This window comes from Ranitomeya imitator, chromosome 6 (assembly GCF_032444005.1).
Source record: "Ranitomeya imitator isolate aRanImi1 chromosome 6, aRanImi1.pri, whole genome shotgun sequence".
Taxonomy (NCBI): domain Eukaryota; kingdom Metazoa; phylum Chordata; class Amphibia; order Anura; family Dendrobatidae; genus Ranitomeya; species Ranitomeya imitator.
In genome coordinates, this window is record NC_091287.1 from 542233857 (window position 1) to 542378035 (window position 144179).

A 144179-nucleotide genomic window follows, 5' to 3' on the forward strand; every position below is an offset into this window, starting at 1 on the left:
AACTTCTGTGAAGCACTGGGTGGGTCAAAGTGCTCACCACACCTCTAGATAAGTTCCTTAGGGGGTCTACTTTCCAAAATGGTGTCACTTGTGGGGGGTTTCAATGTTTAGGCACATCAGTGGCTCTCCAAACGCAACATGGCATCCCATCTCAATTCCTGTCAATTTTGCATTGAAAAGTCAAACGGCGCTCCTTCCCTTCCGAGCTCTCCCATCCGCCCAAACAGTGGTATACCCCCACATATGGTGTATCAGCGTACTCAGGACAAATTGTACAACAACTTTTGGGGTCCAATTTCTTCTCTTACCCTTGGAAAAATAAAAAATTGGGGGCGAAAAGATAATTTTTGTGAAAAAATATGATTTTTTATTTTTACGGTTCTACATTATAAACTTCTGTGAAGCACTTGGTGGGTCAAAGAGCTCACCACACCTCTAGATAAGTTCCGTAGGGGGTCTACTTTCCAAAATGGTGTCACTTGTGGGGGGTTTCAATGTTTAGGCACATCAGGGGCTCTCCAAACCAAACATGGCGTCCCATCTCGATTCCAGTCAATTTTGCATTGAAAAGTCAAATGGCACTCCTTCGCTTCCGAGCTGTGCCATGCGCACAAACAGTGGTTTACCCCCACATATGGGGTATTGGCGTACTCAGGACAAATTGTACAACAATGGTTGGGGTCCATTTTCTCCTGTTACCCTTGGTAAAATAAAACAAATTGGAGCTGAATTAAATTTTTTGTGAAAAAAAGTTAAATGTTCATTTTTATTTAAACATTCAAAAAATTCCTGTGAAGCACCAGATGGGTTAATAAACTTCTTGAATGTGGTTTTGAGCACCTTGAGGGGTGTAGTTTTTAGAATGGTGTCACACTTGGGTATTTTCTATCATATAGACCCCTCAAAATGACTTCAAATGAGATGTGGTCCCTAAAAAAAAATGGTGTTGTAGAAATGAGAAATTGCTGGTCAACTTTTCACCCTTATAACTCCCTAACAAAAAAAAATTTTGGTTCCAAAATTGTGTTGATGTAAAGTAGACATGTGGGAAATGTTACTTATTAAGTATTTTGTGTGACATAAAGTTGGAAAATTGCGAAATTTTCATAATTTTCGCCAAATTTCCGTTTTTTCCACAAATAAACGCAGGTACTATCAAAGAATTTTTACCATTGTCATGAAGTACAATATGTCACGAGAAAACAATGTCAGATTCACTGGGATCTGTTGAAGCGTTCCAGAGTTATAACCTCATAAAGGGACAGTGGTCAGAATTGTAAAAATTGGCCCGGTCATTAACGTGCAAACCACCCTTGGGGGTAAAGGGGTTAAGCCTCTGTCACTCAAGATCTATTCCCTGTTCAGCACCACTTCATCTTGCTTGATTGTCTGACTCCATGCTGAATGACTACAGGCAAAAGAGCTGTCATTTAAGCAGAAGGAGGTGGTGCTGAGCAGGGAATAGATCTTGAGTGACAGAGGCATAAGACCTACCTACCTTAGTTCTTCAGCCTCATTTGCATATCAATTAACACACTAATTTCTCAGTAGGTAAGGAACTAACTGAACATGTAAAGGTATTTCTGGACTTGTTTATGAAAGGGCTAAATGTGTATATAAATAGTTTGAGCTCTAAGATTCAGCTGACAATTTACCTTGAAAGCATACCCGACATTTCAGGTGACTATTCATACCAAATTGTCCTGTGTGTATAGGAGGAATAACACAATTACTGGTAATTATAGGACTAGCTTTTTGTTGTTTTTTTAACCAGTTTTCCCTAACTGGAATCTCTATCTTTAATTCTCAGTTGTCTCTGAGCTAGTGGGTTATTGAGTTGTTATGGTGTCTTTCATACTGTATGCAGTGGATTTGGCTTTCATTGCCATCTGTATGGTATAATGATCAGACCAACTTATACGCATGTAATCCTGACAACACCAAAGCATAATTACAAAACACCTGTGATTATCTGCACCCAACCTTTGATCCTTTCCAAAATGTAACTTTTGTTTCCTCCCTCTACTAACCTGCCTAAATTTAAAGTGGTTGTCCACTACTCGGTTGTCTGAGTAGTGGACAACTATTTTAATAGTCCCATTTCCATGTGTAGTGCTACCACAACTCGTAGCCAGCATGTCCGTTACCATTGGATTTTATTTGGCTTTGACCTTTCCTTCATCCTCTACATCTAATCATTCACGTGCTCATGTCACTTGCGCCTCAAAGAATCTGATCTTTTATTACCTTTATTATGATCTCATTTCCAGAATCTGATCTTTTATTACCTTTTGAAGCTGCAAAATCTCTCTGTTGATGCTTTCATTAATTCTTGTATATATTACTGCAACTCTCTACAAATTGCTGTTTCTTTCCCTAAACTGTGAAGGGTTAAACTAAGAAAAATTAAAGCAGGCTTCATTTTGTGCTTTTCGACTCCATCTTGCTGTTTTGAGATAAATTCTGTTACTAGGTAAAAGTTCATAGTTGTTATGAGACCTTGATTGTTTCAACCTGAAGAAAACATGAGACTGAAGGTATATTATTCCACGAGACCTTGACGTACAGGCTGATCCTGCATTCTTATAGGTTAAGAACTGTGAGCGTGTTCTTATGTTGATCGGTTGAAGTATAGCCTCTAAGATTATGAAAAGTGCAACACAATAAATGGGGGTCAGAGATCTGCTCGATCCTCCCAAACGAAGACACACGTCTCCGTCTGGTCATTCTCAGTTGCCGGCAATGCCCTGTAGATCAATTTGAAAATCACTGAGTCAACCGTGAAGGGTCACTTCAGATCCTCCCTCAAGAAAACTATTCCCCCCCCAATCTAATTGTAATGCACCAGCCAGGTGAATTGTTGATTTATGTGTTACTCTGCGGAGTCTGGTATTATTTCTATATATACAGTATATAAACAGTGTATATACAGTAGTATATCCTCTGAATTCTAAATTGCTGATGAATATGTTGGCTCTCTAAGCCTATCTGTCAAGTGGAGGTCAGTAAAACTCCTTCATGATTATCGTAGACTGATTACTATGACTTCATCATATTGTGTCTTTGATAATATGAAACAAACTGTGTAATGATTTTTGTGCCCTTTGGTCAAAAATTAAAATGAACTGTGCCCTTCAATATGAGGGTAGCTGCAGGCAGGGCTGCCACTTGGAATTTCAGGGCCCCATACTAGCCAAATTTCCAGGGCCCCCTTGAGACTCCGCTCAGGCTCCACCTCAGACCCACCTCTACCCCTTGAAATGTCCACAGTCCCACCGCCCTCTCTTGGAAAAACTCAATTTCTTCACCACATCCTCACCAATCATACATTAACAGTTCCCATGACCAGATCACACTCATAGCCAGCAGCTTTTGTTTTGGCCAAAATATTTTTTAATCTGCCACCACGACAAGGTCGACTCTTTTGGCCGAGCCCTACTCTACTCTATCCTGGTAATCATTTGTTAAAATATCCAATACAGTTTAGATATATATTTATTTATTTTTCAATGCTTAAAATAACCAATAATACCACATACAAGGGACAAATACCACCGCTCAATGACCAGACAAAATATTACCACCACAGTGACTGAATAATACTACGTACAACAAATAAAAACTGCCACGCCATGACCAGACAACATATTACCACCACATAGTGACCTATATTACCATATACAATTAACAAATACAGCCACACTATGGCCGGACCACATATTACCACTAGGGTTGAGCGACTTTTACATTTTTGGGATTGAGTCGGGTTTTGCGAAACCCGACTTTGTCAAAAGTTGGGTTGGGTGAAATCTGCCGATTATTGCGAAAGGTCGGGGGCTGACTGAAACACAAATCCCAATGCAAGTCAATGGGGAATCAAAGTCGGCAGTGAGTGGAGGACAGGAAAACACCTAGTGCCCATTTTAATGCCAAAAACATCAATTCTTATTACTTAAGTTTGTCAATCTTAATATATTTTATAATAATAGTAAGGTATTGAAAACTGGGGGTCCTTTGGCTAAAGTTGTGGGGGGGGTAGGGCTGGCTCAAGATTTTCGTGGGCCCAGGAAACGCGGAACAGGGAGAGGTAAGTATTTCAACTTTGCAAGTGCTGTGATCCTGAGCAAGCAGGGGGGGCCCACTCGTTGGCAGTGGCACTGGCACAGGGCCCCTCATAGTACGGCGGTGTGTTTGACAGCGGGTGGTGCCTCCCACTGGCAGAGACACTTTTGCGTACTATGATGGGCCCTGTGCCAGTGACGTCGCCAATGAGTATGCCCCCCAACTGATGAAGGAACCTGCACTTTCATTTGCACCTTCCTCTTTGTCCCCGTGTAAAGTGGTATAGTATGTGGGAAGGGGAACCTGACTTTCAACAGGGTCAGATTCTGGCTGTGTAGCGTGCAAGGGGAATGTAGTGGTCTGGGTCAATGTACCAGCAGACTCATCTAGCAGTGGCTGGGCAATGGGCAGCATGAGGAGGAAACACAGATATAGGCCCAAATAAGAAAGTAGGCTAAATGCAGTTCAAAATTGGTAACAGGACTAAACAGGGGGCATTGCTTTGTTCAGTGGAGGACAACTGTAATGACTGGCAGACACAGTTAGCAGGCCCAAATAAGAAAGTAGGCTAAATGCAGTTCTAAATTGGTAACAGGAATAAACAGGCGGCATTGATTTGTTCAGTTGAGGACAACTGTAATGAGTGGCAGACACAGTTACTAGGCCCAAATAAGAAAGTAGGCTAAATGCAGTTCTAAATTGGTAACAGGACTAAACAGGCGGCATTGATTTGTTCACTGGAGGACAATTGTAATGACTGGCATACACAGTTAGTAGGCCCAAATAAGAAAGTAGGTTAAATGCAGTTCAAAATTGGTAACAGGACTAAACAGGTGGCATTGCTTTGTTCAGTTGAGGACAACTGTAATGAGTGGCAGACACAGTTAGTAGGCCCAAATAAGAAAGTGGGCTAAATGTCTGCCAAAAAATTGTTCATAAATAAACAGGTGGCATAGCTAGGTACAGGGGTGGGCTCCTCTGCTGAGTAGCAGACAGTGGTAGTAGGCGCAAAGTATTAACTGGTCTAAATGGAGGCCAGGGCCCCTGTATATTTTAACTATCATCTATCATTTCAACAAATTTGTATTGGCAGTGCCATTGAAGGATTTAACAGCACAGACTACACAGTGGTGGAGCAAGGAGAGGTAAGTATTGCAAGTGGTAGAGCACTGTTTGAGCTGGGGGGAACACTCTCTCATGGGCGGTGGTACTGGCACAGGGTGTTAGGAGTCGAGTTTCCTCTGCTGCACAGGTGGAATCTTGATCCGTGTCTGCGGCGGTCTCCCATTCTGCATCGGCCGCAGTGGAGCCTGCTCAGCGGAGACGTCGTTCCCAGCGTCTCACTGAGACTGGTACTGTGCAAAGATTTTAAAAAAATATTCAAGATTTATACTAATATAGAAACATTAAACCAAGTAAATAGCTAAAAAAAATAAAAATATACAACATAAAAACCTGCTTTTAACCCTAGGTAATTTTCTGATGAGATTCATTTCATTTTATAGTAAAGCACAATTAAGTAAGGACGTATCTTGCTTCTCCTGCTTCATGGCTTTCAATAGAAAGCAATATAACTGCTGATTGAAACAAATGTAGCATTTTTATTGCCTCTACTACATGCACTTCCCTCAACAAAGACCCTAAAGAGTCCGTACCGTATCTAAAATAGTGGACTCCGATAAATTCGTAAGATTTTCATATTCTGATGGTGCAGGAAGCACAACAATTTCAAGCTTACTTGTTATACTTCTACAGCTGATTTAAAAAAAAAGTTTCCAGCTTTTAGATTAATTTTTTAGCTACTGTACATACAGTGGAGAAAATAAGTATTTGATAAACTGACGATTTTGCAAGTTTTCCCACCTACAAAGAATGGAGAGGTCTGTAATTTTTATCGTAGGTACACTTCAACTCTAAGAGACAGAATCTAAAAATACAAATCAGAATATCACATTGTATGATTTTTGATTAATTAAATTGCATTTTATTGCATGAAATGAATATTTGATCACCGACCAACCAGCAAGAATTCTGGCTCTCACAGACCTGTTAGTTGAAGCCTCCTACTCTGCACTCATAACCTGAATTAATTTCACCTGTTTGAATTTGTTACCTGAATAAAAAACACCTGTCCACACGATCAATCACACTCCAACCTCGGCACCATGGCCAAGACCAAAGAGCTGTCTAAGGGCACCAGGCTGAGATGGGCCACAGGGCTATAGGCAAGCAGCTTGGTGAGAAAATAACAACTGTTGGCACAAGTATTAAAAAATGGAAGAAACCCAAGATGACGGTCAATCATCTGGGGCTCTATGCAAAATCTTGCCTCGTGGGGTAAGGATGATTCTGAGAAAGGACAGGAATTAGCCCAGAACTATACAGAAGGATCTGTTCAGTGATCTGAAGAGAGCTGGGGCCACAGTCTAAAACATTGCCATTGGTAATACACTACGCCATCATGGAATAAAATCCTGCAGGACACGCAAGGTCCCTCTGCTCACACCAGCACATGTCCAGGCCTGTTTTAAGTTTGCCAATGATCATTTGGATGATCCAGAGGTGGCATGGGAGAAGGTTGTGTCGTTAGATGAGACCAAAGTATAACTTTTTGGTAACAACTCCACTCTGTGTTTGGAGGAAGAAGGATGAATACAACCCCAATAACACAGTCCCAAACATGAAGCATGGTGGAGGAAACTTCATACTTTGGAGGTGATTTTCTACTAAGTAGACAGTATGACTGCACAGTGCTATAATGAAGGGAGGATGGATGGGGTCGTATTTCACAAGATTTTGGCTAACAACCTCCTCCCCTCAGTAATTGGCTGGTTCTTCCAGAATGACAATGACCCAAAACACACAGACAGGGCAACTAAGGGGTGGCTCCATAACATGCACTTGACCTCTGCAATTGGAAAATAAAGGTTTCGGTACCAAATATCAAGTTCTGTTCTGTTCTCTATTTCTATTGTATCAAATACTGATTTCATGCAGTAAAATAAATGAAAATTAATTATTATGTAAAAATCATACAATGTGATTTTCTGGATTTTTTTAAGATTCTGTCTCTCACAAGCGAAGTGTACCTATGCTAAAAATCACATACCTCTCCATTTTGTGTGTGTGTGCGTGGGGGGGGGGGGGGCTTGCAATACTGGCAGTGTATCAAATATGCATTGTCCCCACTGTACATGTTTTAATTAATTATATTAACACATTCTGTGACTTTCTATGTTGTGTCTTACTGGATAACCCTCACTAATTTACGCAGCTCAGAGGCAGCAGATATATCATTTGCCCAGAATTTTGCATCCAAATCGTCTGATTTTCCATTTGATAAGCCGAATTTAGATTTGGATGGCTGTGATTTTGCTGGCTCCAATGCCAACATATTAGTGACTTTGAACAGTTGCTCTAAAACTTGGTGTTATTTCCATTGTGAATGTTAAAAAAAGAATTATATCCTCAAACCCTACTCCATAATTTCTTATGATTAGTACTATTTCTAATATTATCATAAATAACTGATATGAATGTCTTCATTATTCTTGTATGCATCCTAAAAATTCTCAAATCAAAATGTCACGCCGTAGCTTTGCAGGTAGATGCACGCTCCACTAGATTGCAGTAGAGTGGAGGGAAGACTGCAAAACCTGCCAGAGCAGACCTGCAGCGAGGCCACCATCAGGTGGCAACAGGGTAGTCAAACAAGCCGCGTCAAAACCAGAAGAGTAACATAGTATCAAGGGGAAAATACCAGACGGAAACAGAAGTACCAAGAGCAAAAGACAGAGTCAGGTCACAGTCAAAGTTTAGTAAAGTACCATAGAGTCCAAACACGAAGGGAAAATGGGGGGGATGAACAGACACGGAAACAGTCAGGAATCGCAGCAGGACAAATCAGGATATAACCAGAGTCAGCTACTCACACCATTGGCAGAAGCTATAACTGACATGGTCTGCAGGACACAGCGGAGATAAAAAGCAGACCTGAGACCAGACTGAGGCTGAGAAAAGTTAACCCCTGACATGATCAGACGGGGAAAAGGGAAGACAGGACTCAAAACCCGGTCTGGATCATGACACAAATCTCAAAATGTTTGAATTTGTGTAAAACAGTGTATTTCAGGAAATTCAACTCAAACTTTAACCTCCCTGAAATGATCGGCTTATCTTTACTAGAAATGAATTGCATGATTAGAATTCTAACAGTAGGCTACTTTTTGGTTGACACTAGTACAGTGTGGTTCATCAAATTTTTGCAGGGGCATTGGGTGGTTATCACTGTTGTTAGGACACTGTTGGTTTACACTGCAATAGGCCACTTTTATGTGGAACAAATCTTGGCTGCCACTAACATTTGTTTATTCAGGCTGATTGGACACAAGTTGAAATAGCTTATTACTTCAGGGGTGCGGTTTATAGAGCAAGAGGAGCAAAGATATTACATTTTATATATTTAATCCGCAAAATAGTCAGTGTTTATACAAAATATATAAAAGTTGTTTCGAAATGGACAAATCACTACAGTATAAACAATTACAGAGAATAAAAAGGATAAACACAAGAACTATACTTAACCTATTGTTGCAATTTTAACTCTAGCTTTTATGAAGGGGAACACAGAATGCACAGAACTACAGTAAACTGCATCTCCCAGGACTGACAAATACTATAATTTGGCATTTGCTTTCATTAACACAAGTTACATTTACATACCCCCTTCCTTCCTCTGGTAACTCATAAGAGGGCTGGTCATGAGATGTGGCTCAGTTTTTAACAAATTATAGGATTCCCAAATTCCATGGTATCTTTGCCACTGGAGGTCCCAGGTGGAAGATAATACTGTCACGTTTCCTATCATAATTTTACCTTTATATAGATTGGATTCAAGGCATGGATAGCATCATCCATCTGATCATTATCTCGAAAGGTGCTGTCTCAACTCCCTAGTGACGTAAGACAATACATTGTGAAGAGATTCTAGGATCCATGAGTGTGAATCAGGCCCGCTGGGATATAAAATTTTGGGAAAGTATCCGAATGCTAGAAACTATTTTCCATTTTTTGTAACTATGTACTTTCAGTATGTAGTTACAGAGTGTTGATTAGAAAAAAACAATTTTCTACATTTTTCTGCCTTTCAGAAAAAGATATTCCACTTGTAAGGAAATCTTAGCTTTATGATCAATTTTGCCTGTAATGATTCTACCTCAAATGTGTTTAATCTATTTTCTCTCATCTGCGAATTTGTTTAACCAAGCAATTAAAATGTAACAATGAATCACGCTGGTGAAAAGTTGTTAATTTGATTTTTCGTTATTAAAGAAATGTACATGCACCTTTAAAAAAAATATCACTTATTAATATTCCACAAATTTTGTCAGTGTTTCAAGGTAGAGAGATTCGAGATCTGTCTTAATTAAGACGAAATGATACCCGGATATATATATTTATTCCTTTAGTCTCACCTCTATTTAATGATTTATATTTTCAGAGCTTTTCAAACAAAAATGTGGCTGCAATTGTTGGAAATCACGCGGGACATATTAGGTTCTTGGACAATTAGCTGTTACATGGTAAAGCGACATTAATTATTACACAGGATCGGATCATAAAAAAATCTCTTTAGAGTGAGGTTAATGTTCTGTGTTTGTAGTCAATGATCATTTCTTATTATTTCGTATTACACTCTTGACCTTCTGTTGAACAAGTCCCATCGGGCAAAGTCAACTTTGCGAAATAGCACGTACTTTACATTTTTGCCCAGCCCTTAATAAATGCAAGTTGTCAGAGGAATTGATAGAATGTTGGTGCCTTCATTGAGAACATGGTATTTTCAGATGTGTCCATCCATACCTTTTTGAGAATTTGCTTAACCTATTCAAGACCGGGCCTCTTACCCTCGTTTCTGACCGGGCTTATTTTTGCATCGACAGCTATAATATTTTTTGTCGTTTGGATATTCACTTATTTTTGCATTTTTTTTGTGATACGCAGGGTTTCATTTGTATGTCACATTCTCTCAATTCTTGCTGTTATCGGGCGATATAGGTGGAAGAGTCAGGGAGAAAGTCTGCTATTCCCATTTTTTGGTTTATTTGTTTTCTTAAGACCACACAGGACAATTAAACTACATTTAATAAATGTGTTCACAATTCTAGAACAACTATTTTTATACTGTATATTGGATACTTTTTTTTCAGGGGTAGGGCTAGTATCGATAGTTTGGATTGACAATGGAATTTGTTTATTAATTTTTTTCATATTTTTTATTTAATTTTCATTTATTTTATACATTGTCCCCCCCATAAGGTGATGAAAGACCTTTTAATGAGCATTTAAATGCTTAAAAAGTTTTATTTTCATTATATTTCCCATTTAACTGGTGCTGGTATATTGGTCCCAGTTATCTTCACATCGGCCAGGTGAAGGATCTGGTTGTTTATTGTTTTTATTCTTTTACAAGCCTTAACCATAAGGTAAGTACTAGGGTTGTTTATTATTTTCTGTGTTTTACAGGTAACATGCGCAGCGGTGGATTAAGTGTAAAGAGAGTATGGCTACGTTCACATTTGCCGTGCGTCGGGCGCAACCGCGGCGACGCATGCGTCATGCGCCCCTATATTTAACATGGGGGCGCATGGACATGCGTTGTCTTGCATTTTGTGACGCATGCGTCTTTTTTGGTGCAAGCGTCAGGGCGCAGAGGACGCAGCAAGTTGCATTTTTTTTGCGTCCAAAATCGACCAAAACACATGCGTCACAAAACAACGCATTTTTGCATGCGTTTTGCATGCGTTGTGCGTTGCGTCGCCGATGCAACACACAACAACGCAAATGTGAACGTAGCCTATAACTGTGATTTTTATTTCTATTTCAAATAAAGCTGCCAGTATATATATATTTCAATTAAAGGACTGTATTCTGGCTGTATATTTTTTTACAATCTGGCTATGGGGTTAGTAATGAGGGTGTCTTATAGACACCAGTGGCCATAAAACAGTTGATATCAAACCTACATCTATTACCCCACTTGCCACCATACCAGGGAAAGTAGGAAGAGCCGGGTAAAGCACCAGAATTATTGCATCTAATAGATGCGCCTTTTCTAGGGCAGCTGCAGGCTACTATTTTTAGGCTAGGGGGCCAATATCCATGTATCTTTACCAGCCTAAGCATACCAGTCTCCAGCTGTTTGCTTCAGCTTGGCTGGTTGTCAAAAATGTTTTTTTTTTTTTATTACAGTTGTGTGAAAAACCATTTGCCAACTTAATGATTTTCTATTCCTTTGCATGTTTGCCATGCTTAAATATTTCAGATCACCAAACAAATGTAGATATTAGACAAATGTAACAGAAGTATTCATAAAATGCAGTTTATAAATGAAGGTCTTTATTATTGAGGGAAAAAAAAATCCAAACCTACAGGGTCCTGTGTGAAAAAGTGATTGCCCCCTAAACCTAATAACTGGTTGGGCCAAAAAAAGACGTAAATGGTCTTTTTTTAATCTTTTACAACGCTCTAGAGGAATTTTGGCCCACTCATCTTTGCAGAATTGTTGTAATTAAGCCATTTTGGAGGGTTTCGGAGCATGAACTGCTTTTTTAAGGTCATGCCCACAAGGGTTCTTTACAGTTAGAGCAGTCAGACTGTGGAATGCCTACCACAAGAGGTAGTAATGGCAGACACCATATCCGTTTTTTTACAAGGGCTGGATGATGTCCTCAAGACACATAACATTGCGGGTGATAGTTAATTTAGTGCAAAATGTACAATAGGTGGAGAAAGGTTGAAGTTCATGGACTGAGGTCTTTTTTCAACCTATGTAATTAGTACAGCTCCAGCAAAGTGGATGGGATATATAAATTATGCAAATTTCTCTTGTACAGTGAGATGCATGTGCAGATTTTCCCCATATAATAGCATTAGATGCAGAAAATCCACAGGTAAAAAACATATATGCAATTTTAGTGTGTGTCCGCTGCAGACATGCACTAAAAATGCATGTAAACCACACAAGACTGTAAACAATAAACTTTTTTCAATGCCAAATAACATCAAATATCAAAAACAAAGCAGCTTTATTTAAAACATGACATACCAAAAAGAGACAAAACGGCAGCATCAAAAATGTGATAACAATGCATGTAAAAAAAGGGCACTCAAAAATGCAATGAAAGAAAATAAACTATTTGATCTAATAGGTGCAGAAAATGGTACAAAAAAAATAATCAAAAACTATCCAAATACTTAGAGGCCTAGAAGATTTTCAAACATGCCTGGCAAATGTGACCATCAAATATGAAGTCTAACAGAGGCTAAAATAGACAGCAGCATTTTACAAGCCTCAATAAAATTGAAGAAAGGTGCGAAATGTACTAAAAGTCGTAAAAATCTAGAAATAAAATCATTTCATAATGTCAACAATAGTAAAACCTCGAAAGAGAAAACAAAGAGATTAAATGAAAGGGAACTGAAAGGAAGGAGATAAAGTAGAAGAAAAAAGGGAAGAAAGAAAGGCAGGAAGGGAAAGGAAGAAATGGAAAGGAAGGAAGGAAGGGAAAGGAAGGAAGGAAGGAAGAAAGTAAGGAAGGAAGGAAGGTAGGGAAAGGAAGGTGTCACGCTGTTCTGTCTGTATCTGGTTTTCGGCGTGACAATGCATATGTTTGCTTTAACCCTTTACTCTTTTCCCCTAATTTGAGCTGGGATACTGTTGGCTGTTACCTGGATGGAGCCTTGTCAGATCCCTGCTCTGCAGCGCAGCCGTACATGGGTGGTTAGGTCTTTTCTATTCCATACCGTCCTCATGTGCAGTCCCTGGTTGCTGCTGTGAAGCTGTCTGCGGGTTGTGAGGTCATTTGCGGCTGGTGCATGACTTTCTACGTGGATCAGTGCATGCAGTCTCAGTCAGGTGCCCTGAGCCTCAGTTCCTGCACTGATGGTGCTGTAATGGTTTCTGTGTGTGCTAAGGGCGTGCACGGCCACACCTCCCCTGCTTTTATCAGGGTTAGGGTGTGTACTTCAAATGCTGTCCCCAGCCAATTGCTGAGGGGCAGCTCATATATAAAGCTCCCCTGCCCTATGGGTGGGGCCTGAGCTACTCACAAAGCTCCTGAACTTTGCTATGTGTGTTTCTGTTCCTGGACCTCTCCTGTCTATGTTTTGGTACCAAAGTCTTTGCCTTGATTCCTGTTTTGTCCTGTTCTGGCGCTTGTCCTGGAGGCGGTATATCCAGGCCCGAATCCATGATCCTGTACCTGAACCTGTCTGAACTGTGTCTGCTGTGATTATGTTCCTGGAATCCCTCTGCATCTGGAGCCTCACTCCCAATGACTTTGAGTCTCTTGAAACCGGTGTTTCTGCTGAGCATCTATCACTCTGTGCTCTGACTACCATGCGGTGTTCACCCCGTCTGGCTCATGTCCAGTACGGCGGTGTCTGCACCATCACACTTGAGCTCCCTTCTAGGTCCTATGTCCGGAGCCTGATGACCGCAGTCTGGAACCTGATGACCGCTGTCTGGAGCTTGGAGCCTGATGACTGGTGGTGCCTGTAGGTCGTGTCAGATGTCCGGAACCGAACGACTCCTGTCTGATGTCTGCCGGTGACTCTGGGTCCATATGTCCTGAGGTCCTGTCTGTACCCTGATGTCCTGATGACCTCATGGACCCTGATATCCTGACGTTCTCGTGTGTCTTGATTTCTTACCTGCATCCTGATGACCTAGTGTTCCCTGATGTCCTGATGTCCTTCCTGTGTTCGAATATGTGTGTTCAAATATTTTCCTAATGTTCAAAAGCCATTTTGCTATTCATATTTCATGTGTTCCATATTAGACATGCTTTGGCACGATAGAGTGCAACCTTTTTTTGTATATTGTGTATGGAGGTAGCTGCTCCTGGTATGTACCTATTCACACTAGTTTGGATGTGCCAGTCTTTTTTCTGTCATTTGTATGTTAGCTTACTGACTGAGCACTCCTCCCTTCCCCATGTGGTTTTTAATTACATTTATTCACACTTGGTTCCGGCCAACCCATATGTGTCCACATTCACCCAAGCATACAGACATTGTCCTTCAGTAAGTGTTCACATTTGGACAGGGGGTCAGGGACCCATCAGTTTTAATGAGACCACCTTGACGATGGTTGATGGGCTCACACTATTTGATCAAATTCTGTGCAAAGCGTCTCTCAAATATTTTCCTAATGTTCAAAAGCCATTTTGCTATTCATATTTCATGTGTTCCATATTAGACATGCTTTGGCACGATAGAGTGCAACCTTTTTTTGTATATTGTGTATGGAGGTAGCTGCTCCTGGTATGTACCTATTCACACTAGTTTGGATGTGCCAGTCTTTTTTCTGTCATTTGTATGTTAGCTTACTGACTGAGCACTCCTCCCTTCCCCATGTGGTTTTTAATTACATTTATTCACACTTGGTTCCGGCCAACCCATATGTGTCCACATTCACCCAAGCATACAGACATTGTCCTTCAGTAAGTGTTCACATTTGGACAGGGGGTCAGGGACCCATCAGTTTTAATGAGACCACCTTGACGATGGTTGATGGGCTCACACTATTTGATCAAATTCTGTGCAAAGCGTCTCTCAAATATTTTCCTAATGTTCAAAAGCCATTTTGCTATTCATATTTCTAGTTGCTGATCTTTGAATATTGAGCTAAGAAGAAAAGTAAGGAAGGACACATCTGTAATTGTGTGGAGCATCTTGACTCGAGAAACTTCACTTTATGAATTAGTTCCCAAAGACGATTTCTTGGTTAAGAAGCTCCTATGCAGACCTATTATCTAGAGCTGGAGCCTCCTGATGCAAAACTTGGACATATGCAAGCAACCCTTCTTAATAAACAAAAAATGAGGAGCTGTGAGAGATCGTGAGTCACAACCCCATTATTTCCGGGAGGACTAGATAACAATGTTACATGGAAATTGTGCCAACTCCCAGTCCGAAGCGAACAGATCTGGCCACAACAGTGTTTAATATGTATACTCACAAAGCCAAATCAAATTAATGGCACAAAGAATGTAAGAAAAATCAATAATTTTATTTACAAGCAAAATCCATATAAAATCATATCAATACATATAGGTACATCAAAATAGAACTAGAAAGAAACAACAGAAATGGGCACAGAAACAGTCACAGTGAATACAATAAACGCTACGTGGCACCCATAACAATAACTGCAGCTTGATCTGAAATCATCAATAATCCAAGCATTATAAGAACAGGCGAAACGCGCGTCGGGGTGGGACGTTACGGCAGCTTGGGCACACTACAGGTATTATATTGATTATATGCATATCTTCATGGTCCCTAGTTATTTCAAAACTTGCAGATGGTCATGATCAGCATTTTCTTTATGAGCCACTGATATAAAAGTTGCAACATTGACAGCTTTGGCTGTTTGCAAATTATACTGGAGATTTATAATGCTTGGATCATTGATGATTTCAGATCAAGCTGCATTTAATGTTATGGGTGCCACGTAGCGTTTATTGTATTCACTGTGATTTTTCTCACATTCCTTGTGCCATTAATTTGATTTGGCTTTGTGAGTATACATAGTTTCATTGTGACCTATCGTATGCAGCCTAGGTTATAAGGACTAATATGTATGGAAGTGTTTAATATGTGCAAGAAAATGAACTTGTTCAGGTTTTTTCACCTTTTTATGTGTATTTTAAAAATGAACATTTATTCATGTGTCTTTATGTAGTTTTTACTCAAATCTATATAGATTTAAAGATGCAAAAAAAAGCATGAAAATAGGTCCCAAAAAAGCTGGATAAAATTGTTGTCCACCTTTAGAAACAAATTTTTCTCATTCGTTTTTTACTTAAATGGAATAAGTCTGCAGGTTTTTGCTTTGTAGTCTTAGAGCAGAATTGGGTAGGGGCTGATACACAGATTTCAGGGATGTGTCGCTTTTTAGGGTGTGCACTATTGTTTCCATACAGTGAAAGTTTTATTACCAGGAGATTATCACTGCCTGGACTTACTTCCTTGTGCCTAGCGGTCAAGCCACGCCCTCAGCACTGATAAGCAGCTCACTGTCAATAGACAATGTATTTAGAAAGCTGTGGTGTGGGCGGGGTGAGCTTTCAGAGCTCTACTACTAGAAACTCTGATTGTGTCACAACTGATGCACCCAGTAAACCAAGTGACTCATTGCTGGAATCAGGATCTCCGTCCAAACGTCAAACTGCATTCAGATGAGGTAGCTAAAATCTGGTAGCAGATTCACTTTAATTGCATGAGAAAAGGGCAGATAAAACACTTACAAACTTCCCACCAGATTGTCATATGGGACTGGCTGATGGATTCTCTGTTAATTCATTCATTACACGGAGACTGTAAAAGGCAAACAATGCAACAGTATTAATGAAACCCAATTGCAAAAATGATTTTTAGCCCAAAATGTATGTACAGAAATTGTCCCAAAAGGTGGACAACCCCTTAATCTTTGACCCCTTCGAGACCTTGCCCTTTTCCGTTTTTGCATTCTCGTTTTTCGCTCCCCTCCTTCCCAGAGCCATAACTTTTTTATTTTTCCGATAATATGGCCATGTGAGGGCTTGTTTTTTGCAGGACAAGTTGCACTTAGAAAAACATCATTGGTTTTAGCATGTTGTGTACTAGAAAACAGGAAAAAAAATTCCAAGTGCGGTGAAATTGCAAAAAAAAAAGTGCAATCCCACATTTGTTTTCTGTTTGGCTTTTTTGCTAGGTTTCCTAAATGCTAAAACTGACTTTTTGAGTGCCGAGCTGACGTTTTTAATGATACCACTTTTGTGCAGATACGTTCTTTTGATCGCCCGTTATTACATTTTAATGCAATGTCGCGGCGACTAAAAAAAAAGAAATTCTGGCGTTTTGATTTTTTTCTCGCTACGCTGTTTAGCGATCAGGTTAATGCTTTTTTTTATTGACAGATCGGGCGATTCTGAACGCAGCGATACCAAATATGTGTAGGTTTGATTTTTTTTAATTGTTTTATTTTGAATGGAGCGAAAGGGGGGTGATTTAAACTTTTATATATTTTTTTTTTTTATTTATTTTTTTACTTTTGCCATGCTTCATTAGCCTCCATGGGAGGCTAGAAGCTGGCACAACTGGATCGGCTCAGATCGCTGCTATGTAGCTGAATTGCAGGCTTGCTATGAGCGCCGACAACAGGGTGGCGCTCACAGCAGGCCGGCATCAGTAACCATAGAGGTCTCAAGGACCTGTTCTTGTGGAACAGGCTTCCACAAGAGGTGGTGAGTTCTCCTTCAATGGAAGTCTTCTCGCAGAGGCTTTACAGACACCTATATGAGATGGTTTATTGAATCCTGTACTGCAATGGGAAGGGGATTGGGCATGATGACCCTGGAGATCTCTTCCAACTCTAACATTCTATGATTCTATGGTGAGTTCTCCTGCAATGGAAGTCTTCATACAGAGGCTGGACAGACATCTGTCTGAGATTGTTTAGTGAATCCTGCACTGCAATGAGAAGGGGATTGGGCATGATGACCCTGGAGGTCTCTTCCAACTCTAACATTCTATGATTCTATGGTGAGTTCTCCTACAATGGAAGTCTTTATACAGAAGCTGGACAGATATCTGTCTGAGATTGTTTAGTGAATCCTGCATTGACCAGGGGGTTGTACACAATCATCCTGGAGGTCTCTTCCAGCTCTAACATTCTAGGATTCAGTGGTGAGTTCTCCTTCAATATAAGTCTTCAAAGAGAGGCTGTCAAGACATCTGTCTGAGATTGTTTAGTGAGTCCTTCATTGAGCAGGGGGTTGGACATGATGACCCCGGAGGTCCCATCCAACTCTAACATTCTAGGATTCTATGATACGTCTTTGTACAATAACCTTTGCACCTATGAAGTATAAAAAATAGGACCATTATTGCTCTAAATGGCTTGAATTCCCCCATCCGATTTTGCTCTTCCAGCCATTTCGTTAAACATGTTATTTAACAGTCAAGGTTTCTTCTTGTTTTTCTTTTCTTACATTAAGCTTTCTTATTGAACAAGCGCATTCAAGCAAAGTAGATCTAATAGGACTTTATGACCATCTGGACCTACATTCGGTGATAGATGACAACTTGGCAAAATAGGAATAACCCAAGATATCTCCAGACCCAAGTTCCCTGTAGTCCATGTGGCTGCCATAAAGCAAATGTTGGTGTCAAGGGAGCCGACCCAATGCTGAGGCAAAACGGCAACATACAGTACATAAAACATAATAACATAAAAAATCAATAGAAATCTCCAATCTGGAAAAAAAACCATGTAAGAGCGAAAGAATATCAATATTTGTTTTTAATTACTAAAAAAATATAGGTCACTCATTCCCTTGAAGATCATATTCGTACTTTAAATTTCAATTTTAACATTTTGAAAAATCTGCAACCAATAACACAAATCTGAATCTATTTTTTTTTAATTCCCAAGCCTGACACCTCTAGTCAATATGGTAAGGGCGAGATTTGGTTTCAAAAATAATTCTGCCATGTTTCCTTCATGATGCATTCTCATCCCAGCCTGAACCGAAAAGTGACGCCTGACCTTCTCCTATAATTAAAAACTCCAACTTCCAAGATTTGTAAGCAATGATTGAAACATTCATTCTCATGAATGTCCTTGGTGCTGGTACCAAATTTTGGCTGCTTTCCAAACCCCAAAGAACACACTTAGCTTCCTGAGCTGTACATTTTTCACTGGGCTTCTACAATCCTGCTGATGCCATGAAATATGTGAAGTACGTTGATGTAGCTTTGATTGATGAGCGTACGGCTAATGCTCAACCTTTTCGTATTGTTTGGAGAATCTTCCTGACGGTGGAGAATTCTCAATTTCTATTATGAGCTCTTCAATCAACATTACAATAAAAAAAACTTGACTTTATGAAACTTGGTCCATTTCCCTTTCTTACTGTTCAGATGACATAGTAACATAGTAACATAGTTAGTAAGGCCGAAAAAAGACATTTGTCCATCCAGTTCAGCCTATATTCCATCATAATAAATACCCAGATCTACGTCCTTCTACAGAACCTAATAATTGTATGATACAATATTGTTCTGCTCCAGGAAGACATCCAGGCCTCTCTTGAACCCCTCGACTGAGTTCGCCATCACCACCTCCTCAGGCAAGCAATTCCAGATTCTCACTGCCCTAACAGTAAAGAATCCTCTTCTATGTTGGTGGAAAAACCTTCTCTCCTCCAGACGCAAAGAATGCCCCCTTGTGCCCGTCACCTTCCTTGGTATAAACAGATCCTCAGCGAGATATTTGTATTGTCCCCTTATATACTTATACATGGTTATTAGATCGCCCCTCAGTCGTCTTTTTTCTAGACTAAATAATCCTAATTTCGCTAATCTATCTGGGTATTGTAGTTCTCCCATCCCCTTTATTAATTTTGTTGCCCTCCTTTGTACTCTCTCTAGTTCCATTATATCCTTCCTGAGCACCGGTGCCCAAAACTGGACACAGTACTCCATGTGCGGTCTAACTAGGGATTTGTACAGAGGCAGTATAATGCTCTCATCATGTGTATCCAGACCTCTTTTAATGCACCCCATGATCCTGTTTGCCTTGGCAGCTGCTGCCTGGCACTGGCTGCTCCAGGTAAGTTTATCATTAACTAGGATCCCCAAGTCCTTCTCCCTGTCAGATTTACCCAGTGGTTTCCCGTTCAGTGTGTAATGGTGATATTGATTCCCTCTTCCCATGTGTATAACCTTACATTTATCATTGTTAAACCTCATCTGCCACCTTTCAGCCCAAGTTTCCAACTTATCCAGATCCATCTGTAGCAGAATACTATCTTCTCTTGTATTAACTGCTTTACATAGTTTTGTATCATCTGCAATATCGATATTTTACTGTGTAAACCTTCTACCAGATCATTAATGAATATGTTGAAGAGAACAGGTCCCAATACTGACCCCTGCGGTACCCCACTGGTCACAGCGATCCAGTTAGAGACTATACCATTTATAACCACCCTCTGCTTTCTATCACTAAGCCAGTTACTAACCCATTTACACACATTTTCCCCCAGACCAAGCATTCTCATTTTGTGTACCAACCTCTTGTGCGGCACGGTATCAAACGCTTTGGAAAAATCGAGATATACCACGTCCAATGACTCACCGTGGTCCAGTCTATAGCTTACCTCTTCATAAAAACTGATTAGATTGGTTTGACAGGAGCGATTTCTCATAAACCCATGCTGATATGGAGTTAAACAGTTATTCTCATTGAGATAATCCAGAATAACATCCCTCAGAAACCCTTCAAATATTTTACCAACAATAGAGGTTAGACTTACTGGCCTATAATTTCCAGGTTCACTTTTAGAGCCCTTTTTGAATATTGGCACCACATTTGCTATGCGCCAGTCCTGCGGAACAGACCCTGTCGCTATAGAGTCCCTAAAAATAAGAAATAATGGTTTATCTATTACATTACTTACTTCTCTTAGTACTCGTGGGTGTATGCCATCCGGACCCGGAGATTTATCTATTTTAATCTTATTTAGCCGGTTTTGCACCTCTTCTTGGGTTAGATTGGTGACCCTTAATATAGGGTTTTCATTGTTTCTTGGGATTTCACCTAGCACTTCATTTTCCACCGTGAATACCATGGAGAAGAAGGTGTTTAATATGTTAGCTTTTTCCTCGTCATCTACAACCATTCTTTCCTCACTATTTTTTAACGGGCCTACATTTTCAGTTTTTATTCTTTTACTATTGATATAGTTGAAGAACAGTTTGGGATTAGTTTTACTCTCCTTAGCAATGTGCTTCTCTGTTTCCTTTTTGGCAGCTTTAATTAGTTTTTTAGATAAAGTATTTTTCTCCCTATAGTTTTTTAGAGCTTCAATGGTGCCATCCTGCTTTAGTAGTGCAAATGCTTTCTTTTTACTGTTAATTGCCTGTCTTACTTCTTCGTTTAGCCACATTGGGTTTTTCCTATTTCTAGTCCTTTTATTCCCACAAGGTATAAACCGCTTACACTGCCTATTTAGGATGTTCTTAAACATTTCCCATTTATTATCTGTATTCTTATTTCTGAGGATATTGTCCCAGTCTACCAGATTAAGGGCATCTCTAAGCTGTTCAAACTTTGCCTTCCTAAAGTTCAGTGTTTTTGTGACTCCCTGACAAGTCCCTCTAGTGAAAGACAGGTGAAACTGTACAATATTGTGGTCGCTATTTCCTAGATGCCCGACCACCTGCAGATTTGTTATTCTGTCAGGTCTATTAGATAGTATTAGGTCTAAAAGTGCTGCTCCTCTGGTTGGATTCTGCACCAATTGTGAAAGATAATTTTTCTTGGTTATTAGCAGAAACCTGTTGCCTTTATGGGTTTCACAGGTTTCTGTTTCCCAGTTAATATCCGGGTAGTTAAAGTCCCCCATAACCAGGACCTCATTATGGGTTGCAGCTTCATCTATCTGCTTTAGAAGTAGACTTTCCATGCTTTCTGTTATATTTGGGGGTTTGTAACAGACCCCAATGAGAATTTTGTTACCATTTTTCCCTCCATGAATTTCAACCCATATGGACTCGACATCCTCATTCCCTTCGCTAATATCCTCCCTTAAAGTGGACTTTAGACAAGACTTTACATAGAGACAAACCCCTCCTCCTCTCCGATTTTTACGATCCTTTCTAAACAGACTGTAACCCTGTAAGTTAACTGCCCAGTCATAGCTTTCATCTAACCATGTCTCGGTTATTCCCACTATGTCAAAGTTACCTGTAGATATTTCTGCTTCTAGTTCTTCCATCTTGTTTGTCAGGCTTCTGGCGTTTGCGAGCATGCAGTTTAGAGGATTTTTTTTTGTTCCAATCTCCTCACTGTGGATTGTTTTAGAAATGTTCTTACCTCCCTTCTGAGTATGTTTTCCTGGGTTGTCTTTGTTCGAGTCTAATGTTTTTCTTCCCGTCCCCTCTTCTTCTAGACAACAGCTAAGAAAACTATCATCGGCACACAAAGGACCATTGTTTCGTCTTTCCGTGTTTTTTTTCTCACTTTCAATTAATGATTAATAGTAATTTGAATTCAGAGGTTTCGAGATGTTTTAGAAGCAATTTGACATTTCTGGAAATGGAGACTAAATATATAACCGGCTTTGATGATGACTCACGTAAAGACGCACTAGAACATTGCATCTCACAGTATTAAAGTTAGAAGACAATCAAAGGAGTAAGGTCCAAATTCTAGACTATTTCCTCTATGTTTTTTATATTTTGTAAAACTGATTGTATGTTAAAAAACAGTAATTACAGATGAACGTATCTGGCAAAATTCGAATTCTTTTGTTGGCAAGTTTTTTACTACAAAATTCTTTTTATGTCCTTATTTCTGCTCTGGGGTCTTTCCAGTCCCTAGAGCATAATGAACATATGTTAAAAAATAAAAAAATCCTTTTATTCTTGTCGCCACTAATCTCTCCAGCTCCTCTGCTACTTACCGCCACCCATCTGGTCCATCTTCTGATCCACCATTTCTCATGGTCATCTGGGACTTCCAAGTTTCATGAGACCTGGGAAGATTCTGAGCAAGCCTATGGGGGTCATGGTGTCGTGACGTCCCAACGTGTGCCATGACCTTCCGTGAGCATGTTCAGAAGTGACACATCATTGGAATCATCGGGGTTTCTGCCCTTATATTATGATGCTCTGAGCTGGCTACCAAAAACCTGATATTCATATTCAATTTAAAGCAAAATTCCACCATCCCTGTTGCTTTCTTTTGAGTCCACTAACAAAATCCCTATAGTATCACAATGGCTTTATTATAGAATGTCTAATTTTTACAGGGGATGATACACAGTGATAGGCCGCTGTGTGAGAAAAATATGTGCCTCCTTTGTTATCCAACAACCAATTTGTCAGAAATGATGTGCTCGTTATTGAACTCTTCTCCTCGATATTCCATCTTTGGTGTTCCAAATCATCTAATTGTGTGCTAAGGGGATTAAGAAGGTTGTGTAAATGTAATTTAGTACACCGCATGGATCACTTTTAGGTTTTCACTAAGGTGGAAGAAAGCTTCCATGAGGATCAAATGGAAAAGAAGTCTCCATATTTTAGTCTACCTTAAAGAATAGACATTCTAGAAATATGGAAACAAAGACATCACTCAAGATAAATCTACCAAAGACATAGAGTCAAATCAATTCCGCTAACCAGACAATTTGCTAAAAAGCCGTCCCAGACAACATGCACTTACTTCAGGGCAGACAACGGTATCTACATCTAACTGATTGACCTGAGTTATAAAGAACATCACAGTACTTCATCATACAAAGATTCCCCGGAGAGTTAAGCTGACATATGGCTTTAACACATGGCTGAGAAATCCCAGAACATAACAACATGGAAGAAACAGAGTTGTGTTGAGTTCTTCAAAATATATGATATAGGTTCTCCCATTGGAAATCCTAAGACGAATATGGTCAATGATCTTCTCAAAATTTTTCAAATCATCTGAACCTACCAACAAAAGGAGGTTCGGACCACAGATTTTGATATTTTTCTTTCCTGGATAGGTTTTTAACGTAAGTCAAAGTGAAACCTTTAATTTACCCTAGACAAGCTTGTTGGAAGCATGACTTATCTTTTCTTACATTTCAACTCTACTTCTCGTATTAATATTATTTTTTAATGAGTTTTTTTTTTCTTAGAGGCAGCCATCTTAAATCTGAAGAGGTTGATAGTGTACAGCTAGTTTAAACTTTAGGATTTACGTCTGAGTTGTTGATGAATGAGTGGGGAACGGGAGTGATGATACTAACAGTCAAATATTAAAGATGAGCCGAATTCGGCTTCAATTTTGCAAAAATTTGAAATTTCAAGAATTCTAATTTTTTTGTGATTTTAAGTAATTGCATTGAGCAAAATAGTGAGCAGGCAGTGGACAGTTTGCTAAATTGAAGTGAGTAATAAGATGAAAAAAAACTCAGACTACTCACTTCATGGCTTACCTGTCCTGCTACCGCCGCAGCCGTTCTGCACTCCTCACCTCCCATTGCATCTTCTTCCACAATCCTGGTGCATCATAACTAGTGTTGAGCGATACCGTCCGATATTTGAAAGTATCGGTATCGGATTGTATCGGCCGATATCCGAAAAATATCGCATATCGCCGATACCGATACCCGATACCAATACAAGTCAATGGGACACAAATATCGGAATGTATCCTCGATGGATCCCAGGGTCTGAAGGTGAGGAAACTCTCCTTCAGGCCCTGGGATCCATATTTATCTGTAAAATAAAGAATAAAAATAAAAAATAGGGATATACTCACCCTAGGACGCGCCCTGGTTCTAACCGCTGCAAGGGCAGCCCCCGTTCCTAAGAATGAGCGGGTGAAGGACCTTCGATGACGTCGCGGCTTGTGATTGGTCGCGTGACCGCTCATGTGACCACTCACGCGACCCATTACAAGCCGCGACCTCATCACAGGTCCTTTACCCGCTCATTCTTAGGAACGGGGGCTGCCGGTTACACCGCTAAGGTCCAGGGTCCGCTGGAGAGGTGATACTTGCGATATCGGAATGCTCAACACTAATCATAACATTAGGTCATAGTGATGCCTGAAGTCTCCTATGGAGCACCTGATGGTCCACAGGTAAGGGTGGTTTCACATTTGCGTTTTTTTTTTGCGTTTTTGCAGTAAAAAACGGAAAAAAACGCATGCGTTTTTTCCCCTATATTTAACATAAAAAACGCATGCGTTTTTTGTATGCGTTTTGACGCGTTTTTGCAACGCATGCGTTTTTATCTGCATGCGTTGTGTTGCAGAAATGCAACATGTAGTGTTTTTAGCATGCGTTTTTTTGCGGCAAAAAAAATGCATTGCTGTCTATGTAAACACATGCGTTTTTAACCACATGCGTTTGCATGCATTAAAAACGCATGCGTTAAAAAAAAAAAAAAAAAAAACACTGATAAACCACCCCACACCATAAAATTGATAAAGGGATCCTACCCCTAACCCTACCCCTACCCCTAACCTTAGCTCCTTCTGTTTATAGTGGGTTTTTTACTTTATTTTGATGATTGGCAGCTGTCACACCTTTATCTGCATGCGTTTAAAAAATGCAAACGCATGAAAAAACGCATGTAAACGCGTCAAAACGCCGTGTTTTTGTCACCACATGCAAAAACGCATGCGTCAAAAAAACGCATCGTTTTCACGCGTTTACATGCGTTTTTTCACCATGCGTTTTTTTTTTAAACGCATGCGTTTTGAAACGCAAGTGTGAAACCAGCCTAAGCAGCAAGTTGTTTTTTTCCTTTTTTATGCCTTATTTGCTTTTCCTTTTTGTCCAATAAGACCCTAGAGCATAGTAAGGAACATTCGATACAAATCTAATTTCTCTGCCAAATTCAAGAGAACAACCATATTCGCCAGATTTATTCTCTCTACTAATGTTATGTTTTGGGACAAAGTTTGTAAACTGCTATTTTTTTTATTTTCTCTCATGGATCCCTTCCAACTGTATGCCCACCAGGTGCTTTTGGCTTCCTGATGTCCTCTGGTTGCCTACATGCTGCCAACGTATCATACACACGTCTGAAGCCTTATGTACCCCGCTGCATTCTGCGCATTGTGTATGGAGGCTGGGCTACTGGTGATGAGCGGGTAAACTACGCGGGTGCTTGGTGCTGTAATGGAGAAGGTGGAACACTCGGATGTGCGCGTCTTCAGTACCGAATATAATGTAAATCAATGAAGGAGTCAAGCATTTTTCCCGGGAGACCTGTGCTCAACGGCCGCTGAGTAGGAGAGAGAGAAATGCTCTGGTCCCTGTTATAAACTCACTGGAAAATGAGCCGGATGCTGCACTGAAGCCGGAAACTCCCCTGATGTCAGTGCACGGACTCATCTGTCAGCCGGGCCCTATGTGACCTCTCTCTCATCTACACCAGCCACAACATGGAACCAACTGCAGCAGCACAGAGGATGTCAGGAGAGAGAGTCACAGCACCACAGACGATGTCAAGAGAACCTGCCACAGCAGCAGCACAGAGGATGTCAGGAGAGCCAGCCACAGCAGCACAGAGGATGTCAGGAGAGCCAGGCACAGCAGCACATAGGATGTCAGGAGAGCCAGCCACAGCAGCACAGAGGATGTCAGGAGAGCCAGCCACAGCAGCACAGAGGATGTCAGGAGAGCCAGCCACAGCAGCACAGAGGATGTCAGGAGAGCTAGCTACAGCAGCACAGAGGATGTCAGGGGAGCCAGCTACAGCAGCACAAAGGATGTCAAGAGAGCCATCCACAGCAGCACAGAGGATGTCAGGAGAGCCAACTACAGCAGCACAGAGGATGTCAGGGGAGCCAGCCACAGCAGCACAGAGGATGTCAGGAGAGCCAGCCACAGCAGCACAGAGGATGTCAGGAGAGCTAGCTACAGCAGCACAGAGGATGTCAGGGGAGCCAGCCACAGCAGCACAAAGGATGTCAAGAGAGTCAGCCACAGCAGCACAGAGGATGTCAGGAGAGCCAACTACAGCAGCACAGAGGATGTCAGGGGAGCCAGCCACAGCAGCACAGAGGATGTCAGGAGAGCCAGCTACAGCAGCACAGAGGATGTCAGGAGAGCTAGCTACAGCAGCACAGAGGATGTCAGGGGAGCCAGCCACAGCAGCACAGAGGATGTCAGGAGTGCCAGCCACAGCAGCACAGAGGATGTCAGGAGAGCCAACTACAGCAGCACAGAGGATGTCAGGGGAGCCAGCCACAGCAGCACAGAGGATGTCAGGAGAGCCAGCCACAGCAGCACAGAGGATGTCAGGAGACCCAGCCACAGCAGCACAGAGGACATCAGGAGAGCCAGCCACAGCAGCACAGAGGATGTCAGGAGAGCCAGCCACAGCAGCACAGAGGATGTCAGGAGAGCCAGCTACAGCAGGACAGAGGATGTCAGGAGAGCCAGCTACAGCAGCACAGAGGATGTCAGGAGAGCCAGCCACAGCAGCACAGAGGATGTCAGGAGAGCCAGCCACAGCAGGACAGAGGATGTCAGGAGAGCCAGCTACAGCAGCACAGAGGATGTCAGGAGAGCCAGCCACAGCAGCACAGAGGATGTCAGGGGAGCCAGCTACAGCAGGACAGAGGATGTCAGGAGAGTCAGCCACAGCAGCACAGAGGATGTCAGGAGAGCCAGCCACAGCAGCACAGAGGATGTCAGGAGAGCCAGCCACAGCAGCACAGAGGATGTCAGGAGAGCCAGCAACAGCAGCACAGAGGATGTCAGGAGAGCCAGCTACAGCAGCACAGAGGATGTCAGGAGTGCCAGCCACAGCAGCACAGAGGATGTCAGGAGAGCCAGCCACAGCAGCACAGAGGATGTCAGGAGAGCCAGTCACAGCAGCACAGAGGATGTCAGGAGAGCCAGCCACAGCAGCACATAGGATGTCAGGAGAGCCAGCCACAGCAGCACAGAGGATGTCAGGAGAGCCAGCCACAGCAGCACAGAGGATGTCAGGAGAGCCAGCCACAGCAGCACAGAGGATGTCAGGGGAGCCAGCCACAGCAGCACAGAGGATGTCAGGGGAGCCAGCTACAGCAGGACAGAGGATGTCAGGAGAGCCAGTCACAGCAGCACAGAGGATGTCAGGAGAGCCAGCCACAGCAGCACAGAGGATGTCAGGAGAGCCATCCACAGCAGCACAGAGGATGTCAGGAGAGCCAGCCACAGCAGCACAGAGGATGTCAGGAGAGCCAGCCACAGCAGCACAGAGGATGTCAGGGGAGCCAGCTACAGCAGCACAGAGGATGTCAGGAGAGCCAGCCACAGCAGCACAGAGGATGTCAGGAGAGCCAGCCACAGCAGCACAGAGGATGTCAGGGGAGCCAGCTACAGCAGGACAGAGGATGTCAGGAGAGCCAGCCACAGCAGCACAGAGGATGTCAGGAGAGCCAGCCACAGCAGCACAGAGGATGTCAGGAGAGCCAGCCACAGCAGCACAGAGGATGTCAGGGGAGCCAGCTACAGCAGGACAGAGGATGTCAGGAGAGCCAGCCACAGCAGCACAGAGGATGTCAGGAGAGCCAGCCACAGCAGCACAGAGGATGTCAGGAGAGCCAGCCACAGCAGCACAGAGGATGTCAGGGGAGCCAGCTACAGCAGCACAGAGGATGTCAGGAGAGCCAGCCACAGCAGCACAGAGGATGTCAGGAGAGCCAGCCACAGCAGCACAGAGGATGTCAGGGGAGCCAGCTACAGCAGGACAGAGGATGTCAGGAGAGCCAGCCACAGCAGCACAGAGGATGTCAGGAGAGCCAGCCACAGCAGCACAGAGGATGTCAGGAGAGCCAGCCACAGCAGCACAGAGGACATCAGGAGAGGCAGCCACAGCAGCACAGAGGACATCAGGAGAGCCAGCCACAGCAGCACAGAGGATGTCAGGAGAGCCAGCCACAGCAGCACAGAGGATGTCAGGAGTGCCAGCTACAGCAGCACATAGGATGTCAGGAGAGCCAGCCACAGCAGCACAGAGGATGTCAGGAGAGCCAGCCACAGCAGCACAGAGGATGTCAGGAGAGCCAGCCACAGCAGCACAGAGGATGTCAGGAGTGCCAGCTACAGCAGCACAGAGGATGTCAGGAGAGCCAGCCACAGCAGCACAGAGGATGTCAGGAGAGCCAGCCACAGCAGCACAGAGGATGTCAGGAGAGCCAGCCACAGCAGCACAGAGGATGTCAGGAGTGCCAGCTACAGCAGCACAGAGGATGTCAGGAGAGCCAGCCACAGCAGCAAAGAGGATGTCAGGAGGGCCAGCTACAGCAGCACATAGGATGTCAGGAGTGCCAGCTACAGCAGCACCGAGGATGTCAGGAGAGCCAGCTACAGCAGCACAGAGGATGTCAGGAGAGCCAGCTACAGCAGAACAGAGGATGTCAGGAGAGCCAGCTACAGCAGCACAGAGGATGTCAGGAGTGCCAGCTACAGCAGCAGGGGGGATGTCAGGAGAGCCAGCTACAGCAGCACAGAGGATGTCAGGAGTGCCAGCTACAGCAGCACAGAGGATGTCAGGAGTGCCAGCCACAGCAGCACAGAGGATGTCAGGAGAGCCAGCCACAGCAGCACAGAGGATGTCAGGAGAGCCATCCACAGCAGCAGGGGGGATGTCAGGAGAGCCAGCTACAGCAGGACAGAGGATGTCAGGAGTGCCAGCCACAGCAGCACAGAGGATGTCAGGAGACCCAGCCACAGCAGCACAGAGGACATCAGGAGAGCCAGCCACAGCAGCACAGAGGATGTCAGGAGAGCCAGCCACAGCAGCACAGAGGATGTCAGGGGAGCCAGCTACAGCAGGACAGAGGATGTCAGGAGACCCAGCCACAGCAGCACAGAGGATGTCAGGAGAGCCAGCTACAGCAGCACAGAGGATGTCAAGAGAGTCAGCTACAGCAGCACAGAGGATGTCAGGAGTGCCAGCCACAGCAGCACAGAGGATGTCAGGAGAGCCAGCCACAGCAGCACAGAGGATGTCAGGAGTGCCAGCCACAGCAGCACAGAGGATGTCAGGAGAGCCAGCTACAGCAGCACAGAGGATGTCAGGAGAGCCAGCCACAGCAGCACAGAGGATGTCAGGAGAGCCAGCCACAGCAGCACAGAGGATGTCAGGGGAGCCAGCTACAGCAGGACAGAGGATGTCAGGAGAGCCAGTCACAGCAGCACAGAGGATGTCAGGAGAGCCAGCCACAGCAGCACAGAGGATGTCAGGAGAGCCAGCCACAGCAGCACATAGGATGTCAGGAGAGCCAGCCACAGCAGCACAGAGGATGTCAGGAGAGCCAGCCACAGCAGCACAGAGGATGTCAGGAGAGCCAGCCACAGCAGCACAGAGGATGTCAGGGGAGCCAGCCACAGCAGCACAGAGGATGTCAGGAGAGCCAGCCACAGCAGCACAGAGGATGTCAGGGGAGCCAGCTACAGCAGGACAGAGGATGTCAGGAGAGCCAGTCACAGCAGCACAGAGGATGTCAGGAGAGCCAGCCACAGCAGCACATAGGATGTCAGGAGAGCCAGCCACAGCAGCACAGAGGATGTCAGGAGAGCCAGCCACAGCAGCACAGAGGATGTCAGGAGAGCCAGCCACAGCAGCACAGAGGATGTCAGGGGAGCCAGCCACAGCAGCACATAGGATGTCAGGAGAGCCAGCCACAGCAGCACAGAGGATGTCAGGAGAGCCAGCCACAGCAGCACAGAGGATGTCAGGAGAGCCAGCCACAGCAGCACAGAGGATGTCAGGAGAGCCAGCCACAGCAGCACAGAGGATGTCAGGAGAGGCAGCCACAGCAGCACAGAGGACATCAGGAGAGGCAGCCACAGCAGCACAGAGGACATCAGGAGAGCCAGCCACAGCAGCACAGAGGATGTCAGGAGAGCCAGCCACAGCAGCACAGAGGATGTCAGGAGTGCCAGCTACAGCAGCACATAGGATGTCAGGAGAGCCAGCTACAGCAGCACAGAGGATGTCAGGAGAGCCAGCCACAGCAGCACAGAGGATGTCAGGAGAGCCAGCCACAGCAGCACAGAGGATGTCAGGAGTGCCAGCTACAGCAGCACAGAGGATGTCAGGAGAGGCAGCCACAGCAGCACAGAGGACATCAGGAGAGCCAGCCACAGCAGCACAGAGGATGTCAGGAGAGCCAGCCACAGCAGCACAGAGGATGTCAGGAGAGCCAGCCACAGCAGCACAGAGGATGTCAGGAGAGGCAGCCACAGCAGCACAGAGGACATCAGGAGAGCCAGCCACAGCAGCACAGAGGATGTCAGGAGAGCCAGCCACAGCAGCACAGAGGATGTTAGGAGTGCCAGCTACAGCAGCACATAGGATGTCAGGAGAGCCAGCCACAGCAGCAAAGAGGATGTCAGGAGAGCCAGCCACAGCAGCACAGAGGATGTCAGGAGAGCCAGCCACAGCAGCACAGAGGATGTCAGGAGAGCCAGCCACAGCAGCACAGAGGATGTCAGGAGAGCCAGCCACAGCAGCACAGAGGATGTCAGGAGAGCCAGCTACAGCAGCACAGAGGATGTCAGGAGTGCCAGCTACAGCAGCACAGAGGATGTCAGGAGTGCCAGCTACAGCAGGACAGAGGATGTCAGGAGAGCTAGCTACAGCAGCACAGAGGATGTCAGGAGAGCCATCCACAGCAGCAGGGGGGATGTCAGGAGAGCCAGCTACAGCAGGACAGAGGATGTCAGGAGTGCCAGCTACAGCAGGACAGAGGATGTCAGGAGAGCCAGCCACAGCAGCAGAGGGGATGTCAGGAGAGCCAACTACAGCAGCACAGAGGATGTCAGGAGTGCCAGCTACAGCAGCACAGAGGATGTCAGGAGAGCCTGCCACAGCAGGACAGAGGATGTCAGGAGAGCCAACTACAGCAGCACAGAGGATGTCAGGAGAGCCAGCCACAGCAGCACAGAGGATGTCAGGAGAGCCAGCTACAGCAGGACAGAGGATGTCAGGAGAGCCAACTACAGCAGCACAGAGGATGTCAGGAGAGCCAACTACAGCAGGACAGAGGATGTCAGAGAGCCATCCACAGCAGCACAGAGGATGTCAGGAGAGCCAGCCACAGCAGCACAGAGGATGTCAGGAGAGCCAACTACAGCAGGACAGAGGATGTCAGGAGTGCCAGCTACAGCAGCACAGAGGATGTCAGGAGAGCCAGCCACAGCAGCACAGAGGATGTCAGGAGAGCCAACTACAGCAGGACAGAGGATGTCAGGAGAGCCAGCCACAGCAGCACAGAGGATGTCAGGAGAGCCAGCTACAGCAGCACAGAGGATGTCAGGAGAGCCAGCTACAGCAGCACAGAGGATGTCAGGAGAGCCAGCTACAGCAGCACAGAGGATGTCAGGAGAGCCAGCCACAGCAGCACAGAGGATGTCAGGAGAGCCAACTACAGCAGGACAGAGGATGTCAGGAGTGCCAGCCACAGCAGCACAGAGGATGTCAGGAGAGCCAGCTACAGCAGCACAGAGGATGTCAGGAGAGCCAGCCACAGCAGCACAGAGGATGTCAGGAGAGCCAGCTACAGCAGCACAGAGGATGTCAGGAGAGCCAGCCACAGCAGCACAGAGGATGTCAGGAGAGCCAGCCACAGCAGGACAGAGGATGTCAGGAGAGCCAGCCACAGCAGCACAGAGGATGTCAGGAGAGCCAGCCACAGCAGCACAGAGGATGTCAGGAGTGCCAGCTACAGCAGGACAGAGGATGTCAGGGGAGCCAACTACAGCAGCACAGAGGATGTCAGGAGAGCCAGCCACAGCAGCACAGAGGATGTCAGGAGAGCCAGCTACAGCAGCACAGAGGATGTCAGGAGAGCCAACTACAGCAGGACAGAGGATGTCAGGAGAGCCAGCCACAGCAGCACAGAGGATGTCAGGAGAGCCAACTACAGCAGCACAGAGGATGTCAGGAGAGCCATCCACAGCAGCACAGAGGATGTCAGGAGAGCCAGCTACAGCAGCACAGAGGATGTCAGAAGTGCCAGCTACAGCAGCACAAAGGATGTCAGGAGAGCCAGCCACAGCAGCTCAGAGGATGTCAGGAGTGCCAACTACAGCAGGACAGAGGATGTCAGGAGAGCCAGCCACAGCAGCACAGAGGATGTCAGGAGAGCCAACTACAGCAGGACAGAGGATGTCAGGAGAGCCAGCCACAGCAGCACAGAGGATGTCAGGAGAGCCAGCCACAGCAGCACAGAGGATGTCAGGAGAGGCAGCCACAGCAGCACAGAGGATGTCAGGAGAGCCAACTACAGCAGGACAGAGGATGTCAGGAGTGCCAGCTACAGCAGCACAGAGGATGTCAGGAGTGCCAGCTACAGCAGCACAGAGGATGTCAGGAGAGCCAACTACAGCAGGACAGAGGATGTCAGGAGAGCCAACTACAGCAGGACAGAGGATGTCAGGAGAGCCAACTACAGCAGCACAGAGGATGTCAGGAGAGCCAGCCACAGCAGCACAGAGGATGTCAGGAGAGCCAACTACAGCAGGACAGAGGATGTCAGGAGAGCCAACTACAGCAGCACAGAGGATGTCAGGAGAGCCAGCCACAGCAGCACAGAGGATGTCAGGAGAGCCAACTACAGCAGGACAGAGGATGTCAGGAGAGCCAGCCACAGCAGCACAGAGGATGTCAGGAGAGCCAACTACAGCAGGACAGAGGATGTCAGGAGAGCCAACTACAGCAGCACAGAGGATGTCAGGAGAGCCAGCCACAGCAGCACAGAGGATGTCAGGAGAGCCAACTACAGCAGCACAGAGGATGTCAGGAGAGCCATCCACAGCAGCTCAGAGGATGTCAGGAGTGCCAGCTACAGCAGCACAGAGGATGTCAGGAGAGCCAACTACAGCAGGACAGAGGATGTCAGGAGAGCCAGCTACAGCAGGACAGAGGATGTCAGGAGAGCCAGCCACAGCAGCACAGAGGATGTCAGGAGAGCCAACTACAGCAGCACAGAGGATGTCAGGAGAGCCAGCCACAGCAGCACAGAGGATGTCAGGAGAGCCAACTACAGCAGCACAGAGGATGTCAGGAGAGCCATCCACAGCAGCACAGAGGATGTCAGGAGAGCCAGCTACAGCAGCACAGAGGATGTCAGAAGTGCCAGCTACAGCAGCACAGAGGATCTCAGGAGAGCCAACTACAGCAGCACAGAGGATGTCAGGAGAGCCATCCACAGCAGCACAGAGGATGTCAGGAGAGCCAGCTACAGCAGCACAGAGGATGTCAGAAGTGCCAGCTACAGCAGCACAGAGGATGTCAGGAGAGCCAGCTACAGCAGGACAGAGGATCTCAGGAGAGCCAGCTACAGCAGGACAGAGGATGTCAGGCGAGCCAGCCACAGCAGCACAGAGGATGTCAGGAGAGCCAGCCACAGCAGCACAGAGGATGTCAGGAGAGCTAGCCACAGCAGCACAGAGGATGTCAGGAGAGCCATCCACAGCAGCAGAGGGGATGTCAGAGAGCCATCCACAGCAGCACAGAGGATGTCAGGAGACCCAGCCACAGCAGCACAGAGGATGTCAGGAGTGCCAGCTACAGCAGCACAGAGCATGTCAGGAGAGCCAGCTACAGCAGCACAGAGGATGTCAGGAGAACCAGCTACAGCAGCAGGAAATTAACTCTTAGGCTGCTGTCACACTAGCACTGTTTGGTCAATATTTTACATCATTATTTGTAAGAGAAAACCAGGAGTGGAACAATTAGGCTGGAGTCACACTAGTGAGTTTTACGGACGTATGAGCGCAGAAAATACGTCCGTAAAACTCGCCTAACAAACGTCCCAATTATTCTCTATGCCCCTGCTCCTATCTGCCGTATTAAACTGATCCGTATTATACGGCTTTCTACGGCCGTAGAAAATCGCAGCATGCTGCGTTTGTCACCGTATTGCGCAAAAAAAACGTCAATGAAAGTCTATGGAAGCCAGAAAAATACGGATCACACACGGACCAGCAGTGTGACTTGCGAGAAATACGCAGCGGTGTTACAGAGAAAAGCCGGTAATTCATTGCGGTGTACAGTAATATCACACTGACAGCTTACAGTTAGTGTTGAGCATTCCGATACCGCAAGTATCGGGTATCGGCTGATATTTGCGGTATCGGAATTCCGATACCGAATTCCGATACTTCCCGCGTATCGGATACCGGAATCGGAAGTTCCCAGAATTCAAACTGAACGCAGCAGCCAATGAGGAATGATTGGAAGTGTGGGCACATCCTGTTTAGCATGGTGGGCATGTAAGTACTGGCAAGGCTGTGATTGGCTGCTGAAATGATGTCACTCTGCACTATAAAAAACGCTGCCGCCATTTTGCGCTCACTCTGCTGTGATTTCAGTTAGGGACAGGACGCTGTGTTCTAACTGAGGGCCAGTCGAGCTAGCTAATTGCTTTATTTTCCTTTCCAAAGGCTAATTTAGCAAAACGCTGTGTGTTCTTCACTGTTCACCTTGCTCTTGCCTTGCAGCGCTGTTTTAACAGCGTTCTGCAAGGTCTCTGTGTGTGTGTGTGCAGCTCACTCTGTAGTCTGTGTGCAGCCATATACCCGGTTGTATTCAGCTCAGGGGGGGTTCACACTGCCTCACACAGTTGTCCTTTTTTGCTCTTAGTGCAGCCTGCTGCACATTTTTTCTCAAATTTCCTATTAGTGTTTTTCCACCAGTCTCCAGCTCTATTGTGGAAAAACACTACATAGGATAACCTAGAGGGGGGTTTTTGGGCCTTGCAGCGCCGTTTACGGCTGTCTGCACGGTCTCCGTGTGAGCCCAGCTCGCCCTGTAGTCTGTGTGCAGCCATAGCCGGTTGGATTCAGCTCAGGGTTCGTTACTGGCTCATACCTTGAGAAAAATTTTACTTTTTTTCAAATAGTGCAGCCTGTTTAAAATTAGAAAAAAAAAATTCCTATTAGTGTCTTTCCACTCGTATCCAGCTAAATAGTGGAAAAACACTATATAGGATAACCTAGAGGAGGGTTTTTTGGCCTTGCAGCGCCGTTTACGGCTGTCTGCACGGTCTCCGTATGAGCCCAGTTCGCCCTGTAGTCTGTGTGCAGCCATAGCCGGTTGGATTCAGCTCAGGGTTCGTTACTGGCTCATACCTAGAGAAAAATTTTACTTTTTTTCAAATAGTGCAGCCTGTTTAAAATTTGAAAAACAAAAATTCCTATTAGTGTCTTTCCACTCGTATCCAGCTAAATAGTGGAAAAACACTATATAGGATAACCTAGAGGAGGGTTTTTTGGCCTTGCAGCGCCGTTTACGGCTGTCTGCACGGTCTCTGTGTGAGCGCAGCTCGCCCTGTAGTCTGTGTGCAGCCATAGCCGGTTGGATTCAGCTCAGGGTGCGTTACTGCCTCATACCTTGAAAAACAATTTCCTTTTTTTCAAATAGTGCAGCCAGTTTAAAATTTGAAAAAAAAAATTCCTATTAGTGTCTTTCCACTCGTATCCAGCTAAATAGTGGAAAAACACTATATAGGATAACCTAGAGGAGGTTTTTTTGGCCTTGCAGCGCCGTTTACGGCTGTCTGCATGGTCTCTGTGTGAGCGCAGCTCGCCCTGTAGTCTGTGTGCAGCCATAGCCGGTTGGATTCAGCTCAGGGTTCGTTACTGCCTCATACCTTGAGAAAAATTTTACTTTTTTTCAAATAGTGCAGCCTGTTTAAAATTTGAAAAAAAAAATTCCTATTAGTGTCTTTCCACTCGTATCCAGCTAAATAGTGGAAAAACACTATATAGGATAACCGAGAGGAGGGTTTTTTGGCCTTGCAGCGCCGTTTACGGCTGTCTACACGGTCTCCGTGTGATTTAAACTAGCTCTGTAGCCCGATCTGCACCAAAAAAAAAGTTAAGTTCACCAAACACAACTTAACACTTGTGTAGGCCACATTTGAAAAATAATAAAGTTTAGTCCACAATTTACAACATTAGTGTTTCTTACACCTGTTAGGAGGAGCATTTCAGGAATAAGCACACTAAGGCCTTAGTACTTTTCTGCTTATCTTTATCTGTCAACCAAGATGAAGAGGGCAGGGAGTAAGGCACGTGGGCGTGGGCGCGGAGCAGGGAGAGGACGTGGTGATTCTATGCCTGCTGCGGGCGCCGGTGACTCGTCGTCACTCAGTTTCAGCAGGGAACAGTCCTTCATGCGCAGCTTTGTCGGAGAGCGCCGTGCACCGCTGCTACGTGAAGACCGAATTGAAGCCGTTGTCGGGTGGATGGCAGCTAACGCCTCGGCATCGACTTCAGTTAGTGCCACATCTTCTCAGGCACAGAGCACTGGAGAGCAGCCATCTGTCTCTTCACCACCTGCCAAATTGGCCAGGCAGTCAGAGAGCCCAGGACAGGAGCCGTCTCTACTTCTGTTCTCTGAATCTCTTGGCTTGGAAACAGGGGGCCAGCCAAGCAGCATTGGAGAAATGGAAGAAGAGGCAGTGTGCAGTGATGCCCAAAAGCTTTATCTCTCTGACTCTGAAGAGGCAGGTGGGCCAGTGCCTCCGGTGACCACAGCGCAGTACGCATCTGATGATGAAACTCAGGTGCCGCTTTCTGATGCGTACTGTGCTGCCGAGACTACCCAGGAGGAGCAGTTGGTGGCAGAGGGTAGTGGAGATGATGAGGTCCTTGACCCATCGTGGCGTGAGGAACAGGAAGGTGGTGGGAGCAGCTCTGAGGAAGAGCTTCCCCTTACGGGCCAAAGAGGGAGAGGGAGGGGGAAGACTGCGGAGCCTGTAGCCTCCACTTTGGCACCCGTTAGGAGCCTGTCTCTTTCCAAAGCCAAAAAGGGCGCTCCCAAGACTTGCAGTGCCTGGTCCTTTTTTGACACAGTTGCAGATGACATTTGTTTTGTCAAATGCAAGCTGTGTCATCAGAAAGTAAAAAGAGGTAAAAGTGTCAGCAACCTCAATACCACAAATATGTGGAAACATGTGCGGACCAGGCACGCGGTGGAGTTACAGAAACACAGTGAAGACGTAGGCCAACCAACAGCGGCAGCTACCACCTCTTCATCTCGTGTTGCCTCTTCCTCCACTGTTGTCCAGAGACCTAGTGTAATTCCACCCACAGCACCACCTTCCCAGTCATCCTCACACTCCCAGTCTACTCTACAGCCATCGGTAGTACAGGCATGGGAGAAAAGGCGGGCATTCTCGGCCAACCACCCCCGAGCACAGGCTCTGAATGCAGGCATTGCCAAACTGTTGTCCCTGGAAATGCTCTCGTTCAGGCTGCTGGAGACTGACAGCTTCCGTGACTTGATGGCATTGGCAGTCCCACAGTACAAGGTGCCCAGCCGCTTTTACTTCAGCAGGCAGGCTGTCCCTACCCTGCACAGGCATGTTGAGGCAAACATAAAACATGCACTACTGAACGCCGTCAGTAGCAAGGTCCACCTCACCACCGATGCGTGGACCTGTCAGCATGGACAGGGGCGATATGTTTCCCTCACTGCCCATTGGGTTAATGTTGTTGAGCCAGGTACAGATCGTGCGAGTGGCGCAGGACGTGTCCTGCCCACTCCAAGGATTGCAGGAATCCAGTCTGTACGCATCGACTCCTCCTCTTACACCAGTTCCTCTGATTCCTCTCTGCAGGATCCGTCACAGTCCACCTCCACATGGACCCGTAAACGTTTACCTATGAACGACATGAGCACAGCCGTGGCCAAACGTCAGCAGGCCGTCTTGAAACTAGTTTCATTGGGGCATCGAAGCCACACAGCGCAGGAGCTCTGGAATGCCATCAAGCAGGAGAGCGATGTGTGGTTACTGCCAGCGAATCTCCAGCCAGGCATGGTAGTGTGTGACAATGGCCGAAATCTGGTGGCAGCTTTGGCCCTTGGCAACCTCACTCACATCCCATGTCTGGCACATGTGCTCAATTTGGTTGTGCAGAGTTTTCTGAGGGACTATCCGGATCTTGATGCCCTGCTGCACAAGGTCCGCCTAGAGTGTGCTCACTTGCGGCGTTCCAGCTTGGCCAGATCCCGCATTGCTGCTCTGCAGCGCCGATTCCGCCTTCCGGAACACCGCATCATATGTGACCTACCTACCCGGTGGAATTCCACGTTACATATGTTGGAGCGGTTGTGTGAGCAGCAGCAAGCAGTTATGGAGTACCAGCTGCATCAGGCGCAAAGAAGTCGCAGTCAGCGCCGATCAGACTTCACAACCACAGAGTGGGCCACTATGAAGGACGTCTGCCAGGTTTTGCGTCCTTTTGATTATTCCACGCGGATGGCAAATGCAGATGATGCACTAGTCAGCATGACTGTCCCCCTTATCTGCCTGCTTCAGCAAACTTTGCAAGGGTTAAGGGATGATGTGGTGGAAGAGGTGGAGGATGAGGAGTCACCTTTTCCATCAGCTTCTGGAGAGTCAGCGCCACGTGGTTCCTCACAAAGGGGTACGCAGGGGCCAATTTGTGAGGAGGATGAGGAGGAGTCAATGGAGGAGGAGGAGCTCCGTCCAGAGGAGGGAGCGACAAAATTGTCCAGTGGTCAGTGTGTACAGCGAGGGTGGGGTGATGACGAGCGGGCAGAGATCATGTCTCAAGCAGGGGACAGCGTTTCTGGGCCAGTTGGCACTCTGCAGCACATGGTGGATTTCATGCTGCAGTGCCTGAGAAACGACCGCCGCATCGACCACATTCTCAACATGCCTGATTATTGGGTGTTCACCCTCCTCGATCCTCGCTACCGGGACAACATCCAAAACCTCATCCCTGCGTTGACCCGGGAGCGTAAATTGCGGGAGTACCACGACACACTGGTGAATTCCATCATCTTCTCCTGTCCAACTGAGAGGAGTGCTGCTAGTGCTTTACAAAGCAGCTCAGTGCGTCGAGGCAGTGGGGGAGGCTCTGCCCAAAGAGGGAGCAGAAGCAGTGCCTCTGCCCAAGGCAAGCCCAGTATGGCACAACTCTGGCACACTTTTGTGTGCCCGCCCCAAATGTCTACACCATCACCGGCGGCTTCAGTCAGCAGGAGGCAACGGTTCCGTCAGATGGTGACAGACTACATGGCTTGCCCTTTTACTGTACTCCCAGACGGCTCTTCCCCGTTCAAGTTTTGGGTCTCTAAGCTGGATACATGGCCATAGCTAAGCCAGTATGCATTGGAGGTGCTGGCTTGCCCTGCGGCTAGTGTCTTATCGGAACGTGTCTTTAGTGCCGCAGGTGGTGTACTAACAGACCGTCGCATGCGACTATCCTCCGATAACGTTGACCGGCTTACTTTCCTGAAAATGAACCAGGCCTGGATCTCGCAGGAATTTGCCACTCCTCTGCCTGATTAAGTAATTGGGTGTCATCCAGGTCTCCTGCTGTGTTCATCTTTCTACCACCTGAACTGCTATTCCTGGGCTCCAACACCACCAGTTGCGGCTCAGAAGTGCAGGCTGCACAGTAAAAACATACGACCCAGTGTTATTGGGTTTCAGTAACGTCAGCTGATCCCCAGCTGTGTAGCCGGCAATGTGTCCTGCGACCGCCACGCTGGCACAACAACCTAAATGTAAGGGAACCTGTCCCCCCCCCCCCCCCGTCGTTTGTTACTGAAAGAGCCATCTTGTGCAGCAGTAATGCTGCACAAGGAAAAGGTAGCTCTTTTTTTAGCTCTTTGCACACGCAGAACTTAACACTTATAAAATGTGTTCACTGATACCGTTATACCGTCCCGGAGCTGGGACTTTCCTTTGTAATGTGACGCAGCACAGCCGTCATTCCTACCCCCTTGGTGCCATGCGCTGCCTCCTCAGCGTTGTTTTAAGCTGTCACGGAGCCTGCGCTGTTCTGTTATCCCTTGGGCATGCCCTATTTGCGCTGCCTGTCTTCTGACATAATTTGGTGTCAGGCTGGCTGCGCCTGTGCCCGAGATCCCGCCTCGCAGTGTCTTCTGATTGAGTCACACTGCGGGCCTGGGATCCATGGGCATGCGCAGTGCATATCTTCCCCTCGGGCTCTCGCTCATTTCCCTCCGCCTTCTTTAGACTGTGCGCCGTCAGCTGATCCCTAGCATGCCACGGCCGTGACACCGCACAGTCTGAAGAAGAGGGAAGGAGGGGAGTGAGAGTCGAGGTTATGCACTGTGCATGCCCATGGTTCCAAGGCCCGCAGTGGGATTACGTTAGACGAGACTGCGAGGTGGGATCTGGAGCAGCGTGGACGCACAGGCACTGACAGCCTGACACCAAATTATGTCAGAAGACAGGCAGCGCTAATTGGGCATGGCCAAGGGCTAACAGAACAGCGCAGGCTCCGTGACAGCTTAAAACAACGCTGAGGAGGCAGCGCACGGCATCAAGGGGATAGGAATGACAGCTGTGCTGTGTCCCATTACGAAGGAAATTCGCACCTCCGGAACGGTTTAACGGTATAAAGGGACACATTTTTAGTGTTTACTTCGGTGTTTGCAAGGAGCATAACCTTTTCCTTTTGCATCCTTAGTGCTGCACAAGATGGCTCTTTCAGCTACAAACGTCTTTTTAAAGGTTTCCTTTCAACTTGCTCCAATCAGGCTTCGGCCTACACTCTGTTCCTCTGCTCCTCCTGCTGTCCCTGGGCTCTAACACTGCCAGTTGGTGCCTGGAAGTGCTGTGTGCACAGTCAACAGTCGCTCCTCTGTTATTGGGGTTCAGTAACGTCAGCTGATCCCCAGCTGTGTATCCGGCAACGTGTCATGCGACCACCACGCTGGCACAACTAAAATGTAAGGGGACCTGTCCCCCCCCCCCCAGGCGTTTGTTACTGAAAGAGCCACCATGTGCAGCACTAATACTGCACAAGGGAAAGGTCGCTCTTGAAATTATGCTCCTTGCAAACGCTGAACTACACACTCATGTAATGTGTCCCCTCACACCGTCCAACCGTCCCGGAGGTGGGACTTTCCTTTGTAATGTGACGCAGCACAGCCGTCATTGCTACCCCCTTGGCACCGTGCGCTGCCTCCTTAGCGTTGTTTGATTCCGTCATGGACCCTGCGCTGTTATGTTATCCCTTGGCCATGCACAGTTTGCGCTGCCTGTCTTCTGACATCATTTGTTGTCGTCCTGGCTGCGCCTGTGCGTCCACGCTGCCCGAAATCACACCTCGCAGTGTCGTCTAATGTGATCCCACAGTGGGCCTGGTATCCATGGCCATGCGCAGTGCATATACTAGCCTCTCACTCCCCTTCTTCACGCTTCTTCAGACTAGGCGGCGTCAGCTGATCCCTAATAGCATGCCACGGCCGTGACGCCGCACAGTCTGAAGAAGCAGGAAGGAGGTGAGTGAGAGGCGATGATATGCACTGCGCATGCCCATGGATCCCTGGCCCGCAGTGGGACTACATTAGATGACACTGCAAGGTTGGATCTCGGGCAGCTTGGACGCACAGGCACTGCCAGCCTGACACCTACATGATGTCAGAAGACGGGCACCGCTAACTGTGCATGGCCAAGGGATAACATTACAGCGCGGGCTCCGTGACAGAACCAAACAACGTTGAGGAGGTGGCGCACGGCACCAAGGGGGTTGGAATGACGGCTTTGCTGTGTCACATTACAAAGGAAAGTCCCACTTCCGGGATGGTTTGACGGTGTGAGGGGACACATTATATGAGTGTGTACTTCAGCGTTTGCAAGGAGCATAATTTTCGGAGCCACCATTTTCCATGTGCAGTATTACTGCTGTACAAGATGGCTCTTTCAGCAACAAATGCCTGGGGGGGGGTTAAAGGTTCCCTTTCAACTTGCTCCACTGCAGGCTTCGGCCTACACTCTGCTCCTCTTTGATTCCCTGGGTTTCAACACTGTCAGTTGCCACCTGGAAGTGTTGTCTACACAGAAAAAACACTAGGTGATGTGTCAGTGGGGTTCAGCACCGCCAGCTGTTCCCCTGCTGTGTAGTCGGCAACGTGTCCAGCACAAGCCACGCTGGCACAACAGAACAAAAGCTGCCACCAGTGCAGGCTTCGGCCTACACTCTGCTCCTCTCCTCCTCCTGCTGACCCTGGGCTCAAACACCGCTAGTTTTTGCCCGGAAGTGCTAGCTGCACAGAGAAAAACACCAGCCAATGTGTTAGTGGGGTTCAGCAACGCCAGCTGTTCCCCTGCTGTGTAGCCGGCAACGTGACCTGCAAACGCCACGCAGGCACATGAACTGAAATTAAAGGGAACCTGGCCCCACCCCCCCAGGTGTTTCTATGTATAACAGCCACCTAGTACAGCAGTACTGCTGCATTTGTACAAGGTGGCTGACTTTTTCTCCTTGCCCACGTGGAACTCAACACGTACAAAATGTGTCTCATTGAGACCATTCCACTGTCCCTGAGGTGTGACTTTCCTTTCTAATGATACGCAGCACCCCCCTTGGTAGCGTTTCCCGTCTTTTGTCATCATGGTTAGCTGGCTGCGCCTGTGCATCCGCCCTGCTCGAAACAACGCCCCTCGTTGTCATATTTATTTTGTCAGCGAGGGTGTGGTTTATGGGCACGAGCAGTGCATATGTTCGCCTGTCTTAACTCATCTCCTTCTGCCTTCTTCAGACTGTGCGGCCTCCTGGCCGTGGTAGGTGATAAGGGATCAGCTGAGGCCGCCCAGTCTGGAGCAGGTGTAAGGACATGTGTAAGCGGCAAACCTATTTACTGCACAAGGCCACGAATCCCAGCCACGCAGTGTGATTTTTTGAAAACACACTGTGGGTCTGGGATTCATGTCCATCGCTAACCGCAACGGCCGACATGAAATGAGGTCAGAAGACAGGAAGTGCTCACAGTGCATGGCCAAGGGATCACAATAGCGCAGACTCCTGTACAGCAAATAACAACGCTCAGGAATCTGCGCCCAGTACCTAGGTGCAAATTTTGACACCTGTGCTGCGTCTCCTTAAAAAGACAAGTAACGCCTCCACAACTGTTTGACAGTATAATGGGCTAAATAGTGTACGTGTTTTAGTCAGCGTGTGCAAGGAGCAAAACAAATAGAGCAACCTTTTACTTGTGCAGCATTAATGCTGCACAAGGTGTGGCTCTTGTACCTTGCAACACCTGAGGGGGGTTAAAGGTAACCTTTGAAATTGGTTCAACTAGGCTTCGGCCTACACTCTGCCCCTCTCCTGCTGACCCTGGGCTCAAACACCGCTAGTTTTTGCCCGGAACTGCTAGCTGCACAGAGAAAAAACACCAGTCAATGTGTTAGTGAGGTTCAGCACCGCCAGCTGTTCCCCTGCTGTGTAGTCGGCATCGTGTCCAGCACAAGCCACGCTGGCACAACTGACCAAAAGCTGCCACCAGTGCAGGCTTCGGCCTACACTCTGCTCCTCTCCTTCTCCTGCTGACCCTGGGCTCAAACACCGCCAGTTTCTGCCCGGAAGTGCTAGCTGCACAGAGAAAAACACCAGCCAATGTGTTAGTGGGGTTCAGCACCGCCAGCTGTTCCCCCGCTGTGTATCCGGCATCGTGTCCAGCACAAGCCACGCTGGCACAACTGACCAAAAGCTGCCACCAGTGCAGGCTTCGGCCTACACATTGCTCCTCTCCTCCTCCTGCTGACCCTGGGCTCTAACACCGCCAGTTTTTGCCCGGACATGCGAGCTGCATAGAGAAAAACACCAGCCAATGTGTTAGTGGGGTTCTGCACCGCCAGCTGTTCCCCTGCTGTGTAGCTTGCAACGTGACCTGCAAACGCCACGCAGGCACATGAACTGAAATTGAAGGGAGCCTGCCCCCCACCCCCAGGTGTTTCTATGTAAAACAGCCACCTTGTACAGCAGTACTGCTGCATTTGTACAAGGTGGCTGACTTTTTCTCCTTGCCCACGTGGAACTCAACACGTACAAAATGTGTCTCATTGAGACCATTCCACTGTCCCTGAGGTGTGACTTTCCTTTCTAATGATACGCAGCACCACCCTTGTTAGCGCTGCCCGTCTTTTGACATCATTGGTTAGCTGGCTGCGCCTGTGCGTCTGCCCTGCTCGAAACAACGCCCCTCGGTGTCTCATTTTTTTGAACAGCGAGGGTGTGATTGATGGGCATGTGCAGTGCATATGTTTGCCTGTGTTCACTCATCTCCTTCCGCCTTCTTCAGACTGGGTGTCCTCATGGCCGCGGCAGGCGATAAGGGATCAGATGAGGCCGCCCAGTCTGAAGCAGGTGTAAGGACATGTGTGAGCGTCAAACATATTTACTGAACAAGGCCACGAATCCCAGCCACGCAGTGTGATTTTTTGAAAACACACTGTGGGTCTGGGATTCATGTCCATCGCTAACCGTAACGGCCGACATTAAATGAGGTCAGAAGACAGGAAGCGCTCACAGCGCATGGCCAAGGGATCCCAATAGCGCAGACTCCTGTACAGCAAATAACAACGCTCAGGAATCTGCGCACAGCAGCTAGGTGTAAATTTTGACACCTGTGCTGCATCTCCTTAAAAAGACTAGTAGTCACGCCTCCACTACTGTTTGACAGTATAATGGGCTAAACAGTGTACGTGTTTTATTCAGCGTGTGCAAGGAGCAAAATTAAATAGAGCAACCTTTGACTTGTGCATCATTAATGCTGTTCAAGGTGTGGCTCTTGTACCTTGCAACACCTGAGGGGGGGGTTAAAGGTAACCTTTGAAATTGGTTCAACTAGGCTTCGGCCTACACTCTGCTCCTCTACTCCTCCTGCTGACCCTGGGCTCAAACACCGCTAGTTTCTGCCCGGAACTGCTAGCTGCACAGAGAAAAACACCAGTCAATGTGTTCGTGGGGTTCAGCACCGCCAGCTGTTCCCCTGCTGTGTAGTTGGCATCGTGTCCAGCACAAGCCACGCTGGCACAACCGACCAAAAGCTGCCACCAGTGCAGGCTTCGGCCTACACTCTGCTCCTCTCCTCCTCCTGCTGACCCCGGGCTCAAACACCGCCAGTTTCTGCCCGGACATGCTAGCTGCACAGAGAGAAACACCAGCCAATGTGTTAGTGGGGTTCAGCACCGCCAGCTGTTCCCCTGCTGTGTAGCTGGCAACGTGTCCTGCAAACGCCACGCAGGCACATGAACTGAAATTGAAGGGAGCCTGCCCCCCACCCCCCCAGGTGTTTCTATGTATAACAGCCACCTTGTAGAGCAGTACTGCTGCATTTGTACAAGGTGGCTGACTTTTTCTCCTTGCACACGTGGAACTCAACAAGTACAAAATGTGTCTCATTACAGACCATTACAATGTCCCTGAGGTGTGACTTTCCTTTTTAATGACACGCAGCACCCCCATTGTTAGCGCTGCCCGTCTCCTGACATCATTGGTTGGCTGGCTGTGCCTGTGCGTCCCCCCTGCCCGACACAACGCCCCCCGTTGTCTCATATATTTTGACTGCGAGGGTGTGATTGATGGGCACGAGCAGTGCATATGTTCCCCTGTCTTCACTCCCCTCCTTCCGCCTTCTTCTGACTGTGCGGCCTCATGGCCGCGGCATGCGATAAGGGATCAGCTGAGGCCGCCCAGTCTGAAGCAGGTGTAAGGACATGTGTGAGCGGCGAACATATTTACTGCACAAGGCCACGAATCCCAGCACCGCAGTGTGACTTTAGGAAAAGCCACTGTGGGTCTGGGATTTATGGCCATCGTTAACCGCACCGGCCAACATGAAATGAGGTCATGAGACGGCCTGCACTAACAGGGTATTGCCAAGGGATAACACAAGAGCGCAGTTTCCTGTACTGCAAATAACAACGGTAAGGAATCTGCGCACAGCACCTAGGTGTAAATTTGTACACCTGTGCTGCGTCTCCTTAAAAAGACTAGTAGTCACGCCTCCACTACTGTTTTACAGTATAATGGGCTAAATAGTGTACGTGTTTAATTCAGCGTGTGCAAGGAGCAAAATTAAATAGAGCAACCTTTGACTTGTGCATCATTAATTCTGTTCAAGGTGTGGCTCTTGTACCTTGCAACACCTGAGGGGGGGGTTAAAGGTAACCTTTGAAATTGGTTCAACTAGGCTTCGGCCTACACTCTGCTCCTCTACTCCTCCTGCTGACTCTGGGCTCAAACACCGCTAGTTTTTGCCCGGAACTGCTAGCTGCACAGAGAAAAACACCAGTCAATGTGTTAGTGGGGTTCAGCAACGCCAGCTGTTCCCTTGCTGTGTAGCCGGCAACGTGTCCAGCACAAGCCACGCTGGCACAACAGAACAAAAGCTGCCACCAGTGCAGGCTTCGGCCTACACTTTGCTCCTCTCCTCCTCCTGCTGACCCTGGGCTCAAACAACGCCAGTTTCTGCCCGGACATGCTAGCTGCACAGAGAAAAACACCAGCCAATGTGTTAGTGGGGTTCAGCACCGCCAGCTGTTCCCCTGCTGTGTAGTCGGCATCGTGTCCAGCACAAGCCACGCTGGCACAACTGACCAAAAGCTGCCACCAGTGCAGGCTTCGGCCTACACTTTGCTCCTCTCCTCCTCCTGCTGACCCTGGGCTCAAACAACGCCAGTTTCTGCCCGGACATGCTAGCTGCACAGAGAAAAACACCAGCCAATGTGTTAGTGGGGTTCAGCACCGCCAGCTGTTCCCCTGCTGTGTAGCTGGCAACGTGTCCTGCAAACGCCACGCAGGCACATGAACTGAAATTGAAGGGAGCCTGCCCCCCACCCCCAGGTGTTTCTATGTATAACAGCCACCTTGTACAGCAGTACTGCTGCATTTGTACAAGGTGGCTGACTTTTTGTCCTTGCCCACGTGGAACTCAAAACGTACAAAATGTGTCTCATTGAGACCATTCCACTGTCCCTGAGGTGTGACTTTCCTTTCTAATGATACGCAGCACCCCCTTGGTAGCGCTTCCCGTCTTCTGACATCATTGGTTGGCTTGTTGCGCCTGTGCGTCCGCCCTGCCTGAAACAATGCTCCTCGTTGTCATATTTTGACTGCGAGGGTGTGATTGATGGGCACGAGCAGTGTATATCTTCACCTGTCTTAACTCATCTCCTTCCGCCTTCTTCAGACTGTGCAGCCTCATGGCCGCGGCATGCGAGAAGGGATCAGCAGAGGCCGCCCAGTCTGAAGCAGGTGTAAGGACGTGTGTGAGCGGCCAAAATATTTACTGCTCAAGGCCAGGAATCACAGCACCGCAGTGTGACTTTATGAAAAGGCACTGTGGGTCTGGGATTTATGGCCATCGTCAACTGCACCGGCCAACATGAAATGAGGTCATAAGACGGGCAGCTCTAACAGGGCATTGCCAAGGGATAACACAAGAGCGCAGACTCCTGTACAGCAAATAACAACGCTCAGGAAGCTGCGCCAAGCACCAAGGCGTTATTTGGGACACCTGTGCTGCGTCTCCTTAAAAAGCCAAGTCACGCATCCACTACAGTTTGACTGTAGAATGGGCTAAATTGTGTACGTCTTTCATTCAGCGTGTGCAAGTAGACAAATTAATAGAGCAACCTTTCACTTGTGCAGCATTAATACTGCACAAGGTGTGTCTCTTGTACTTTGTAACACCTGAGAGGGGGTTAAAGGTTTCCTTTGAAATTGGTTCAAATAGGCTTCGGCCTACACTCTGCTCCTCTCCTCCTCCTCCTGATTCAACACGGGCTATAACATCGCTATTTTTTGACCGTAAGTGCTAGCTGCACAGAGAAAAACACACGCCATTGTGTTAGTGGGGTTCAGCAACGCCAGCTGTTCCCCCACTGTGTAGCCGGCAAAGTGTCCTGCAAACGCAACGCAGACACAAAGCTGCCTCCAGTGCAGGCTTCGGCCTACACTCTGCTCCCCCTGCTTACCCTTAGCTCCAACACCGCTAGTTGGGGCTCTAGGAAGACAATCTTTAATAGGCAACGCATCTGGGTTCCAGCACCGCCAGCTGGTTCTCGGCAGTGTTCTTGTCACAGGTACTCCCTCGTGCCAAGCCTGGTTTCAGCACCGTCAGCTGTTTCCGGGTTGTGTCAAGCTCACTGAGACGCCTATGCTTGCCCCGTCGTGGTGCGGTCGGGTTAGCCAACTCCAGGGTGCCTCCAGTTTAGGAGCTTCCTATGTGGGCTGCGTGAACTGGTAGTCAAGGCTGGTTCTGTAGTGCCAGTAGGCCCAGCTCCCCCTGTAGGACTGTTGGGGTTCGGTAACTGCGGCTGCCTCGCGGCCTAGCTGTTCTCTCCTCTCCTGTGGGCCTTGGGGTCCACCACCTGGTTCCAGCACCGTCAGCTGGTTCCGGGCCGAGCCTTTGGCTTAGGTGCCTCCTCCTGGGTATCCGAGTTCCGCCAACGTCAGGCGGTCCTTGGTAGTGCTTTTAAGCGCGGGCACCTACAGCTTAGTAACCGGGTTCCAGCACCGCCAGCTGGTCCTCGGTCGTGCCATTGGCTCTTGCACACTGGGGCAACGCATCTGGGTTCCAGCACCACCAGCTGGTTCTCGGCAGTGTTCTTGTCACAGGTACTCCCTCGTGCCAAGCCTGGTTTCAGCACCGTCAGCTGTTTCCGGGTTGTGTCAAGCTCACTGAGACGCCTATGCTTGCCCCGTCGTGGTGCGGTCGGGTTAGCCAACTCCAGGGTGCCTCCAGTTTAGGAGCTTCCTATGTGGGCTGCGTGAACTGGTAGTCAAGGCTGGTTCTGTAGTGCCAGTAGGCCCAGCTCCCCCTGTAGGACTGTTGGGGTTCGGTAACTGCGGCTGCCTCGCGGCCTAGCTGTTCTCTCCTCTCCTGTGGGCCTTGGGGTCCACCACCTGGTTCCAGCACCGTCAGCTGGTTCCAGGCCGAGCCTTTGGCTTAGGTGCCTCCTCCTGGGTATCCGAGTTCCGCCAACGTCAGGCGGTCCTTGGTAGTGCTTTTAAGCGCGGGCACCTACAGCTTAGTAACCGGGTTCCAGTACCGCCAGCTGGTCCTCGGTCGTGCCATTGGCTCTTGCACACTGGGGCAACGCATCTGGGTTCCAGCACCGCCAGCTGGTTCTCGGCAGTGTTCTTGTCACAGGTACTCCCTCGTGCCAAGCCTGGTTTCAGCACCGTCAGCTGTTTCCGGGTTGTGTCAAGCTCACTGAGACGCCTATGCTTGCCCCGTCGTGGTGCGGTCGGGTTAGCCAACTCCAGCGTGCCTCCAGTTTAGGAGCTTCCTATGTGGGCTGCGTGAACTGGTAGTCAAGGCTGGTTCTGTAGTGCCAGTAGGCCCAGCTCCCCCTGTAGGACTGTTGGGGTTCGGTAACTGCGGCTGCCTCGCGGCCTAGCTGTTCTCTCCTCTCCTGTGGGCCTTGGGGTCCACCACCTGGTTCCAGCACCGTCAGCTGGTTCCAGGCCGAGCCTTTGGCTTAGGTGCCTCCTCCTGGGTATCCGAGTTCCGCCAACGTCAGGCGGTCCTTGGTAGTGCTTTTAAGCGCGGGCACCTACAGCTTAGTAACCGGGTTCCAGCACCGCCAGCTGGTCCTCGGTCGTGCCATTGGCTCTTGCACACTGGGGCAACGCATCTGGGTTCCAGCACCGCCAGCTGGTTCTCGGCAGTGTTCTTGTCACAGGTACTCCCTCGTGCCAAGCCTGGTTTCAGCACCGTCAGCTGTTTCCGGGTTGTGTCAAGCTCACTGAGACGCCTATGCTTGCCCCGTCGTGGTGCAATCGGGTTAGCCAACTCCAGGGTGCCTCCAGTTTAGGAGCTTCCTATGTGGGCTGCGTGAACTGGTAGTCAAGGCTGGTTCTGTAGTGCCAGTAGGCCCAGCTCCCGCTGTAGGACTGTTGGGGTTCGGTAACTGCGGCTGCCTCGCGGCCTAGCTGTTCTCTCCTCTCCTGTGGGCCTTGGGGTCCACCACCTGGTTCCAGCACCGTCAGCTGGTTCCAGGCCGAGCCTTTGGCTTAGGTGCCTCCTCCTGGGTATCCGAGTTCCGCCAACGTCAGGCGGTCCTTGGTAGTGCTTTTAAGCGTGGGCACCTACAGCTTAGTAACCGGGTTCCAGCACCGCCAGCTGGTCCTCGGTCGTGCCATTGGCTCTTGCACACTGGGGCAACGCATCTGGGTTCCAGCACCGCCAGCTGGTTCTCGGCAGTGTTCTTGTCACAGGTACTCCCTCATGCCAAGCCTGGTTTCAGCACCGTCAGCTGTTTCCGGGTTGTGTCAAGCTCACTGAGACGCCTATGCTTGCCCCGTCGTGGTGCGGTCGGGTTAGCCAACTCCAGGGTGCCTCCAGTTTAGGAGCTTCCTATGTGGGCTGCGTGAACTGGTAGTCAAGGCTGGTTCTGTAGTGCCAGTAGGCCCAGCTCCCCCTGTAGGACTGTTGGGGTTCGGTAACTGCGGCTGCCTCGCGGCCTAGCTGTTCTCTCCTCTCCTGTGGGTCTTGGGGTCCATCACCTGGTTCCAGCACCGTCAGCTGGTTCCAGGCCGAGCCTTTGGCTTAGGTGCCTCCTCCTGGGTATCCGAGTTCCGCCAACGTCAGGCGGTCCTTGGTAGTGCTTTTAAGCGCTGGCACCTACAGCTTAGTAACCGGGTTCCAGCACCGCCAGCTGGTCCTCGGTCGTGCCATTGGCTCTTGCACACTGGGGCAACGCATCTGGGTTCCAGCACCGCCAGCTGGTTCTCGGCAGTGTTCTTGTCACAGGTACTCCCTCGTGCCAAGCCTGGTTTCAGCACCGTCAGCTGTTTCCGGATTGTGTCAAGCTCACTGAGACGCCTATGCTTGCCCCGTCGTGGTGCGGTCGGGTTAGCCAACTCCAGGGTGCCTCCAGTTTAGGAGCTTCCTATGTGGGCTGCGTGAACTGGTAGTCAAGGCTGGTTCTGTAGTGCCAGTAGGCCCAGCTCCCCCTGTAGGACTGTTGGGGTTCGGTAACTGCGGCTGCCTCGCGGCCTAGCTGTTCTCTCCTCTCCTGTGGGCCTTGGAGTCCACCACCTGGTTCCAGCACCGTCAGCTGGTTCCAGGCCGAGCCTTTGGCTTAGGTGCCTCCTCCTGGGTATCCGAGTTCCGCCAACGTCAGGCGGTCCTTGGTAGTGCTTTTAAGTGCGGGCACCTACAGCTTAGTAACCGGGTTCCAGCACCGCCAGCTGGTCCTCGGTCGTGCCATTGGCTTTTGCACACTGGGGCAACGCTTCTGGGTTCCAGCACCGCCAGCTGGTTCTCGGCAGTGTTCTTGTCACAGGTACTCCCTCGTGCCAAGCCTGGTTTCAGCACCGTCAGCTGTTTCCGGGTTGTGTCAAGCTCACTGAGACGCCTATGCTTGCCCCGTCGTGGTGCGGTCGGGTTAGCCAACTCCAGCGTGCCTCCAGTTTAGGAGCTTCCTATGTGGGCTGCGTGAACTGGTAGTCAAGGCTGGTTCTGTAGTGCCAGTAGGCCCAGCTCCCCCTGTAGGACTGTTGGGGTTCGGTAACTGCGGCTGCCTCGCGGCCTAGCTGTTCTCTCCTCTCCTGTGGGCCTTGGGGTCCACCACCTGGTTCCAGCACCGTCAGCTGGTTCCAGGCCGAGCCTTTGGCTTAGGTGCCTCCTCCTGGGTATCCGAGTTCCGCCAACGTCAGGCGGTCCTTGGTAGTGCTTTTAAGCGCGGGCACCTACAGCTTAGTAACCGGGTTCCAGCACCGCCAGCTGGTCCTCGGTCGTGCCATTGGCTTTTGCACACTGGGGCAACGCATCTGGGTTCCAGCACCGCCAGCTGGTTCTCGGCAGTGTTCTTGTCACAGGTACTCCCTCGTGCCAAGCCTGGTTTCAGCACCGTCAGCTGTTTCCGGGTTGTGTCAAGCTCACTGAGACGCCTATGCTTGCCCCGTCGTGGTGCGGTCGAGTTAGCCAACTCCAGCGTGCCTCCAGTTTAGGAGCTTCCTATGTGGGCTGCGTGAACTGGTAGTCAAGGCTGGTTCTGTAGTGCCAGTAGGCCCAGCTCCCGCTGTAGGACTGTTGGGGTTCGGTAACTGCGGCTGCCTCGCGGCCTAGCTGTTCTCTCCTCTCCTGTGGGCCTTGGGGTCCACCACCTGGTTCCAGCACCGTCAGCTGGTTCCAGGCCGAGCCTTTGGCTTAGGTGCCTCCTCCTGGGTATCCGAGTTCCGCCAACGTCAGGCGGTCCTTGGTAGTGCTTTTAAGCGTGGGCACCTACAGCTTAGTAACCGGGTTCCAGCACCGCCAGCTGGTCCTCGGTCGTGCCATTGGCTCTTGCACACTGGGGCAACGCATCTGGGTTCCAGCACCGCCAGCTGGTTCTCGGCAGTGTTCTTGTCACAGGTACTCCCTCATGCCAAGCCTGGTTTCAGCACCGTCAGCTGTTTCCGGGTTGTGTCAAGCTCACTGAGACGCCTATGCTTGCCCCGTCGTGGTGCGGTCGGGTTAGCCAACTCCAGGGTGCCTCCAGTTTAGGAGCTTCCTATGTGGGCTGCGTGAACTGGTAGTCAAGGCTGGTTCTGTAGTGCCAGTAGGCCCAGCTCCCCCTGTAGGACTGTTGGGGTTCGGTAACTGCGGCTGCCTTGCGGCCTAGCTGTTCTCTCCTCTCCTGTGGGCCTTGGGGTCCATCACCTGGTTCCAGCACCGTCAGCTGGTTCCAGGCCGAGCCTTTGGCTTAGGTGCCTCCTCCTGGGTATCCGAGTTCCGCCAACGTCAGGCGGTCCTTGGTAGTGCTTTTAAGCGCGGGCACCTACAGCTTAGTAACCGGGTTCCAGCACCGCCAGCTGGTCCTCGGTCGTGCCATTGGCTCTTGCACACTGGGGCAACGCATCTGGGTTCCAGCACCGCCAGCTGGTTCTCGGCAGTGTTCTTGTCACAGGTACTCCCTCGTGCCAAGCCTGGTTTCAGCACCGTCAGCTGTTTCCGGGTTGTGTCAAGCTCACTGAGACGCCTATGCTTGCCCCGTCGTGGTGCGGTCGGGTTAGCCAACTCCAGGGTGCCTCCAGTTTAGGAGCTTCCTATGTGGGCTGCGTGAACTGGTAGTCAAGGCTGGTTCTGTAGTGCCAGTAGGCCCAGCTCCCCCTGTAGGACTGTTGGGGTTCGGTAACTGCGGCTGCCTCGCGGCCTAGCTGTTCTCTCCTCTCCTGTGGGCCTTGGAGTCCACCACCTGGTTCCAGCACCGTCAGCTGGTTCCAGGCCGAGCCTTTGGCTTAGGTGCCTCCTCCTGGGTATCCGAGTTCCGCCAACGTCAGGCGGTCCTTGGTAGTGCTTTTAAGTGCGGGCACCTACAGCTTAGTAACCGGGTTCCAGCACCGCCAGCTGGTCCTCGGTCGTGCCATTGGCTTTTGCACACTGGGGCAACGCATCTGGGTTCCAGCACCGCCAGCTGGTTCTCGGCAGTGTTCTTGTCACAGGTACTCCCTCGTGCCAAGCCTGGTTTCAGCACCGTCAGCTGTTTCCGGGTTGTGTCAAGCTCACTGAGACGCCTATGCTTGCCCCGTCGTGGTGCGGTCGGGTTAGCCAACTCCAGGGTGCCTCCAGTTTAGGAGCTTCCTATGTGGGCTGCGTGAAGTGGTAGTCAAGGCTGGTTCTGTAGTGCCAGTAGGCCCAGCTCCCCCTGTAGGACTGTTGGGGTTCGGTAACTGCGGCTGCCTCGCGGCCTAGCTGTTCTCTCCTCTCCTGTGGGCCTTGGGGTCCACCACCTGGTTCCAGCACCGTCAGCTGGTTCCAGGCCGAGCCTTTGGCTTAGGTGCCTCCTCCTGGGTATCCGAGTTCCGCCAACGTCAGGCGGTCCTTGGTAGTGCTTTTAAGCGCGGGCACCTACAGCTTAGTAACCGGGTTCCAGCACCGCCAGCTGGTCCTCTGTCGTGCCATTGGCTCTTGCACACTGGGGCAACGCATCTGGGTTCCAGCACCGCAAGCTGGTTCAGCTGGTTCTCGGCAGTGTTCTTGTCACAGGTACTCCCTCGTGCCAAGCCTGGTTTCAGCACCGTCAGCTGTTTCCGGGTTGTGTCAAGCTCACTGAGACGCCTATGCTTGCCCCGTCGTGGTGCGGTCGGGTTAGCCAACTCCAGTGTGCCTCCAGTTTAGGAGCTTCCTATGTGGGCTGCGTGAACTGGTAGTCAAGGCTGGTTCTGTAGTGCCAGTAGGCCCAGCTCCCCCTGTAGGACTGTTGGGGTTCGGTAACTGCGGCTGCCTCGCGGCCTAGCTGTTCTCTCCTCTCCTGTGGGCCTTGGGGTCCACCACCTGGTTCCAGCACCGTCAGCTGGTTCCAGGCCGAGCCTTTGGCTTAGGTGCCTCCTCCTGGGTATCCGAGTTCCGCCAACGTCAGGCGGTCCTTGGTAGTGCTTTTAAGCGCGGGCACCTACAGCTTAGTAACCGGGTTCCAGCACCGCCAGCTGGTCCTCGGTCGTGCCATTGGCTCTTGCACACTGGGGCAACGCATCTGGGTTCCAGCACCGCCAGCTGGTTCTCGGCAGTGTTCTTGTCACAGGTACTCCCTCGTGCCAAGCCTGGTTTCAGCACCGTCAGCTGTTTCCGGGTTGTGTCAAGCTCACTGAGACGCCTATGCTTGCCCCGTCGTGGTGCGGTCGGGTTAGCCAACTCCAGGGTGCCTCCAGTTTAGGAGCTTCCTATGTGGGCTGCGTGAACTGGTAGTCAAGGCTGGTTCTGTAGTGCCAGTAGGCCCAGCTCCCGCTGTAGGACTGTTGGGGTTCGGTAACTGCGGCTGCCTCGCGGCCTAGCTGTTCTCTCCTCTCCTGTGGGCCTTGGGGTCCACCACCTGGTTCCAGCACCGTCAGCTGGTTCCAGGCCGAGCCTTTGGCTTAGGTGCCTCCTCCTGGGTATCCGAGTTCCGCCAACGTCAGGCGGTCCTTGGTAGTGCTTTTAAGCGTGGGCACCTACAGCTTAGTAACCGGGTTCCAGCACCGCCAGCTGGTCCTCGGTCGTGCCATTGGCTCTTGCACACTGGGGCAACGCATCTGGGTTCCAGCACCGCCAGCTGGTTCTCGGCAGTGTTCTTGTCACAGGTACTCCCTCATGCCAAGCCTGGTTTCAGCACCGTCAGCTGTTTCCGGGTTGTGTCAAGCTCACTGAGACGCCTATGCTTGCCCCGTCGTGGTGCGGTCGGGTTAGCCAACTCCAGGGTGCCTCCAGTTTAGGAGCTTCCTATGTGGGCTGCGTGAACTGGTAGTCAAGGCTGGTTCTGTAGTGCCAGTAGGCCCAGCTCCCCCTGTAGGACTGTTGGGGTTCGGTAACTGCGGCTGCCTCGCGGCCTAGCTGTTCTCTCCTCTCCTGTGGGCCTTGGGGTCCATCACCTGGTTCCAGCACCGTCAGCTGGTTCCAGGCCGAGCCTTTGGCTTAGGTGCCTCCTCCTGGGTATCCGAGTTCCGCCAACGTCAGGCGGTCCTTGGTAGTGCTTTTCAGCGCGGGCACCCACAGCTTAGTAACCGTGTTCCAGCACCGTCAGCTGGTCCTCGGTCGTGCCATTGGCTCTTGCACACTGGGGCAACGCATCTGGGTTCCAGCACCGCCAGCTGGTTCTCGGCAGTGTTTTTGTCACAGGTACTCCCTCGTGCCAAACCTGGTTTCAGCACCGTCAGCTGTTTCCGGGGTGTGTCAAACTCGCTGAGACGCCTATGTTTGCCCCGTCGTGTTGCAGTCGTGTTAGCCAACTCCAGCGTGCCTCCAGTTTAGGAGCTTCCTATGTGGGCTGCGTGAACTGGTAGTCAAGGCTGGTTCTGTAGTGCCAGTAGGCCCAGCTCCCCCTGTAGGACTGTTGGGGTTCGGTAACTGCGGCTGCCTCGCGGCCTAGCTGTTCTCTCCTCTCCTGTGGGCCTTGGGGTCCACCACCTGGTTCCAGCACCGTCAGCTGATTCCGGGCCGAGCCTTTGGTTTAGGTGCCTCCTCCTGGGTATCCGAGTTCCGCCAACGTCAGGCGGTCCTTGGTAGTGTTTTTAAGCGCGTGCACCTACAGCTTAGTAACCGTGTTCCAGCACCGTCAGCTGGTCCTCTGTCGTGCCATTGGCTCTTGCACACTGGGGCAACGCATCTGGGTTCCAGCACCGCCAGCTGGTTCTCGGCAGTGTTTTTGTCACAGGTACTCCCTCGTGCCAAACCTGGTTTCAGCACCGTCAGCTGTTTCCGGGGTGTGTCAAACTCGCTGAGACGCCTATGTTTGCCCCGTCGTGTTGCAGTCGGGTTAGCCAACTCCAGGGTGCCTCCAGTTTAGGAGCTTCCTATGTGGGCTGCGTGAACTGGTAGTCAAGGCTGGTTCTGTAGTGCCAGTAGGCCCAGCTCCCCCTGTAGGACTGTTGGGGTTCGGTAACTGCGGCTGCCTCGCGGCCTAGCTGTTCTCTTCTCTCCTGTGGGCCTTCGGGTCCACCACCTGGTTCCAGCGCCGTCAGCTGGTTCTCGGCAGTGTCTTTTGCTCTTGTACCTTCTGCTCCCCATCCTGGTTCCAGTACCGTCAGCTGGTTCCGGGCAGAGCCTTTGGCTTAGGTGCCTCCTTCTGGGTATCCAAGTTCCACCAACGTCAGGTGGTCCTTGGTAGTGCTTTCAGGCACGGGTACCTCCTGCTTAGTAACCGGGTTCCAGTAACGTCAGCTGGTCCTCGGTAGTTCCATTGGCTCTTGGACCTTCGGCTACCCATCCGGGTTCCAGTACCGTCAGCTGGTTCTCGGCAGTGTCTTTTGCTCTTGTACCTTCTGCTCCCCATCCTGGTTCCAGTAACGTCAGCTGGTTCCGGGCAGAGCCTTTGGCTTAGGTGCCTCCTTCTGGGTATCCGAGTTCCGCCAACGCCAGGCGGTCCTTGGTAGTGCTTTTTAGCACGGGTACCTCCTGCTTAGTAACCGGGTTCCAGTAACGTCAGCTGGTCCTCGGTAGTTCCATAGGCTCTTGAACCTTCGGGTAGCCATCCGAGTTCCAGTTCCATCAGCTGGTTCTTGGCATTTTCTCAGCCTTCTTGTACCTTCTGCTACATTTCCAAGTTTAAGACCCTAAAGTCGACGACCCGGAAGACCACCCCGATGACGACGACCCGGAAGACCACCCCGATGACGACGACGACGACCCGGAAGACCACCCCGATGACGACGACGGCTGAGACGACGACGACGGAGATGACGACACTGGAGACGACGACCCTGGAGACGACGACATGGAAGACCGAGAAGCAGAAGAACAAGAGGCTGCAGAACAAAGAGCAGAAGAACATTAAGCATAAGACTTAATATCAGAGCAAAAGATATTATCTAAATTATATGCAGAAGAAGACTAAGCAGTGTATGGGGGTGAGTCCGTTCCTCCTCGTGGTGCCCCTGGATAAAGCCTGATGCTGCAGGCCAAACTGAACGCGGACAAATGTAACTTTTGTGACTGGCAGAACGGAAGGTGTAATCTTCCAACTTTTATAGATAACAACTACGGGAATGCCTGTCACAAATGAGAATATGATGAAGAAGTAGAATAGGAAGAATAATAACAGTGGAATAAAAAGAATATGTAGAATAGGAAGAATTATAATAGTTGAATAAAATGAATATGAAGAATGTAATAAAAAAAAAAATAGGTAGAAGATGAAGAAGAAGATGAATAAGGTGAAGAAGAAGTTGATGTCAAAGATGCTGATGAAGATGAAAGTGTGGGAAAAGTAAAAAAAAAAAAGAAAAAAAAGAAGGGGAAGGGCGTGGAATAGTGAAACATCAATATCTGACAAAATAAAAAAAAATTTACATACTCAATATCTTTTTCACTCCGAACGTCTTAAAAAAAAAAAAAAAACATGCTATTCTATTTGATTGGGCTAAACCTCATTGCCTTTAATGTCTCCGCCACCTCCCACAATACATCCTACATTATTCTTAGTTGTTTTCCTTGATGTAGAATGAACCTACAAGGAAAGAAAGGGTTTATTTTAATTCCGATATTTTGGTCCCATTGACTTGCATTGGGATCGGGTATCGGTATCGGCGATATCCGATATTTTTTGAATATCGGCCGATCTCCCAACCGATACCGATACTTTCCGATATCGGAAGGTATCGCTCAACACTACTTACAGTAGAATAGGTAGAATAAATGTCTACACATAGAATAGGTATATATATATATATACAGTGGGGCAAAAAAGTATTTAGTCAGTCAGCAATAGTGCAAGTTCCACCACTTAAAAAGATGAGAGGCGTCTGTAATTTACATCATAGGTAGACCTCAACTATGGGAGACAACCTGAGAAAAAAAAATCCAGAAAATCACATTGTCTGTTTTTTTAAAAAATGTTTTGCATATTATGGTGGAAAATAAGTATTTGGTCAGAAACAAACAATCAAGATTTCTGGCTCTCACAGACCTGTAACTTCTTCTTTAAGAGTCTCCTCTTTCCTCCACTCATTACCTGTAGTAATGGCACCTGTTTAAACTTGTTATCAGTATAAAAAGACACCTGTGCACACCCTCAAACAGTCTGACTCCAAACTCCACTATGGTGAAGACCAAAGAGCTGTCAAAGGACACCAGAAACAAAATTGTAGCCCTGCACCAGGCTGGGAAGACTGAATCTGCAATAGCCAACCAGCTTGGAGTGAAGAAATCAACAGTGGGAGCAATAATTAGAAAATGGAAGACATACAAGACCACTGATAATCTCCCTCGATCTGGGGCTCCACGCAAAATCCCACCCCGTGGGGTCAGAATGATCACAAGAACGGTGAGCAAAAATCCCAGAAACACGCGGGGGGACCTAGTGAATGAACTGCAGAGAGCTGGGACCAATGTAACAAGGCCTACCATAAGTAACACACTACGCCACCATGGACTCAGATCCTGCAGTGCCAGACGTGTCCCACTGCTTAAGCCAGTACATGTCCGGGCCCGTCTGAAGTTTGCTAGAGAGCATTTGGATGATCCAGAGGAGTTTTAGGAGAATGTCCTATGGTCTGATGAAACCAAACTGGAACTGTTTGGTAGAAACACAACTTGTCGTGTTTGGAGGAAAAAGAATACTGAGTTGCATCCATCAAACACCATACCTACTGTAAAGCATGGTGGTGGAAACATCATGCTTTGGGCTGTTTCTCTGCAAAGGGGCCAGGACGACTGATCCGGGTACATGAAAGAATGAATGGGGCCATGTATCGTGAGATTTTGAGTGCAAACCTCCTTCAATCAGCAAGGGCATTGAAGATGAAACGTGGCTGGGTCTTTCAACATGACAATGATCCAAAGCACACCGCCAGGGCAACGAAGGAGTGGCTTCGTAAGAAGCATTTCAAGGTCCTGGAGTGGCCTAGCCAGTCTCCAGATCTCAACCCTATAGAAAACCTTTGGAGGGAGTTGAAAGTCCGTGTTGCCAAGCGAAAAGCCAAAAACATCACTGCTCTAGAGGAGATCTGCATGGAGGAATGGGCCAACATACCAACAACAGTGTGTGGCAACCTTGTGAAGACTTACAGAAAACGTTTGACCTCTGTCATTGCCAACAAAGGATATATTACAAAGTATTGAGATGAAATTTTGTTTCTGACCAAATACTTATTTTCCACCATAATATGCAAATAAATTGTTAAAAAAACAGACAATGTGATTTTCTGGATTTTTTTTTCTCAGTTTGTCTCCCATAGTTGAGGTCTACCTATGATGTAAATTACAGACGCCTCTCATCTTTTTAAGTGGTGGAACTTGCACTATTGCTGACTGACTAAATACTTTTTTGCCCCACTGTATATATATATATATGTCGGGGAGACACCTATATATATATATATTAATATTTCATACAGCGCTAGATAGCTTTAAAGCCGGTAATTCAATTACCGGCTTTTTCTTTCTCCTTCCTAAACCCGACATGATATGAGACATGGTTACATACAGTAAACCATCTCATATCACCTTTTTTTTTGCATATACCACACTACTAATGTTAGTAGTGTGTCTATGTAAAATTTGGCCGTTCTAGCTATTAAATTAAAGGGTTAAATGGCGAAAAAATTGGCGTGGGCTCCCGCACAATTTTCTCCGCCAGAGTAGTAAAGCCAGTGACTGAGGGCAGATATTAATAGCCTGGAGAGGGTCCATGGTTATTTCCCCCCCCCTGGCTAAAAACATCTGCCCCAAGCCACCCCAGAAAAGGCACATCTGGAAGATGCGCCTATTCTGGCACTTGGCCACTCTCTTCCCATTCCCGTGTAGCGGTGGGATATGGGGTAATGAAGGGTTAATGCCACCTTGCTAGCTAGCGCTGTATGAAGTAATAATATCTATATATATAATTGTCTAAGGGTTTTTCCGTCTGTCTGTCTGTCTGTCTGTCCTGGAAATCCCGCGTCTCTGATTGGTCGAGGCCGCCAGGCCTCGACCAATCAGAGACCGGCACAGCATCGACGTAGAAATCCCGCGTCTCTGATTGGTCGAGGCCGCCAGGCCTCGACCAATCAGCAACGGGCACAGCGACGATGATGTCATAAAGGACGTAGACATGCCGCGTTTCTGATTGGTCGAGGCCGCCAGGCCTCGACCAATCAGCAACGGGCACAGCGACGATGATGTCATAATGGTTGCCATGGCGACGACGATGTCATAAAGGTTGCCTCGACCAATCAGCGACGGGCACAGTCTGCCGCGAATTCTGGAATCATCATTGTCCATATATTACAGGGACATGCATATTCTAGAATACCCGATGCGTTAGAATCGGGCCACAATGTAGTATATACATATATGTGTCTACTCACATATATATATATATATATATATATATATATATATAGACAGTATATATGTTTTTTTTTTTTACACATGGATCCCTTGTATAGCCGTATGTCGGTTTTGCAAGCCTGCGAGAAAAACACGCAGTACGGCTGCCATATGGATTACATACGGAGGATGCCATGCGCAAAATACGCTGACACACCCTGCCTACGGAGGAGCTACGGACCACTTTTTTGGGGACTTTTGAGCGTATTATGGCCGTAATATACGGACCGTATTGTCTTACGCTGAGTGTGACTCCAGCCTTAGAGGAAAAGTATAATAGAAACATATGCACCACTTCTGCATTTATCACCCACTCCTGGTTGTGGCTTACAAATACTGATGTAAATACTGACCAAATACTGATAGTGTGACGGCAGCCTTACGGACCTAAGTTATATGCACAAGGATGGTGTTGGCTTAGAATACGTTTAGAATGATCACAATATGTAACTAGAATTTCTTTAGGACTGACTCCATTTCCTGAACACTCTATTGCAATTTATACTGCAAAAGATCCCACAGCTGATGATGCAAGTTTACTTTGGGCAGACCAATGCCTTGTGTCTTTCATTTTTGCACGTTGGCCTTGTCGGGTTGGTGGTGCAGAACACGGCGTCAACATAGACTGCTTGCTGGTGGATACAGACAGAAAAGGGCCAGCATTCAGGAAGGGTAGAAGGGCCCTTTCCTGCCCAATGGTTCATCATAATGCAAAATGTCTCCTACTTTTGAAGTGGAAAAAGGCCCCTTACCTCTTGTGCCTAAAAGGTAAGGGGCCTTTTTCCGCTTCAAAAGTAGGAAACACATTATTTTTCTTCTAGTTCAAAATTGAATTAATAAAATAAAAAATAGGTATTAATTTTATAATATTTTTTATGAACAAAATAACAATATTAATCATAAATGATATGTATTGATAATAATAATCATAAATAATAAAATGTATTAATACAATAAAAAGGTACATTTCTTCTAATTATTTTTTTCACATGGAGGATTGAAATATAATATTTTTCCTTTTGTATAAAATTTAACAAAAAAAATTGCAACATTTTTAGTAAAACTTTATATCTTTCCGAAACCTTTCCATAAGTTTTATATCAGATTTTTTTTCCCCATTCTGGATCCTATTCCTTTTATATTCTGCAAACCTCATCTGTCCCTGTCATTGCTTTTCATCCTACGTGCCCGTAGCCCGCGCCAGCCCCTGTCAGGTCATGTCATCTCTTGGCAGGTCTTCTAGGAGACCTCTGCCAGAATCCCCTGGACATCCACCAGGGTAAAGAGCAAGACTTGGAAAACTACAGAGCCTGGTGTTCAATAAACGGAACACGCCATTTCCGCATTAAAATGCAACGTTTGCTGTTTCCAATCTGCTTAAAAAATGTCAAGTGAAATTTAGCCCGGACCCGTTATCCTTCCTTTATGCTTTGTCTGGAGAACTAGTTGACTTTGACATTCGGTTTTCCTTTTTTTTCATCACTTTTCAATAAACTTGGTGAGATTGGAGGATATTGTCTTCTGTGGGGAAGAGATTTATATTTCTTTTGTGAGTCGCTGTGAGAGCCGCGGTGCCATTAAATGTCAATAGCTTTTGGGAAAGTAAGGGAAACATGTCATGTGTTTGGCGTAACAAGGTGAGCAGATGTGTTTTTCATCTATCTGCTGCCATTTGTCTACATTTTACTTTTTTGTTTTTGTATTTTGTACAACTATCGAGACCTTAAATTGAATTTCTTCCCTGAAACGCCATTCAACATTGATTATAAAAAAAAATGGTAACAAAACTGTAAAAAATGTAAAAAAAAAGTTGTTTCATAGAATGTCAACTCATAATCCTTGTTCAGTAGTGTTGATCAGTCCTGAGACCGCCACTGATTGCTCAAGAAGAGGAGTGCTTTTCTTGTGCAAAGTGTGTTGTGTGTTGTGAATTCTGTGGTCAGGCTCCCTCCTGTGGTCATGAGTGGTACTTCGGCTGGTTCTGTCTATGTGCTTCCTTTGGTGGATGTGAGTGGGGCTGCGGCTTCTGAGTTTCCTTCCTCAGGTGACGAGGTTAAGTCGTTAGGTGCTGTTCTATTTAACTCCACCTAGTTCTTTGTTCCTGGCCTCCAGTCAATGTTCCAGTATTGGTCTTGCTCTCTCCTGGATCGTTCTTGTGGCCTGTCTGCCCTGCATAAGCTAAGTTCTGCTTGTGTTACTTTTGTTTGCTATTTTTTCTGTCCAGCTTGCTATATTGGTTTGTTTTGCTTGCTGGAAGCTCTGGGACGCAGAGGGAGCACCTCCGTACCGTTAGTCGGTGCGGAGGGTCTTTTTGCCCCTCTGCATGGTTGTTTGTAGGTTTTTGTGCTGACCGCAAAGCTATCTTTCCTATCCTCGGTCTATTCAGTAAGTCGGGCCTCACTTTGCTAAAATCTATTTAATCTCTGTGTTTGTATTTTCATCTTTACTCACGGTCATTATATGTGGGGGGCTGCCTTTTCCTTTGGGGAATTTCTCTGAGGCAAGGTAGGCTTATTTTTCTATCTTCAGGCTAGCTAGTTTCTCAGGCTGTGCCCGAGGCGCCTAGGTCTGGTCAGGAGCGCTCCACGGCTACCTCTAGTGTGGTATGATAGGATTAGGGATTGCGGTCAGCAGAGTTCCCACGTCTCAGAGCTCGTCCTATGTTATTAGTAACTATCAGGTCATTTTCAGTGCTCTTAACCACCAGGTCCATTGTGGTTCTAAATCACCAGTTCATAACAGTTGTGCATACTCCTGCACTTTCTATTGAGCCCGTTCACTGTTCTTCTTGCAGTCGAATGTCCAATTTTGTGTTAAGACCCCCTAAAACACATCATTATGTATGGCAGCAGCCATTGCAAGATGGAGCTTGGGAACTAAATGCATATTGTTATACACAGTAATCAGAAAAGCTTAAAACTACTGTCATGTTATGGTTTGGGAGGGGAAAAAAACAAGATCACCATTTTAACGACCGGAGGTGGTACTATCAGATGAATACCCAGCAATCTAGGTGATTAATATTTAGGGCTGGAATCCTTCTATAATCATTACATCTAAACAGAGCAAAAAAAAAATAGAGAAAGTCCTTATCTCAATACAATTTAAAGGGAATTTGACACCTGGTTTTTGCTACCTATTCTGAGGGCAGTATAAAGTAGAGGCAGATTCCCTGTGTCATAAGATTATTCTGATATTCTATGGAGACCGGTGACATGGATCAGAGTGAAGACAGAAACATGGTATATCAAGACTCAATAGAGTATATTGCAGGAAAATTGGCTTCAGTTAACAGGTGCAAAGCAAACAGAGGTTCTAAGGGTACCGTCACATTAAGCGACGCTGCAGCGATATAGACAACGATGCCGATCGCTGCAGCGTCGCTGTGTGTTCGCTGGAGAGCTGTCACACAGACAGCTCTCCAGCGACCAACGATGCCGAGGTCCCCGGGTAACCAGGGTAAACATCGGGTTACTAAGCGCAGGGCCGCGCTTAGCGCTCACAGTCAGTGCGGGAAGCTGACTGCGAGGGACGTGACAGACACCGGAATGTAAGTATGTACTGTTTGGTTTTTTTTACATTTACAATGGTAACCAGGGTAAATATCAGGCTACTAAGCGTGGCCCTGCGCTTAGTAACCCGATGTTTACCCTGGTTACCAGTGAAGACATCGCTGGATCGGCATCACACACGCCAATTCAGCGATGACAGCGGGTGATCCAGCGACGAAATAAGGTGCTGGCCTTCTAGCTCCGACTAGCGATGTCACAGCAGGATCCTGATCGCTGCTGCGTGTCAAACACAACGATATCGCTATCCAGGACGCTGCAACGTCACGGATCGCTTTCGTTATCGTTGCTAAGTTGTTCAGTGTGAAGGTACCTTAAGAATCAAGCAGCAGACATATGCAGACTTCGGAATATAAGGGTGTTGTCAGTACAGACTAGTGTTGAGCGATACCTTCCGATATCAGAAAGTATTGGTATCGGATAGGATCGGCTGATATTCAAAAAATATCGGATATCGCCGATACCGATACCCGATCCCAATGCAAGTCAATGGGACCAAAATATCGGAATTAAAATAAACCCTTTCTTGCCTTGTAGGTTCATTCTACATGAAGGAAAACAACTAAGAATAATGCCGGATGTATTTGGGGAGGTGGCGGAGACATTAAAGTCATAGAGGTTTATCCCAATCAAATAGAATAGCATGTTTTTTTTTTTGTTTTAAGACGTTCGGAGTGACAAAGATATTGACTATGTAAATGTTTTTTTTTTATTTTGTCAGATATTGATGTTTCACTATTCCACGCCCTTCCCCTTATTTTTTTTCTTTTTTTTTTACTTTTCCCACACTTTCATTTTCATCATCATCATCAGCATCTTTGACATCAACTTCTTCTTCACCTTATTCATCTTCTTCTTCATCCTTTACCTTTTTTTTTTTTTATTACATTCTTCATATTCATTTTATTCAACTATTATTATTCTTCCTATTCTTTTTATTCCACTGTTATTATTCTTCCTATTCTACTTCTTCATCATATTCTCATTTGTGACAGAGGCATTCCCGTAGTTGTTATCTATAAAAGTTTGAAGATTACACCTTCCGTTCTGCCAGTCACAAAAGTTACATTTGTCCGCGTTCAGTTTGGCCTGCAGCATCAGGCTTTATCCAGGGGCACCACGAGGAGGAACGGACTCACCCCCATACACTGCTTAGTTTTCTTCTGCATATAATTTAGATAATATCTTTTGCTCTGATATTAAGTCTTATGCTTAATGTTCTTCTGCTCTTTGTTCTGCAGCCTCTTGTTCTTCTGCTTCTCGGTCTTCCATGTCGTCGTCTCCAGGGTCGTCGTCTCCAGTGTCGTCATCTCCGCCGTCGTCGTCTCAGCCGTCGTCGTCTCCGCCGTCGTCGTCTCCGCCGTCGTCGTCTCCGCCGTCATCGTCGTCGTCATTGGGGTGGTCTTCCGGGTCGTCGTCGTCGTCGTCATCGGGGTGGTCTTCCGGGTCGTCGACTTTAGGGTCTTCAACTTGGAAATGTAGCAGAAGGTACAAGAAGGCTGAGAAAATGCCAAGAACCAGCTGATGGAACTGGAACTCGGATGGCTACCCGAAGGTTCAAGAGCCTATGGAACTACCGAGGACCAGCTGACGTTACTGGAACCCGGTTACTAAGCAGGAGGTACCCGTGCTAAAAAGCACTACCAAGGACCGCCTGACGTTGGCGGAACTCGGATACCCAGAAGGAGGCACCTAAGCCAAAGGCTCTGCCCGGAACCAGCTGACGTTACTGGAACCAGGATGGGGAGCAGAAGGTACAAGAGCAAAAGACACTGCCGAGAACCAGCTGACGGTACTGGAACCCGGATGGGTAGCCGAAGGTCCAAGAGCCAATGGAACTACCGAGGACCAGCTGACGTTACTGGAACCCGGTTACTAAGCAGGAAGTACCCGTGCCTGAAAGCACTACCAAGGACCACCTGACGTTGGTGGAACTTGGATACCCAGAAGGAGGCACCTAAGCCAAAGGCTCTGCCCGGAACCAGCTGACGTTACTGGAACCAGGATGGGGAGCAGAAGGTACAAGAGCAAAAGACACTGCCGAGAACCAGCTGACGGTACTGGAACCCGGATGGGTAGCCGAAGGTCCAAGAGCCAATGGAACTACCGAGGACCAGCTGACGTTACTGGAACCCGGTTACTAAGCAGGAAGTACCCGTGCCTGAAAGCACTACCAAGGACCACCTGACGTTGGTGGAACTTGGATACCCAGAAGGAGGCACCTAAGCCAAAGGCTCTGCCCGGAACCAGCTGACGGTACTGGAACCAGGATGGGGAGCAGAAGGTACAAGAGCAAAAGACACTGCCGAGAACCAGCTGACGGTGCTGGAACCAGGTGGTGGACCCGAAGGCCCACAGGAGAGGAGAGAACAGCTAGGCCGCGAGGCAGCCGCAGTTACCGAACCCCAACAGTCCTACAGGGGGAGCTTGGCCTACTGGCACTACAGAACCAGCCTTGACTACCAGTTCACGCAGCCCACATAGGAAGCTCCTAAACTGGAGGCACCCTGGAGTTGGCTAACCCGACCGCACCACGACGGGGCAAGCATAGGCGTCTCAGTGAACTTGACACAACCCGGAAACAGCTGACGGTGCTGAAACCAGGCTTGGCATGAGGGAGTACCTGTGACAAGAACACTGCCGAGAACCAGCTGGCGGTGCTGGAACCCGGATGCGTTGCCCCAGTGTGCAAGAGCCAATGGCACCGAAGACCAGCTGACGGTGCTGGAACCCGGTTACTAAGCTGTAGGTGCCCGCGCTTAAAAGCACTACCAAGGACCGCCTGGCGTTGGCGGAACTCGGATACCCAGGAGGAGGCACCTAAGCCAAAGGCTCGGCCCGGAACCAGCTGATGGTGCTGGAACCAGGTGGTGGACCCGAAGTTCCACAGGAGAGGAGAGAACAGCTAGGCCGTGAGGCAGCCGCAGTTACCGAACCCCAACAGTCCTACAGGGGGAGCTGGGCCTACTGGCACTACAGAACCAGCCTTGACTACCAGTTCACGCAGCCCACATAGGAAGCTCCTAAACTGGAGGCACCCTGGAGTTGGCAAACCCGACCGCACCACGACGGGGCAAGCATAGGCGTCTCAGTGAGCTTGACACAACCCGGAAACAGCTGACGGTGCAGAAACCAGGCTTGGCACGAGGGAGTACCTGTGACAAGAACACTGCCGAGAACCAGCTGGCGGTGCTGGAACCCGGATGCGTTGCCCCAGTGTGCAAGAGCCAATGGCACCGAGGACCAGCTGATGGTGCTGGAACCCGGTTACTAAGCTGTAGGTGCCCGCGCTTAAAAGCACTACCAAGGACCGCCTGGCGTTGGCGGAACTCGGATACCCAGGAGGAGGCACCTAAGCCAAAGGCTCGGCCCGGAACCAGCTGACGGTGCTGGAACCAGGTGGTGGACCCGAAGGTCCACAGGAGAGGAGAGAACAGCTAGGCCGTGAGGCAGCCGCAGTTACCGAACCCCAACAGTCCTACAGGGGGAGCTGGGCCTACTGGCACTACAGAACCAGCCTTGACTACCAGTTCACGCAGCCCACATAGGAAGCTCCTAAACTGGAGGCACCCTGGAGTTGGCTAACCCGACCGCACCACGACGGGGCAAGCATAGGCGTCTCAGTGAGCTTGACACAACCCGGAAACAGCTGACGGTGCTGAAACCAGGCTTGGCACGAGGGAGTACCTGTGACAAGAACACTGCCGAGAACCAGCTGGCGGTGCTGGAACCCGGATGCGTTGCCCCAGTGTGCAAGAGCCAATGGCACCGAGGACCAGCTGACGGTGCTGGAACCCGGTTACTAAGCTGTAGGTGCCCGCGCTTAAAAGCACTACCAAGGACCGCCTGGCGTTGGCGGAACTCGGATAGCCAGGAGGAGGCACCTAAGCCAAAGGCTCGGCCCGGAACCAGCTGACGGTGCTGGAACCAGGTGGTGGACCCAAAGGTCCACAGGAGAGGAGAGAACAGCTAGGCCGCGAGGCAGCCGCAGTTACCGAACCCCAACAGTCCTACAGGGGGAGCTGGGCCTACTGGCACTACAGAACCAGCCTTGACTACCAGTTCACGCAGCCCACATAGGAAGCTCCTAAACTGGAGGCACCCTGGAGTTGGCTAACCCGACCGCACCACGACGGGGCAAGCATAGGCGTCTCAGTGAGCTTGACACAACCCGGAAACAGGTGACGGTGCTGAAACCAGGCTTGGCACGAGGGAGTACCTGTGACAAGAACACTGCCGAGAACCAGCTTGCGGTGCTGGAACCCGGATGCTTTGCCTATCAAACATTGTCTTCCTACAGCCCCATTTAGCAGTGTTGGAGCAAAGGGTAAGCAGGGGGAGCAGAGTGTAGGCCGAAGCGTGCACTGGAGTCAGCTTTGTGTCTGCGTTGCATTTGCAGGACACTTTGCCGGCTACACAGAGGGGGAACAGCAGGCGGTGCTGAACCCCACTAACACATTGGCTGGTGTTTTTCTCTATGCAGATAGCACTTCCGGGCAAAAACTAGCGTTGTTACAGCCCAGGGTCAGCAGGAGGAGGAGAGGAGCAGAGTGTAGGCCGAAGCCTAGTTGAACCAATTTCAAAGGTAACCTTTAACCCCCCCTCAGGTGTTACAAAGTACAAGAGCCACACCTTGTGCAGCATTAATGCTGCACAAGAAAAGGTTGCTCTATTAATTTGTCTACTTGCACACGCTGAATGCAACACGTACACAATTTAGCCCATTCTACAGTCAAACTGTAGTTGAGGCGTGACTTGTATTTTTAAGGAGACGCAGCATAGGTGTCCCAAATAACGCCTTTGTGCTTGGCGCAGCTTCCTGAGCGTTGTTTTTTGCTGTACAGGAGTCTGCGCTCTTGTGTTATCCCTTGGCAATGCCCTGTTAGCGCTGCCCGTCTTATGACCTCATTTCATGTTGGCCGCTGCGGTTAACGATGGCCATAAATCACAGATCCACACTGCCTTTTCATAAAGTCACACTGCGGTGCTGGGATTCGTGGCCTTGAGCAGTAAATATTTTCGACGCTCACACACGTCCTTACACCTGCTTCAGACTGGGCGGCCTCTGCTGATCCCTTTTCGCATGCCGCGGCCAGGAGTCCGCACAGTCTGAAGAAGGCGGAAGGAGATGAGTGACGACAGGCGAACATATGCACTGCTCGTGCCCATAAACCACACCCTCGCTGACAAAATAAATAAGACAACGAGGGGCGTTGTTTCACGCAGGGCGGATGCACAGGCGCAGCCAGCTAACCATGATGTCAAAATACGGGAAGCGCTACCAAAGGGGGTGCTGCGTATCATTACAAAGCAAAGTCACACCTCAGGGACAGTGGAATGGTCTCAATGAGACACATTTTGTACGTGTTGAGTTCCACGTGGGCAAGGAGAAAAAGTCAGCCACCTTGTACAAATGCAGCAGTACTGCTGAACAAGGTGGCTGTTATACATAGAAACACCTGGGGGTGGCGGGCAGGCTCCCTTCAATTTCAGTTCATGTGCCTGCATGGCGTTTGCAGGGCACGTTGCCGGCTACACAGCTGGGGAACAGCTGGCGGTGCTGAACCCCACAAACACATTGGCTGGTGTTTTTCTCTGTGCAGCTAGCACTTCCAGGCTAAAACTGGCGGTGTTATGAGCCCAGGGTAAGCAGGAGGAGGAGAGGAGCAGAGTGTAGGCCGAAGCCTGCACTGGTGGCAGCTTTTGTTATGTTGTGCCTGCGTGGCGTTTGCAGGTCACGTTGCCGGCTACACAGCTGGGGAACAGCTGGCGGTGCTGAACCCCACTAACACATTGGCTGGTGTTTTTCTCTGTGCAGCTAGCACGTCCGGGCAAAAACTGGCGGTGTTAGAGCCCAAGGTCAGCAGGAGGAGGAGAGGAGCAGAGTGTAGGCCGAAGCCTAGTTGAACCAATTTCAAAGGTAACCTTTAACCCCCCCTCAGGTGTTGCAAGGTACAAGAGCCACACCTTGTGCAGCATTAATGCTGCACAAGTAAAAGGTTGCTCTATTTAGTTTGCTCCTTGCACACGCTGAATAAAACACGTACACTATTTAGCCCATTATACTGTCAAACAGTAGTGGAGGCGTGACTTGTCTTTTTAAGGAGATGCAGCACAGGTGTCAAAATTTACACCTAGGTGCTGGGCGAAGATTCCTGAGCGTAGTTATCTGCTGTACAGGAGTCTGCGCTCTTGTTATCCCTTGGCCATGCGCTGTGAGCGATGCCTGTCTTCTCACCTCATTTCATGTTGGCCGGTGCGGTTAGCGATGGCCATGAAACCCAGACCCGCAGTGTCTTTTAATAAAGTCACACTGCAGAGCTGGGATTCGTGACCTTGCGCAGTAAATTTTGTCGCCTGTCCCTCATGTCCTTACACCTGCATCAGACTGGGCGGCCTCATCTGATCCCTTCTCGCATGCCGCGGCCATGAGGCCGCACATTCTGAAGAAGGCGGAAGGAGATGAGTAAAGACAGGCGAAGATATCCACTGCTCGTGCCCATCAATCACACCCTCGCAGTCAAAATAAGCAAGACAACGAGGAGCGTGGTTTCAGGCAGGGCGGACGAACAGCCGCAGCCAGCCAACCAAAGATGTCAGAAGACGGGCAGCGCTAACAAGGGGGGTGCCGCGTGTCATTAAAAAGGAAAGTCACACCTCAGGGACATTGTAATGGTCTGTAATGAGACACATTTTTTCCGTGTTTATTTAAACGTGGGCAAGTAGACAAAGTCAGCCACCTTGTACAAATGCAGCAGTACTGCTGTACAAGGTGGCTGTTATACATAGAAACACCTTGTGGTGGGTGGCAGGGTCCCTTTAATTTCAGTTCATGTGCCTGCGTGGCATTTGCAGGTCACGTTGCCGGCTACATAGCAGGGGAACAGCTGGCGGTGCTGAACCCCACTTACACATTGGCTGGTGTTTTTCTCTGTGCAGCTAGCACTTCCGGGCAAAAACTAGCGGTGTTAGAGCCCAGGGTCAGCAGGAGGAGGAGAGGAGCAGAGTGTAGGCCGAAGCCTGCACTGGTGGCAGCTTTTGTTCTGTTGTGCCTGCGTGGCGTTTGCAGGTCACGTTGCCGGCTACACAGCTGGGGAACAGCTGGCGGTGCTGAACCCCACTAACACATTGGCTGGTGTTTTTCTCTGTGCAGCTAGCACGTCCGGGCAAAAACTGGCGGTGTTAGAGCCCAGGGTCAGCAGGAGGAGGAGAGGAGCAGAGTGTAGGCCGAAGCCTAGTTGAACCAATTTCAAAGGTAACCTTTAACCCCCCTCAGGTGTTGCAAGGTACAAGAGCCACACCTCGTGCAGCATTAATGCTGCACAAGTAAAAGGTTGCTCTATTAATTTTGCTCCTTGCACACGCTGAATAAAACACGTACACTATTTAGCCCATTCTACTGTAAAACAGTAGTGGAGGCGTGACTTGTCTTTTTAAAGAAAAGCAACCCAGGTGTCGAAAATAACACCTTGGTGCATGGGCGCAGCTTCCTGAGCGTTGTTATTTGCTGTACAGGAGTCTGTGCTCTTGTTATCCCTTGGCCATGCGCTGTGAGCGCTTCCTGTCTTCTGACCTCATTTCATGTTGGCCGATGCGTTTAGCGGTGGACATGAATCCCAGACCCACAGTGTGTTTGGAAAAAATCACACTGCGTGGCTGGGATTCGTGCCCTTGTGCAGTTAGTATGTTTGCCGCTCACACATGTCCTTACACCTACTTCAGACTGGGCGGCCTCATCTGATCCCTTATCGCATGCCGCGGCCATGAGGCCGCACAGTCTGAAGAAGGCGGAAGGAGATGAGTTAAGACAGGCGAACATATGCACTGCACATGCCCATCAATAACACCCTCGCAGCCAAAATATATGAGACAACGAGGGGCGTTGTGTTGGGCAGGGCGGACGCACAGGCACAGGCAGCCAACCAATGATGTCAGAAGACGGGCAGCGCTACCAAGGGTGGTGCTGCGTATCATTAGAAAGGAAAGTCACACCTCAGGGACAGTTGAATGGTCTCAATGAGACACATTTTGTACGTGTTGAGTTCCACGTGGGCAAGGAGAAAAAGTCAGCCACCTTGTACAAATGCAGCAGTACTGCTGTACAAGGTGGCTGTTATACATAGAAACACCTGGGGGTGGGGGGCAGGCTTCCTTCAATTTCAGTTCATGTGGCTGCGTGGCGTTTGCAGGACACGTTGCCAGCTACACAGCAGGGGGACAGCTGGCGGTGCTGAACCCCACTAACACATTGGCTGTTGTTTTTCTCTGTGAAGCTCGTATTTCCGGGCAAAAACTAGCTGTGTTAGAGCCCAGGGTCAGCAGGAGGAGGAGAGGAGCAAAGTGTAGGCCGAAGCCTGCACTGGTGGCAGCTTTTGGTCGGTTGTGCCAGCGAGGCTTGTGCTGGATACGATGCCGGCTACACAGCAGGGGAACAGCTGGCGGTGCTGAACCCCACTAACACATTGGCTGGTGTTTTTCTCTGTGAAGCTCGCATTTCCGGGCAAAAACTAGCGGTGTTAGAGCCCAGGGTCAGCAGGAGGAGGAGAGGAGCAGAGTGTAGGCCGAAGCCTGCACTGGTGGCAGCTTTTGTTCTGTTGTGCCTGCGTGGCGTTTGCAGGTCACGTTGCCGGCTACACAGCTGGGGAACAGCTGGCGGTGCTGAACCCCACTAACACATTGACTGGTGTTTTTCTCTGTGCAGCTAGCACGTCCGGGCAAAAACTGGCGGTGTTAGAGCCCAGGGTCAGCAGGAGGAGGAGAGGAGCAGAGTGTAGGCCGAAGCCTAGTTGAACCAATTTCAAAGGAAACCTTTAACCCCCCCTCAGGTGTTGCAAGGTACAAGAGCAACACCTTGAACAGCATTAATGCTGCACAAGTCTAAGGTTGCTCTCTTCATTTTGCTCCTTGCACACGCTGAATAAAACACGTACACTATTTAGCCCTTTATACTGTCAAACAGTAGTGGAGGCGTGACTTTTCTTTTGAAGAAGACGCAGCACAGGTGTCAAAATTTACACCTAGGTGCTGGGCGCAGACTCCTTACCGTTGTTATTTGCAGTACAGGAGAGTGCGCTCTTGTGTTATCCCTTGGCAATACCCTGTTAGTGCAGGCCGTCTTATGACCTCATTTCATGTTGGCCGGTGCGGTTAACGATGGCCATAAATCCCAGACCCACAGTGCCTTTCCATAAAGTCACACTGCGGTGCTGGGATTCGTGGCCTTGTGCAGTAAATATGTTCGCCGCTCACACATGTCCTTACACCTGCTTCAGACTGGGCGGCCTCAGCTGATCCCTTATTGCCTGCCACGGCCATGAGGCCGCACAGTCTGAAGAAGGCGGAAGGAGGGGAGTGAAGACAGGCGAACATATGCACTGCTCATGCCCATCAATCACACCCTCGCAGTCAAAATATATGAGACAACGAGGGGCGTTGTGCCGGGCAGGGCGGACGCACAGGCACAGCCAGCCAACCAATGATGTCTGAAGATGGGCAGCGCTAACAATGGGGGTGCTGCGTGTCATTAAAAAGGAAAGTCACACCTCAGGGAAATTGTAATGGTCTCTAATGAGACACATTTTTTACGTGTTGAGTTCCACGTGGCAAGGAGAAAAAGTCAGCCACCTTGTACAAATGCAGCAGTACTGCTGTACAAGGTGGCTGTTATACATAGAAACACCTGGGGGTGGGGGGCAGGCTCACTTCAATTTCAGTTCATGTGCCTGCGTAGCGTTTGCAGGTCACGTTGCCGGCTACATAGCAGGGGAACAGCTGGCGGTGCTGAACCCCACTAACACATTGGCTGGTGTTTTTCTCTGTGCAGCTAGCAATTCCGGGCAAAAACTAGCGTTGTTAGAGCCCAGGGTCAGCAGGAGGAGGAGAGGAGCAGAGTGTAGGCCGAAGCCAGCACTGGTGGCAGCTTTTGGTCAGTTGTGCCAGCGTGGCTTGTGCTGGACACGATGCAGGCTACACAGCAGGGGAACAGCTGGCGGTGCTGAACCCCACTAACACATTGACTGGTGTTTTTCTCTGTGCAGCTAGCACGTCCGGGCAAAAACTGGCGGTGTTAGAGCCCAGGGTCAGCAGGAGGAGGAGAGGAGCAGAGTGTAGGCCGAAGCCTAGTTGAACCAATTTCAAAGGTAACCTTTAACCCCCCCTCAGGTGTTGCAAGGTACAAGAGCCACACCTTGTGCATCATTAATGCTGCACAAGTAAAAGGTTGCTCTCTTAATTTTGATACTTGCACACGCTGAATAAAACACGTACACTATGTAGCCCATTCTACTGTAAAACAGTAGTGGAGGCGTGACTTGTGTTTTTAAAGAAAAGCAGCCCAGGTGTCGAAAATAACACCTTGGTGCATGGGCGCAGCTTCCTGAGCGTTGTTATTTGCTGTACAGGAGTCTGCGCTCTTGTTATCCCTTGGCCATGCGCTGTGAGCGCTTCCTGTCTTCTGACCTCATTTCATGTCGGCCGATGCGGTTAGCGATGGACATGAATCCCAGACCCACAGTGTGTTTTCTAAAAACACGGTGCTGAACCCCACTAATGGCTGGGATTCGTGGCCTTGTGCAGTAAATATGTTTGCCGCTCACACATGTGCTTACACCTGCTTCAGACTGGGCGGCCTCATCTGATCCCTTATCGCATGCCGCGGTCATGAGGCCACCCAGTCTGAAGAAGGCGGAAGGAGATGAGTGAACACAGGCAAACATATGCACTGCACATGCCCATCAATCACATCCTCGTCCAAAAAAATAAGACACCGAGGGGCGTTGTTTCGAGCAGGGCAGACGCACAGGCGCAACCAGCTAACCAATGATGTCAAAAGACGGGCAGCGCTAACAAGGGTGGTGCTGCGTATCATTAGAAAGGAAAGTCACACCTCAGGGACAGTGGAATGGTCTCAATGAGACACATTTAGTACGTGTTTAATTAAACGTGGGCAAGGAGAAAAAGTCTGCCACCTTGTACAAATGCAGCAGTACTGCTGTACAAGGTGGCTGTTATACATAGAAACACCTGGGGGTGGGGGGCAGGCTTCCTTCAATTTCAGTTCATGTGCCTGCGTGGCGTTTGCAGGACACGTTGCCAGCTACACAGCAGGGGAACAGCTGGCGTTGCTGAACCCCACTAACACATTGGCTGGTGTTTTTCTCTGTGCAGCTAGCACTTCCGGGCAAAAACTAGCGGTCTTTAAGCCCAGGGTCAGCAGGAGGAGGAGAGGAGCAGAGTGTAGGCCGAAGCCTAGTTGAACCAATTTCAAAGGTAACCTTTAACCCCCCCTCAGGTGTTGCAAGGTACAAGAGCCACACCTTGTGCAGCATTAATGCTGCACAAGTAAAAGGTTGCTCTATTTAGTTTGCTCCTTGCACACGCTGAATATAACACGTAGACTATTTAGCCCATTATACTGTCAAACAGTAGTGGAGGCGTGACTTGTCTTTTTAAGGAGACGCAGCACAGGTGTCAAAATTTACACCTAGGTGGTGGGCGCAGATTCCTGAGCGTTGTTATTAGCTGTACAGGAGTCTGCGCTATTGTGATCCCTTGGCCATGCGCTGTGAGCGCTGCCTGTCTTCTCACCTCATTTCATGTTGGCCGTTGCGGTTAGCTATGGATATGAATCCCAGGCCCACAGTGTGTTTTTCAAAAAATAACACTGCATGGCTGGGATTCGTGGCCTTGTGCAGTAAATATGTTTGCCGCTCACACATGTCCTTACACCTGCTTCAGACTGGGCGGCCTCAGCTGATCCCTTATCGCCTACCACGGCCAGGAGGCCGCACAGTCTGAAGAAGGCGGAAGGAGATGAGTTAAGACAGGCGAACATATGCACTGCACATGCCCATCAATCACACCCTCGCAGCCAAAATATATGAAACGAGGGGGGTTGTGTCGGGCAGGGCGGACGCACAGGCACAGGCAGCCAACCAATGATGTCAGAAGACGGGCAGCGCTACCAAGGGGGGTGGTGCGTGTCATTAAAAAGGAAAGTCACACCTCAGGGACATTGTAATGGTCTGTAATGAGACACATATTTTACGTGTTTAATTTTACGTGGGCAAGGATAAAAAAACAGCCACCTTGTACAAATGCAGCAGTACTGCTGTACTAGGTGGCTGTTATACATAGAAACACCTGGGGGGGTGGGGCCAGGTTCCCTTTAATTTCAGTTCATGGCCTGCGTGGCGTTTGCAGGTCACGTTGCCGGCTACACAGCAGGGGAACAGCTGGTGTTGCTGAACCCCACTAACACATTGGCTGGTGTTTTTCTCTGTGCAGCTAGCACTTCCGGGCAAAAACTAGCGGTCTTTAAGCCCAGGGTCAGCAGGAGGAGGAGAGGAGCAGAGTGTAGGCCGAAGCCTGCACTGGTGGCAGCTTTTGTTCTGTTGTGCCAGCGTGGCTTGTGCTGGACCCGTTGCCGACTACACAGCAGGGGAACAGCTGGCGGTGCTGAACCCCACTGACACATCACCTAGTGTTTTTTCTGTGTAGACAACACTTCCAGGTGGCAACTGACAGTGTTGAAACCCAGGGAATCAAAGAGGAGCAGAGTGTAGGCCGAAGCCTGCAGTGGAGCAAGTTGAAAGGGAACCTTTAACCCCCCCCCCCAGGCATTTGTTGCTGAAAGAGCCATCTTGTACAGCAGTAATACTGCACATGGAAAATGGTGGCTCCGAAAATTATGCTCCTTGCAAACGCTGAAGTACACACTCATATAATGTGTCCCCTCACACCGTCAAACCGTCCCGGAAGTGGGACTTTCCTTTGTAATGTGACACAGCAAAGCCGTCATTCCAACCCCCTTGGTGCCGTGCGCCACCTCCTCAACGTTGTTTGGTTCTGTCACGGAGCCCGCGCTGTAATGTTATCCCTTGGCCATGCACAGTTAGCGGTGCCCGTCTTCTGACATCATGTAGGTGTCAGGCTGGCAGTGCCTGTGCGTCCAAGCTGCCCGAGATCCAACCTTGCAGTGTCATCTAATGTAGTCCCACTGCGGGCCAGGGATCCATGGGCATGCGCAGTGCATATCATCGCCTCTCACTCACCTCCTTCCTGCTTCTTCAGACTGTGCGGCGTCACGGCCATGGCATGCTATTAGGGATCAGCTGACGCCGCCTAGTAACATAGTAACATAGTAACATAGTTAGTAAGGCCGAAAAAAGACATTTGTCCATCCAGTTCAGCCTATATTCCATTATAATAAATACCCAGATCTACGTCCTTCTACAGAACCTAATAATTGTATGATACAACATTGTTCTGCTCCAGGAAGACATCCAGGCCTCTCTTGAACCCCTCGACTGAGTTCGCCATCACCACCTCCTCAGGCAAGCAATTCCAGATTCTCACTGCCCTAACAGTAAAGAATCCTCTTCTATGTTGGTGGAAAAACCTTCTCTCCTCCAGACGCAAAGAATGCCCCCTTGTGCCCGTCACCTTCCTTGGTATAAACAGATCCTCAGCGAGATATTTCTATTGTCCCCTTATATACTTATACATGGTTATTAGATCGCCCCTCAGTCGTCTTTTTTCTAGACTAAATAATCCTAATGCTAATCTATCTGGGTATTGTAGTTCTCCCATCCCCTTTATTAATTTTGTTGCCCTCCTTTGTACTCTCTCTAGTTCCATTATATCCTTCATGAGCACCGGTGCCCAAAACTGGACACAGTACTCCATGTGCGGTCTAACTAGGGATTTGTACAGAGGCAGTATAATGCTCTCATCATGTGTATCCAGACCTCTTTTAATGCACCCCATGATCCTGTTTGCCTTGGCAGCTGCTGCCTGGCACTGGCTGCTCCAGGTAAGTTTATCATTAACTAGGATCCCCAAGTCCTTCTCCCTGTCAGATTTACCCAGTGGTTTCCCATTCAGTGTGTAATGGTGATATTGATTCCTTCTTCCCATGTGTATAACCTTACATTTATCATTGTTAAACCTCATCTGCCAGCTTTCAGCCCAAGTTTCCAACTTATCCAGATCCATCTGTAGCAGAATACTATCTTCTCTTGTATTAACTGCTTTACATAGTTTTGTATCATCTGCAAATATCGATATTTTACTGTGTAAACCTTCTACCAGATCATTAATGAATATGTTGAAGAGAACAGGTCCCAGTACTGACCCCTGCGGTACCCCACTGGTCACAGCGACCCAGTTAGAGACTATACCATTTATAACCACCCTCTGCTTTCTATCACTAAGCCAGTTACTAACCCATTTACACACATTTTCCCCCAGACCAAGCATTCTCATTTTGTGTACCAACCTCTTGTGCGGCACGGTATCAAACGCTTTGGAAAAATCGAGATATACCACGTCCAATGACTCACCGTGGTCCAGCCTATAGCTTACCTCTTCATAAAAACTGATTAGATTGGTTTGACAGGAGCGATTTCTCATAAACCCATGCTGATATGGAGTTAAACAGTTATTCTCATTGAGATAATCCAGAATAACATCCCTCAGAAACCCTTCAAATATTTTACCAACAATAGAGGTTAGACTTACTGGCCTATAATTTCCAGGTTCACTTTTAGAGCCCTTTTTGAATATTGGCACCACATTTGCTATGCGCCAGTCCTGCGGAACAGACCCTGTCACTATAGAGTCACTAAAAATAAGAAATAATGGTTTATCTATTACATTACTTAGTTCCCTTAGTACTCGTGGGTGTATGCCATCCGGACCCGGAGATTTATCTATTTTAATCTTATTTAGCCGGTTTCGCACCTCTTCTTGGGTTAGATTGGTGACCCTTAATATAGGGTTTTCATTGTTTCTTGGGATTTCACCTAGCATTTCATTTTCCACCGTGAATACCGTGGAGAAGAAGGTGTTTAATATGTTAGCTTTTTCCTCGTCATCTACAACCATTCTTTCCTCACTATTTTTTAAGGGGCCTACATTTTCAGTTTTTATTCTTTTACTATTGATATAGTTGAAGAACAGTTTGGGATTAGTTTTACTCTCCTTAGCAATGTGCTTCTCTGTTTCCTTTTTGGCAGCTTTAATTAGTTTTTTAGATAAAGTATTTTTCTCCCTATAGTTTTTTAGAGCTTCAATTGTGCCATCCTGCTTTAGTAGTGCAAATGCTTTCTTTTTACTGTTAATTGCCTGTCTTACTTCTTTGTTTAGCCACATTGGGTTTTTCCTATTTCTAGTCCTTTTATTCCCACAAGGTATAAACCGCTTACACTGCCTATTTAGGATGTTCTTAAACATTTCCCATTTATTATCTGTATTCTTATTTCTGAGGATATTGTCCCAGTCTACCAGATTAAGGGCATCTCTAAGCTGGTCAAACTTTGCCTTCCTAAAGTTCAGTGTTTTTGTGACTCCCTGACAAGTCCCCCTAGTGAAAGACAGGTGAAACTGTACAATATTGTGGTCGCTATTTCCTAGATGCCCAACCACCTGCAGATTTGTTATTCTGTCAGGTCTATTAGATAGTATTAGGTCTAAAAGTGCTGCTCCTCTGGTTGGATTCTGCACCAATTGTGAAAGATAATTTTTCTTGGTTTATAGCAGAAACCTGTTGCCTTTATGGGTTTCACAGGTTTCACTTTCCCAGTTAATATCCGGGTAGTTAAAGTCCCCCATAACCAGGACCTCATTATGGGTTGCAGCTTCATCTATCTGCTTTAGAAGTAGACTTTCCATGGTTTCTGTTATATTTGGGGGTTTGTAACAGACCCCAATGAGAATTTTGTTACCATTTTTCCCTCCATGAATTTCGACCCATATGGACTCGACATCCTCATTTCCTTCGCTAATATCCTCCCTTAAAGTGGACTTTAGACAAGACTTTACATAGAGACAAACCCCTCCTCCTCTCCGATTTTTACGATCCTTTCTAAACAGACTGTAACCCTGTAAGTTAACTGCCCAGTCATAGCTTTCATCTAACCATGTCTCGGTTATTCCCACTATGTCAAAGTTACCTGTAGATATTTCTGCTTCTAGTTCTTCCATCTTGTTTGTCAGGCTTCTGGCGTTTGCGAGCATGCAGTTTAGAGGATTTTGTTTTGTTCCAATCTCTTCGCTTTGGATTGTTTTAGAAATGTTCTTACCTCCCATCTGAGTATGTTTTCCTGGGTCTTCTTTGTTCAAGTCTAATGTTTTTCTTCCCGTCCCCTCTTCTTCTAGTTTAACGCCCTCCTGATGAGTGTAGCGAGTCTTCTGGCGAATGTGTGTTTCCCAGGTTTGTTGAGGTGTAGTCCATCTCTGGCGAGGAGTCCATCGTACCAGTAATTCACACCGTGGTCCAGGAATCCGAATCCTTGTTGTCTGCACCATCGTCTTAGCCAGTTGTTTGCATCAAGGATCCTGTTCCATCTCCTGGTGCCATGCCCGTCTACTGGAAGGATAGAAGAAAAAACTACCTGTGCATCCAGTTCCTTTACTTTCTTCCCCAACTCTTCAAAGTCTTTGCAGATTGTCGGTAGGTCCTTCCTTGCCGTGTCATTGGTGCCAACATGTATCAGAAGAAATGGGTGGACGTCCTTGGAGCTGAAGAGCTTTAGTATCCTATCGGTCACATCCTTGATCATCGCACCTGGAAGGCAGCATACTTCTCTTGCAGTTATGTCCGGTCTGCAGATGGCTGCTTCTGTGCCTCTCAGTAGTGAGTCTCCCACCACCACCACTCTTCGTTGCTTCTTGGCTGTACTTTTTGCTGTCACTTGTTGCTGTGTGCCCTTTTCTTTTTTGCTTGCTGGCATTGCTTCATCCTTAGGTGTGCCATCTTCATCCTCTACAAAGATTTGATATCGGTTCTTCAGTTGTGTGGTTGGTGATTTCTCCATGGTCTTCTTGCTTCTTTTGGTCACATGCTTCCACTCATCTGCTTTTGGAGGTTCTCTGACACTTTTTTCACCTTCTGTGACCAGTAGAGATGCTTCTGTTCTGTCTAGAAAGTCTTCATTCTCTTTGATGAGTTTCAAAGTTGCTATTCTTTCTTCCAGACCCCGCACCTTTTCTTCTAAAAGGGCCACTAGTCTACACTTCTGACAGGTGAAATTTGATTCTTCTTCTGGTCGGTCTGTGAACATGTAGCACATGCTGCAGCTCACCATGTAGGTTGTCACATCTGCCATGTTGCTCCTAGATCCTGCTGACTTGCTGTGTGTTTTCCTTCTTGTGTAATCTACTCAGCCAAGCTCTCTTGCAATAATATCCTACAGGCAAAAATTTGGTGATGCTTTCCAAGCAGCTGGTCCCGGCTGTACCCAACGATCTTCTAGCTTAGGGAGACTTCGCTTTTCCCAGAAGGCACCTGGAATATGCAAATTAGCCTCCTCAAGCTTGAATCCCTGGTTTGGCGATGCTTTCCAGTCTGAAGAAGCGTGAAGAAGGGGAGTGAGAGGCTAGTATATGCACTGCGCATGGCCATGGATACCAGGCCCACTGTGGGATCACATTAGACGACACTGCGAGGTGGGATTTCGGGCAGCGTGGACGCACAGGCGCAGCCAGGACGACAACAAATGATGTCAGAGGACGGGCAGCGCAAACTGTGCATGGCCAAGGGATAACATAACAGCGCAGGGTCCATGACGGAATCAAACAACGCTAAGGAGCCAGCGCACGGTGCCAAGGGGGTAGCAATGACGGCTGTGCTGCGTCACATTACAAAGGAAAGTCCAACCTCCGGGACGGTTGGACGGTGTGAGGGGACACATTACATGAGTGTGTAGTTCAGCGTTTGCAAGGAGCATAATTTCAAGAGCCACCTTTCCCTTGTGCAGTATTAGTGCTGCACATGGTGGCTCTTTCAGTAACAACGCCTGGGGGGGGGGGACAGGTCCCCTTACATTTTAGGTGTGCCAGCGTGGCGGTCGCATGACACGTTGCCGGATACACAGCTGGGGATCAGCTGACGTTACTGAACCCCAATAACAGAGGAGCGACTGTTGACTGTGCAGACAGCACTTCCAGGCACCAACTGGCGGTGTTAGAGCCCAGGGACAGCAGGAGGAGCAGATTGGAGGTATTGCCGCACACACAGCTGGGGATCAGCTGACGTTACTGAACCCCAATAACAGAGGAGCGACTGTTAACTGTGCACACAGCACTTCCAGGCACCAACTGGCGGTGTTGGAGCCCAGGGACAGCAGGAGGAGCAGATTGGAGGTATTGCCGCACACACAGCTGGGGATCAGCTGACGTTACTGAACCCCAATAACAGAGGAGCGACTGTTAACTGTGCACACGGCACTTCCAGGCACCAACTGGCAGTGTTAGAGCCCAGGGTCAGCAGGAGGAGCAGAGGAACAGAGTGTAGGCCGAAGCCTGATTGGAGCAAGTTGAAAGGGAACCTTTAACCCCCCCCAAGACGTTTGTAGCTGAAAGAGCCATCTTGTGCAGCACTAAGGATGCAAAAGGAAAAGGTTGCTCTTTTAATTATGCTCCTTGCAAACACTGAAGTAAACACTAAAAATGTGTCCCCTTATACCGTTCAACCGTCCCGGAGGTGCAAATTTCCTTCGTAATGGGACACAGCACAGCTGTCATTCCTATCCCCTTGGTGCCGTGCGCTGCCTCCTCAGCGTTGTTTTAAGCTGTCATGGAGCCTGCACTGTTCTGTTAGCCCTTTGCCATGCCCAATTAGCGCTGCCTGTCTTCTGACATAATTTGGTGTCAGGCTGTCAGTGCCTGTGCGTCCACGCTGCTCCAGATCCCACCTCGCAGTCTCGTCTAACGTAATCCCACTGCGGGCCTTGGATCCATGGGCATGCGCAGTGCATATCATCGCCTCTCACTCACCTCCTTCCTGCTTCTTCAGACTGTGCGGCGTCACGGCCGTGGCATGCTATTAGGGATCAGCTGACGCCGCCTAGTCTGAAGAAGCGTGAAGAAGGGGAGTGAGAGGCTAGTATATGCACTGCGCATGCCCATGGATCCCAGACCCGCAGTGTGACTCAATCAGAAGACACTGCGAGGCGGGATCTCGGGCAGCGCGGCCGCACAGGCGCAGCCAGCCTGACACCAAATTAAGTCAGAAGACAGGCAGCGCAAATAGGGCATGCCCAAGGGATAACAGAACAGCGCAGGCTCCGTGACAGCTTACAACAACGCTGAGGAGGCAGCGCATGGCACCAAGGGGGTAGGAATGACGGCTGTGCTGCGTCACATTACGAAGGAAAGTCCCAGCTCCGGTATAACGGTATCAGTGAACACATTTTATAAGTGTTAAGTTCTGAGTGTGCAAGGAGCTAAACCAAAAGAGCTACCTTTTCCTTGTGCAGCATTACTGCTGCACAAGATGGCTCTTTCAGTAACAAACGACAGGGGGGGGACAGGTTCCCTTACATTTAGGTTGTTGTGCCAGCGTGGCGGTCGCAGGACACATTGCCGGCTACACAGCTGGGGATCAGCTGACGTTACTGAAACCCAATAACACTGGGTCATATGTGTTTACTGTGCAGCCTGCACTTCTGAGCCGCAACTGGCGGTGTTGGAGCCCAGGAATAGCAGTTCAGGTGGTAGAAAGATGAACACAACAGGAGACCTGGATGACACCCAATTACTTAATCAGGCAGAGGAGTGGCAAATTCCTGCGAGATCCAGGCCTGGTTCATTTTCAGGAAAGTAAGCCGGTCAACGTTATCGGAGGACAGTCGCATGCGACGGTCTGTTAGTACACCACCTGCAGCACTAAAGACACGTTCCGATAAGACACTAGCCGCAGGGCAAGCCAGCACCTCCAATGCATACTGGCTTAGCTCTGGCCATGTATCCAGCTTAGAGACCCAAAACTTGAACGGGGAAGAGCCGTCTGGGAGTACAGTAAGAGGGCAAGCCATGTAGTCTGTCACCATCTGACGGAACCGTTGCCTCCTGCTGACTGGAGCCGCCGGTGATGGTGTAGACATTTGGGGCGGGCACACAAAAGTGTGCCAGAGTTGTGCCATACTGGTCTTGCCTTGGGCAGAGGCACTGCTTCTGCTCCCTCTTTGGGCAGAGCCTCCCCCACTGCCTCAACGCACTGAACTGCTTTGTAAAGCACTAGCAGCACTCCTCTCAGTTGGACAGGAGAAGATGATGGAATTCACCAGTGTGTCGTGGTACTCCCGCAATTTACGCTCCCGGGTCAACGCTGGGATGAGGTTTTGGACGTTGTCCCGGTAGCGAGGATCGAGGAGGGTGAACACCCAATAATCAGGCATGTTGAGAATGTGGTCGATGCGGCGGTCGTTTCTCAGGCACTGCAGCATGAAATCCACCATGTGCTGCAGAGTGCCAACTGGCCCAGAAACGCTGTCCCCTGCTTGAGACATGATCTCTGCCCGCTCGTCATCACCCCACCCTCGCTGTACACACTGACCACTGGACAATTGTGTTGCTCCCTCCTCTGGACGGAGCTCTTCCTCCTCCATTTACTCCTCCTCATCCTCCTCACAAATTGGCCCCTGCGTACCCCTTTGTGAGGAACCACGTGGCGCTGACTCTCCAGAAGCTGATGGAAAAGGTGACTCCTCATCCTCCACCTCTTCCACAACATCATCCCTTAACCCTTGCAAAGTTTGCTGAAGCAGGCAGATAAGGGGGACAGTCATGCTGACTAGTGCATCATCTGCACTTGCCATCCGCGTGGAATAATCAAAAGGACGCAAAACCTGGCAGATGTCCTTCATAGTGGCCCACTCTGTGGTTGTGAAGTCTGATCGGCGCTGACTGCGACTTCTTTGCGCCTGATGCAGCTGGTACTCCATAACTGCTTGCTGCTGCTCACACAACCGCTCCAACATATGTAACGTGGAATTCCACCGGGTAGGTAGGTCACATATGATGCGGTGTTCCGGAAGGCGGAATCGGCGCTGCAGAGCAGCAATGCGGGATCTGGCCAAGCTGGAACGCCGCAAGTGAGCAAACTCTAGGCGGACCTTGTGCAGCAGGGCATCAAGATCCAGATAGTCCCTCAGAAAACTCTGCACAACCAAATTGAGCACATGTGCCAGACATGGGATGTGAGTGAGGTTGCCAAGGGCCAAAGCTGCCACCAGATTTCGGCCATTGTCACACACTACCATGCCTGGCTGGAGATTCGCTGGCAGTAACCACACATCGCTCTCCTGCTTGATGGCATTCCAGAGCTCCTGCGCTGTGTGGCTTCGATGCCCCAATGAAACTAGTTTCAAGACGGCCTGCTGACGTTTGGCCACGGCTGTGCTCATGTCGGTCATAGGTAAACGTTCACAGGTCCATGTGGAGGTGGACTGTGACGGATCCTGCAGAGAGGAATCTGAGGAACTGGTGTAAGAGGAGGAGTCGATGCGTACAGACTGGATTCCTGCAATCCTTGGAGTGGGCAGGACACGTCCTGCGCCACTCGCACGATCTGTACCTGGCTCAACAACATTAACCCAATGGGCAGTGAGGGAAACGTATCGCCCCTGTCCATGCTGACTGGTCCACGCATCGGTGGTGAGGTGGACCTTGCTACTGACGGCGTTCAGTAGCGCATGTTTTATGTTTGCCTCAACATGCCTGTGCAGGGCAGGGACAGCCTGCCTGCTGAAGTAAAAGCGGCTGGGCACCTTGTACTGTGGGACTGCCAATGCCATCAAGTCACGGAAGCTGTCAGTCTCCACCAGCCTGAACGAGAGCATTTCCAGGGACAACAGTTTGGCAATGCCTGCATTCAGAGCCTGTGCTCGGGGGTGGTTTGCCGAGTATGGGTGCCTTTTCTCCCATGCCTGTACTACCAATGGCTGTAGAGTAGACTGGGAGTGTGAGGATGACTGGGAAGGTGGTGCTGTGGGTGGAATTACACAAGGTCTCTGGACAACAGTGCCAGAGGTTCTTCCATGGCGATCCTGGGAGGAAGCCAAACCAGCTGTGCGTGAGCTGGAGAAAGAGGCAACACGAGCTGAAGAGGTGGTAGCTGCCGCTGTTGGTTGGCCTACATCTTCAGTCTGTTTCTGTAACTCCACCGCGTGCCTGGTCCGCATATGTTTCCACATATTTGTGGTATTGAGGTTGCTGACATTTTTCCCTCTTTTTACTTTCTGATGACACAGCTTGCATTTGACAAAACAAATGTCATCTGCAACTGTGTCAAAAAAGGACCAGGCACTGCAAGTCTTGGGAGCGCCCTTTTTGGCTTTGGAAAGAGACAGGCTCCTAACGGGTGCCAAAGTGGAGGCTACAGGCTCCGCAGTCTTCCCCCTCCCTCTCCCTCTTTGGCCCGTAAGGGGAAGCTCTTCCTCAGAGCTGCTCCCACCACCTTCCTGTTCCTCACGCCACGATGGGTCAAGGACCTCATCATCTCCACTACCCTCTGCCACCAACTGCTCCTCCTGGGTAGTCTCGGCAGCACAGTACGCATCAGAAAGCGGCACCTGAGTTTCATCATCAGATGCGTACTGCGCTGTGGTCACCGGAGGCACTGGCCCACCTGCCTCTTCAGAGTCAGAGAGAAAAAGCTGTTGGGCATCACTGCACACTGCCTCTTCTTCCATTTCTCCAATGCTGCTTAGCTGGCCCCCTGTTTCCAAGCCAAAAGATTCAGAGAACAGAAGTAGAGACGGCTCCTGTCCTGGGCTCTCTGACTGCCTGGCCAATTTGGCAGGTGGTGAAGAGACAGATGGCTGCTCTCCAGTGCTCTGTGCCTGAGAGGATGTGGCACTAACTGAAGTCGATGCCGAGGCGTTAGCTGCCATCCACCCGACAACGGCATCAATTTGGTCTTCACGCAGCAGCGGTGCACGGCGCTCTCCGACAAAGCTGCGCATGAAGGACTGTTCCCTGCTGAAACTGAGTGACGACGAGTCACCGGCGCCCGCAGCAGGCACAGAATCACCACGTCCTCTCCCTGCTCCTCTCCCTGCTCCGCGCCCACGTCCACGTGCCTTACTCCCTGCCCTCTTCATCTTGGTTGACAGATAAAGATAAGCAGAAAAGTACTAAGGCCTTAGTGTGCTTATTCCTGAAATGCTCCTCCTAACAGGTGTAAGAAACACTAATGTTGTAAAGTGTGGACTAAACTTTATTATTTTTCAAATGTGGCCTACACAAGTGTTAAGTTGTGTTTGGTGAACTTTACTTTTTTTTTTGTGCAGATCGGGCTACAGAGCTAGTTTAAATCACACGGAGACCGTGCAGACAGCCGTAAACGGCGCTGCAAGGCCAAAAAACCCTCCTCTAGGTTATCCTATATAGTGTTTTTCCACTATTTAGCTGGAGACGGGTGGAAAGACATTAATAGGAATTTTTTTTTTTAAATTTTAAACAGGCTGCACTATTTGAAAAAAAGGAAATTGTTTTTCAAGGTATGAGGCAGTAACGCACCCTGAGCTGAATCCAACCGGCTATAGCTGCACACAGACTACAGGGCGAGCTGCGCTCACACAGAGACCGTGCAGACAGCCGTAAACGGCGCTGCAAGGCCCAATAAACCCCCTCTAGGTTATCCTATGTAGTGTTTTTCCACTATTTAGCTGGAGACGGGTGGAAAAACACTAATAGGGAATTTTTTTTAAAATTTTTAAACAGGCTGCACTATTTGAAAAAAAGGAACATTTTTCTCAAGGTATGAGCCAGTAACGAACCCTGAGCTGAATCCAACCGGCTATGGCTGCACACAGACTACAGGGCGAGCTGGGCTCACACGGAGACCGTGCAGACAGCCGTAAACGGCGCTGCAAGGCCCAAAAACCCCCTCTAGGTTATCCTATGTAGTGTTTTTCCACAATTTAGCTGGAGACTGGTGGAAAAACACTAATAGGAAATTTGAGAAAAAATGTGCAGCAGGCTGCACTATGAGCAAAAAAGGACAACTGTGTGAGGCAGTGTGAACCCCCCCTGAGCTGAATACAACCGGGTATATGGCTGCACACAGACTACAGAGTGAGCTGCACACACACACACAGAGACCTTGCAGAACGCTGTTAAAACAGCGCTGCAAGGCAAGAGCAAGGTGAACAGTGAAGAACACACAGCGTTTGCTAAATTAGCCTTTGGAAAGGAAAATAAAGCAATTAGCTAGCTCAACTGGCCCTCAGTTAGAACACAGCGTCCTGTCCCTAACTGTAATCACAGCAGATTGAGCGCAAAATGGCGGCAGCGTTTTTTATAGTGCAGAGTGACATCATTTCAGCAGCCAATCACAGCCTTGCCAGTACTTACATGCCCACCATGCTAAACAGGATGTGCCCACACTTCCAATCATTCCTCATTGGCTGCTGCGTTCAGTTTGAATTCTGGGAACTTCCGATTCTGGTATCCGATACGCGGGAAGTATCGGAATTCGGTATCGGAATTCCGATACCGCAAATATCGGCCGATACCGGATACTTGCGGTATCGGAATGCTCAACACTAGTACAGACCAATGATGAGAGTTCAAGCCCGGGAATGCAGGATCCAGAGGTCCGGAGCCCGGACTGGGCTCCTAGCAGTGAGCAAGCCGCAGCGGAGGTGGGTGCAGAGCAGATCCGGAGAAGTAAAGTCTTTCAGATGGGAGGCAGACCAGTAGCAAATGGGGTGTCCCAATGAACTGAAGGGACAGGCAAGATACAAGTCCTTCTAGCTTGGCAGCAGGTGAAGTACAAGATACACAAGCGAGGTATAGTGTGCAGAGTCCCTTCATACAGTATATGCAGCAGACAGGAAACAAGAAATATCAGACAGGAAACAAGTTGGCCCCTGTGAAGCCACTAACTCCATCTTAGGTAAGAGCAAGATCCGGTAGACTTAGGGTACCGTCACACAGTGGCACTTTGATCGCTAGGACGGCACGATCCGTGACGTTCCAGCGATATCCTTACGATCTCGTTGTGTCTGACACGCTACTGTGATCAGGAACCCCGCTGAGAATCGTACGTCGTAGCAGATCGTTTGAAACTTTATTTCGTCGCTGGATCTCCCGCTGACATCGCTGAATCGGTGAGTGTGATGCCGATTCAGCGATGTCTTCACTGGTAACCAGGGTAAACATCGGGTTACTAAGCGCAGAGCCGCGCTTAGTAACCCGATGTTTATCCTGGTTACCAGTGTAAATGTAAAAAAAAAAAAAAAAAACACTACATACTTACATTCCCGGTGTCTGGTCATGTCCCTCGCCTTCAGCTTCCCGCACTGACTGGTGAGCGCCGGCCAGCCGTAAAGTACAGCGGTGATGTCACCGCTGTGCTTTCCGGCTGTCCGGCGCTCACTGTCAGTGCAGAGAAGCACAGCGCCGAGGGACGCGACAGGAATGTAAGTATGTAGTGTTTGGTTTTTTTACGTTTACGCTGGTAACCAGGGTAAACATCGGGTTACTAAGCGCGGCCCTGCGCTTAGTAACCCAATGTTTACCCTGGTTACCAGGGGACTTCGGGATCGTTGGTCGCTGGAGAGCTGTCTGTGTGACAGCTCTCCAGTGACCACACAGTGACGCTGCAGCGATCGACATCGTTGTCGTATCGCTGCAGCGTCGTTTTAGTGTGACGGTACCCTAAGGGCAAGATCAGGCAAAACAGGTACACAATTCAGATCCTTACACCCTGATATCAGAAATGTATCACCTACTGGGCTAGTTGGTAGAATTTTGATAAAATTACTGTTTTATCAGCAGAAGATTATCACTACAGGACAGGCAAAACTGCTGCCATAAAGTCCTTTATATTTATAAGCCTTATAAAACCCAGCTTCACCACTGATTGGCACCTTTCTGCCTATGCACAGTACACACAGAAAGCTGCCAATCAGTGGTGCAGGTGGGGTTATACAGTCCTTGGCATTCAGAGAACTGCAGCTGAGATAACCATGATTTTATAAAAATTGCTATAAGCAGCCTAGTAAATGGCACATTGCTGGAATCATTCTCTCTGACCCTACATCATGATTCAAAATATTGCTTTTAGATTCCATTTTAGCCCTCTTCTGCTCAATGGTTCCAAAGATTTTTTTTTAAAAAACAACCTTGCCATGAAAAGTACATGAACCTCATTTTTTGTGGTGCCCTAAGGGACATTCGCATGAAACACAGAACTTTTGGACATAAGCAAATTACCCCATCATTTTGAATTCACACAACACCAACAGTATATTCTCATAGTTCTCAAAGACCTACCGTGAAAGGCATCCTGGCCAATTCATCTTACTACTTTGTGACATCAATACTAGTGTTTACTTAAGTGGTAGAAAGCTCCATGGAAACTTCAGCACTGCAGCCAGGGTCTTATAGCTCCACTTCTCGACATTCTGCTTTGATCACCTAAATTGTTGGAAACCTGCCGTATCCTTTTATTACACTGATTATTACTCCATAGCTCAAGCTAAGTGTCATTCAAAAAATATTACTATATGTTATACTCAACTTGTCTTGTCACAGCTCTGTGCTCTCTGGTGGCTTGTAGCCACCGACACTCAGTCGTATCTTGTCCAATGACCTAGGAGCTTGGCTGGATTTTCTTGCATTTGAATAATGTACTATATCAATTACTCTATCAATTTAGACTGGACAATCCCTTTAACTTAGAGTCTGGGTTCTGTCTTTGTCTTGTACCTTTGTGTTTACCACCATGAGACTAATCTAATTCCTAGTGTAGATGTCTTATCCATCATCTGATTAAATGATCAGATCATGAGACTGGCTGTTGACAATAAGGGTACCGTCACACTATACGATTTACCTACGATCACGACCAGCGACATGACCTGGCCGTGATCGTAGGTAAATCGTAGTGTGGTCGCTGGGGAGCTGTCACACAGACAGCTCTCCAGCGACCAACGATGCCGAGGTCCCTGGGTAACCAGGGTAAACATCGGGTAACTAAGCGCAGGACCGCGCTTAGTAACCCGATGTTTACCCTGGTTACAAGCGTAAAACTAAAAAAAAAAAAACAGCACATACTTTCATCTGGTGTCCGTCACGTCCCTTGCCGTCTGCTTCCCGCACTGTGACTGCCGGCCGTAAAGTGAAAGTGAAAGCACGTCACCGCTGTGCTCTGCTTTCACTTTACGGCTGGCAGTCACAGTGCGGGAAGCAGACGGCAAGAGACCTGACGGACACCAGAATGTAAGTATGTGCTGTTTGTTTTTTTTTAGTTTTACGCTTGTAACCAGGGTAAACATCGGGTTACTAAGCGCGGCCCTGCGCTTAGTTACTCGATGTTTACCCTGGTTACAAGCGAACGCATCGCTGGATCGCATCGCTAGATCGCTACATCGGTGTCACACACACCGATCTAGCGATGACAGTGGGAGATCCAGCGATGAAAGAAAGTTCCATACGATCTGCTACGACGTACGATTCTCAGCAGGATCCCTGATCGCTGCTGCGTGTCAGACACAGCGATATCGTAACGATATCGCTGGAATGTCACGAATCGTACCGTCGTAGCGATCGAAATGGTATAGTGTGACGGTACCCTAAAAGTAACTTATTAGCACACTAGCTGTTTCCAGCCAGCTAACGCTCGGCACGCTCATTGATATCTAATTAACGCTGCTGGTGATTATGCAATTAAATGTACGTTTACCTTGGCTGAAGTGGTTGAATTACATAGAAAGGAAGTGCTGCATGTGGTAATGTGGGGGCGGAGCCTCGTGTGGTAATTTGGGGGACGGAGCCTCATGTGGTAATGTGTGTGGACGGAGCCTCATGTGGTAATGTGTGGAGACGGAGCATCGTGTGGTAATGTGTGAGGACGGAGCATCGTGTGGTAATGTGTGTGGACGGAGCCTCGTGTGGTAATGTGTGGGGACGGAGCTTCGTGTGGTAATGTTTGAGGATGGAGCCTTGTGTGGTAATGTGTGGGGACAGAGCCTCGTGTGGTAATGTGTGGGGACGGATCCTCATGTGGTAATGTGTGGGGACAGAGCCTCGTGTGGTAATGTGTGGGGACGGAGCTTCATGTGGTAATGTTTGAGGATGGAGCCTCGTGTGGTAATGTGTGGGGACGAAGCCTCGTGTGGTAATGTGTGGGGACAGAGCCTCGTGTGATAATGTGTGAGGACGGAGCCTCGTGTGGTAATGTGTGGGGACGGAGCTTCATGTGGTAATGTTTGAGGATGGAGCCTCGTGTGGTAATGTGTGGGGACGAAGCCTCGTGTGGTAATGTGTGGGGACGGATCCTCATGTTGTAATGTGTGGGGACAGAGCCTCGTGTGGTAATGCGTGGGGACGGAGCTTCATGTGGTAATGTTTGAGGATGGAGCCTCGTTTGGTAATGTGTGGGGACGGAGCATCATGTGGTAATGTGTGGGGACGGAGCCTCGTGTGATAATGTGTGAGAACGGAGCCTTGTGTGGTAATGTGTGTGGACAGAGCCTCGTGTGGTAATGTGTGGGGACGGAGCCTCGTGTGGTAATGTGTGGGGATGGAGCCTCGTGTGGTAATGTGTGGGGACAGAGCCTCGTGTGGTAATGTGTGGGGATGGAGCCTCGTGTGGTAATGGGGTGGGGGGCGGGATTATGTGTGGTGATGTGGTGGGGGCGGAGATACTGTGCAGGGGGCAGGATAAGCGAGTAATCACGATGCCTCATATATATAGATGATCTACAAATGTTCTGTGTCTTTTTGTTTTTGTCCGGATTCCACCACTCTGTGTCTCTTGGATGCAGTGACTGGCAGCTCAGGCATCCAATCTAGTGAAGAGGAATGCTAAAATGTTGGTATTTTGATTGACAGCTCTGTTCTCTAGTCTATTGCAGGGGGCGTGCTGATTTGTCGCAGTTTTGATTGACAACTCAGCCAACCAATCTAAGACTTAGAGGTGCTGAGCTTCCTTCAGGTGTTCCCTGTTCCAAGTGATTACCCAGCTACTTAACTAAGCTGTCAGTCCTAGATAGCTTCCAGTCACAGCTTTCAGTGTATTGTGTGCTCTGTGCTTGGTGGTCTGAATTCAGACATTCTGATCTTTTGTTGCTGGACCATGGATTCACTTATTGACTACCAGTTTGTATTACCCCTTTTGCCTTGGCACACTGAGGAATTTTGACTCTGGACTGTGACCTGACTACACCTTTTTGACTCTTCACTCTGTTTATGATTTAGCCTCCTGACTCTTGACCTTAAACTCCTTAATTACCTTAACTTATGGCTTGTCGTAAGAATTGACTCAGCGTCAAAGCTTCCATCTGAAGGCCCTTGCCATCCAATTGTCTCCAGGCAATCCCACCGCTCCGTTTTTTCCAATGGTGATTGAAAGAGGGGCATGTGATGTATCCCTGTCTACCGGCATTTCCAATTGAAGCAAAACTGAACCAAGTTCTTTAATTAACACCTGTTCTTTGTCTACTTTTTGCCATTTTCCACCTGTTTTTAATTTGTGCTTGGTTTTTCTTTTTCTTTTTGCCTTTTTAAAAGCGTTGGGCCTGTTTCCTAAACTGGAATTGTTCATGTCAGTCTTGATGATGGGGATGCTGGAGTCCGACTCTCCTGGTTCATGAAGAGATGCACGGTTCTTCATGAATCTGGAGCCTGACAAGTGACGTATACACCTGTGCACTGTCAGAAACCTCACTCCAATAAGGAACTAAATTAGTAAACAGTCATGAATTGGACGATCTGTGGCGTCACATCCACGCTGCTCATCCATCCCACCCCAGCTTAGCCTGTGCCACTTTTCATAGCTTTAGAAGCAGAATCCTGGTGTTAAAGCTTTGATGAAGCAGGCCCCGTATTTTGTGTTTGCCATAATAGGCGTAATTTAAGCTTTCTAGATGTTTTCGCCTGTATCACCATTTGTGGCTACGAAAAGTGGAAATGATTTCCGCAAATGTTCTCCAGCCCTCTCGATGCCTCGAATTATTTAATGTGGAGATTTATGGTAGATGATGTTTGTGAATTTTTGCAACATTTTAAGAAATGTGACTTTTTGTGCTGAAGAATCGCAAAAGAAATTAGAAGAAGTTTTGAATTTGTGGACAATTCTTGAACTCCATGCTCCATTTTGAAGAATTTGGTTCAAAATATCAGTAAAGAATTTCAAAAGACAAAAAGAACAACTTACTTACAAATGATGAACAGGGGCCAAAATGTCTGCAACAGTTTCCCACAGGACCAGGTAAAAAACTGGTACGGATTCTTAGAAATTGGAACCGGTATAATGAGTTTTAATGACAGGTGTTGATGGATGGGGGTCACGTTACATGATCTTCCATCTGTGGCCAATTTTACAGCTGGAGTAGTAGAGCTGTTGTGGGAGAAGTGACCTATGTCAAGATTATCTACTCTCCAGCACCAATTTTCTGCAAAGCCTTGACTTCTTCATCTCTTTCTTGGTATGTCACGTCTTTCGATGACTTTGCTCCCAACTTTTCACCTGTCTCTACTTCATACTTTATTCACGCCAATCCAAGACTCTTCTGAGGACCTTGAAATTCAGCTGTTGAAAGTCCATATCTCCTTGCGATCGTTATTTACAAGTCTTACTCCAGACAAAGCTAATTTTTAGATTTTCTTTTTATTTCACCCAATCGGTAAATGTTGTTTTCACCACCATAAAAAACAATAAGCAAATGATTATAATAGATGAAAAAGACCTTTTGTCTAACTTTAGATGGATGCTTAGGGAGCAGGTTTAATTAGTAACATATACATGCATAATGTGTGTTTTCAATCTTTCAAGGCGTGCAGAAATTATGGATTGTTTGCTTATTATAATAATTGGGCCCAAGAAAGTATTTAATATATTTTGCCAGGAACAGCCATCTGCCTTAGCATGGCAGTGAGATATTTTACAAGGAGTGTAAATCCTCTGCATAAACAATTCAATTCCCTCCGTGCTCCGGCAGTATGTCTTGGTAAGTACTGATAATCTCAAACATCTAAATAAAACATCTCGAAGGCCAGCACCACCAGAGAACTTCTAGAAAAAAAAAAAACCAGCAACCGGTTAATGGTTTATATAAAGAAGCGCTGGGGAACCTCTCGCTGTTAAGGTGGGAGACGCGTGCCTTACAACAAATAGAGGTCGGGTCTAATATCTCCCCCCAGTATCATACCCTGAAGCATTCCATCTGGCCGATGAACAGCAAAACAAATAAAACACCTGACACATTTCTTGTTTCTAGAAAAAAAAATGCTGGCTTTCATAGTTTTCAATTTGAAAAAAAAAATAAATAAAAAAATAAAAATTAGATTCTGGAAGGAACTGTCTTCCTCAGCCTCTTGGGTCAAAAATTGGTGCCTAAAACGTGAGAAAAGAAAACAACTCGATGATAAATATTTTATTAAATTGTGGATGATTTTCTACTTTTCATTTTTTCATCCCCTTCTTCCAAAAACCATAACTTTTTTAATTTTTTTGCCAACGTAGCCATATGAGGGTTTGTGTTGTGCTTGGCAGAGTGACATTTATATTTGTCATCTTTTTTGGCATTTTGTGGTGGTTTGACCATAAAATAGCAATTCTAGTATTATGATTTTTTTCTTTTACATTTTTTTTTTTTTTTGCAAGGGATAATTCATTTGAATTTTTTTTATAGTTTGGACATTAATATATGTGGCAAAAACAAATATATTTACGGTATGTATTTTTTTTAAACTGGAAAAAGCGGGTTATTCAATCTTACCTGTTTTTTATTTTTTTAAACATGTTTTAAAAATATTTATTAGGGAAGTTAATGCTAAAGTTTTTTAATCATATACTGTCATGTTATTCTACTGTTGTATATCGTTAATTTACTGATCTCCTATGAAGCACCAAAAGTACTGAGGTAGCAGAGTAATCGCATACAGGATGGATAGCGATGGGTGTCGGGAATGGATGGGTGTCGCACCATTTAAATACCACTGTCAGTGAATAAAAGAAGCTTTTAAGGGGTCAAACAGCAGTAATTTGACTTTGCTCCCATCACAACCAGTAGATGTGGATGTTGGCTGTATAACACAGCTGGAATCCTCCCTATGTAGAGTGGATAGAGTTTCTGAGCTCCCCATGGACCTGTACACAACGCGCATAATAATTATGTCGAGAATGAGATAATTGCTTCTGATTTCCTTGAACCATAAAGGTTCAAATTTTACCCCATGTCCTAGTTTTTAGTTTTTTACAAAATACTTCCCTCTTGAACCTTATTTAACCATTTAATATATGCAAAACAAACTTACCTAGTCGATCTAAACACCTGGGAAGCTCCAGAAAAGAAGAAGAGACCTTCAGGAAAGGTTGGCAGATGTTCTCCATAGAAGCCCCCAGGAAAGTAGCGTTTCTGGGAGGTTTCTTGAGCTCTGGAGCCCTGACTAGGGTTGAGCGACTTTTACTTTTTTAGGGTCGAGTCGGGTTTCATGAAACCCGACTATCTCAAAAGTCGAGTCGAGTGAAATCGGCCGATTATGGCGAAAAGTCGGGGATCGACCGAAACACGAAACCCAATGCAAGTCAATGGAAATTTATTTTTTCTCTCCCTCTCTCTCTCCCCTCCGTCCCTGAACAGAAAAGCTGGTGTTACACATTGCAAATCGCTACAGCGCACAAGCGACAAGACGACGATAGGTGTCCACGCCCCTAAGACCTATGTCATCACTCTGCCCACGCTCCTTCATTGGCTGAAAAAATGGCGCCAAGCGCGTCATACGAAACGCGACTTTGGCGTGAAAGTCGCGTACCGCATGGCCGACCCCACACAGGGATTGGGTCAGGTTTCATGAAACATGACTTTGCCAAAAGTCGGCGACTTTTGAAAATGAACGATCCGTTTCGCTCAACCCTAGCTCTGACATCTAAACACACTTTTAGAGATGGTGACAGAAATGGAACGTTGGGCAGGAGCATAATAGTAATGAGATAGGGACAGCCTTGGAAAATATCTAACAGAAAACAACTCTACTGTAGACAGAACATGGCATTCAGAGCTGATGAGTTCACTCAATGACTGAAGTCAACGTGACGTTAGCTCCCAAGCTGATGCAAGAGTGACGGCGGAGATGGACCACTGGAAAGTGAGTACAGAACAGTTTGTTTCCTTAAAACAACCTGCAGCCGGAAACATTCATTTACTGAAATGGAACAGCCCCTTTAATGATAATCATTCCCAGCACAGGGTTGATAATACCATTGAAAACTTTGGTTTTTGCCTTCTTGCCAACTATAAATATTGCTCTTGTGCTTGATGTTCTTCCTGTTAGAACAAAATATAAAATGTGTTTGTAAATATATGTAGACCTTTTCTCACTCCAAGGTGAAAATTTATCCTACAGACGAAGCTTAAAATATAATATATAAATATTCAAGCCTGTCATTTTTAGAGATGGCGAGAAACAGACAACATAATTCTAATCTGTGCCCTGCATTCTTAAAAAAAAATAAATCAAAAAGTCCTGCAATGGGAGAAGAATGAGAAGACCATAAAACTCGGACTAAGATCACAACGCAATGCTTGGAATGGCCATCGGCTTTCCTAACTCGAGCATAGAAATACATGCTGTCACGCACCGGACAGAAGAGCCAATGGCCAGTTTGAGGATTGTGTTGCGATCATTGTCCGAGTTACATGGCCGTTTCACTCTTCCTTGCTTGATATCCAAGAAGTATAGTTTCACCTTGCATAATTAGCATATTTCCCTGAGGAGCATTGCGGCTTTAAGTCTCCTCATCTCAGCATGCTTAGCATGTCAATCTCTGAAAAGGAGAAATGATACTTCTTGGATATTGGTTGGACGCCTCTCACTCAGCCAAACCAGATCTCCACTTTGCACTGATGAGGGGCGGTACCCTGAAACACAGTGTCTGCAAATTGAGATTCTGGATTGGCTACTATCCTATGTCATGTGACAAGGCTCATTAAAGGGTCAACATTTGCTACTTTCAATAGGTGGCACTAGAGGTCTAGTTCTCTTCCTCTCTGAAGAGACAATTTGCGTAATTAGCACTCTTCCTTGATTGACATAGTAGGAGGAAACACATCATGTGATTGGCATTATTATGCACTTATTGGCTAATAAATTCTGAAGCCAGGTAATTAAGATGTATCCTGCTAATAACAAATCATCACATATCCATAGGCGTTAGCCCGGTGCCACACTAGGCTATCTCCATCAGAATCATGAATAGAGCTGCAGTGTGCATGCTCAATTATTCCTCCAGTTCCTCTAAGTCATCCCCAACCGATCAAGCAGTTATCACCTAAACGTGTTAATAATTGAACATTCCTTTATTGTATGTGCAGTGTGCACTATTGCTACAAAGACGTATTTGAGTATCTTTTGAACTTGGACAAACCCATTGAGTTTTTCCGGCAGAAGACTCTTCAGAAAACTTTTTTTTTTTGTCGTTTGTCATTTTTTGGTCATTTCCTTAGTGTTTTTTCTTATGGTTTTGGTCACTGGCGGTTTCCATAGGTTTTTCTCATTGTTTTTGTGACATCTTTTTAGTTGTTGATTTTCAGTGGGTATTTTTCCCACCCCATTGAATAATACAGCAACTCCTTTTGGTACTTTCAGCAACAATGACAGAAAGGTCTAAAATACGTCTGGGCGTCTGTGGAGCTTTACCAGTGACTTGTAAGTATAGAGTGTCTTCAGAGTGCAAAAAATGCTAGAAGAATTGACATGTTATCGCTTCAGGTTTTTAAAAACTCCAAGTGGTTAAAAAACATTAAAAAAAACCTGAACATTTGCACAGCAAGTAATTTCTATCTAAAATGCATATTTTCTTTCCTTTGGACATTTTCTAATAAGTTTTTCAGTAAGTTTCCACAGTGGAATCCAATTGAAAAAGATATTGTGTGCACTCGCTTTTGCGGTGGCCATACGTGTGACCAAAGTTGCCTATTTGGCAGGATGAGACAGTCATCCAAAATTCATTAAATCATCCAAATGGTCTTCACTTTTGCGCGTTCTTGCACTCTATCACCCCGATGATTCATGCCTTTATGACATGTTGGTAATGAAAATGTCATAAATAATCCAGACGTAGAGTCCAAGCTATTCATTCCAAGTAGCACAGTCCTACAGTACACTGTGATCCAAATTATTATGCAAATTATATTTTTCTCGGATTTTCTTAAATGGTCGGTGCAAATGACAGTCAGTCTAATAAAAGCCATCACCCGTTAGATTATACATCGAATTTTATTGAAGAAACCTCCCAATGATAACAGTATAATCTCCAAAATAAATAAAAACTCACAATGCACTGTTCCAAATTATTAGGCACAGTAGAATTTCTAAACATTTGATATGTTTTAAAGAACTGAAAATGCTCATTTGAGGAATTTGCAGCATTAGGAGGTCACATTCACTGAACAAAACAGCTATTTAACTCCAAAACCTCCTAACATGCCAAGTTACATGTTAACATAGGACCCTTCTTTGATTTCACCTTCACAATTCTTGCATCCATTGATCTTCTGAGTTTTGGAGAGTTTCTGCTCGTATTTCTCTGCATGAAGTCAGAATAGCCTCCCAGAGCCGCTGTTTTGATGTGAACGGCCTCCCACCCTCATAGATCTTTTGCATGATGATACTCCAAAGGTTCTCTATAGGGTTGAGGTCAGGAGAAGATGGTGGCCACACCATGATTTTATCTCCTTTTATGCCCATAGCAGCCAATGACTCAGAGGTTTCTTTGTAGCATGAGATGGGGCATTGTCTGCATGAAGATGATTTTGCTCCTGAACGCACGTTTCTGCTTTTCAGAGCATGGAAGAAAGTTGTCAGTCAGAAACTCTAAATACTTTGCAGAGGTCATTTTCACACCTTCAGGAACCTTCAAGGGCCCTACCAGCTGTTTCCCCATGATTCCGGCCCAAAATGTGACTCCTCCACCTCCTTGCTGACATCGCAGCCTTGTTGGGACATGGTGGCCATCCACCAACCATCCACTACTCCATCCATCTGGGCCATCCAGGGTTGCTCGACACTCATCAGTAAACAAGACTGTTTGAAAATTAGTCGTCATGTATGTCTGGGCCCACTGCAACCGTTTCGGCTTGTGAACACTGTTCAGGGGTGGCCGAATAGTAGGTTTATGAACCAAAGCAAGCCTTTGAAGGATCCTACACCTTGAGATTCGAGGGACTTCAGAGGCACCAGCAGCTTCAAATATCTGTTTGCTGGTTTGTAATGGCTTTTTAGCAACTGGTCCCTTAATCCGATGAACTTGCCTGGCAGAAACCTTCCTCATTCTGCCTTTATCAGCACAAACATGTCTGTGCTCAGATTCAGCCACAAATCTCTTAACAGTACGATGATCACGCTTAAGTTTTCGGGAAATATCTCATGTTTTCATCCCCTGACCAAGGCATTGCACTAGTTGATGCTTTTCAGCAGCAGAGATCCTTTTTCTTTCCCATATTACTTAAAAACTGTGGCCTGCTTAATAATGTGGAACGTCATTTTTAAGTAGTTTTCCTTTAATTAGAATCACCAGGAAAACTAATTATCACATGGGTTTAAGATTGATTTCAGTGATCCATTGAGCCCTGACACACAATAACATCCACAACTTTATTTGAAAAACAAAAAAATTAAACCTTTATGAAGCTTAAATCCAATTTGCATAATAATTTTGAACACAGTGTATTAGGCTAGGGTTACACAACCGTATTTTATTTTATATGAGAAAATTTGGCTTATCATGCTCATCATATACAGTGGGGCAAAAAAGTATTTAGTCAGTCAGCAATAGTGCAAGTTCCACCACTTAAAAAGATGAGAGGCGTCTGTAATTTACATCATAGGTAGACCTCAACTATGGGAGACAAACTGAGAAAAAAAAATCCAGAAAATCACATTGTCTGTTTTTTTAACATTTTATTTGCATATTATGGTGGAAAATAAGTATTTGGTCAGAAACAAACAATCAAGATTTCTGGCTCTCACAGACCTGTAACTTCTTCTTTAAGAGTCTCCTCTTTCCTCCACTCATTACCTGTAGTAATGGCACCTGTTTAAACTTGTTATCAGTATAAAAAGACACCTGTGCACACCCTCAAACAGTCTGACTCCAAACTCCACTATGGTGAAGACCAAAGAGCTGTCAAAGGACACCAGAAACAAAATTGTAGCCCTGCACCAGGCTGGGAAGACTGAATCTGCAATAGCCAACCAGCTTGGAGTGAAGAAATCAACAGTGGGAGCAATAATTAGAAAATGGAAGACATACAAGACCACTGATAATCTCCCTCGATCTGGGGCTCCATGCAAAATCCACCCCGTGGGGTCAGAATGATCACAAGAACGGTGAGCAAAAATCCCAGAACCACGCGGGGGGACCTAGTGAATGAACTGCAGAGAGCTGGGACCAATGTAACAAGGCCTACCATAAGTAACACACTACGCCACCATGGACTCAGATCCTGCAGTGCCAGACGTGTCCCACTGCTTAAGCCAGTACATGTCCGGGCCCGTGTGAAGTTTGCTAGAGAGCATTTGGATGATCCAGAGGAGTTTTGGGAGAATGTCCTATGGTCTGATGAAACCAAACTGGAACTGTTTGGTAGAAACACAACTTGTCGTGTTTGGAGGAAAAAGAATACTGAGTTGCATCCATCAAACACCATACCTACTGTAAAGCATGGTGGTGGAAACATCATGCTTTGGGGCTGTTTCTCTGCAAAGGGGCCAGGACGACTGATCCGGGTACATGAAAGAATGAATGGGGCCATGTATCGTGAGATTTTGAGTGCAAACCTCCTTCCATCAGCAAGGGCATTGAAGATGAAACGTGGCTGGGTCTTTCAACATGAAAATGATCCAAGGCACACCGCCAGGGCAACGAAGGAGTGGTTTCGTAAGAAGCATTTCAAGGTCCTGGAGTGGCCTAGCCAGTCTCCAGATCTCAACCCTATAGAAAACCTTTGGAGGGAGTTGAAAGTCCGTGTTGCCAAGCGAAAAGCCAAAAACATCACTGCTCTAGAGGAGATCTGCATGGAGGAATGGGCCAACATACCAACAACAGTGTGTGGCAACCTTGTGAGGACTTACAGAAAACGTTTGACCTCTGTCATTGCCAACAAAGGATATATTACAAAGTATTGAGATGAAATTTTGTTTCTGACCAAATACTTATTTTCCACCATAATATGCAAATAAATTGTTAAAAAAACAGACAATGTGATTTTCTGGATTTTTTTTTCTCAGTTTGTCTCCCATAGTTGAGGTCTACCTATGATGTAAATTACGGACGCCTCTCATCTTTTTAAGTGGTGGAACTTGCACTATTGCTGACTGACTAAATACTTTTCTGCCCCACTGTATATATATATAAATGTTACGTTTTAAGTTCCTCCATTCCTGAGTAAGAAACCAATGAATCCCCGCAATGCAAAGAGCATGCACTGGGGGGGATTCGCAAGTTTGCAGCCACACAAAGTAACTGCAGACTTATTGATTTGGACCGGTCAACCCCTTTGAGCATGATTTAGATTTTTTGCTCACTATCTGTAGCCCAAGCAGAATTCTGTGTTAATACAGTCCATCTAGGGGCAGAAAATATTATCGCTCTCGGCAGTGCGTCTCCTGTTTACACTGACAATGTGCTGCCGATAGCAAGGATTTTCATGCCGGCATGTACAAACTAATTATCAAATCAAGGAGTGTTTTGCTCGTTCATCGGGTGATTGCTGTCATGTTTACACAGGCCAAAACATGTCTTCTAAAAACGCTTTTTCCCAATTATCGACTTGTCTAAACTGACTTTTATCATTTTTCCTTGTAAATAAAAATTGAAGTTAGTTTGCCAAACTTTTCCATGAATATATAAAGTGTATATCAGTAACTTTATTATATTTATGCTGATATCACCGGATACAGTACGTTATGATATTTTTTTTTACAAGTGTAACATTTCTTAATACATTTTTTTGTTTGCCATGGAAACAGGTTGATGAAACTTAATACAGTGAGTTGCATCAAGCCAAATGAAGACAGAGACATGAGGTGGAAGCCCTTAATGTCACCTCCAGGATACTTCAGCTCCGTGTTGCCATAGCAATGATATAAGGACGAGTGTTAGTACAAATTTAGTAAATGCGGTGGTAGATGGCAAGAGAAAGGTAAAAGGTTCTGTGGAAAAAATACACCGTCACTTATCATATCATATTGTCAAACCTTTACAGTTTTCAAGCATTTGGTAAAATAAAAATATGTTGTATCTATAGAACTAGGCACTAAAATAGACAGTATCATGCGTAAGTCGTTGATATGGGGGATCTCATTAATAATGAAGACATACATTGTAACTAGAGATGAGCGAACTTTCTTGGTGATACTCGGTCATCACTCAAGTATCCCGGTGCTCGAATGTGCTCGTTGCTTGGCAAGTAATGGGTGGTGCTTTATGTAATACTCAAATTCCCTCCCAGCATCTCTGGCGCCTGTTACACAGCCAATAAGCAAGCAGGGATTGCCTGCATGACACTGTAATGCAGTAGCCATCTTGGTTGTGGCATTACTGTGATTGGCTGGCCATGTAACATCATCAGGTATAAAAGAACAGGCGCTGCCCAGCTCAGCACACTGATGCCATTTCACAGCTCTGTGACAATTCTTATTGGAGGGTGAGAGTAATCATCTAGGCCTGAGTGTACATCAATGTTCGCATATCATGTAACCTACATTGCTGTTTCTGTTTTATCCTCCATTGAGAACTTTTAGTAAATAAAAAAAGTAGGTTGTTTACAAATTCAAGTTTAAGTTTGAGATGAATTTTCTCCTAGTTATGTGACTACAAAATTGTTTTAAAAATATTGGCTGGACTACAGTTCTCATCCATATACTATTCTGTGCTCTGGGGGACATTTCCTGTCTATAAAACTGAATAAAGCATTAAAAAAACTGAAAAAGAGATTAAAAATTTTGTAAGGTCACATTTCTTAGCAAAACAGTATTTCAGGGTCTGGGGTGCATTTCTATGATTTATAACACTCGCTCCTAAAAAGTGTTAACATTTTTTACTGTATTCATTTAGTCATCCATACAGTGTAACGTGCTTATTGAAAGACAAAGATGGCATAAGCATGTGAAACTCCAGAGGGAGTGACCAGAGGAATATCGAAGACAGATGAAGCTGGTGCAAAAGCAGAGGTGGCAGAAGCCTGTGCTAATGATCTCGGACCTGCCAAGCTCTGAACAAAGGCCATATACTTTACTACTGGGTTCTTGCAGACTACTAGGATTTAGGAACTCGTGAGCAGACTGCAGGGGCCTAATCTGGTTGAAAGAGACAAGGAGGTGTGCCAGGACCAGGTCTGGACAAATGTTATTGGGCCTGCTAGATGTAAGGTACTGAGAGAGTTGGCATCACAGGGATGTTTGTTACTTACGCCCGTCAGCTGCAAGGAGGTGCTTTGAAGAGCTTGTGTCACATGACCACATCTGGTTAAACTGGCGTGCAGTAGAGACAGAACACTTGCCTCAAAGGCTGATAGAACTAACCAATGGAACGAGGGTCACGTTCCTCAAAATGAAGGGGAAACATTGCTGGTATGCATTGGGTGTTATTCTAGAAGGAAGGGAGCATAATGAACCTTTTTTGAGGAATGAATGTACTTAGGAGAGGCTCCTTGAGGTGGCTCGAGACACGGCTACTACCACCCCTGAGAGATCATACTATCCTTTGGGTTCTCTTTTCATATGTGTGAGCAGCCGATGGTGACATAGGGGACGGTTGCCAATGTCTATATGTCGGGGGCTCCGAGATTACCTAAAGCTGGGACATTAACAGCCCATGCACCTGGGAATAGGACTCCAGGAAGCAGGTGCAGGCAGCCCCTCCCAGCCTTAAGAGGAAGAAAAAGTAGACACCTGAAGAGGATTACTGTATTACCCTGCTTATCATTTTTACCTGGCTTTGTACTTTGTGCAAGGCCTTTATGAGCATAGGAGTGCAGCAACTACAATTTATAAATATTTCAATGAGGCATGACAGTTTTTGCCTTTCAGGGGTCTATGAATGACCCTCCTCATAAATTTTTACTGGCTTTGTGCTTTCTGCAAATCCTTTGAATGTATGAGTATATAAAGCACACTTTGAAAATATTTGCGTTCAAAATATTTTTATAGATTTAATGACTCATCCATACAGTGTAACAAGTTTATTGTTGCTTTAAGGTGGTATGTAAAGCTTACAAAAAGTGTTGAAAAATATTTGTGGATTAGGTTACTCATCCATAGATTATTATGTGCTTCCTTTAACATTTTGGTGGTATATAACAGTGCAAAAAAGTTAAAAAAAATTTGGTTTGGTTACATCTATTACCCATACACTATTTTGTGGTCTGGATTGCATTTCTTGGATACATTATAATTGAAAAAAGCATTTAAATACTTTGCTGGGTTACAATTCTTACCTATACTCTAATCTATGATCTGGGGTGCATTTTGTCACATATAACACTCATAAAAATAGTTACAAATTTTGCTGAGTTAAGTTTTGCAGCCATAGAGTAATATGTGTTCTTGGGTACATTTCTATGATATATAACACTTTCAAAATTGTAAAAAATGTATCTGGGTTACATTTCTCACCAAAACACGATTCCGTTTTCTGGGGTACATTTTGTATATATTTAACACTCAAAAAAAGTATTACATTTTTTTACTGTGTTAAATTTGTAACTTATACACTCTTCCGTCTTCTGAAGCCTCAAAAACCTTGTTAAAAATGTATCAGTATTATATTGTTCCCCTATAGACTATTCTGTGGCCGGCAGTACCTTTCGTTGGTATATAAGCCTCAAAAAAACTTATTAAAAATGTATTGAAATTATATTGTTCATCCATCGTGTTTTACATGTCCTTGGGTACATTTTGGTGCTGTATAAGCCTCAAAAAAATAGGTTAAAAAATGTATCGGTATTATATTGCTCATCCATAGGATATTACATTTTCTTGGTTATAGTTCATTGCTGTATATAAGCCTCAAAATACTTGTTCAAAAATGTATCGGTATTATATTGTTCATCTATAGACTTTTACAAATTCTTGCGTAGATTTAAGTGGTAGATAACCCTCAAGAAAGTCTCAGAAAATTTAGGTTGTGTGCACACTTTGAAGATTTGGTGCGTTTTTGTCATCTTTTTTCCAGTGCAGATTTGTGATGCCAGCAAAGTGAATGAGAAACCTAAAGAGTCATGCACACGTTAAGTATTTATGACTTGCAGATTTGGTGCAGAAAACAATCTGCAGCATCTTAATTCTCTGTGTACTTTTGCCCTGCGTTTTTCACCATTCACTTCACTCAAATCAATCAAAAAACGCAACAAAAATGCACCAAAAACGCGCCTTTTTTGCAGCTGCATTTGTACTGCCTAATTTTTGGCAGTTCTTGCTTCTTTCATAAATTCAACTGAAATTTCCTATTTTTTAATTTTAAAAAATTAATTTTGATTTACTTATATTTTTAAAATCCTTTTCACATTTTGCCTTATATACAAGTCATTATACAGAAAAAATGTTTCTTACAATTTTTTTTCCTGTAAAATGCAATTTCTCCTCGGTTTTGAATATTTTATTGTCAGTGGAGTAAATAGTGTGACACATTGTTCTCTGCAGCAATATGGGAGTCACAGATGCTTCCAGGGGTCTTCCCCACGCTGTTCTCCTTCCAGTCAGCACTTTTTCCATCCATTTCAACATTTTTACTAGCCCCCAGACCTTTTTGTAGGGTTTGCCAGAAAAAAGCTCAGATTTTCCATTGACTCCCATTATACTCGTTTCTCGAAACAAGCACGCGAATATTAGGAATTGCTCAGTTCCAGCAACAAGCGCCCGAGCATTTTAGTGCTCGCTCTTATCTAATAACCTGAGTCATGTCACTGGGTTCTTGATGGGTTCAATTACTGTGAGTTAAGCTAAAGATAGCTCTCTTTCTTCATTCCTAAGATCTTCCTGCCATGAAGTTCAGTGCCTTCGTGAAGCCAATCTGTTGGCAGCTAGACATTAATATACGAGGGGCGATCCAAAAGTAATGATAATCAACACTAAACACAATGAATATAGTCAAAATTTTTTTTTAGTTTTCTACATAGTCTCCTAACAAGTCTATAAATTTAGTCCATCTCTTTTCTAGACTTAGAATTCCCTTCGAAAAAAATTCTTGATCTTGACCCTCAAAAAAATCCTCAACAGCGGTTATCACATCACTATTGTCGTCAAATTTCTTGCCCCGTAGGTGTTCCTTGAGCCGAGGAAAGAGAAAGAAGTCACTGGGGGCTAGATCTGGTGAATAGGGGGGGTGTTCCACCAGTTCAAAGCCCGCTTCTTGAATGGTAGCCATGGCAACTGCAGCTTTGTGAGCTGGCGCGTTATCTTGGTGAAACGGCACTCCAGTCCGCAGTTTGCCGCGCCTTTTCTCCTTGATAGCCTCCCGCAATCTTCTTATTTGTTCTGCGTAGTAGGAGCCTGTAATACTGGCTCCCATCTCCAAATAGTCCACCATAATAATTCCTTCAGCGTCCCAAAAAACGGACGCCATAACCTTCCCTGCTGAGCTTGACACTTTGAATTTCTTCAGCGTCGGTTTGACGGCTCGTTTCCATCTCATCGATTGATGTTTAGTTTCGGGATCAAAGTGGTGGATCCAGGTCTCGTCCATGGTCAAAAAATGTGACAAAAAATTTTCCTTGTCTGCTTGGAACTTTTCGAGATTTGTTATTGAAATGTCAACTTGTTTCTTCGTTTGCTCGTCGGTTAACATTTTTGGCACCCGACGCGTGGAGACCTTTCTCATATGCAATTCTTTTGCAAGGATTCTTTGAATACTGCCATATGAGATCCCTGTGACCTCAGCTACATGCCTGATAGTCACTCTTCGATCTGCCAATACAAGTTCTTCAACTTTTTTCACGTTTTCTTCATTGAGGGACGTGGATGGGCGTCCTTCACGATGTTCATCTTCCGTCGATGTTCTTCCCAGCTTAAATTCCTTGGCCCAGCTTGCAACTGTGGGATATGGAGGAGAAGAGTCCCCCAATGTTTCCACCAAGTCGCTGTGTATGTCTTTGGTAGCCATTTTTTTCAAGCAGAGGTATTTGATGACACCTCTGAGCTCGTTTTTTTCCATTTTGATGTTCACTCCTCGGCAGTTCATATTCAAATGAATGTAGCTCCCGGGAATCGTGGTCTATTTAAGTGATTTTTTTTTTCCTGGACTAGTGAGTACCTAAGAGAGAAGAAAACATTTTATTTTAATTTCTGTGGGCAATAGAAATAACCGATTATCATTACTTTTGGATCGACCCTCGTATACTGTAAGTCCACAGAGGGCAAAATCCTGAAGGGAGTGTGTATCTTACACGACTTAATGAAAACAATATTAACAAACCAACAATTGGCACAACGTCCTCTGCTGTCTGATCAACACAGTCCCTCAAAAGAAGACCTGGGCAAAGTGTTGTCCACAGACTGAGACAGCCAGAAGGCTCACTACTGTAGCATACCACACTATACGTCATCTACCCGCCACCCGGGGTCTCAATTTCTCCAAATCTGCCTTATCAGTATTCAGATACCAGTGAATACAATATTGTAAACAGAAGCCTCCAGTTCCCTTTTCTATCATTTAGTCTGTGTGACTGAGTCTGTGATCAGCGGGAGCAATGATGTCACCAGATCTCCCCTGTTGCGCAGAGATCCAGTATGCAGATGGGAGCATTGCTATGATATAATGGGGTCAGGTGAGTAGTTTTATTTTATAATTTTAATTATCGGCCAGTATTTCTGTAGGAACAATGTGGGTGGCCATATTACTGTGGAGGGCTGAGGAAATATATTTGTTGGGGAGGGGGTTAATACCATATCAAGACCTGTGGGGATAACTTGCTTGTTTGGGGGCCTTAATACCAAATGACGGGCTTTGGAAGGAGCAATAATACTGTGCTAGAGGGGAGATATTTTTCTTCGAGGCTATTGGCTTCAGTGATTTGAACCTCCGAAGATTTGCTCCAGCACACTAAGTGTTGATAGGGGTTAATTAGCCATTTCATTTTGTAGCTGGGTTTTTGTGGACAACCATAGATGCCTCCAGAGGCATTTAGTGTTCAGTAGTAGAGTTGAGCGACCTTGACCTTTTTAGAGTCGAGCCGGGTTTTGCGAAACCCGACTATGTCCAAAGTCGGGTCGAGTGAAATCGGCCGATTATGACGTAAAGTCGGGATCGACCGAAACACGAAACCCAATGCAAGTCAATGGGGCAGCATAGTCGGCAGTGAGTGGGGGCCAGGAAAACACCTAGAGTGGCCATTTTAATGTCAAAACCATCCATTCTTCTTAATGAAGCTTGTCTAGCGTAATTTACCTTATAATAATTGGAAGGCATTTGAAATTGGGGGTCATTTGGCTAAAGTTGTGGGGGGTAGGGCTGGTTCAAGTAATTAGTGGGCCCAGGAAATCTGGACCACGTCACGGCAGTGGAGCAGGGAGAGGTAAGTATTTCAACTTTGCAAGTGCTGTGAACCTGAGCAAGCAGGGGGGGCCCACTCGTTGGCATTGGCACTGGCACAGGGCCCCTCAAAGTACAGCGGTGTGTTTGCACGGCGGGGGCGCCTCCCACCGGCAGCAACACTTTTGCGTACTATGAGAGGCCCTGTGCCAGTGACGTCGCCAACTAGTATTCCTCCCCCCACCTGATGAAGGAACCTGCACTTTCATCTGCACCTTCCTCTTTGTCCCCGTGTAAGGTGGTATGGTATGCGGGAAGAGCAACCTGACTTTCAGCAGGGTCACAATGTTGTTGTGTAGCGTGCACGGGGAATGTTGCGTTATGGGTCAATGTACCAGCAGACTCATCTATCACTGGCTGGGCAATGGGCACGATGAAGTGGAAACACAGATATAGGCCCAAAGAAGAAAGTGGGCTAAATGCAGTTCAAAATTGGTAACACAGGAATAACCAGGGGGCATTGCAGTGGAGGACAACTGGAATGAGAGGCTGACACAGAGAGTAGGGCCAAATCAGTAAGTAGTCGAAATGCAGTTCAAAATTGGCAACCGTAGTAAACAGGCGGCACAGCTTTGTTCAGTGGAGGAGAACAGCAAGGAGTGGCAGACACCGATAGTAGGCCCCAAACCAACTAGTACGCCAAATGCAGTTGTTCCATTTAACCACAATTTAATGAGAGCCTGAAGATAGAAGCTCAGGAAAGGCAACCTGGGGAACACCTTGGAGTGTAACACACCATCTCTCTCCACCCCATACCCATTTTGTATGGCCTAATGCAGTGTACTTTTCTACAACTACTAAACGAGAGTCGGAAGACCGAAGCAATGGCAAGGAAACCTGGGGAACACCTTAGAGTGTAACACACCCTCTCTCTACACCCCATACCCAATTTGAAGGTCTAATGCAGTGTAGTTTCCAAGAACTACTAAACGAGAGCCGGAAGATCGAAGCTCAGGAAAGGCAACCTGGGGAACACCTTGGAGTGTAACACACCCTCTCGCTACACCCCATACCCAATTTGAAGGCCTAATGCAGCGTAGTTTCCAACAACTACTAAACGAGAGCCGGAAGATCGAAGCTCAGGAAAGGCAACCTGGGGAACACCTTGGAGTGTAACAAACCCTCTCTCTACACCCCATACCCAATTTGTAGGCCTAATGCAGCGTAGTTTCCGACAACTACTAAACGAGAGCATGAAGATCGAAGCTCAGGAAAGGCAACCTGGGGAACACCTTGGAGTGTAACACACCCTCTCTCTACACCCCATACCCAATTTGTAGGCCTAATGCAGCGTAGTTTCCGACAACTACTAAACGAGAGCCGGAATATCGAAGCTCAGGAAAGGCAACCTGGGGAACACCTTGGAGTGTAACACACCCTCTCTCTACACCCCATACCCAATTTGTAGGCCTAATGCAGCGTAGTTTCCGACAACTACTAAACGAGAGCCGGAATATCGAAGCTCAGGAAAGGCAACCTGGGGAACACCTTGGAGTGTAACACACCCTCTCTCTACACCCCATACCCAATTTGAAGGCCTAATGCAGTGTAGTTTCCAAGAACTACTAAACGAGAGCCGGAAGATCGAAGCTCAGGAAAGGCAACCTGGGGAACACCTTGGAGTGTAACAAACCCTCTCTCTACACCCCATACCCAATTTGTAGGCCTAATGCAGCGTAGTTTCCGACAACTACTAAACGAGAGCCGGAATATCGAAGCTCAGGAAAGGCAACCTGGGGAACACCTTGGAGTGTAACACACCCTCTCTCTACACCCCATACCCAATTTGAAGGCCTAATGCAGTGTAGTTTCCAAGAACTACTAAACGAGAGCCGGAAGATCGAAGCTCAGGAAAGGCAACCTGGGGAACACCTTGGAGTGTAACACACCCTCTCGCTACACCCCATACCCAATTTGAAGGCCTAATGCAGCGTAGTTTCCAACAACTACTAAACGAGAGCCGGAAGATCGAAGCTCAGGAAAGGCAACCTGGGGAACACCTTGGAGTGGAACACACCATCTCTCTACACCCCATACCCAATTTGAAGGCCTAATGCAGAGTAGTTTCCAAGAACTACTAAACGAGAGCCGTAAGATCGAAGCTCAGGAAAGGCAACCTGGGGAACACCTTGGAGTGTAACACAACGTCTCTCTACACGACGGAAGGGCTGATTCTTAGGAAGGAAGGCTGTTGGAAATAAGCATTGCGCGTCCGAGGGTGATTATATTCTTATTAGGTATATACTCACCCTCGGACGCGCCCTGCTTCTTTATTTGGAATGAATGTTTATTTGCAATGTGGTGTTGACTTTCTCTATTATTTTGGTAATTAATGATTTTATTATTTTCATTATTTTGCATCTTCTCGGCAATAATATAAAGAAGACGCGACAGGACAACACTCGGTGGATGCCATATGTGTGTTTTCAATTTAAAAAAACTTTCAGTTAACTACTTGCAGGAGAAAGTAATTGTAGCTGGTGGCCATTTTTAGCCCTGTACCAGATTTTAGTTGTGTGTTTGTTTTTAATGTTAAAATGTCTGCATTTGATATCTCACCAGTATTTTCTTTTTTATAAGCAAAATACTTATTTTTATATTTTCTGATGTTGGTTCCAGGGGTACACGGCCAGCAGTGCCCTGGTCAGTGTAGTAGTAGTTGAAAGAATGGACCGCAGACAGGCATCGAAGGCCTAAAATAATAACACATGGCTGTAGGCAATTTTAAATTGGTTCCAGGGGTACACGGACAGCAGTGGTGTGGTCAGTGGAGGCCTAGTGGAAGGAGTGACCGCAGACAGGCATCGAAGGCCTAAAATAATAACACATGGCTGTAGGCAATTTTAAATTGGTTCCAGGGGTACACGGGCAGCAGTGACCTGGTCAGTGTAGTAGTAGTTGAAAGAATGGACCGCAGACAGGCATCGAAGGCCTAAAATAAAAAAATTGGGCTGGCTGTAGGCAATTTTAAATTGGTTCCAGGGGTACACGGACAGCAGTGGTGTGGTCAGTGGAGGCCTAGTGGAAGGAGTGACCGCAGACAGGCATCGAAGGCCTAAAATAATAACACATGGCTGTAGGCAATTTTAAATTGGTTCCAGGGGTACACGGGCAGCAGTGACCTGGTCAGTGTAGTAGTAGTTGAAAAAATGGACCGCAGACAGGCATCGAATGCCTAAAATAATAACACATGGCTGTAGGCAATTTTAAATTGGTTCCCGGGGTACACGGGCAGCAGTGACCTGGTCAGTGTAGTAGTAGTTGAAAAAATGGACCGCAGACAGGCATCGAATGCCTAAAATAATAACACATGGCTGTAGGCAATTTTAAATTGGTTCCAGGGGTACACGGGCAGCAGTGACCTGGTCAGTGTAGTAGTAGTTGAAAGAATGGACCGCAGACAGGCATCGAAGGCCTAAAATAAAAAAATTGGGCTGGCTGTAGGCAATTTTAAATTGGTTCCAGGGGTACACGGACAGCAGTGGTGTGGTCAGTGGAGGCCTAGTGGAAGGAGTGACCGCAGACAGGCATCGAAGGCCTAAAATAATAACACATGGCTGTAGGCAATTTTAAATTGGTTCCAGGGGTACACGGGCAGCAGTGACCTGGTCAGTGTAGTAGTAGTTGAAAAAATGGACCGCAGACAGGCATCGAATGCCTAACATAACAAAAATGTCAAAACAATGGTATTGTCAGTGCCAGGCATTGAAGGATGTCAGCGGCTAGACTACACATTGGTGAAGCTGTGAGAGATAATTTTGCTAGTGGTAGAGCACTGTTTGAGCTGGGGGGGGGAACTGTCTTGTGGCCGGCGGTAAAGGCACAGGGCCCCTCATATTACAACGGTGTGTCTGACGTTGGGTGCGCACCACCACCGCCAGAGACACTTTATTGTACTATGAGGGACCCAGTGGCAGTGCCGTCGACCAAAAGCGGCCACACCCACCTCTTCAGACAAACAGCACTCTCAAGGGTCCAAGCGCAAAGTGGCGATAGCACGGCCCCGTGTGGGGAGTTTGGCCATTTCGTGAGGTGGAAACATGTCGTATGCTGGACAATCAGGTGAAGAAAATTACGAGATTGGAAAAGTCATTCAGAATAGTCCACAGGCAAGACCTTTTCATAGGAAAGCTAGGTGTCAGCCGGGCAGGGTGGGGCAAAAGATTTTGAAATCCAGTTGTGGTTCATTTTAATGAAGGTTAGATCATCTACATTTTGGGTAGCCAGACGAGTCCTTTTTTCTGTTAGTATTGAACCTGCAGCACTGAATACTCTTTCTGATAGGACACTAGCTGCCGGGCAAGCAAGCTCCTGCAATGCATATTCTGCCAATTCTGGCCAGGTGTCTAATTTGGATGCCCAGTAATCAAATGGGAATGACGGTTGAGGGAGAACGTCGATAAGGGATGAAAAATAGTTTGTAACCATACTGGACAAATGTTGTCTCCTGTCACTTTGAATTGATGCTGCAGTACCTGTCCTGTCTGCGGTCATAGAAAAATCACTCCACAACCTGGTCAGAAAACCCCTCTGTCCAACGCCACTTCTGATTTCTGCCCCTCTAACACCTCTGGTCTGCTGGCCCCTGGAGCTCGTGTGAGAACGATCACGGGCGCTGTGTGCAGGGAATGCCAGAAGCAAACGGTCAACAAGAGTTGATTGTTTTGTTGCTAATATTAGTTCCAAGTTCTCATGTGGCATAATATTTTGCAATTTGCCTTTATAGCGAGGATCAAGGAGGCAGGCCAACCAGTAATCGTCATCGTTCATCATTTTTGTAATGCGTGTGTCCCTTTTGAGGATACGCAAGGCATAATCCGCCATGTGGGCCAAAGTTCCCGTTGTCAAATCTGCGGTTGTGCTTGGTTGAGGGGCAGTTGCAGGCAAATCTACGTCACTTGTGTCCCTCAAAAAACCAGAACCCGGCCTTGCCACGCCACCAATTTCCCGTGCCCCCGGGAAAGCTTCCTCATTAAAAATATACTCATCCCCATCATCCTCCTCATCCTCCACCTCCTCTTCGCCCGGTACCTCGTCATGTACACTGCCCTGACCAGACAATCGCTGACTGTCATCAAGGCTTTCCTCTTCCTCTGGTGCAGACGCCTGATCCTTTATGTGCGTCAAACTTTGCATCAGCAGACGCATTAGGGGGATGCTCATGCTTATTATGGCGTTGTCTGCACTAACCAGCCGTGTGCATTCCTCAAAACACTGAAGGACTTGACACATGTCTTGAATCTTCGACCACTGCACACCTGACAACTCCATGTCTGCCATCCTACTGCCTGCCCGTGTATGTGTATCCTCCCACAAAAACATAACAGCCCGCCTCTGTTCGCACAGTCTCTGAAGCATGTGCAGTGTTGAGTTCCACCTTGTTGCAACGTCTATGATTAGGCGATGCTGGGGAAGGTTCAAAGAACGCTGATAGGTCTGCATACGGCTGGAGTGTACAGGCGAACGGCGGATATGTGCGCAAAGTGCACGCACTTTGAGGAGCAGGTCGGATAACCCCGGATAACTTTTCAGGAAGCACTGCACCACCAGGTTTAAGGTGTGAGCCAGGCAAGGAATGTGTTTCAGTTGGGAAAGGGAGATGGCAGCCATGAAATTCCTTCCGTTATCACTCACTACCTTGCCTGCCTCAAGATCTACAGTGCCCAGCCACGACTGCGTTTCTTGCTGCAAGAACTCGGACAGAACTTCCGCGGTGTGTCTATTGTCGCCCAAACACTTCATAGCCAATACAGCCTGCTGACGTATGCCAGTAGCTGCCCCATAATGGGAGACCTGGTGTGCAACAGTGGCAGGTGCGGATGGAGTGTTTGTGCGACTGCGGTCTGTGGACGAGCTCTTGCTTCTGCAGGAGGACGAGGAGGAGGAGGAGGAGGGGGTGCGAACGGCTACAGACAACTGTTTACTAGACCGTGGGCTAGGCAGAACTGTCCCAAACTTGCTGTCCCCTGTGGACCCTGAATCCACCACATTTACCCAGTGTGCCGTGATGGACACGTAACGTCCCTGGCCATGCCTACTGGTCCATGCATCTGTTGTCAGGTGCACCTTTGTGCTCACAGATTGCCTGAGTGCATGGACGATGCGCTCTTTAACATGCTGGTGGAGGGCTGGGATGGCTTTTCTGGAAAAAAAGTGTCGACTGGGTAGCTCGTAGCGTGGTACAGCGTAGTCCATCAGGTCTTTGAAAGCTTCGCTTTCAACTAACCGGTAGGGCATCATCTCTAACGAGATTAGTCTAGCTATGTGGGCGTTCAAACCCTGTGTACGCGGATGCGAGGCTAAGTATTTCCTTTTTCTAACCATAGTCTCATGTAGGGTGAGCTGGACTGGAGAGCTGGAGATCGTGGAACTAGCGGGGGTGCCGGTGGACATGGCAGACTGAGAGACGGTGGGAGATGGTATTGTTGCCGCCGGTGCCCTAGATGCAGTGTTTCCTACTACGAAACTGGTGATTCCCTGACCCTGACTGCTTTGGCCTGGCAAAGATACCTGCACAGATACAGCAGGTGGTGCGCTAAATGGTGGTCCTACACTGCCGGAAGGGATGTTGCGTTGATGACTAGCTTCATTGGCCGAGGGTGCAACAACCTTAAGGGACGTTTGGTAGTTAGTCCAAGCTTTCAAATGCATGGTGGTTAAATGTCTATGCATGCAACTAGTATTGAGACTTTTCAGATTCTGACCTCTGCTTAAGGAAGTAGAACATTTTTGACAGATGACTTTGCGCTGATCAATTGGATGTTGTTTAAAAAAATGCCAGACTGCACTCTTTCTAGCATCGGATACCTTTTCAGGCATTGCAGACTGAGCTTTAACCGGATGGCCACGCTGTCCTCCACCAGGTTTTGGCTTTGCCACGCGTTTTGGGCAAGATACGGGCCCGGCAGATGGAACCTGTGGCGATGTTGATGCCTGCTGCGGCCCCTCCTCCTCCTCTGCTTCAGAACTGCTGCCGCCTGCACCCTGTTCCCCCAATGGCTGCCAATCGGGGTCAAGAACTGGGTCATCTAATAACTCTTCTTGTACCTCCTGCGCAACTTCGTCTGTGTCACCGTGTCGTTCGGTGGTATAGCGTTCGTGATGGGGCAACATAGTCTCATCAGGGTCTGATTCTTGATCAGCACCCTGCGAGGGCAATGTTGTGGTCTGAGTCAAAGGACCAGCATAGTAGTCTGGCTGTGGCTGTGCGTCAGTGCACTCCATGTCAGATTCAATTTGTAATGGGCATGGACTGTTAACTGCTTCACTTTCTAAGCCAGGGACGGTATGTGTAAAGAGCTCCATGGAGTAACCCGTTGTGTCGCCTGCTGCATTCTTCTCTGTTGTTGTTTTTGCTGAAGAGGACAAGGAAGTGACTTGTCCCTGACCGTGAACATCCACTAACGACGCGCTGCTTTTACTTTTACCAGTTTCACGAGATGAGGCAAAAGAGCTAGAGGCTGAGTCAGCAAGATAAGCCAAAACTTGCTCTTGCTGCTCCGGCTTTAAAAGCGGTTTTCCTAATCCCAGAAAAGGGAGCGTTCGAGGCCTTGTGTAGCCGGACGACGAACCTGGCTCCACAGCTCCAGACTTAGGTGCAATATTTTTTCCCCCACGACCACCTGATGCTCCACCACTACCACTACCCTCATTACCAGCTGACAATGAACGCCCCCGGCCACGACCTCTTCCACTAGACTTCCTCATTGTTTTAAAAACGTAACCAAACTAACGTTATTTGTTGCAGTCACACAACTTACACGGTGAGCTATAACTTCAGTATGATTTAGCTACCCCTTTACAGGTTGGTGAGACCACAGCGAAAATCAGGCCCAATGTTACACACTCTTTTTTTGGTGGCTGCAAATTAGAGAGATGCCCCACACGCAGGACTGTCACTGAAGCACAAATGTTAATATTAATGTCACACTATTATTTTTTTTTTATTTTTATTTTTTTCAGGAACACTTTAGAAACCCCCCCAAAAAAAAAAAATAGATTTTTGCAGGGAGAATTTAGAAAACAAATGTAACAAACTATATGCTTTCTATGGGCCACTGAGTGAGAGATGACGCACACAGGAATCAGGAGTGGCACACAAGCCCAGAGGCCAATATTTTTCTACCAATGATTGATGGAGTTATTTTCTCTGGTAGATTTTGGAACCCAAATCAAGGAAAAAAAATGTAGGCTTTCTATGGACCACAATTGGAGAGAGAGAGAGAGAGAGATGGCACACCCAGGAGTCAAGACTGGCACACAAGCAGAAAGGCCAATATTAATCTCCCACTGTTTTTTTTTTTTTTTTTTTTTTTTTTTTTTTTTCAGGGAGACTTTAGAAAAAAAAATAATAAAAAAAATATGATTTTATCAGGAAGAATTTAGAAACCAAATAAAATAAAATGATTTTTTCAGGGAGAATTTATAAAACAAATAAAAACAAAAATAGGCGTTCTATGGCCCACTGACTGAGAGATGACGCACACAGGAGTCAGGAGTGGCACACAAACCCAGAGGCCAATATTTTTCTACCAATGATTGATGGAGTTATTTTCTCTGGTAGATTTTGGAACCCAAATCAAGGAAAAAAAATGTAGGCTTTCTATGGACCACAATTGGAGAGAGAGAGAGAGAGAGATGGCACACCCAGGAGTCAAGACTGGCACACAAGCAGAAAGGCCAATATTAATCTCCCACTGTTTTTTTTTTTTTTTTTTTTTTTTCAGGGAGACTTTAGAAAAAAAAATAATAAAAAAAATATGATTTTATCAGGAAGAATTTAGAAACCAAATAAAATAAAATGATTTTTTCAGGGAGAATTTATAAAACAAATAAAAACAAAAATAGGCGTTCTATGGCCCACTGACTGAGAGATGACGCACACAGGAGTCAGGAGTGGCACACAAACCCAGAGGCCAATATTTTTCTACCAATGATTGATGTAGTTATTTTCTCTGGTAGATTTTAGAACCCAAATCAAGGAAAAAAAATATAGGCTTTCTATGGACCACAATTGGAGAGAGAGAGAGAGAGAGAGAGAGAGAGAGATGGCACACCCAGGAGTCAAGACTGGCACACAAGCAGAAAGGCCAATATTAATCTCCCACTGTTTTTTTGGTTGTTTTTTTTTTTTTTTTTTCAGGGAGACTTTAGAAATAAAAATAATAAAAAAAATATGATTTTATCAGGAAGAATTTAGAAACCAAATAAAATAAAATGATTTTTTCAGGGAGAATTTAGAAAACAAATAAAACCAAAAATAGGCGTTCTATGGCCCACTGACTGAGAGAGAGAGAGAGAGATGGAACGCTTAGTACTGGCACACAAGCCCAAAGGGCAATATTAATCTCCCTTTTTTTTTCCAGGGAGAATTTCTAAAACCCAAAAAAAAAATAAAATAGGCTTTCTATGGCCCACTATTTGTGAGAGAGATGGGACGCTCAGGACTGGCACAGATGGCACGCTCAGGACTGGCACAGAAGCCCAGAGGCCAATATTAATCTCCCTTTTTTTCTGGGAGAATTTATAAAACCAAAAAAATATTTAAATAGGCTTTCTATGGCCCACTATTTGTGAGAGAGATGGCACGCTCAGGACTGGCACAGATGGCACGCTCACAACTGGCACACAAGCCCAGAGGCCAATATTAATCTCCCTTTTTTCAGGGAAAATTGATAAAACAAAAAAAAAAATTAAATAGGCTTTCTATGGCCCACTATTTGTGAGAGAGATGGCACGCTCAGGGCTGGCACAGATGGCACGCTCAGGACTGGCACACAAGCCCAGAGGCCAATATTAATCTCCCTTTTTTTCAGGGAGAATTTATAAAACCCCCAAAAAAAATAAAATAGGCTTTCTATGGCCCACTATTTGTGAGAGAGATGGGACGCTCAGGACTGGCACAGATGGCACGCTCAGGACTGGCACAGAAGCCCAGAGGCCAATATTAATCTCCCTTTTTTTCTGGGAGAATTTATAAAACCAAAAAAATATTTAAATAGGCTTTCTATGGCCCACTATTTGTGAGAGAGATGGCACGCTCAGGACTGGCACAGATGGCACGCTCACAACTGGCACACAAGCCCAGAGGCCAATATTAATCTCCCTTTTTTCAGGGAGAATTTCTAAAACCCAAAAAAAAAATAAAATAGGCTTTCTATGGCCCACTATTTGTGAGAGAGATGGGACGCTCAGGACTGGCACAGATGGCACGCTCAGGACTGGCACAGAAGCCCAGAGGCCAATATTAATCTCCCTTTTTTTCTGGGAGAATTTATAAAACCAAAAAAATATTTAAATAGGCTTTCTATGGCCCACTATTTGTGAGAGAGATGGCACGCTCAGGACTGGCACAGATGGCACGCTCACAACTGGCACACAAGCCCAGAGGCCAATATTAATCTCCCTTTTTTCAGGGAAAATTTATAAAACAAAAAAAAAAATTAAATAGGCTTTCTATGGCCCACTATTTGTGAGAGAGATGGCACGCTCAGGGCTGGCACAGATGGCACGCTCAGGACTGGCACACAAGCCCAGAGGCCAATATTAATCTCCCTTTTTTTCAGGGAGAATTTATAAAACCAAAAAAAAAAATAAATAGGCTTTCTATGGCCCACTATTTGTGAGAGAGATGGCACGCCTAGGGCTGGCACAGATGGCACGCTCAGGACTGGCACACAAGCCCAGAGGCCAATATTAATCTCCCTTTTTTTCAGGGAGAATTTATAAAACCCCAAAAAAAATAAAATAGGCTTTCTATGGCCCACTATTTGTGAGAGAGATGGCACACTCAGGACTGGCACACAAGCCCAAAGGCCAATATTAATCTCCCACTGTATTTTTATCAGGGAGAATTTATACACCCCACAAAAAAAAATACAGAAAAATGAAAAGGCTTTCTATGGCCCACTATGTGAGAGAGATGGCACACACAGGGATGGCACTCTAGCAGAAATGCCAAATTGCCAATCTTAATCTCCCACCAAAAAAAAAAAAAAAAAAAAAACAGGGAATGTCCTACAATTACTATCTCCCTGCCTGCAGTAATCTCAGCCAGGTATGGCAGGCAGCTACTATCTCCCTGCCTGCAGTAATCTCAGCCAGGTATGGCAGGCAGCAATAAGGAGTGGACTGATGCACAAATGAAATAAAAAGTGTGGACAAACAAAAAAGATAGCTGTGCAGAAAGGAAGGAACAAGAGGATTTGTGCTTTGAAAAAAGCAGTTGGTTTGCACAGCGGCGTACACACAGCAATGCAGCTATCAGGGAGCCTTCTAGGGCAGCCCAATGAGCTACAGCGCTGAGGGGAAAAAAAAAAAAAAAAAAACTTCCACTGTCCCTGCACACCGAGGGTGGTGTTGGACAGTGCAAATCGCTGCAGCACAAGCGGTTTTGTGGTTAATGGACCCTGCCTAACGCTATCCCTGCTTCTGACAAAGCGGCAGCAACCTCTCCCTAAGCTCAGATCAGCAGCAGTAAGATGGCGGTCGGCGGGAACGCCTCTTTATAGCCCCTGTGACGTCGCAGACAGCAAGCCAATCACTGCAATGCCCTTCTCTAAGATGGTGGGGACCAGGACCTATGTCATCACGCTGCCCACACTCTGCGTTTACCTTCATTGGCTGAGAAATGGCGCTTTTCGCGTCATTGAAACGCGACTTTGGCGCGAAAGTCGCGTACCGCATGACCGACCCCGCACAGGGGTCGGATCGGGTTTCATGAAACCCCGACTTAGCCAAAAGTCGGCGACTTTTGAAAATGTTCGACCCGTTTCGCTCAACCCTATTCAGTAGTAGTTGCAGCTGTGGACAAACTGCATGTCCTTGAGGAGTTGCCAAAGGCCACTGGTAAAGACCTAGTCTGCTGGAGATTCCACAGTCCTGGACATATAGAGACCCATTGCCCTTTCCCTAGTGTCTGGGCTTCCTTCCACTCATTACTTCATGTTGCACTTAGTTTTCCCACAATGTGTCTTTCAGATTTGCTTTACTGGGTCACTAAACAGTGAGGGGAAGTATTAGAGCAGCTTTTATACCCGGGACCCTATAGATGTAGGGTAGTACATCTGGCCCATTCTCATGTCTTGCGAGGGGGGAATCTGGATGTAGTTAAAACCCAAGAGCAGGTCCTTCAGAGGTTCTATTGGCCTGGATGTCACCGGGAGATTGTTATTGTCAATCCTGTCCTACATGTCAGTTAACTACTCCCGTTTCCCACTTCTGCAGTCCCCTAGTTTTGTTACTAATTATAAAGGTCCAATTTGACTGGATTTCCATGGACCTTGTGGAGTCCCTAATTAAGTGTCCGCCAAAGGCCACCATAACATCTTGATGTCATGGACTATCCAACATGGTACTCGGAGGCGGCACCACTGAGGAACACCTCAGCCAGTAGTATAGTCCAAGAGCTAGTTCATATTTTTCCTGGATGGGCCTGCCAAGGGCGATTCTGATGGACCAAGCAACACTGGTATTGCCTTCCTCACTGGGAGGGTGATGCCACGCCTGGAAGCAAGGAAGGATCGCTTTAACAGGTGACACGTACACACAACACTGTTCTGACTCCAGGCCAGAAGGGGGAGATCTCATCCAGTTTGTGGGTGGCTTCCCTAAGTATTCTGTCTGGAGGAGGAGTTAGGTAGTCAGTTTGAGAGAAGAGCTGGAGCCGTGCAGACACGAGGTTCTGCAGCTCCTGACAGGGCAGTCTGTGAGAGACTGTGAGGGGAGAAGAGGCAAAGGAGAGGAAAGATACTTGGAGTGGAGCTGCGAGAGGGCTCACTCCAGAATCAGCGCTAGAAACCAGAGGCTGGAATTCTGAGTTTGTGGGGGTAACTGTATGCACTGCAGCAGAAACCAGTGGGCAGGAGATTTCAAGTCACCTGTCCACCACTACACCCGAAGGCAAAGCAGCATATAGAGCCCGGAGTCACCACTAGAAGGGACACCTGTAAAAAGGCTTGAATTGTCTGTTATGCGGGTAATGTCCGACTCAAAGTACAGAGAGAGAAATAGAGGACCTTGTGTGAAGTCTTAGGCAGCAAGGAACTTATACCACAGTGCAGTAAGGAAGGTTTCCAACACTACCTGGCTAGGGGGATTCTGAATCGCTTCCAGGCTGGCCGGACCTCATCATCACCTGTTACCGGTACCCTGTACTGTGGTTGCATACTGCCAGTAAAAGGTAAAGAGACTGCAATCTTGTGTCCTCCAAATCTTTCCAGTGCTACACTGTCTGTCATCTTTACCCACTACACCGCGAGCCCTGGGGACTAAACTTCACCTGTGTGAAGACATACCATCCCTGCTGCAGTACCTTCATCCTCAGTGAAACCCTTTAAGCAGCATCGGTCATCCCTGACCGAATACCACAAGTGCGTCACAAACATTATTTATTCAAAACAACCCCTTTAAAGACTTTCCCTTTAACGTGGATGCCCAGGGCCATGGACCAGGTTACTGCCACCATGACTACTCCTTTAATGACCACCAGACCTGTCCCGAGTACCACAGGGTCCTAGCGGGTGCTCCATATAGGCCATCCAGATTACCCAACTCAGGACATCTGTATACCATCCCCAGATGGACGGCCTCGTGGAGAGGTTCAACAAGACCTTGAAATCTATGCTTAAGAAGGTCATGGAGTAAAATGTCCGGCACTGGGATTGCCTATTACTGTACCTATTGTTCTCCATTAGAGAGGTCCAACGGACCTCTACAGTGTTCTCCCCGTTCGAGTTGCTATACGGACAGCACCCTCAGGGATGACTTCTGGATTTTACAAAGGAGACCTGGGAAGCAGAGGTAACACCCCACTGAAGTGTCATTGAACATGTGGCCCAGATGCAGGACAGGATAATTTGGGTGATGCCTATTGTGAGGGAGAACCTTCTTCAAGCACAAGAGGCCCAGGCAAGTGTCTACATCAGTCAGCGAGACTGAGACAGTTAATCCCTGGAGACCGGGTGTTAGTGTTGATCTCCACTGTGGAGAGTAAATTCCTGGCCAAGTGACAAGGGCCACACGAAGTGGTTGAAAAATTGACTGATGTTAACTAAAAGATCCGCCAACCATGGGGAAGAAAGCCATACCAGGTGTACCACATTAACCTGTTCAAACCATGGCAAGACAGGGAACCGATGGACTCTATGTGCCTAGGGGCCAATCATGAAGCGAGGGTAAAGGATGTCACAGTGGCAGAGACACTGCCACCAACGCAGAAGCAACAGTGCTGAGAGCTGCTTCAGTAGAACGGGACCTGTTTTTACAGTTGCCAGGTTGTTCACAAGTTGTGGAGCATGAAATCCTGACGGAACCACCTGTGAGTGTGAACCAAAAACAGGATTGAATTCCCGAAGCCCACCACAAGCTGATCTCTACCCATAGCAAGATGAGACACTACCTGTTAGGCCGGAAGTTCAGGCTTGTGTCACATCATGCACCCCTGACATGGATGAGGAAGAAGAAGGGGAAGAATGCCCATGTGACTAGGTGGTTTTTAGCACTCCAGGACTTTAGTTTTCATGTGGAGCACAGGCACGGGAACCCTCATAGTAACGCAGATACCCTGTCGAGACTTCCCTGTTTAGCGAGTAAATGTGAAAAAACAGCTTTTGGCAGGAAGGTGGGGGATATGTGACAAAGCCACTGGCAAAGTGCTGGAGTGGATATATGTTTCGCTGAGGGTATTGGCTTCAGTGATTGAACCCCCAAAATTTTGCTCCAGCACACTAAGTGTTGAGAGCGGTTAATCAGCCAACTTGTTTAAGGGCTGGGTTTTTGTGGACAACCATAAATCGGGAGGGAGGTTGTCCACCTTATCTCCACCCCAGGGTGTGGTCTAGTGCTTAAATAGTCGGCATCCTGAGGCATTCAATGTTCAGCATTTAACTCCAGGAAAGAGCTTGTGTTGGTGCTAAACAGAACCATGTGTTTTTGCTAACAATGAGAGGGTGAATCCCCACAGATATATGGACTGTGAGATGCCAATTGGTTTTGTTTTCCTGTTTTGCCCAAAGGGTCTTGCTTATTTTACTTCACCATGGTTTGTGCCGCAAGTACCAAATAAACCAGTGAAGGACTTAAAGAGACAGTGTTCCCATTTCTACCTCCATGTACCGCTGAGTGAGCTGACCTCACAGTATCCAATGTTCTACTGTATATATGGAGCAGTTTTAGATCTTAAGGTGTGAGTAGATGTAAAGGAAAAATTGTGACATTCTATATTTCAATCCATATTACAAAGATATTCTCTACTTGAAGTATTGGTAGCAAATTTGCAGATTGCCTATAGATCCAGTAGATAGCTCCGAACTCAGTGTATCAATGGTACAATACAAGGTGATGCAGCTAATCTATGGATATTTCTCCCTGTTGAGACTATAGGAACTGTTTCGAGAGCAGTTGCACCCTGTCAGAAGTGCCTACGGGACCTAACATCTCTACCATTTAAGACGATCCCAATATGATGGCACATGGTAGTGGTAAGAGTAGACATTTTTTTCTGATGGGTTCCAGGACCCTCTAGCTTTGGCTCTGACCAAAACCTATTGGTGGTCTAGGTTTTAATAGTTAATTCTGCTGCCATTTTGAACAATGATCCCGACTAATGCAGAATCCTCCTGCCTGCTGCACAGAACAATTTAATGATTTTCCATGTCGCCCTATTTAATTATTTACCCTTTTTCCCTGACAAGAGAGAAAGAGATCCCTGCACTGTTTGTTCGAGATGAGACATAAACTCCGTTACAAATGAGATCTGCCAGATGTGCTTTTATACAGAGGGAATCAGATCTCGGGGAGGTTCGCGTTTGAATAATGCATCCTATGAATTAACCATTAGACACTCTACACTTTTTCCCTAATAAGATGTTTGTTTACCTTGTCCTATACATTTCGGTAAGATATGTCTTAGATTTCAGAGAATCAGCAAGAATCTAATTTTCTCTTCAGATGAAGTTGCTCATGCTTTTACAGATTATGCATCATGTTCAGTTAAGGTTACATAATACAGCATTCGTTTTAAAGATGGGTCATCCATAGGAGAGGTGATGAATATCTGATCGGTAGGAAGCAAGTAATGAAACGCCTACTAACTATACACTATGTAAATGAAATGGGAGTGTGCATGCAGGACCATTACCCCATTCACACACATGGCTCGGTCGGAACAGTGGTGTGCACGTGTGGCCACCACTCTCATAGACAGTGAGAAGTGAGGGCCAAGTTTATGTCCACCATGCGAAGGGAACAGTACTGGCCATGAATGACCATCACTTCATTCCCTGACATGGCTCTGTTGAGCGGTAGTGTGCATGTATGACCACTCTCATAGACAGTAAGTAGAGGGGGGTCGCTAATGTGCACTATTGTTCAATTCATATTGGGGGCATATTGTAGAAATGAATATCCACCAATACAGTGTATAACATTATTGGCCGTGTGTAACCACCACTCCATTCATTTCTATCGGTTGATGTGAGCATGCTGCTTTTTGACAATGAATGGATGAGTGGTCATCAGTCATTGTACAGGAGGAGAAGGTGAGCTGTGACATCACCTATTGTGAATGGTGGATCCTGTGTTATCTACTGTATAACGAGGTGTTATCAGTCATTGTGCAGGAGAAGGAGGTGAGCTGTGACATCATCTATTGTGAATGGTGGATCCTGTGTTATCTACTGTATATAGAGGTGTTATCAGTCATTGTACAGGAGGAGGAGGAGGTGAGCTGTGACATCACCTATTGTGAATGGTGAATCCTGTGCTATCTACTGTATATAGAGTTGTTATCAGTCATTGTACAAGAGGAGGAGCTGAGCTGTGACATCACCTATTGTGAATGGTGTATCCTGTGTTATCTACTGTATATAGAGGTGCTATCAGTCATTGTACAGGAGGAGGAGGTGAGCTGTGATATCACCTATTGTGAATGGTGGATCCTGTGTTATCTACTGTATATAGAGGTGTTATCAGTCATTGTACAGGAGGAGGAGGAGGTGAGCTGTGACATCACCTATTGTGAATGGTGGATCCTGTGCTATCTACTGTATATAGAGGTGTTATCAGTCATTGTACAGGAGGAGGAGGAGGTGAGCTGTGACATCACCTATTGTGAATGGTGGATCCTGTGTTTTCTACTGTATATAGAGGTGTTATCAGTCATTGTACAGGAGGAGGAGGTGAGCTGTGACATCACCTATTGTGAATAGTGGATCCTGTGCTATCTACTGTATATAGAGGTGTTATCAGTCATTGTACAGGAGGAGGAGGAGGTGAGCTGTGACATCACCTATTGTGAATGGTGGATCCTGTGCTATCTACTGTATATAGAGGTGTTATCAGTCATTGTACAGGAGGAGGAGCTGAGCTGTGACATCACCTATTGTGAATGGTGGATCCTGTGTTATCTACTGTATATAGAGGTGTTATCAGTCATTGTACAGGAGGAGGAGCTGAGCTGTGACATCACCTATTGTGAATGGTGGATCCTGTGTTATCTACTGTATATAGAGGTGTTATCAGTCATTGTACAGGAGGAGGAGGTGAGCTGTGACATCACCTATTGTGAATGGTGGATCCTGTGCTATCTACTGTATATAGAGGTGTTATCAGTCATTGTACAGGAGGAGGAGGAGGTGAGCTGTGACATCACCTATTGTGAATGGTGGATCCTGTGCTATCTACTGTATATAGAGGTGTTATCAGTCATTGTACAGGAGGAGGAGCTGAGCTGTGACATCACCTATTGTGAATGGTGGATCCTGTGCTATCTACTGTATATAGAGGTGTTATCAGTCATTGTACAGGAGGAGGAGGTGAGCTGTGACATCACCTATTGTGAATGGTGGATCCTGTGTTATCTACTGTATATAGAGGTGTTATCAGTCATTGTACAGGAGGAGGAGGTGAGCTGTGACATCACCTATTGTGAATGGTGTATCCTGTGTTATCTACTGTATATAGAGGTGTTATCAGTCATTGTACAGGAGGAGGAGCTGAGCTGTGACATCACCTATTGTGAATGGTGTATCCTGTGTTATCTACTGTATATAGAGGTGTTATCAGTCATTGTACAGGAGGAGGAGGTGAGCTGTGACATCACCTATTGTGAATGGTGGATCCTGTGCTTTCTACTGTATATAGAGGTGTTATCAGTCATTGTACAGGAGGAGGAGCTGAGCTGTGACATCACCTATTGTGAATGGTGTATCCTGTGTTATCTACTGTATATAGAGGTGTTATCAGTCATTATACAGGAGGAGGTGAGCTGTGACATCACCTATTGTGAATGGTGGATCCTGTGCTATCTACTGTATATATAGAGGTGTTATCAGTCATTGTACAGGAGGAGGTGGTGAGCTGTGACATCACCTATTGTGAATGGTGGATCCTATGTTATCTAATATGTATAGAGGTGTTATCAGTCATTGTACAGGAGGAGAAGGTGAGCTGTGACATCACCTAATTTTAGCGTTAAAAACTGTAAAATTTGAATATGTTATCTTACGTAGATAACAATGTATCAAGTTTGAAATTTAAAAAAAATGATGAAAACATAAAAATGTGTTTTAAACTATTGACCAGTTGGGTTTTAAGTGGTCAAATTTTCCAAATTTTTATATTGAAACTTTCTGCGCGAAACTCCAAATAATAATTTAATTAAAATTTTTTTAAAATACGTGGGGTCTCTTCTATTTTTGATATCCAGTGCAGGCAAAACAGACAGCTGTGGGCTGCAACCTTTAGCTGTCAGCTTTATCATGGCTGGTTATCAAGAATAGAGGGGTCCCCACGCCGTTTTTTTTTTTAAATGATTAAAGAAAAGGCATGGGGTACCCCCATTTTTGACAATTAGCAAAGATAAAGCAGACAGCTGGGGGCTGGTATTCTCAGGCTGGTAAAGGGCCAGGGACATTGCCCCCCCCCCCAGAATAAAAACAGCACCCCACAGGCAGGGCAAAATTGCAGTTCACAGGATCTTTTTCAAGCCAATAAATAGTGAACATAGACAGATATAGATAGATAGATAGATAGATAGATAGATAGATAGATAGATGGATAGATAGATACTGTAGATAGATAGATGCAGTGAAGAAAATAATTTGATACCATGCTGATTTTTAAGCTTGACCAAATTATATAAATTTATTTGCATTTTGCAGTGAGAAATAAGCATTTGATCCCCTGCCAACCATTAAGAGTTCTGGCTCCTACAGACCACTAAGATGCTCCTAATGAACTCGTTACCTGCATTAAAGACAGCTTTCTTACATATTCCCCTTTATAAAAGACTCCTGTCCACAGACTCACTTAATCAATCAGACTCTAACCTCTACATCATGGGCAAGACCAAAGTACTATCTAAGGATGTCAGAGGAAAGATCATAGACCTGCACAAAACTGGAATGGACTACAAATCCATTAGTAAGATGCTGGGTGAGAAGGAGACAACTGTTGGTGCAATAGTAAGAAAATGGAACAAAAACAAATTGACTGTCAATCGACATCAATCTGGGGCACCATGCAAAATCTCACCTCGTGGGGTATCCTTGATCATGAGGAAGGTGAGAGATCAGCCTAAAACTACATGTGGGGAACTTGTTAATGATCTCAAGGCAGCTGGGGCCACAGTCACCAAGAAAACTATGCCATAAATGTTTAAAATCCTGCAGTGCCCGCAAGGTCCCCCTGCTCAAGAAGGCACATGTTCAGGCCCATCTGAAGTTTGCCAATGAACCCCTGTATGATTCTGTTAGTGATTGGGAGAAGGTGCTGTGGTCAGATGAGACAAAAATTTTGGTCTTTGGCATTAACTCAATTCGCCATGTTTGGAGGTAGAAAAATGCTGTCTATAACCCAATGAAGACCATCCCCACTGTCAAGCATGGAGGTGGAAACATTATGTTTTGAGGGTGTTTCTCTGCTAAGGGCACAGGACTACTTCATCGCGTCAATGGGAGAATGGATGGAGCCATGTACTGTAAAATTCCGAGTGATAACATCCTTCCCTCCTCCATGACATTAAAAATGGTTTGTGGCTGGGTCTTCCAGCAAGACAATGACCCAAGACATACAGCCAATGCAACAAAGGAGAGTCTCAAAAACAAGCACATTAAAGTCGTGGAGTGGCCTAGCCAGTCTCCAGACCTTAATCCCATAGAAAACTTATGGAGGGAGTTGAAGATCAGAGTTGCCAAGTGACAACCTCAAAATCTTAATGATATAGAGATGATCTGCAAAGAGGAGTGGAGCAAAATTCCTCCTGACATGTGCGCAAACCTCATCATAAACTACAAGAATCGTCTGACTGCTGTGCTTGCCAACAAGGGTTTTGCCACCAAGTATTAAGTCTTGTTTGCCAGAGAGATCAAATACTTATTTCTCACTGCAAAATGCAAATCGATTTATCTAATTTATACAATGTCATTTTCTGGATATTATTTTTGATATTCTCTCCCTCAATATTAAAAATTAACCTACCCTTAAAATTATAGACTGTTCATGTCTTTGTCAGTGAGCAACCTTTCAAAATTAGCAATGGATCAAATACTTATTTCCTACACTGTAGATTATAGATGGATAATAGATAGACAGAAGATGCCCTTTGGGGTCCAACAAACCATTTAGCCTTATCTGGGGTACTTTGATGTAAGACTACGGACGGTGAACCAAAATTTTGACCTGTAAGACAGATGTCTTGGCCATGGCTCTGAGGTGCACGGACTAGTTAGATAGATTTTTTTCTTTCTTCTTTCTTTTAAAAGCAAATATATGAAGACTCAGCAATAAAGGTCGTTCCTCCGCACGTGTCCTAGAGCATTCAGCGCAGGATTGTCTAATACACAACCACAATATGCCGAGAATATCACTTGACATGACAAACTACGAGAACTCTGCGTCTCCTCTGCTCGCGCAGCTATTAATATCAGGACAGTTAGTATCGGCTCACATCACTTTCCACGTTTTGAACAATTCCGTACAGATGTATACACTTTCGGAGCGCTCTGAATCCCACTTCCATCGATTTCTTCTTTTAAAAGTGATCAGATCAATTTTTATGACATTGAGGACAGAAAAAGCATATGAGACTCAGATCGTGTTCTCCTTTCTTCAGCCGAACCTTTCAAAATGGGATCTGACAACTTGTTTTACTACGGAACGCTGGAGAATTGTTCATTTTTTTATGTTATATATGCGTTTATTCACAGGGTAATAATGTGGAGTCTATCTATGTAGTTCTCTGTGACTGATAATCCACATAGTCAGATCCCTTCTTTGGATTAACCCGGTTTTGGCAGGGCCATTTTTCATTCTTGCACTTTTTGCTTTATTAATCCTTTTCTACCAAAAGTCATATAACTTATTAACTTTTACGTCAACATGGTCATATGAGGGCTTGTTTTTTTTGCCGGACAAGTTGTATTATTCAATGAAATCATTTTACCATATTATGTGCTAAGATTAGGAAACAAGTGAAGATGAAATGGTGGAAAAAAAAACACAATTCTGCCAATGTTTTTTGTGGGGTTTTTTTATTCCTCTTTTTCACAGTGTTCAGTGAGCGGTAAAAATGATGTGGCAACATGATTCTCCCAACCAGTATGATGATGGAGATACCAAGCTTGTAGTGTTCCTTTCTTTATACTTTAGTGGTTATTAAAAATCATAACTTGTAAAAAAAGTGTATATGTCACTCTTATCGGAGACTTTTAACATGTTCGTTTTTTTTATATTGGTGGAGCTGTGTTTGGGAAAGCAGCAGTGTTACAGTAATTTATAAAACCTTTGGGGTAGATATGACAATTCGATAACTTTTCACTGCATTTTTTATGGAGGTGCAGTGTTAAAATCCCCATTCTTTTATTTCACTTTCCGTATAGTTAATTGATTATTTTAATGTATCTGACTTTGATGAGTTAATTTTTTTTATTTTTAACTTCTTTATTTTGGAACTGGGAAAGGCAGGTAATTTTAACAAATTTTTTAAAAAATATTTTGCATTGGTGTTTTATGCTGCGATACTACAGGGTGGGCCATTTATATGGATACACTTGCGTGGGCCATTTATAAAGTTGCATAAAAAAATGGCCGACTTCAAAATGGCTGCCATGGTCACCACCCACCTTGAAAACTTTTCCCCCTCCCATATACTAATGTGCCACAAACAGGAAGTTGATATCACCAACCATTCACATTTTATTTAGGTGTATCCATACACATGGCCCACCCAGGTCATAAATGGTTCACCCTGTACAATGGAGAAATTACTTTTCTCCTATAAAGCCTGGTCTATGCTGGACATTTTAGCAGATGTGAGCAATGGGGCCATCAGTAGGGTCTCAAATTCTTTGGGAACACATTGACCCCCATAATTGTACTGTTATGGGCTGATGGTTGCCGGAATGAATGGCTACTATAAACCCAATCATTTTAATGCCACTGTCAGTGATTGACACTGGCAATTAAATGGTTAAACCACACCTATCCGGGCAAGCGGAAGTTCTGTAGGGATAACCAGGCTCAGAATGTGCAAAAGGGTTAAACAAATTCTGTATTTTATTACCTTGTTTTTCTCTTTAGCTGTCTCTTTTAATTTTGGCATGTAAGCAGCCTCTTCAAAGTGGAAGAGAACTGGAACTCTAGAACCACCTATTGGAAGGAGCGATCCTAAGTGTCAAAATTGACTTCTTAAAATGCCTTGCCACATGACTTAGGATAAGCAGCCAAACCAGTTATAGGCACATGTTCCAGCTTGTTTTCTCCTCATCAGTACAAAGCAGGAGAACTGGTTGACTGAGTATGAAGCCTCCGACAGGGAGTCTCAAGAGTAAAGTCTCTTCTCGGGGAACCAATGCTTCTGGTTTTGTCTCTTCTCGGGGAACCAATGCTTCTGGTTTTGTCTCTTCTTGGGGAACCAATGCTTCTGGTTTTGTCTCTTCTTGGGGAACCAATGCTTCTGGTTTTGTCTCTTCTTGGGGAACCAATGCTTCTGGTTTTGTCTCTTCTTGGGGAACCAATGCTTCTGGTTTTGTCTCTTCTCGGGGAACCAATGCTTCTGGTTTTGCTCTCTATCCTAAGTCACATGGCAATGATGTGTAAAGGAAATTGTTACCTCTGATAGATGGCACGAGAGTTCACGTCCTCGACTTCTCCAAAGAGACCACTTGGACATTTTATTTTAGATAAGTTTTGCATAAACAACACCTGTTTACTTTTTATTTATTCTGTTTCCTTTGTAGTCTCGTAAAATTTTTGGTTTTGTTTTTGACCACTTCAGTCTTGATTTTGGGTATTTTGAGACACGTTAGAGGAAGCGATGGTCGGTATGGCATGACAGAAGTAGATAGAAAATGTATTTGGCTGCTACCACCGTTCTTTACAAGTGTTATTAAAACTCTGTCATTACTACAACTTCATCATTTTTTGGCCCTAAAACACTTAGGCCATGTGCACACTGAGTATCTTAGACGCTGAGACAACAGACAAATTTTTAACAAGGAAAAGCTGCTTCAGGAAAACACTGGCGGTCATTTTCTTGAGGTGTTTTCCTTGGCAACTTGGTTGTCATTCTTGCAGTGTTTCCACTATTTGTGACTCTGACACTGCACCATTAAGTATAGAGAGTGGATGGTCTCACAGTAGAGGAGATGTGAAGAATGAGTATATCACTTCTTCTACCCTTCTCAGGGTTTCCAAGATCTGGAGCAACTAGATGAAGTGCAATAAGACGGAACATGTGCACAGTAATGTGATTTTGTTATCTATGTTCTTTTTCGCTGGTGCTTTTGCAGCTCTCTTTCTGACAGATTTTGGGTGGAATCTTCCTGAAAAAAATACATTTTGTGTACATACCCTTAGATTAGTTTCATAGTTTCACGGTTTTTAAGGTTGCAGGTAGAGACAAGTCCTAAATTTCCATTTTTTCACACTGAATAACCTCAACTTCAATAGCCTGTCTTCTCCAGTCCACCTATTCCCTTAAAAACCTTGGATGCTCTTCTCTGCCTCCACTCAGCTATATCATTCATGTACTTCGGAGACCAAAACTGTATGCAGTATTCTAAGCATGGCCGCACTTGTGACTTGTATACATGCAAACCTATGTTCTGGTCTTCTGGTCATGAACGTCTATGCCTGTTTTAATGCATTGTATTATTTTATAATCCTTGGCAGCAGCTGCCTGACACTGGTCACAAAAGTAGAATTACTCCCAAGTCTTTTTCAGTGACAGTTTTACGCATTGTTTTAACATGTAGAACATACAATTTCATTTCCTCTGCTTAAGTGCATGTCCTTACATTTATCTACATTAAACTTCAATTGCCATTTCTCAACCAAGGCCTTCAGTTTACACAAATCCTTCTGATAAATTATCCTCCTCTATCTTGATTACCCTGCAGAGTTTAGTGTCACCTAAAAATATTGTAATTCTACCCTGTATGTCCTCTATAAGGTCCCTAATAAATATGCTAAAAAGCAGAGGGCCCAAAACTGACCCCTGTGGTACCCCACTGCAACAGTAACCGAGTCCAAGTGTATTCCATTAATAATAACTCTCTGTTTCCTATCACTGAGCCACATGTTAACTCAGTTACACATATTTTCCCTTAGTCTATATTTTCTTATTGTATATACCAACCTTTTGTGTGGCACTATATTAATCCCTTAACCCCCAGAACTTTTTTCGGTTTTGCGTTTTAGTTTTTCGCTCCCCTCCTTCCCAGATCCATAACTTTTTTTTAGTTTTCTGTCAATATAGCCATGTGAGGGCTTAGTTTTTGCGGGATGAGTTGTACTTTTGAAAGACACCATTAGTTTTACCAAGTCGTGTACTAGAAAGCGGGAAAAAAAATTCCAAGTGCGGTGAAATTGCAAAAAAAAGTGCAATCACACACTTGTGTTTTGTTTGGCTTTTTTGCTAAGTTCACTAATTGCTAAAACTGACCTGCCATTATGATTCTCCAGGTCTTTATGAGTTCATAGACACCAAACATGTCTAGGTTATTTTTTATCTAAGTGGTAAAAAAAATTCCAAACTTTGCTAAAAAAAATTTGGGGAAATTTTCCGATACCCGTAGTGTCTCCATTTTTATGATCTCGGGTTGGGTGAGGGCTTATTTTTTTGCGTGCCGAGCTGATGTTTTTAATGATGCCACTTTTGCGCAAATATGATCTTTTGATCATGCCGTCAAGGCGACAAAAAAATCGTAATTCTGGCATTTTGATTTTTTTTCTCGCTACGCCATTTAGCCATCAGGATATTCTTTTTTTTCTGTTGATAGATCAGGCTATTCTGAACGCGGCGATACCAAATATGTGTAGGTTTGATTTTTTTTTTTATTGTTTTATTTTGAATGGGATGAAAGGGGGGTGATTTGAACTTTTAGATTTTTTTTATTTTTTTCATATTTTTAAAAACATTTTTTCTTACTCTGCCATGCTTCAATAGCCACCATGGGAGGCTAGAAGCTGCCACAACTGGATCGGCTCAGCTACATAGGAGCGATGCTCAGATCACCTCTGTGTAGTAGAATTACAGCATTGCTATGAGCACCGTCCACAGGGTGGCACTCACAGCAATCTGGCATCACCAATCATAGAGGTCTTCAGGAGACCTCTGGTTGTTATGCCGATGCATCGCTGACCCCGATCACATGACGGGGTCAGCAGTGTGCGTATTTCCATCCCGATGGCCGGAATCGCTTGTTAAATGCCCATGTCAGAGTTTGACAGGGGCATTTAACTAGTTAATAGGCGCGGGCAGATAACGATCACACCCGCGCCTATTGCGGGCACATGTCATTGCGTTTCCCTGGTCCAGTCTGAAATTTACCCTCTTGTAGAAACTGATCTGATTAGCTTTACAGGACTCATCCCTCATAAAGCTACAATGATACTGGGTCATGAGGTTGTTCTTACTGAGATACTACAGGATAACATCTCTTAGGACACCCTCAAGGACTTTACAAAAAGCCTATAGTAACATAGTTATTAAGGTTGAAGGAAGACTATAAGTCCATCTAGTTCAACCCATAGCCTAACCTAACATGCTTTAACATGTTGATCCAGAGGAAGGCAAAAAAAACCCCATGTGCAAAGAGTAAGCTCCACTTTGGGGAAAAAAATTCCTTCCCGACTCCACATACAGCAATCAGACTAGTTCCCTGGATCAACGCCCTATCAAGGAAAAATTCCAGGCTCAGATTTTGTCCCCTTTATGAATATTAGCACCACATTTGCTATGTGTCAGTCTCATAGTACAGACCATGTTGTTATGGAATCTGTGAATATTAAAAATAACTGTCTGTCTATTATGAGACGCAGTGCTCGGGGTGTCTGCCTTCTAGGCCCGTGGATTTGTGTACCTTAGTGATTTTCAAACGACGTTGTTCTTCCAAGTGGGTTAAGCTGGTGACATTTATCACAGACTGATAACATCGTCTTTCATGGAATTTTCTTGTATAAATACTGAAAGGAAAAAGGAGTTTAGCAGACAGTCCTTTCCCTTATCCTCTTCCACCATTTTACCCTGACTATTTTTGAGGGGCCAGCACTACCATTTTTTAATTTCTTACTGTTTATGTAGTTGAAGAATATCTTTGGATCATTTTTACTTTCTTTGGCAATGTGACTCTCTGTCTCAATCTTTGCGGCTTTGCTTTCCTTTTTACCCAATTTTTTATATATATAATTAATTAAAGCCTCGTCATGACCCTCTTTCTTTAATTCTGTAAACGCTTTATTTTTGGCCTTTATTGCGCCCTAATATCTCTATTTAGCCATTGTGGTTTCCTCCTGTTTCTAGTTTTCTGCACACAGACTCTATTTCGGATACTTAGAAAAGTCTCCCATTTACCGTATATACTCGAGTATAAGCCGACCCGAGTATAAGCCGACCCCCCTAATTTTGCCACAAAAAACTGGGAAAACTTATTGACTCGAGTATAAGCCTAGGGTGGAAATGCAGCATTTACCGGTGAATTTCAAAAATAAAAATAGATCATTATTTCCCCATAGCTGTGCCATATAGTGCTCTGCACCGTTCATATTTCCCCATAGGTGTGAACCATATAGTGCTCTGCACCGTTCATTATGCCCCCTAGCTGTGCCATATACGGTGCTCTGCACCGTTCATTGTGCCCCATAGATGTGCCATATACGGTGCTCTGCACCGTTCACTGTGCCCCATAGCTGTGCCATATACGGTGCTCTGCACCGTTCACTGTGCCCCATAGCTGTGCTGTGCCATATACGGTGCTCTGCACCGTTCACTGTGCCCCATACATAGCTGTGCTGTGCCATATACGGTGCTCTGCACCGTTCACTGTGCCCTATAGCTGTGCTGTGCCATATACGGTGCTCTGCACCGTTCACTGTGCCCCATAGCTGTGCTGTGCCATATACGGTGCTCTGCACCGTTCACTGTGCCCCATAGCTGTGCTGTGCCATATACGGTGCTCTGCACCGTTCACTGTGCCCCATAGCTGTGCTGTGCCATATACGGTGCTCTGCACCGTTCACTGTGCCCCATAGCTGTGCTGTGCCATATACGGTGCTCTGCACCGTTCACTGTGCCCCATAGCTGTGCTGTGCCATATACGGTGCTCTGCACCGTTCACTGTACCCCATAGCTGTGCCATATACGGTGCTCTGCACCGTTCACTGTGCCCCATAGCTGTGCTGTGCCATATACGGTGCTCTGCACCGTTCACTGTGCCCCATAGCTGTGCTGTGCCATATACGGTGCTCTGCACCGTTCACTGTGCCCCCCCTAGCTGTGCCATATACGGTGCTCTGCACCGTTCACTGTGCCCCATAGATGTTCCACATAAATTTGTGCCGCCGCTGCCGCAATAAAGAAAAAAAAAACACATACTCACCTCCCTTGATTGCAGCTCCCGGCGTCTCGTTCCGGCGCCTCCATCTTCCCGGCGTCTCTGCTCTGACTGATCAGGCAGAGGGCGCCGCGCACACTGTATGCGTCATCGCGCCCTCTGCCTGATCAGTCAGAGAGCGCAGACGCCGGGAAGATGGAGGCGCCGGCCGGGAAGATGGAGCGGCGCCCGGCGGCTGGAACGAGGACAGGTGAATATGCTATACTCACCTAGTCCTGGCGATCCTCGCGCTGTCCCCTCCTGTCTTCGGTGCCGCAGCTTCTTTCTCTATCAGCGGTCACCGGCACCGCTGATTAGAGAAATGAATAAGCGGCTCCGCCCCTATGGGAGGTGGAGCCGCTTATTCATTTCTGTAATGAGCGGTCCCACGTGACCGCTGAAGAGAGGAAGAAGCTGCAGCGCCGAAGCCCGTGGGACGGCAGGGACAGCGCGAGGATCGCTGGGACTAGGTAAGTATGCCTCAGCGCCCTCACCCCCTCACCCGCCGACCCCACCGCTACCGTGACTCGAGTATAAGCCGAGGGGGGCACTTTCAGCCCAAAAATTTGGGCTGAAAATCTCGGCTTATACTCGAGTATATACGGTACTTTTATTTCTCAGGACATTCTCTCCATGTTTATGGCACTAAGATCATATATTGGCTGATGGAAATTTGCCTTCCTGAAGTTTGATGTTCTTGTAGCACCTCTACTATATATCTTAATCACGCATTTTTGAGGGTGTGGATTATATGTGTGCTTTGTCTACAGTAAGTTTGATAAAGTTTGCTTTCTTCACCAAAAATTCTTAAAAACACCAGAAAATGCAGCAAAAATGCAGCAAAAAATTTCCATTGCATTTTTGCAGTATTTTTTTTCACTCTCTCATTGCTTTGTATGGGTGAAAGAATGTTGAAAAATACTGAAAGAATTGGCTTGCTGCAGATTTAATCCTCTTATGCTATATGTGCATCATTTGTCGTGTCCCTGCCTTTAATATGGGCTAGAATGCCAAGCCCGCATCTTTCCCGGCAGATGATGGCTTTTTTATTCAACCATCATCTGCCTTTAACAGCTGAGAGTGGAGCGAAGCACTACTCACGGTTGTTAACCTGTCAAATATCTGACAGCAGCATTTAACATGCACCGGCAGGGGGATGCGTCATTTCATGAGCCCTTGACATAGTTGCGGTGCGTTGGTGGGTTGAAATGACAGCAGAGGATCTGCTGAAGACCCCTGTGCCTGTCATGATGATTTTCCTGTGAAAGTTAGCTCATGGGTAGAATAGTTTCTTTTTTTATGTGTTAAGGAACAGTGGAAGAATGGGGGCTATATACTGTATATCAAGATGGGGGTCATATACCTGGATGGGGGACATGTATACCAGGAAGGGGACATATATACCTAAACAGGCTCTGAATTGAAGACCAGGATGGGGGACATATATACCAGGATGGACCAAAGTTGAGAGATATATATACCAGAATGGGAGACATATATATTAGGATGCACTTAGAATAATGGATATATATTCCAGGATTGGAAACATATAGTTATATGAAAAACTTATATGATTTGGGCACCCCTATTAATCTTAAGCTTAATGTTTTATAAAAATTGTTTTTTTTTGCAACAGCTATTTCAGTTTCATATATCTAATAACTGTTGGACACAGTAATGTTTCTGCCTTGAAATGAGGTTTATTGTACTAACAGAAAATGTGCAATCTGCATTCAAACAAAATTTGACAGGTGCATAAGTATGGGCACCCTTATCATTTTCTTGTTTTAAATACTCCTACCTACTTTTTACTGACTTACTAAAGCACTTTTTTTGGTTTTCTAACCTCATTGAGCTTTGAACTTCATAGCCAGGTGTGTGCAATCATGAGAAAAGCTACTTAAAGTGGCCACTTGCAAGTTGTTCTCCTGTTTGAATCTCCTCTGAAGAGTGGCATCATGGGCTCCTCAAAACAACTGTCTAATGATCTGAAAACAAAGATTATTCAACATACATGTTCAGGGGAAGGATACAAAAAGCTGTCTCAGAGATTTAACCTGTCAATTTTCCCTGTGAGGAACACAGTAAGGAAATGGAAGAACACAGGTACAGTTCTTGTTATGCTCAGAAGTGGCAGGCCAAGAAAAACATCAGAAAGGCAGAGAAGAAGAATGGTGAGATCAGTCAAGGACAATCCTCAGACCACCTGCAGAGAGCGGAAGCATCAACTTGCTGCAGATGGTGTCACTGTGCATCGGTCAACTATACAACGCACTTTGCACAAGGAGAAGCCGTATGGGAGAGTGATGCGAAAGAAGCCGTTTCTGCAAGCACGCCACAAACAGAGTCAGCTGAGGTATGCAAAAGCACATTTGGAGAAGCCAATTTCTTTTTGGAAGAAGGTCCTGTGGACTGATGAAACCAAGATTGAGTTGTTTGGTCATACAAAAAGGCGTTATGCATGGTGGCCAAAAAACACAGCATTCCAAGAAAAACACTTGCTACCCACAGTAAAATTTGGTGGAGGTTCCATCATGCTTTGGAGCTGTGTGGCCAATGCCGGCACCGGGAATCTTGTTAAAGTTGAGGGACGCATGGATTCCTCTCAGTATCAGCAGATTCTTGACAATAATGTTCATGAATCAGTGACAAAGTTGAAGTTACGCAGGGGATGGATCTTTCAGCAAGACAATGATCCAAAACACCGCTCCAAATCTACTCAGACATTCATGCAGAGGAACAATTACACTGTTCTGGAATGTCCATCCCAGTCCCCAGACCTGAATATCATTGAACATCTGTGGGATCATTTGAAGAGGGCTGTCCATGCTCGGCGACCATCAAACTTAACTGAACTGGAATAGTTTTGTAAAGAAGAATGGTCAAAAATACCTTCATCCAGGATCCAGGAACTCATTAAAAGCTACAGGAAGCAACTAGAAGCTGTTATTTTTGCAAAAGGAGGATCTACTAAATATTAATGTCACTTTTCTGGTGGGGGTGCCCATACTTTTGCACCTGTCAAATTTTGTTTGAATGCAGATTGCACATTTTCTGTTAGTTCAATAAACCTCATTTCAAGGCAGAAACATTACTGTGTCCAACAGTTATTAGATATATGAAACTGAAATAGCTGTTGCAAAAAAAAACAATTTTTCTAAAGCATTAAGCTTAAGATTAAAAGGGGTGTCCAAACTTTTTCATATAGCTGTATATACCAAGAAGACTATGTGATGCCTATACTGTATGGAGGACTATGTTGTGACCAATAATACTGTATGGAATATTTTTTTGGTGCCTATTATACTGTATGAAGACTGTGGTGCCTATAATACTGGAGGACTATGGAGGACTATGGAGGACTATGTAGTGCCCATAATATTGTGGATGGAGGACTATGTGGTGCTCGTAATACTGTATGGAGCACTATGTGGTGCCCATAATACTGTATGGAGGACTATGTGGTGCTTATAATACTGTCTGGAGGACTGTGTGGTCCCCATAATACTGGGGATGGAGGACTATGTGGTGCCCATAATACTGTGGATGGAGGACTATGTAGTGCTCATAATACTGTATGGAGGGCTATGTGGTGCCCATAATACTGTATGGAGGACTATGTGGTGCTCATAATACTGTATGGAGGACTATGTGGTGCTCATAATGCTGTATGGAGGTCTATGTGGTGCCCATAATACTGTATGGAGGACTATGTGGTGCTCACAATACTGTATGGAGGACTATGTGGTGCCCATAATACTGTATGGAGGACTATGTGGTGCTCATAATACTGTATGGAGGACTATCTGGTGCTCATAATACTGTATCGAGATCTGCTAAAGACCTCAATGCCTGTCAACAGAATCTCCTATGAACATTGACATTTATGGGAGACTGTGATTTTTGCTGTAAAGCTTCAAGTCTCCTAAGGGGACTATTAAATACAGTAAAAAGTTTTTTTTTTAAGTTTTAAAAGTATAAAAAAAGAAAAAAAGAAAGCACAAAAGTTCAAATCACCCTCTTTTTGCCCTATTAAAAATAAATCAATAAAAAAACAAATATTTGGTAACGTTGAGTTCAGAAATTTCCGATCAAAATATAAATTAAATTAGTTTGATTGTTAAACGAGAAAAAAATCCAAATGCCAGAATTACGTTTTTTGATAACCGTAATATTGCAAAAAAAATGCGATAAAAGGTGATCAAAATATCGTATCAACTCCAAAATGGTATCAATAAAAACATCATCTCCAAAAATAAGCCCTCATCCCACCAAAGATTCTGTAAAATGTAACTGGGTCCTGGAAAATGGTAACAAAAGGAATTTTTTTTTTTTTAATTCATTTCTGATTTTTTTTTTACAAGTTTAGTAAAAAAAAAAAAAAAAAAAAACGATGCATGTTTTGTATCTGTGCACTTATGCTGACCTGGGGAATCATATTGCCAGGTCAGTTTTACCATATAATGCACACAGTAAATAAAAAAAACTCAAAAACAGATTATGGAATTGCAACTTGTATTTTTTTTTTCCCGTTTTCCAGTACAGAGTGAATGGTGTCATTCAAAAGAACAACTCGCAAAAAAACCAAACCCTTATAGTTATACGGTTGGAAAAATAAAAAAAAAATTATGGCTCTTTGAAGAAGGGGAGGAAAAAGCGAAAATTGGAAAAATGGCCCAGGGGTGAAGGGGCTAAGTGGAATAGCGCTCCTACATTGTTAAAGGTAATGGCAGCACATTTATTTTGTATGAGAGCAAATAGCGCAATGTTATGGCACAGTATTCGCAGAACTGTGCAGATGATAAACTTACCTGGAGCAGCCAGTGCCAGGCAGCAGCTGCCAAGGCAAACAGGATCATGGGGTGCATTAAAAGAGGTCTGGATACACATGATGAGAGCATTATACTGCCTCTGTACAAATCCCTAGTTAGACCGCACATGGAGTACTGTGACCAGTTTTGGGCACCGGTGCTCAGGAAGGATATAATGGAACTAGAGAGAGTACAAAGGAGGGCAACAAAATTAATAAAGGGGATGGGAGAACTACAATACCCAGATAGATTAGCGAAATTAGGATTATTTAGTCTAGAAAAAAGACGACTGAGGGGCGATCTAATAACCATGTATAAGTATATAAGGGGAAAATACAAATATCTCGCTGAGGATCTGTTTATACCAAGGAAGGTGACGGGCACAAGGGGGCATTCTTTGCGTCTGGAGGAGAGAAGGTTTTTCCACCAACATAGAAGAGGATTCTTTACTGTTAGGGCAGTGAGAATCTGGAATTGCTTGCCTGAGGAGGTGGTGATGGCGAACTCAGTCGAGGGGTTCAAGAGAGGCCTGGATGTCTTCCTGGAGCAGAACAATATTGTATCATACAATTATTAGGTTCTGTAGAAGGACGTAGATCTGGGGATTTATTATGATGGAATATAGGCTGAACTGGATGGACAAATGTCTTTTTTTGGCCTTACTAACTATGTTACTACGTATCTCCAAATACTATTTTATTGGGTTTTTCAATTTTTTCTTTTTTTTTTTATGCTTTTGGGGATGAAGATGAAAAATAGCAAACTGTGCAATATGTATCTGATCTGTATCCCCCCATAACTCTTACTCGCCTTCTTGGCCTTTCCCAGGTTGCTGGTGAGTACAAAGGAGAAATGACCAAGCAATGCCGGACGCTCTATGGCCGGAGCTCCACGGCACCCAGATCTTTAGCTACAGCGCTATGTAGATGCTTTTGGTTACAGATTTTTTTAATAATATTTTCCAAGTTAATTGAGAACTCATTTCAGTATTTTCCAATTCAATATTACCTAATTCTCAGAAACTCACATTTAGGGATGGCATTTGCTTGAAACTTTTGCTCACATAAGTGCCGTGAAGTAAAACAAGCTATTTAAAGGCCAAGCAATTCACACAAGGAAACACTGTGTCAATAGGAAAAAAAAAAAAAAAGATTTTAAATGAAATGTGATGTTACTCACGGCTACATCTGTTGCTGTTTTTCCCAGGGCTGCTTCTGATTTACACAACTTTGCTGAACGAAACCTGCACAGATTAAATCAAAATAGCTAGAACTAGGCTAAAAACTGGTATTTTATGCAATACAGATGTCTGACTATGGCAATATATTATCTGAGTGTTCATATGTACTTTCAATGAAATATTGTTATATTTCACGACTGTATTACTGAGAATGCACGCTCCACCATTGGA